Genomic DNA, 144,179 nt, shown 5'->3' on the forward strand with positions numbered 1-144,179 from the left:
AGAGGAGTGGAAGAGGAGGCAATGTTTTAGGAGCGAGCAGACGTGGCAGAAGAGGAAGGGGTCGAGGCAGCACTATTCGCAGCCAGAGGCCAGTGCTCCCGGTGTCATCCAGCGGTCGTGTCTCCACCGACAACCCTGCCGTCATCGATTGGTTGGCTCGGTCGTCTTCCTCTTCCCAGGTCACCTCTGACACCTACAGCCAACGGTCGGTGGGTACGTCAGACACAACCGTTAGTTGGCATGGCCCGGGAGCAAGCCCACTGAAATCACATATCCTCTACCTGCCCCTGTCCTTTGCTGTTCCCTCACCAAGCGAAGTATCGCATGCTGTGGGCTCAGCCCCACTGTACAGTGAGGAAGAGCTAACAGAGGGCGGTCAGGAACGGGGGGAGACATCCGCCTTTTCAGCAGCCAGGCGAAGAAGTACTGGCGAGGAGAGTGGCTCGGTAGCCAGTCTAGAGACAGGTCTGTCTCCTGACCCAAACGCAGCCGAGGGGGCTAGTAGTGAGGCGGAGACCCTACTTGATGATGAAGAGGTTGATCGCACTTGGCTGCCTCATCGTCATCAGGCAATTTCTTCCGCATCATCAGGAGAAGAGGGTGCCAGCTTGGCAGCGAGCGAAACAGTCGGTGGGTTGGCCAGGAGGCAGCAGGGTCGCATCAGTGTCAGTGGAGCCAAACGGCCACGGAGTAGAGCACCAGCTCCACTGCAGCCTACCACCACGGCCAGTAGTGGTGCCGGTGCGCACGGAGGAAGTAGCAGTCAGCCAGTGAGGAGTAGCGGGGGCAAAGTTTCCTACTCGGTGGTGTGGCAATTTTTCGTCAAGCCGCCCGAGGAAGTAAACGTAGCCGTATGTCGACTATGTGGCCAGAAATGCAAGCGTGGCCAGGGGGCCCATGTTGGGACTACAGCGTTGCGTCAGCATATGCAGCGTCACCATTCGGTGGCCTGGGAAAACCGTGATAAAGATACGGCGGTTCTGCCTGCCCCAGCCCCCGCTCCATCACCCGCTCCGTTACTTGCTTCGTCACCCGACGTCGTCAATCGCCCTCTATCAGCCAGTCAAGGCTCCAACACCTCTGCTGAGGGGAGTTGTCGCTCGTTGGCATCTTCCGCTCGTTCAGATGCTCCTTCTCCTGCTACTCCTCTTCTCGGATTCCGTCAACAGTCTTTCTTGGAATCCGTTTCCAAGAGACAACAGTTTGCGAGCACGCACCCGACGGTGCAAAAGCTGAACGTCCTCCTGTCCAAGTTGCTGGTGCTGCAGTCCCTCCCTTTCCAACTGGTGGACTCAGCACCTTTCCGAGAAATGATGGCTTGTGCCGCGCCGCGGTGGAGAGTGCCAAGCCGTCATTTCTTCGCCATAAAGGCAGTGCCAGCCCTGCATTCACATGTAGAAGAGATGGTGGGCCAGTCTTTGAGCATGTCGGTCTCTGCCAAAGTGCACGGCAGCGCCGACGTGTGGAGCTGTAACTACGGTCAGGGACAGTACATGTCATTTACTGCCCACTGGGTGAACGTGGTGCCGGCACAGCCACACCAGCAACTTGGACAGGTCACGCCGCTTTTGCCTCCACGTTTGCACAACCTTGGTCCAGCAAACATGTCCGCCTCTACCACCTCTTTTTCCGCCGTGTCCTCAGCCGCCACCCCCGTGCCAAGTCCCATTACCCGACCGGCATATCACATGTGCAGGGCGCAACGGTGTCACGCTGTGCTGCACCTGGTATGCCTTGGCGAACGTAGTCACACAGGGGAGGAACTTCTGAGTGTAATGAACAGAGAAATCGACAGATGGCTGTCTCCGCGCAAACTGAAAATCGGAACCATGTTGACCGACAACGGAAAGAACATGGTGTCTGCTCTGCGTCAAGGAAGGTTGTGCCATGCGCCATGCATGGCTCACGTGTTCAATCTGGTTGTCAAGCGGTTCCTAAAATCCACCATCTCACTGCAAGACATCCTTAAAATGTCACGTAAACTGTGCATGCATTTCAGCCATTCCTACACCGCAAAGAACACCCTCATTGAGCTGCAGCGGCAGAACGGAATTCCACAGCATCGCCTGATCTGCGACGTTGCAACAAGGTGGAATTCAACCCTACACATGTTAGACCGCCTTTACGAGCAGTGAAAGGCCATCACCGATTTTCTGATGTTACAAGCGGATAAAGGTACTCCCCTGTGTAACTTCGATGTCAGCCATTGGCAGCTCATGCGTGACACCTGCCGCTTGCTCAGGCCCTTTGAGGAGGCCACGCTATTCGTGAGTCGGCAGGACTATGGGATGAACGACGTCATTCCTCTGTTGCACGTCCTGGAACAAATGCTGTTAACAATGGCTGGTCAGGGTGCGGTAGACGTGGCGCACAGATCTCAACGCCACATGACCCCTGTGGGGCCAGGACAGGAAGAAGAGGAGGAGGTAGAGGAGGACATTTGTGCTCAGGAATTATTGAGTGAAATGGGTGGTTTTTCCACTCAGCGGACAGGAGTGGAGGAGCAGGAGCATCTGGTAGAGGAGGAGGAGGAGGAGACAGAGGACCCAGACGCACCGTGGCAGTATGCTGTGGAGATGGAGGCAGGGAGTCCCTCTCATTCCTTGGCGCAAATGGCCCATAGCATGCTCGGTTGCTTGCGTAGCGACAGCCGAATAATAACCATCAGACAGAGGGATGACTTTTGGCTTTCCACCTTGTTGGACCCTCGCTATCGTTCCAAAATGGTGGCCTTTTTCACACCTGCTGAGAGGGAGGCCAAAATTACGTACTATAAAAACCACCTATGTAGTCAGTTGGTCTCTGCCTTTGTGCGCCAACGTCCATCCTCAGACACTGTGGGCCCTGTGCGCTCGCGTTCCGCTGCCATGGCAGCAGGGGAGGGGTGGGGTGGTAGGAGCAGTGGCAGCTCCACCAGCAGCGGCTGCCTCAGTCTGCAGTCGATGATGAGTAGCTTTCTTCACCAGCGCAGTGAGGAAACTACTAACCAGCCGCAGCAGCAGCAGCAGCATCAGGTGGACCTGGAGCAGGAGCTCAAACAACAGGCTTGGGCCTACTTGGACAGCACCCTGCCAACCGAGGTAGACAATCCCCTTGACTACTGGGCAACGAAACTTGACCTTTGGCCCCAACTAGCTGAATTTGCCCTTGAAAGGCTGTCATGCCCAGCCAGTAGCGTGGCATCGGAGCGCGTGTTTAGTGCGGCAGGAGGTATTGTAACTCCGCGGAGGACACGACTGTCCACCCAAAGTGTGGAGAGACTCACGTTTGTGAAAATGAATCAGGCGTGGATTAGTCTGGATTTCAAACCACCAGTTCCTGATACAACTGACTAAATCCGCCATGAATCATGCCCCTGCCATGTGCCACTTTCAGGTCTCCTCACACACTGCTGTTGTGTTGAATTTTTTGACATAGGGTGCTGGCAGATTACGGGCCTCCCATAGCTGCTGCCAGGCCCCTAATCTGCCATGGGCCCCTATATACCGCCTCCTCATGCTGCTGCCAAGTCCAGAGTCTCTCATGGGTCCCTGTACGGCCTCCCATTGCTGCTGTTTCCATCGCCACACTCTGCCATGTGCCACATTCAGGTCTCTTCACACTGCTGGTGTGTTGAATTTTTTGACATAGGGTGCTGGCAGATTAGGGGCCTCCCATAGCTGCTGCCAGGCCCCTAATCTGCCATGGGCCCCTATATACCGCCTCCTCATGCTGCTGCCAAGTCCAGAGTCTCTCATGGGTCCCTGTACGTCCTCCCATTGCTGCTGTCTCCATCGCCACACTCTGCCATGTGCCACTTTCAGGTCTCCTCACACACTGCTGTTGTGTTGAATTTTTTGACATAGGGTGCTGGCAGATTACGGGCCTCCCATAGCTGCTGCCAGGCCCCTAATCTGCCATGGGCCCCTATATACCGCCTCCTCATGCTGCTGCCAAGTCCAGAGTCTCTCATGGGTCCCTGTACGGCCTCCCATTGCTGCTGTCTCCATCGCCACACTCTGCCATGTGCCACTTTCAGGTCTCCTCACACACTGCTGTTGTGTTGAATTTTTTGACATAGGGTGCTGGCAGATTACGGGCCTCCCATAGCTGCTGCCAGGCCCCTAATCTGCCATGGGCCCCTATATACCGCCTCCTCATGCTGCTGCCAAGTCCAGAGTCTCTCATGGGTCCCTGTACGGCCTCCCATTGCTGCTGTTTCCATCGCCACACTCTGCCATGTGCCACATTCAGGTCTCTTCACACTGCTGTGTTGAATTTTTTGACATAGGGTGCTGGCAGATTACGGGCCTTCTATAGCTGCTGCCAGGCCCCTAATCTGCCATGGGCCCCTATATACCGCCTCCTCATGCTGCTGCCAAGTCCAGAGTCTCTCATGGGTCCCTGTACGGCCTCCCATTGCTGCTGTTTCCATCGCCACACTCTGCCATGTGCCACATTCAGGTCTCTTCACACTGCTGGTGTGTTGAATTTTTTGACATAGGGTGCTGGCAGATTACGGGCCTCCCATAGCTGCTGCCAGGCACGTAATCTGCCATGGGCCCCCGTACCGACTCCTCATGCTGTGACGTTGCAACAAGGTGTAATTCAACCCTACATATGTTAGACCGCCTTTACGAACAGCGAAAGGCCATCACAGATTTCCTGATGTTAAAAGCGGATAAAGGTACTCCCTGTGTAACTTAGATGTCAGCCATTGGCAGCTCATGCGTGACACCTGTGCTTGCTCAGGCCCTTTGAGGAGGCCACGCTATTCGTGAGTCGGCAGGACTATAGGATGAACGAGGTCAAATCGGCCATGGGCCCCCGTACCACCTGGTCACGCTGCTGCTGGGCCCGCAGTGTGACCTGGGTCCCTGTACGGCCTCCCATTGCTTCCACTCTGCCATGTGCCACTTTGAGGTCTCCTCACACTCCTGCGGTTTTCCATTTTGACATAGGTTGCTGGCAGATTACAGGCCTCCCATAGGTGCCGCCAGGCCCCAAATCGGCCATGGGCCCCCGTACCGCCTGGTCACGCTGATGCTGGTCCCACAGTGTGACCTGGGTCCCTGTACGGCCTCACATTGCTTCCACTCTGCCATGTGCCACTTTGAGGTCTCCTCACACTCCTGTGGTTTTCCATTTTGACATAGGTTGCTGGCAGATTACTGGCCTTCCATAGGTGCCGCCAGGCCCCAAATCGGCCATGGGCCCCCGTACCGCCTGGTCACACTGCTGCTGAGCCCACAGTGTGACCTGGGTCCCTGTACGGCCTCCCATTGCTTCCACTCTGCCATGTGTCACTTTGAGGTCTCCTCACACTCCTGTGCTTTTCCATTTTGACATAGGTTGCTGGCAGATTACAGGCCTCCCATAGGTGCCGCCAGGCCCCAAATCGGCCATGGGCCCCCGTACCGCCTGGTCATGCTGCTGCTGGTCCCACAGTGTGACCTGGGTCCCTGTACGGCCTCCCATTGCTTCCACTCTGCCATGTGCCACTTTGAGGTCTCCTCACACTCCTGTGCTTTTCCATTTTGACATAGGTTGCTGGCAGATTACTGGCCTCCCATAGGTGCCGCCAGGCCCCAAATCGGCCATGGGCCCCCGTACCGCCTGGTCACGCTGCTGCTGGTCCCACAGTGTGACCTGGGTCCCTGTACGGCCTCCCATTGCTTCCACTCTGCCATGTGCCACTTTGAGGTCTCCTCACACTCCTGTGCTTTTCCATTTTGACATAGGTTGCTGGCAGATTACTGGCCTCCCATAGGTGCCGCCAGGCCCCAAATCGGCCATGGGCCCTCGTACCGCCTGGTCACGCTGCTGCTGAGCCCACAGTGTGACCTGGGTCCCTGTACCGCCTCCCATTGCTTCCACTCTGCCATGTGTCACTTTGAGGTCTCCTCACACTCCTGTGCTTTTCCATTTTGACATAGGTTGCTGGCAGATTACAGGCCTTCCATAGGTGCCGCCAGGCCCCAAATCGGCCATGGGCCCCCGTACCGCCTGGTCACGCTGCTGCTGGGCCCACAGTGTGACCTGGGTCCCTGTACGGCCTCCCATTGCTTCCACTCTGCCATGTGCCACTTTGAGGTCTCCTCACACTCCTGTGCTTTTCCATTTTGACATAGGTTGCTGGCAGATTACTGGCCTCCCATAGGTGCCGCCAGGCCCCAAATCGGCCATGGGCCCCCGTACCGCCTGGTCACACTGCTGCTGAGCCCACAGTGTGACCTGGGTCCCTGTACGGCCTCCCATTGCTTCCACTCTGCCATGTGCCACTTTGAGGTCTCCTCACACTCCTGTGCTTTTCCATTTTGACATAGGTTGCTGGCAGATTACGGGCCTCCCATAGGTGCCGCCAGGCCCCAAATCGGCCATGGGCCCCCGTACCGCCTGGTCACACTGCTGCTGTGCCCACAGTGTGACCTGGGTCCCTGTACCGCCTCCCATTGCTTCCACTCTGCCATGTGCCACTTTGAGGTCTCCTCACACTCCTGTGGTTTTCCATTTTGACATAGGTTGCTGGCAGATTACAGGCCTCCCATAGGTGCTGCCAGGCCCCAAATCGGCCATGGGCACCCGTACCGCCTGGTCACGCTGCTGCTGGACCCACAGTGTGACCTGGGTCCCTGTACGGCCTCCCATTGCTTCCACTCTGCCATGTGTCATTTTCAGGTCTCCTCACACACTGCTGTTGTGTTGAATTTTTTGACATAGGGTGCTGGCAGATTACGGGCCTCCCTTAGCTGCTGCCAGGCCCCTAATCTGCCATGGGCCCCTATATACCGCCTCCTCATGCTGCTGCCAAGTCCAGAGTCTCTCATGGGTCCCTGTACGGCCTCCCATTGCTGCTGCCAGGAGGCAGCAGGGTCGCAGCAGTGTCAGTGGAGGCAAACGGCCACGGAGTAGAGCACCAGCTCCACTGCAGCCTACCACCACGGCCAGTAGTGGTGCCGGTGTGCACGGAGGAAGTAGCAGTCAGCCAGTGAGGAGTAGCGGGGGCAAAGTTTCCTACTCGGCGGTGTGGCAATTTTTCGTCAAGCCGCCCGAGGAAGTAAACGTAGCCGTATGTCGACTATGTGGCCAGAAAGTCAAGCGTGGCCAGGGGGCCCATGTTGGGACTACAGCGTTGCGTCAGCATATGCAGCGTCGCCATTCGGTGGCCTGGGAAAACCGTGATAAAGATACGGCGGTTCTGCCTGCCCCAGCCCAGGGTTCCATTTTGTCATAGGGTGCTGGCAGATTACGGGCCTCCCATAGGTGCCGCCAGGCCCCAAATCGGCCATGGGCCCCCGTACCGCCTGGTCACGCTGCTGCTGGGCCCACAGTGTGACCTGGGTCCCTGTACCGCCTCCCATTGCTTTCACTCTGCCATGTGTCACTTTGAGGTCTCCTCACACTCCTGTGCTTTTCCATTTTGACATAGGTTGCTGGCAGATTACGGGCCTCCCATAGGTGCCGCCAGGCCCCAAATCGGCCATGGGCCCCCGTACCGCCTGGTCACGCTGCTGCTGGCCCACAGTGTGACCTGGGTCCCTGTACGGCCTCCCATTGCTTCCACTCTGCCATGTGCCAACTTGAGGTCTCCTCACACTCCTGTGGTTTTCCATTTTGACATAGGTTGCTGGCAGATTACTGGCCTCCCATAGGTGCCGCCAGGCCCCAAATCGGCCATGGGCCCCCGTACCGCCTGGTCACACTGCTGCTGAGCCCACAGTGTGACCTGGGTCCCTGTACGGCCTCCCATTGCTTCCACTCTGCCATGTGCCACTTTGAGGTCTCCTCACACTCCTGTGCTTTTCCATTTTGACATAGGTTGCTGGCAGATTACGGGCCTCCCATAGGTGCCACCAGGCCCCAAATCGGCCATGGGCCCCCGTACCGCCTGGTCACACTGCTGCTGAGCCCACAGTGTGACCTGGGTCCCTGTACGGCCTCCCATTGCTTCCACTCTGCCATGTGTCACTTTGAGGTCTCCTCACACTCCTGTGCTTTTCCATTTTGACATAGGTTGCTGGCAGATTACAGGCCTCCCATAGGTGCCGCCAGGCCCCATATCGGCCATGGGCCCCCGTACCGCCTGGTCACGCTGCTGCTGGTCCCACAGTGTGACCTGGGTCCCTGTACGGCCTCCCATTGCTTCCACTCTGCCATGTGCCACTTTGAGGTCTCCTCACACTCCTGTGCTTTTCCATTTTGACATAGGTTGCTGGCAGATTACAGGCCTTCCATAGGTGCCGCCAGGCCCCAAATCGGCCATGGGCCCCCGTACCGCCTGGTCACGCTGCTGCTGGTCCCACAGTGTGACCTGGGTCCCTGTACGGCCTCCCATTGCTTCCACTCTGCCATGTGCCACTTTGAGGTCTCCTCACACTCCTGCGGTTTTCCATTTTGACATAGGTTGCTGGCAGATTACAGGCCTCCCATAGGTGCCGCCAGGCCCCAAATCAGCCATGGGCCCCCGTACCGCCTGGTCACGCTGCTGCTGAGCCCACAGTGTGACCTGGGTCCCTGTACCGCCTCCCATTGCTTCCACTCTGCCATGTGCCACTTTGAGGTCTGCTCACACTCCTGCGGTTTTCCATTTTGACATAGGTTGCTGGCAGATTACAGGCCTCCCATAGGTGCCGCCAGGCCCCAAATCGGCCATGGGCCCCCGTACCGCCTGGTCACGCTGCTGCTGAGCCCACAGTGTGACCTGGGTCCCTGTACCGCCTCCCATTGCTCCCACTCTGCCATGTGCCACTTTCAGGTCTCCTCACACTCCTGCTGGTTTCCATTTTGTCATAGGTTGCTGTATGGCCTCCCATTGCTGCTGCCTCCACCGCCACACTGTGGCTCCAAACACTGGTTTTGGCCCCGTGACTGGCCAAATGAGTGAAATGTGCGGTGATTCTAAGATCGACGGCACTCATCTGCATGTCATACTGACTGACAGTATTATTTCTCTTCCCTAGCAGACTCCAAGGGCATTTAAATTAAAGGTACAGTGTTCTGCACTAATATTAAGTCTCTCTGAAGCCTAGAAACACCCTTTTTTAAGTTAAATTCACAGCAAATATATTCGACTCGAATCGAATATTGTCCACGAATTCGCCGAATCAGTCGAATCGAATTTTTCAATTCTTCGCTCATCTCTATTTATTATACAAAAAACAAGACAGAGTCTATGCAAGTCCAACAGCAACAGCGGATGACTTGGTAGGACAGAAGCCAGGAAGGATGGTCGCCAGAGCCGGGGTCAGAAGCCAGGAAGGAGTCTTGCCAAAGCCGATTCGGTATCCAGGAGAGCAAAGAGAAACTAAACAGGAGCTTTCTGCTGTGCAACAGACAGGACACAAATGCAAAGGACAGCTGCAACCAGCAGGCTTAAATGTGATAAGCCACCACCTCCTGGGGGAGGAGCCGCAGAGGGCTGAAAGCATAAAGGATCCCACAATGCTTTGCAGACACCTAAGATGGATGCCAGCACATGGAGCAGCACAAGCCCTGAGGAAAGGTAGGACCTTGACAGCTACGTCACCAACCTCATCCACAGATACCGCCAAAATCGCCCACTCCGCTTCCTCTCTAGCTTCCTCTCTAGCTCCCTCATCACCTCCTCCCATCCTCCAGGACTTCTTCAGAGCCTCTTCCATCCTCTGGAACTCCCTACCACAGTATGTCCGGTCAGCCCCCACCCTGTCTGCCTTTAGACGATCTTTCAAAACGCACTTATTCTGGGAAGCCTACCCCACCTCCACCTAAGAACTGTACTTGAATCACCTCCACCAGATCATCCCCCGCAGCTATCACCTTTTGTATCACCTCCCCCTTCCTATAGATTGTAAGCTCCACGAGCCGGACCCTCCTATTCCTTCTGTACTGAAATGTATTGTAATTGTACTATCTCCCTTGTAAAGCACTGGGCAAACTGTTGGCACTATATTATAATAATAATAATAATTCATGACTAACAGTTTTAACATAATATCTACAAGGTCTGAGATTTGTTCGGTAAGTGAGGTCATACTTACTATGATGGGTCTGTCTGGCTTTCCTGGTTTGTGGATCTTGAGCAGCAAAAATAAACACAGATCTGGAAAAAAAAATGCAAAGTGCCCCTGTCCCCTCCGTGCTCACGTGCAAAGATGAAAGCAAGCGTCCGCACGCAAACAGCAATCATCCCATACATGTGAGGTATCACCGCAAACATCAAATCCAGGGCAATAATTCTACCACCAGTCCTCACCCAAACCAGTGTTCTGCCGGCAGGTTTACTGTGGGCAGCTGGCTGTTGTCCCTTGCTTCAAAGCCTTCTTCCCTCTGTGCATGCGCAAGCCACGCTGCACCTTTTGAGTTGCCCTGAAGCTTTCTGGAACCTGTGACATGTCCCAGATGGTGGAGGGTGGGGAGTAAGAACTTCTGGTGGATCTGCCACAGAAATCCAACTGGAAGTGGGGGTGGGTACCTGTCAAACCAGCTTCCCACTCCCCCCTCCCCCCCAAAAAAATAAAACTGTCAAAAATAGGTGGGGAGGAGGGCTTCATCTTTTAGGGTGAAGGTCTTCTTTAAGCCCATCTAGCCTCTTAGTATTTATTTGGTCCTTTCTCAAGCAAGCCTTTCATCCGGTGAAATGTAGAAGTCCTTATTACCTTGCTTTTGCTTTCAGCTGTTACTCAGGCTCCGTGGAGCAGTGCTGCAATGGTGCAAATACACTACTGCAAAACGTAATAACCTATTAACTGTTGGATGTTTAACCAAATTCAACTGCCTTAGAGAAATTTCATTGAAATTTTTAAATGACTGAGTGGGTAGACTTTCCAGGGATGCTCTGTGTAGTAACAACACGTCACATTCCCAGTGAAACTGACCTTATCCCAACCTTAGAAATGGATGCTCCCAACACAGGGTGGTGACTGTGGGTGTATGACCAAAGTCCTAAAGTGCCTTCTCCTAACATAGACTAACTAGAAATATAACAAAAACCATGAACTTTATAGGCACTGCAATCATTTGTTAAAATGTTTTTTAACACTTTGTTGAACACATAAATGTGTGAACGCACTAACAAAACATATCATATTACATAAAATGGATCAATGCAGATTCAAATATTATCAAAGAACCCCAAACATCATACATGTGCCATGTGTAGGTAATGGTTATATGGGGTAATCTTGATATAATGATGATAGCAGCTCAGGAGCTATCAGAAGGTTTCTAGATAAATGACATAAAATACAGTGAAAAAACATCCATATATCCTACATGACATTCATATAGCATAACCGTACAGTTCGTAGTTCAGCAATAAGTACGGATAAATGCAAATGGTTTAGATACATACATCTACACAAAGATAGCGGTGGGAAACGCCTGGCAAAGCCCGCCAGAGGCCGACCGATGAGGGGATCCCAGCAAAACAGAGGGAGCAGGCAGCGTTCCCTAAGGTGGAGTTTAATATACACATACAGTCAGGTCCATAAATATTGGGACATCGACACAATTCTAACATTTTTGGCTCTATACACCACCACAATGGATTTGAAATGAAACAAACAAGAGGTGCTTTAACTGCAGACTGTCAGCTTTAATTTGAGGGTATTTACATCCAAATCAGGTGAACGGTGTAGGAATTACAACAGTTTGCATATGTGCCTCTCGCTTGTTAAGGGACCAAAAGTAATGGGACAATTGGCTTCTCAGCTGTTCCATGGCCAGGTGTGTGTTATTCCCTCATTATGCCAATTACAATGAGCAGATAAAAGGTCCAGAGTTCATTTCAAGTGTGCTATTTGCATTTGGAATCTGTTGCTGTCAACTCTCAAGATGAGATCCAAAGAGCTGTCACTATCAGTGAAGCAAGCCATCATTAGGCTGAAAAAACAAAACAAACCCATCAGAGAGATAGCAAAAACATTAGGCGTGCCCAAAACAACTGTTTGGAACATTCTTAAAAAGAAGGAACGCACCGGAGAGCTCAGCAACACCAAAAGACCCGGAAGACCACGGAAAACAACTGTGGTGGATGACCGAAGAATTCTTTCCCTGGTGAAGAAAACACCCTTCACAACAGTTGGCCAGATCAAGAACACTCTCCGGGAGGTAGGTGTATGTGTGTCAAAGTCACCAATCAAGAGAAGACTTCACCAGAGTGAATACAGAGGGTTCACCACAAGATGGAAACCATTGGTGAGCCTCAAAAACAGGAAGGCCAGATTAGAGTTTGCCAAACGACATCTAAAAAAGCCTTCACAGTTCTGGAACAACATCCTATGGACAGAGGAGACCAACATCAACTTGTACCAGAGTGATGGGAAGAGAAAAGTATGGAGAAGGAAAGGAACTGCTCATGATCCTAAGCATACCACCTCATAAGTGAAGCATGGTGGTGGTAGTGTCATGGCGTGGGCATGTATGGCTGCCAATGGAACTGCTTCTCTTGTATTTATTGATGATGTGACTGCTGACAAAAGTAGCCGGATGAATTCTGAAGTGTTTCGGGCAATATTATCTGCTCATATTCAGCCAAATGCTTCACAACTCATTGGACGCTTCACAGTGCAGATGGACAATGACCCAAAGCAGACTGCAAAAGCAACCAAAGAGTTTTTTAAGGGAAAGAAGTGGAATGTTCTGCAATGGCCAAGTCAATCACCTGACCTGAATCCGATTGAGCATTTCACTTGCTGAAGACAAAACTGAAGGGAAAATGCCCCAAGAACAAGCAGGAACTGAAGACAGTTGCAGTAGAGGCCTGGCAGAGCATCACCAGGGATGACACCCAGCGTCTGGTGATGTCTATGCGTTCCACACTTCAGGCTGTAATTGACTGCAAAGGATTTGCAACCAAGTATTAAAAAGTGAAGGTTTGATTTATGATTATTATTCTGTCCCATTACTTTTGGTCCCTTACCAAGTGGGAGGCACATATGCAAACTGTTGTAATTCCTACACCGTTCACCTGATTCGGATGTAAATACCCTCAAATTAAAGCTGACAGTCTACAGTTAAAGCACATCTTGTTCCTTTCATTTCAAATCCATTGTGGTGGTGTATAGAGCCAAAAATGTTAGAATTGTGTCGATGTCCCAATATTTATGGACCTGACTGTATATGTTAGTAAAAGGGGGGATGAAACCTGGATATCTGAGGGAAATAGCATAAATCAGGGCAATATATTGCTACATCACTGTATAAGAGTTCATTTAAAACTTTTGGGGGGGCAAATGTCCCCTTAACTGAGTAGGTATACACTACTACATTCCCATAGTAACAGAGTACTCACCTCCCCACTGGGTATATATACACTGTATATACAGTGAAGGAAACATGTATTTGATTCCCTGCAGAGTTTGAATGTTCGCCCCTCACAAATAAATGATCGGTCTAAAAATTGAATGTTCGGTGTATTTTAACACAGACAGAATAGCAACAAAATATTCAAAGGAAATGCATGTCTAACAAATGATGACTGATCTGCATGTTCATGAGGGAAATAAGGATTTGATCCCCTATCATTCAGCAGGATTTCTGGCTCCCAGGTGTCTTTTTATACAGGTAACAAGCTGAGATTAGAAGCAGTCTCTTAAAGGGAGTGATGCTAATCTCATTGTGTTACCTGTATAAAAGACACCTGTCCACAGGAGCAATCAAACAATCAGATTCCAAACTCTCCACCATGGCAAAGACCAAAGAGCTCTCCAAGGATGTCAGGGACAAGATTGTAGACCTACACAAGGCTGGACTGGGCTACCAAACTATAGCCAAGCAGCCATCAAATCTTGGGTGAGAACCTTCTTCCCTCAGCCAGGGCATTGAAAATGGGTGGTGGATGGGTGTTCCAGCTTGACAATGACCCAAAACACAAGGCAACAAAGGAGCGGCTCAAGAAGAAGCACATTAAGGTCCTGGAGTGGCCTAGCCAGTCTTCAGACCTTAATCCGATTGGCAACTTGAACTTTCAGCTCCCTCCACAGATTTTCAAACATCAGCCACCAAACCTTAATGACTTGGAGAGGATCTGCCAAGAGGAGTGGGCCAAAATCCCTTCTGAGGTGTGTGCAAACCTGGGGGCCAACTCCAGGAAACGTCTGAACTCTGTGATTGCCAACAAGGGATTTGCCACCAAGTACTAAGTCATGAAGGGGATCAAATACTTATTTCACTCATGAACCTGCAAATCAGTGCATAATTTGTTAGACATGCATTTCATATGAATTTTTTGTTGCTATTCTGTCTCTCAGTGTTACAATGCACCTACCATTCGATTTTTAGACCGATCATTTCTTTTTGAGTGGGCAAACATTCAAAATCAGCAGGGGATCAAATACTTATTTCCTTGAGGAGCATGGCCTGGAGTGGCATGACTTAGGGTGCACTTTTGCGAGCTCCGTCCGAGACTCATTTGTTTTTGCTGATCCTGACTACTATCCTGCTCACACTAACACCCGTCGTGCTTGCTAAACTCTTCTCCATCTCCTGGTACTATGTCACCAATGAAGAAGGGTGCTGATGCGGGCGGTAAACTTGATAAGTTCCGCCATAAGGAGTGGGACAGCATGGTGGAAGATGGCGCCGAGACATCGGCCTCGGAGGAACCAGCGAAGTCTGACACTAGCAAGGTGCTGGAGGCAATCTCTACCTCCCAGAGTACCTTAACTTGTAAGATTGAGGAGGTGAAGATTGATATTTCGTTAATTCGTCAAGATTTACAGAAACTCCATGAGCGGATCACGGAGGCAGAAGAGCGGCTTAGTCACGTGGAAGACGAATTGCCGTTATTACAAGTCACCACTGAACGCCTACAGCATCAGCTTCATGCAGTGCTGCAAAAGCAAGATGACATTGAAAACAGGCTTCGCCGATTGCAATCTCCGGTTTGTCGGGCTGCCCGAGAGTGTGGAAGGTTTCGACCCAGCATCCTTCTTGGAGTTGCTACTTACTACTACCTACAGTAGGGAGTCAATTTCCTCTATCTTCGTGGTGGAGCGCGCCCATCATTTGGCCTCTTGGCCTCCAGCTAATACAGTGTTTCTCAACTCCAGTCCTCATGGACCCCCAACAGGTCATGTTTTCAGGATTTCCCTCAGATGAAACAGCTGTGGTAATTACTAAGGCAGTGAAACTGATCAAATCACCTGTGCAAAATAATGGAAATCCTGAAAACATGACCTGTTGGGGGTCCATGAGGACTGGAGTTGAGAAACACTGAGCTAAGGGAACCCCACCATGCACATTTATTGCTAAATTTCTTAACTACTGAGACCGTGACACTATTCTTTGTTTTACCAGAGAAAAAAAAACAATATTTTTTACTTTTTGCTATTAAACATTTCCAGTAAAAAAATAAAAAAAAATCAAATTTTGTCATAAATTTACGCCAAAATGTATTCTCTGACATGTCTTTGCTAAAAAAAATCCCAATATGTCACTTTTACTAGTAATGGCGGCGATCAGCGACTTATAGCGGGACTGTGGGACTGGGACGGATATTCTGACACTGGGGGGGAACTGACTTGGCGTCATTGACATCCCCAGCATCACCAATACAGTGATCACTGATGAAAAAAAAGCACTGACAGTGTACTAATGGCATTGAGCAGGAAGTGGTTAACGTGAGGGGTGATCAAAGGGTTAACTGTTTGCAGGGAGTGTTTTATAAGGGGGCGGTGCATGTGTGCTTCACTGTAATCACACTGCTCTGGATAGCTGTGCTGTGCAGTGCACCCGAGCTGACAGGGAAGAGGACTTTTAGTAAACAAAACAGTCCTCCTCCCCATCGGAGATCCTCAGAAATCACTGGGCGCCGATGAGTAATTACAGGCTGGGGCCCGGTGATTGACATCTGCGGCCGCAAATGGCAGTACGGGTAGGGTGCGCATGCGTCTCATGTTCGCCCGCTACCCAGAAATGTGAAATCACGTATATATACATGATTTTGCGCATCCGTGCCACCCTGTAGCAGTGTTTCTGCTATAGGGCAACCGGGAAGCGGCTAATTGGGGGGGGGGGGGGGGCACACTTCAGCACATAGATAAGGAGTTCAAATTGCAAACAAGACCCAACATAAATGAGAAGGCTCCATATCAATTTTTTGTGAACACATTGCATGATGTATTGCTCGGGGTAACAAGTGCAGTATTAAGGAATTATTCAGGGATACTCATAATACAAATAATAATGCAAAAACATATTCACTCTGAAGTAATAATAAATTGTTCAACAGTTACAAAGACTGGAAAATTGCATAGGAAATTAGGCTTACACAAATTTTACATGGAAGGCACTTTGCTAGAGACAGTAAGACAAATCAGATTAAAAAAAATAAAATGTGAAAAATGTCAGTGCTTGGCAGGTCACTGGAGACACAGGATATCATTTCATTTCAGGACAATGCTGGTACTGGTACTATAAAGGGTGATGATGGTCAATGCTCTGATGTGACCTCACAGTGATAAAGTTCAGAAACAACTACACAGAATAATTGTGACTGATGTTCTCAGAACGTTTTACATCCATGAGTTCTGGAAGAGTTAATCTCAGTCATTTCTAAGACTTTCTTTCCATTTGTTAAACATTTGTAAATGACTGATATGGTATCAATAGACTGACGTAGAGCCATCATGTTAGCAATTTTTAAAAGGTGCTTTAAGTATAGAGCTATAGATTTTACTCCCAATGTTGGAGAGATATGTGAGGAGTTGGTAATGGTCATAAACAGTACAATATGTGGTAGAAAATCATTTCATATATGGAGGCTAGCTAGAACTGAATATCACAAATGATAGTATGGATTTATGAAAGACTGATGTTGGATAACTAAAAACCTAAATATAAAAATGTCCCACAAAATCAAGTGGAAAACACTTTTACTTTTTGGTATATGTAAAGCCACTTCTGAGTTTTGTAGGAAAGGGCTCAAACCTGCCATATTTTTTTTTTTGGCCATTTATATCCTGTTAGTGAGAATTTCACCTCCTTCCTCATGATGAAATTCACTGCAAAATGAGATGGCAAAAAGTGTGACCTTGAATGACTTTCTTTCTATTTTGTTACATTGACTACTCAAATTTTGGATTTTTCCTCAATTTCAGGCCCAATGCCGGTTGTCACTAGGACAAATAATCTCCCAGCAGGGAAACATGCATCTAAATATATAAATAATGATGGAGTTGCTAACTCAACAAAAAAAAGCTTTGGCATTAGATCTTAGGTGCGCTTTAGATGGCCATGTGACATGAATTATTCCCCCTTTTGATTGGAGGAAAAGTTTAATTTCAAGCTATACAGCGTACCTTACTGTATGGAACGGTTCCCCCAGGAGATCAGTTTACCGAAATCAGTAGTTTGGAAAAAAAGGGTTATGTGTCATCCTGAAATAAAAAAACGTGCAAAGAAGATCCGTTCCTGATCCCTAAGTAAGCAATCTTTTATACTTTTTTTTTTTGTCCATTTTCTACATCACTTTTTCAGCCTAATTATGGAACTTTTAAATAATCAAAGATAATAGAATATTACATACTAAATTGACCTGCTTGTACAAAAGAAATGACTCTTCAGCAGATCATATGAATTATTTCATCAATCGTGATCATTTGTTATTGCTGGAAATTAGAAAGGGACCCCACACTGGCACTGTGCTATGGCTTTTGGATAGGCAGTGTTTGGTGATGGGGTTCATACTGGCTTCCTGTATGTGAGTAACTATGAACAAAAGTTTGGGGTAGTTGTTATGATAGGTAAAACAACTCCTTGATCCTAATGCTCTCCTCCACAAAGTAGCCTGTGGTCACAAGCAGGGCCAGATCTATCCTATCTGATCTGGGGGGGCAGTAAATACAGCCTGGGGGCAGAATGTCAACACTGTGTGTGAGTCACTGACATTCTGTCACAGTGTCATATCCTGGGAAACACTATTTGGCTATTGTTAGAACAGGAAGATTAAACAGAACCTGTTCCCCCTTATATGCAGGTCCCCATCAGAGTGCCCTTATTACATCAGGAGTCCACATCAGAGTCCCCCTTTATATCAGGTTTCTATCAGTCCCTTACATCAAATGCCCCCGTCAGAGTGCCCTCTTACATCAGACAACCCCATCAGAGCTCCCCGTTACATCAAGGTCCCCATCAGAGTGCCCCTTTACATCAGGTGTCCCCATCACCATGCCTCCTTACATCAGGGTCCCTATCAGAGTCTCCCTTACATATGATCAGTTATGCCCACCAGAGTGTTGTCTTACATCAGATGTCTCTATCAGAGTGTCCCCTTGCATATGGCCAGTTACCCTCATCAGAGCACCCCCTTACATGGATTGTCCCCATCAGAGTGCCCCCTACATCAACTGTCTGCATCAGACTGGCTCATGCACTCTCAGGGACTTGAGGGCACAGTTAAAATTTGAGGGGGGCAGAGCCCACCCCAGCACCCCCCTAGATCCGGCCCTGTTCACAAGGCTCATAGAAGTCAGGTCCCGTCCACACTGGTGCCCTGCGGTAATACGACAGTTACGGCATACATTATCACAATGCACAGAAAGGTATATTATGCATCTCTTAGATTGTCAGCTCTAACGAGCCGGCCCCTGAATCCTCCTATATTATTTGTATTGTGTTTGTCCTGTCTGCCCTCATGTTGTAAAGCACTGCGTAAACTGTTGGCGCTATATAAATCCTGTATAATAATAATAATATAAGTGCAATTCGGAGCTATTAATACTTCAAGTGTTACTAAACCCCCAACAGTACAATCAGTCTGTAGATGCAGTAAAGCATGCTTGTTATACTCACTGTGGAACCTAAGGGGTTAATCCTCTACATTGTGTAAAAAGGCTGTTTGATCCTGACTTCTCTGATCCTCACCTTCTTACAGTGTCCCCTTGATAAGACATATTGTGTGGAGACACTCTGCACATGCTCAATTTTGTGTGTATTGCTAGAGAGTTTTTTTTTTTTCTTGGGAGGTTTCATGTGATCAGCACAGGGCCAATAAGCACTGTCCAGGCAGAGGTCGGGGGTTCTGAATCCTCCTACAGCAGAAAGAAAACTCATCCTACAAGCTTTAACCAGTGCTCTGCTGGACACTGATAGAAGTCACAAGACTGCTATACACTGCTGATGAGAAAAGGGATTTAGCAGTTTATATTTACAAAAATAATTGGATTTCCATGTATTGTGTACTGTGGGAGAGCGGATCTAGTGAATGCAGGGTCCGTGGAGAGCAGATATAGTGAATGCAGGGTCGGGGGAGAGCGGATATAGTGAATGCAGGGTTCATGGAGAGCAGATATAGTGAATGCAGGATCCGGAGAGACCGGATATAGTGAATGCAGAGTCCAGGGAGAGCGGATATAGTGAATGCAGGGTCCGGGGAGAGGGGATATAGTGAATGCGGGGTACGGGGAGAGCGGATATAGTGAATGCGGGGTCCCGGGAGAGTGGATATAGTGAATGCAGGGTCCGGGGAGAGCGGATATAGTGAATGCAGGGTCCGGGGAGAGCGGATATAGTGAATGAAGGGTCCGGGGAGAGCGGATACAGTGAATGCGGGGTCCGGGGAGAATGGATGTAGTGAATGCGGGGTCCGGGGAGAGCGGATATAGTGAATGAAGGGTCCGGGGAGAGCAGATATAGTGAATGTGGGGTCCGGGGAGAGCGGATATAGTGAATGCGGGGTCCGGGGAGAGCGGATATAGTGAATGCAGGGTCCGGGGAGAGCGGATATAGTGAATGCGGGGTCCGGGGAGAGCGGATATAGTGAATGCGGGGTCCGGGGAGAGCGGATATAGTGAATGCAGGGTCCGGGGAGAGCGGATATAGTGAATGCGGGGTCCAGGGAGAGCAGATATAGTGAATGCAGGGTCCGGGGAGAGCGGATATAGTGAATGCGGGGTCCGGGGAGAGCAGATATAGTGAATGCGGGGTCCGGGGAGAGCGGATATAGTGAATGCGGGGTCCGGGGAGAGCAGATATAGTGAATGCAGGGTCCGGGGAGAGCAATTATAGTGAATGCAGGGTCCGGGGAGAGCGGATATAGTGAATGCAGGATCCAGGGAGAGCGGATATAGTGAATGCAGGGTCCGGGGAGAGCGGATATAGTGAATGCAGGGTCCGGGGAGAGCAGATATAGTAAATGCAGGGTCCGGGGAGAGCGGATATAGTGAATGCGGGGTCCGGGGAGAGCGGATATAGTAAATGCGGGGTCCGGGGAGAGCGGATATAGTGAATGCGGGGTCCGGGGAGAGCGGATATAGTGAATGCAGGGTCCGGGGAGAGCGGATATAGTGAATGCGGGGTCCGGGGAGAGCGGATATAGTGAATGCGGGGTCCGGGGAGAGCAGATATAGTGAATGCGGGGTCCGGGGAGAGCGGATATAGTGAATGCGGGGTCCGGGGAGAGCGGATATAGTGAATACGGGGTCCGGGGAGAGCGGATATAGTGAATACGGGGTCCGGGGAGAGCGGATATAGTGAATGCAGGGTCCGGGGAGAGTGGATATAGTGAATGCGGGGTCCGTGGAGAGCGGATATAGTGAATGCGGGGTCCGGGGAGAGCGGATATGGTGAATGCAGGGTCCGGGGAGAGCGGATATGGTGAATGCGGGGTCTGGGGAGAGCGAATATGGTGAATGCGGGGTCCGGGGAGAGCAGATATGGTGAATGCGGGGTCCGGGGAGAGCGGATATGGTGAATGCGGGGTCCGGGGAGACCGCATATGGTGAATGTAGGGTCCGGGGACAGCGGATATAGTGAATGCGGGGTCCGCTGAAAGAGCGGATATAGTGAATGTGGGGTCCAAGGAGAGCTGATATAATGAATGTAGGGTCTGGGGAGACCGGATATAGTGAATGCGGGGTCCGGGGAGAACAGATATCGTTAATGCAGGGTCTGGGGAGAGCGGATATAGTGAATGCAGAGTCCGGGGAGAGTGGATATAGTGAATGCGGGGTCCGGGGAGAGTGGATATAGTGAATGCAGAGTCCGGGGAGAGCGGATATATTGAATCCAGGGTCCAAGGAGAGCGGATATAGTGAATGCAGGGTCCAAGGAGAGCGGATATAGTGAATGCAGGTCCTGGGTTTAGTAACACTTTAATGAAACCAATAAACAGTAATGCACTACCATGTGTTGTGGTGTGCTGCATTACAAAAAAAACTCATGCACATTTTTGGTGCTTAGGCAACTGATTGGACTGCCTCAGCATAGTGCCCGTTACCACATGGCATTAGGCACACCAACACACATGAGTTGATGCATCACAAACCCAGCCTCAATGCACACTTTATATTGGGAAGATAGTGAAGAATGTCCTCAGAGAACTGGCTGACATTTGCTGTATTGTGGAAAGTGATCATTGTCATTTCATTCTGTGAGATCACTATTTCCTTGTCTAGTGACTTGCAGAAACTTTCCAGAAATGTCACAACGCTTTCTTTTTTCACACATTCCTCACTCTTCAGGACTTCTTCAGTTTTTTCAATGATTGGAGATAAAAGCTTTTCTGCTAAGGAGTTTAGAGTTGATGGACTCTGATATTTTCCAATAATGTACTGACAGATCCAGCCTTTCATAAAGGCCTTATAATGATTAATGTACAACAAAAAGTCATTGCAATATCTTTTATTTTTTCTAGTTGTGCCTTATCTACATAGAGCAGATTGCGACTTACAAAAAACAGTGTTGAGTCAATGTAGCTTTTGTCAGGAACAAATGGATTGATCCCATAGTCATCCAAGCTCATCACACTGGTTAGGTATTCATTAATACCGCCTCCCTTTACACCCATTTCATTCTTAAGCTGATGAAGAATCATTTGTCCAATGTTACGTCTTTTCAGTTCCTCTATTTGTAAATCAGAGAGGGTTTTCTTCCACATCTCTTCAAATTCTTGCTTTGCCTCCATGTCACCAAGTTCACAATTTCTTTCTCTGCAGTTTCTTAGGAGATTTGTTATTTCTTTCTCAATCAGTTCCTGAGATGTCTTCTGAATATCTAGAATCTTGAATTTGCCTTTCTGGATTGAAACTGCCTCATTGAGTTTATTAAACAAATTCCTTTCCAGTTCTTTCTTCAGGAATCTCACACTTATGAAGAAATCCTCTTTGTATCGCTCAATGAGATGAACATTCTCGCATTTGCTGTCAAAATATGTTTCCAGTAGCTTCAGCATTGTATTTTCCTCTTCTGACAGAAAACTCTGAAGATCAACTTTAAACTGCATGCACATCTCAGCACTGAGACTGGCTGCAGATTGATTTCTGATGTAAGTTTCTTTGGTGATCATCCAGCTGTGGATCGTTTTGGTGAAGTCCCATTCCCACAGAGAGTATTGCATAGACAGCTTGGTATAAGCTTTTGCCACCAGACTGTTTCTGAAACTGTAGATGAATGTTTCATGCTTCACTGCTCTCCATAAGCTTTTAATCCATGTGATTAAATCAGGGATTTTGCACTAATTGCTGTAAGAATTTGGCAATTTTAAAAACTCCAGCAAATATTTCTTTAACTCATAAACATTTTCACTGTAGCCAAAGTTCACCGGAGCCATTGGTGGAACCCCTTGCCACAGTCCAGGAATGTACCAGTTGTGCTCCTCAGGATCATAATCCATCACATCACTGAAACAGGTAATTCCATGTTTATTCTCAATATTTGCAACTACTTTTGTCATTTCATCAAGTTGTTCTAGAAATTTCTTCCTGTCTCTTATGTTCTTTCCATGAGCAGATACATCATTGACATTCTGATGTACAAACTGACAGTTGGGCTTCTTCCCAATTTCTTTCATCCGAAGAAAAGCATGGACCACAATCTGTAAAATATCCTTCATTTCTGATGTGTTCTCCATGGCCATGTTGATGATGGTGATATCACTCAGCCCCACCACCAGTGTGGCCAGTTCATTGTCATGTTCATGGCTGTCCTCCAAAGTGGCCAACTCTGGAGCTTTCAGCCCCTCAGTGTCAATCACCAAGATGAAGTGACAGCCCAGCACCTCTTGGAAGTCCTCTTTTAGTTTCAGGAGAGTTATGAAGGCTCCTCGTGTACATCGTCCACTGGCCACCGGGAACTGCAGAACAAACATGGTGTTCAGAAGGGTGGACTTCCCTGTACTCTGCACTCCCAGCACTGTAATTACTCCCATTTTGCATCGTCCTCCTGTCTTATTGTCCAGCTCAGTCAGAACATCAGTTATCCACTGTAAAGGAATATTAGAGGCGTCACCAGCAATCAACTCCAATGGAAACCGAAACCCATCTAGTAGGAGATCAGCAGCAATTCCAGGGAGTTTGGTGAATTGTCTTGTGGTTTTATAATTCTGTTTATTAACAATTGTGGAATACTCAGCCTCATAAAACTGTCCCAGCTCACGTAGGAAATGTTCTATTCCTAAAGAACTGTCTGAGATCTTTTTATCCAGCTGCTTAAGTTCTGCAGTATCTGATTTACTGTTAAATTTTGCCTTGTATTCAGACTGCAACAAGGAAATGTTATTTCTTGCAATTGAATCAATTTCAAATTTCATCCATTTCAAGAACTAATGTTTTTCAGCTCTGGAGAGGTCAGTAATTGCTTCAGTAAAATGCACTATGCCTTCAGGAAAGTCATGTTGGTATTGTTTTTCGTGGAGTGATCTGATCTGTTGTTTCAGCTCAGATTGATATTCTTGTGCATCTTTTTCCCCTTGTTTCGCCATTCTGCAAATTTCTTTTTCTACTTTAGACAATTCCTTCCACAGATCTCCCTGTAATTTCAATGTTTCCTTTTTATACCCTTCAACACCTTTTATTCCTGAAGTAACTTTATTTGCATTTAATTTTGCTTTCTGACATTCAGCAGAATTCTCATCAACAAAGATATGAAGTCCTTCAGTTTTATTTGTAGCACTACACAGGTTTTGTCTTTCTTTATGACTGTTTTTAAAAGCACTCTCAATGCCATTCTGAATTTTTGTCACCAGTGCTGCATAATGTTCTGTGCTGTTTTTGAGAATAATATTTGTTGCACTCGTCGTTAAAATTGTCATTAGATTTGTTATGTGCTTTGAGGTCTCTTCACTTATTTTTTCCCCTTTTCTGGAGTAACAATAAAATAAAACTGGGTGTCATTGTCACTGAAGGATGATAATAGTCTGAATTGTTTCTCAGAAATACTTTCAATGAATATAAATACAGCTGATGAGACTCGAGTCAGAAATGTGAATTGGTTCATGTTGGTCTCCAGGTCTCCTCGTAGGTTGGTCACTGCGATGGGTTCTGGGAAAACATCAGACTTACCACAGGGAAAATACCAGGACATTTCCACAAGGCCATCAGATATTTTCCTCTCGATATGTCCTTCCTCCATATCATCGTGTATGAAGAAGTTTTGGTGTTGTTGGGCTGGATTAAAAACTTGATTTAGGATTTTAGATTTGGATAGTTTGGTGTCACCCAGTCTGATGAAGGAGAAAATAGGCATAGAAATATTCACCACATTTTCCTCACTGAACCCTTTCCTATCAGTCAGTGACTGAGGTCTCCACTTCTTCACAATGTCCCTCATTGCCCAAAGCATGAGGGTGAAGTGTGACCCGTCACCAGCAGGGAGAAGGAGTGGGTAAAGAATGGTTAGGCAAGGACTCAGCATCATATGCTGGTTGCATTCCTGAGGGAGGGGAAATGAGGAGATAACATCTGCTCTTCTGTATCCACCTCCCCCCCCTCAGGTGTTTGCATAGGAGTTTAAGAGAAATACCACAATGCAGAAACCTGGAGCAACATGGAGAATGGGCCTCTCCCTGTGGGCATGATTGTGACACTCATTACCACATGGCATTAGGCACACCAACACACATGAGTTGATGCATCACACACCCAGCCTCAATGCACACTTTAGGACCTATTTTAAAAGAATATATTACATCCAGCCGTATTCCCACGTCTGAATGTGAATTTGTTTACTGGCATCAACACTTTCTAAGTTCCGGAGACCTTTGGTGCAGCAAGACAAACGTGAGAGTATGCAAATGAGAATTTTAGAATAATGAAAATCGTTACACTAAAAAATTATATTTAGAAAAATATATCTTTACCATTTAGACCCAAAACATGTATTGTATATGTGAGTGATGACACAAATACAGCCATGTGATTTTTATATGATTTTAAAAGATTCCGGTAAACTTGCAAGAGCCTGATCTTCTGTGATTTTCTTCCAATCCTTTGGAAGTTCTGCTGGATTTCCAGAATAATCATCTGCAAAGTCATCATTAAAGAGTACAAAAATATACTTCCAGTAATCTGAGGATTTGAGGCTGGCGTCGGGTTGAATGACCCAATCTGGATAGTATTTACGATAGTCTTTGTATGGGTGATATTTTCCTTCTGTGTCAGAATTTCTAAATGTAGTGTTAGATACCACAGCAGTGGAGCAGATGTCAATGACTAAAGTCTTATCTTTGTCCCATCTGTATCTTCCCAGTCCCTGAGGTCTATGGAGAGATGCAGCGTGCTCCTGGTGATCACCACCAGCATTCTCACAGGGGACCTTACAGAATGGACACTGCTTACCGCAACCAATCACTTTCTTCAACAATTCCTCCTGAGGCTTCAGTGTGACTCTGGAGAGAAGGCGTTCAATGTTCAACAATTCTGTGTCTGAAAAAATGTCCTGCTTTATGTTGTGAAGATAGAAAAGAATGGCCTCAGAGAACTGGCTGACATTTGCTGTATTGTGGAAAGTGATCATTGTCATTTCATTCTGTGAGATCACTATTTCTTTGTCTAGTGACTTGCAGAAACTTTCCAGAAATTTCACAACGCTTTCTTTTTTCACACATTCCTCACTCTTCAGGACTTCTTCAATTTTTTCAATGATTGGAGATAAAAGCTTTTCTGCTAAGGAGTTTAGAGTTGATGGACTCTGATATTTTTCAATAATGTACTGACGGATCCAGCCTTTCACAAAGGCCTTATAATGATTAATGTACAACAAAAAGCGTTCAAATTCCTCTTTCTTCAGGAGACCGTTAAGCACAGTTAACTGAAAAGCACTTCTGCTGCTAAATATATGACTTTCCGAACTTTGTAAAATGTCATCAATGATTTCCTTGCCAAGATGTTGCAGAATATAATCAGTTAGTGCGGGCTTCAGGCAGAGCTCACAGAATTTTTTGGCCCTGCTCTGACATTCATCTTTCTCATGGAATATGCTCTCAAATGTGGCCAAGTATTGAGGTTTTACTTTTTCAAGACACATTTTGGGGTCGTTTTCTTTAATGAACCTATCATGTAACTCCTGAAATGTTCTAGATGATTTTCCAAAAATAAAAAGTTTTATATCTAGCTCAAACTTGGGAGAAAAATGAAGCTTTGTAGTAGTTTTGTCTTTGAGTTTATCATTGATCATGTGTAGCAATTCCTGAAAGTAAGTATCATCATAATCCCCTGTGGTGCCTGCCTTCTCTTTGATATATGAGTTACACATGTCTATCAAAGTCATTGCAATATCTTTTATTTTTTCTAGTTGTGCCTTATCTACATAGAGCAGATTGTGACTTAGGGAAAATAATGTTGAGTCAATGTAGCTTTTGTCAGGAACAAATGGACTGTTCCCATAGTCATCCAAGCTCATTACTTTGGTTAGGTATTCATTAATACCGCCTCCCTTTACACCCATTTCCTTCTTAAGCTGATGAAGAATCATTTGTCCAATGTTACGTCTTGTCAGTTCTTCTATTTGTAAATCAGAGAGGGTTTTCTTCCACATCTCTTCAAATTCTTGCTTTGCCTCCATGTCACCAAGTTCACAATTTCTTTCTCTGCAGTTTTTTAGGAGATTTGTTATTTCTTTCTCAATCAGTTCCTGAGATGTCTTCTGAATATACGAAATCTTGAATTTGCCTTTCTGGATTGAAACTGCCTTATTGAGTTTATTAAGCGCTTTCCTTTCCAGTTCTTTCTTCAGGAATCTCACACTTATGAAGAAATCCTCTTTGTATCGTTCAATGAGATGAACATTCTCACATTTGCTGTCAAAATATGTTTCCAGTAGCTTCAGCATTGTATTTTCCTCTTTTAACAGTAATCTCTGAAGATCATCTTTAAACTGCATGCACATCTCAGCACTGAGACTGGCTGCGGATTGATTTCTGATGTAAGTTTCTTTGGTGATCATCCAGCTATGGATCTTTTTGGTGAAGTTCCATTCCCACAGAGAGTATTGCATAGACAGCTTGGTATAGGCTTCTGCCACCAGACTGTTTCTGAAACTGAAGATGAATGTTTCATGCTTCACTGCTCTCCATAAGCTTTTAATCCATGTGATTAAATCAGGGATTGTGCACTGAGTGCTGTAAGAATTTGGCAATTTTAAAAATTCCAGCAAATATTTCTTTAATTCATAAACATTTTCACTGTAGCCAAAGTTCACCGGAGCCATTGGTGGAACCCCTTGCCACAGTCCAGGAATGTACCAGTTGTGTTTCTCGGGATCATAATCCATCACATCACTGAAACAGGTAAATCCATGTTTATTCTCCATATTTGCAACTACTTTTGTCATTTCATCAAGTTGTTCTAGAAATTTCTTCCTGTCTCTTATGTTCTTTCCATGAGCAGATACATCACTGACATTCTGATGTACAAACTGACAGCTGGGCTTCTTCCCAATTTCTTTCATCCGAAGAAAAGCATGGACCACAATCTGTAAAATATCCTTCATTTCTGATGTGTTTTCCATGGCCACGTTGATGATGGTGATATCACTCAGCCCCACCACCAGTGTGGCCAGTTCATTGTCATGTTCATGGCCGCCCTCCAAAGAGGCCAACTCTAGAGCTTTCAGCCCCTCAGTGTCAATAACCAAGATGAAGTGACAACCCAGCTCCTCTTGGAAGTCCTCTTTTAGTTTCAGAAGATTCATGAAGGCTCCACGTGTGCATCGTCCACTGGCCACCGGGAACTGCAGACCAAACATGGTGTTCAGAAGGGTGGACTTCCCTGTACTCTGCACTCCCAGCACTGTGATTACTTTCATTTTGCATTGTCCTCCTGTCTTATTGTCTAGCTCAGTCAGAACATCAGTTATCCACTGTAAAGGAATATTAGAGGCGTCACCATCAATCAACTCTAATGGGAACCCATCTAGTAGGAGATCAGCAGCAATTCCTGGGAGTTTGGTGAATTGTCTTGTGGTTTTATTATTCTGTTTATTAACAACTGTGGAATACTCAGCCTCATAAAACTGTCCCAGCTCACGTAGGAAATGTTCTATTCCTAAAGAACTGTCTGAGATCTTTTTATCCAGCTGCTTAAGTTCTGCAGTATATGATTTACTGTTACATTTTGCATTGTATTCAGACTGCAACAAGGAAATGTTATTTCTTGCAATTGAATCCATTTCAAATTTCATCCATTTCAAGAAATAATGTTTTTCAGCTCTGGAGAGGTCAGTAACTGCTTCAGTAAAATGCACTATGCCTTCAGGAATGTCATGTTTGTATTGTTTTTCGTGAAGTGAATTAAGCTGTTGTTTGAGCTCAGATTGATATTCTTGTGCATCTTTTTCCCCTTGTCTCGCCATTCTGCAAATTTCTTTTTCTACTTTAGACAATTCCTTCCACAGATCTCCCTGTAATTTCAATGTTTCCTTTTTATACCCTTCCACATCTTTTATTCCTGAAGTAACTTTATTTGCATTTACTTTTGCTTTCTGACATTCAGCAGAATTCTCATCAACAAAGATATGAAGTCCTTCAGTTTTATTTGTAGCACTACACAGGTTTTGTCTTTCTTTCTGACTGTTTTTAAAAGCATTCTCAATGCCATTCTGAATTTTTTTCACCAGTGCTGCATAATTTCCTGTGCTGTTTTTGGGAATAATATTTGTTGCACTCATCTTTAAAATTGTCATTAGATTTTTTATGTGCTTTAAGGTCTCTTCACTTATTTTTATCCCCTTTTCTGGAGTAACAATAAAATAAATCTGGGTGTCAGTGTTACTGAAGGATGATAACAGTCTGAATTGTTTCTCAGAAATACTTTCAATGAATATAAATACAGCTGATGAGACTCGAGTCAGAAATGTGAATTGGTTCATGTTGGTCTCCAGGTCTCCTCGTAGGTTGGTCACTGCAATGGGTTCTGGGAAAACATCAGACTTACCACAGGGAAAATACCAGGACATTTCCACAAGGCCATCAGATATTTTCCTCTCGATATGTCCTCCATCCATCTCATCATGGATGAAGACGTTTTGGTGTTGTTGGGCTGGATTAAGAACTTGATTTAGGATTTTAGATTTGGATAGTTTGGTTTCACCCAGTCTGATGAAGGAGAAAATAGGCATAGAAATATTCACCACATTTTCCTCATAGAACCCTTTACTGTTTGCTAGTGACTGAGGTCTCCACTTCTTCACAATGTCCCTCATTGCCCAAAGCATGAGGGTGCAGTGTGACCCATCACCAGCAGGGAGAAGGAGTGGGACGGCAAACTGGCACATGGACAATCTAGATACAATCTCTTGTTGTACAAAACTGTCTGAACAATGAAGGAGAGCACAGAGGACATCCAGGGGGTGAATAGATTCCATTGAACTACTTTCCCCTTCAGACATTGACTCCAACATGTTTTCAGTGGAATTGATTATTTGTGTATCTTGTCCATACTGAGTATTAAATGCAGTTCTGTTCAAGGCCATCAGCTTTCTCAAAAAATGCCACGGAACATCTTGAATGGTCTGGGGATGGACATCACTCAGAGTCTCTGCACCGATTTCTAGGATGTGTTTCAATGTCAGTTTGGAATCATTTAAATGCTTCATATTTAATCTGACAAGAAGTTCCTGGAAAATCTTCAATTTACCTGTAAAAAGAACATAATGTTTTTAATATATATCCTTATGTTAATCATTACTGGTATAAATAGTTTAAAACAATAAATGTGCATTTGAATGGTTTTCTACCTTAAGTCTAGGTTCACATCTAAGTGTTTTGCATTTTGCAGAAACGCTCTGCAGTCCATTTAACATGATTTCCTATTGGACACGTTCAAATCTCTGTGTTTTCATCCGGTGTGTTTTTTTGGAAAAGGCCAGAGACTTGTTTAAACGCAAAGCACTGCGTTTTGGTACAATAGACACTGCAGAAATGCATGTAGTATATTTTTTATGTATTTTTGTCACATTTTTTATGCTTTTTGCATTTTAATCTGCCCAACAACAAGTTTGAAAAAAAAAACCCCTAAAACAACCCTTGCAAAATGCACCAAATACGCATGGGCCAAAACGCAAAATGCACAGCAAAAAGCACTGCAGAAACGAATCAAACGTAAACTGCATAGGTGTGATTAAAGCTGAATTCCAACTTTCTTTTCACTAGAAATGAATGGAATGATCAATCCCAGCACAGATCATACCCCTGTACCATGTTGCTCTGTTGTCTGCAGATCACCTGATACCCTGGGATTGGTTGTTGCTTTGTATCATGTGACCCTCTGTATATCCTGCAGATAGACTCTGCCCCTTCCACAGCCACTTCCTCCAGCAGATTATTGTTACCTCTAATGTAGTTCAAAAGGGAAAAAAGCTCCTCAAATTAAAGTATACATTTTCACTTTGCGCTTTTTCATTCTACTCTTTACGTACAAATACCACTTATGTGATATATTTATGATCAGATAATTTTGTTTTTTACATTTTGGGGTAAATGCATTTGAATTTGAAATGGAAGTGCTATCTGTCCTGATTTAAAAAAAAGGTATAAAATGCAGAACTGAGACACCTCCCCATCTATTTTTCCATAAAAAAACACACAAACTGCACATCAGGAGCACATTTGTAATCTGAATCTCCATTCCTAAATTGTATCTATAACTAAAACTTTTTTTGTTTTATAGAATCAGGAATTGATATAAACCCTGTCAGGTTTTTTTTTGTTGCCAGTGTAAAATTGGGTAATATCTCCCAAAGTTGGAAGAATTCCTGGCTTAGCCAGCTTTTCCCAGAACAGGTGTCCTAATTGGAAGAGTTCTTCCTACCTCTTGTTCTGAGGACACCTCCAAAATGTTGGCTTCACCCTAAATGTTTGCATGGCTGCCAATGGTCACCAGGACAAATAGAGGTGCGAATATCAACAGTGGAGACAGCAATAAAAACATGACAGAAGTCCTATCCCCTCCCATCCAAAATTTAAAAAAAGTATTTTCTTTGAGATGCACTTAGGGTTCTCTTGTACTGTCTCTCAGGGTAACGGTGTGTTCTGTGTCTCACCCCCATTCTGTCCTTATCACAGTAGGGATGCCAGTACAGTGTTAGGATATAAGCAATCATAATGTATAAAAAAATACTGATCACCTCCCCAGAGTAGTACAGTGTTACTAAGGTAACGTTATAGTGCTCTGGTCACAATTGTAAAATATGTAATCAAAAAGAAAAACAATGAAAAAAAAATATTACATTTTTTTGTACTGTCACTGGTCAGTGTCCCTAATCACCTCCACACCTGTTATATGATGATGCTGTACTGCACTGGTGATAGTATGTATAAAAAAGAGAAAATATTTATATTAATTTCTTAATTTTCAAAAAAAATTGTAAAAAAAAAAATCACAACTTCAAAAAACTCTCCATACCTCTTACTAAATACCTTGGACTGTCTATTTTCCAAAAAGGGGTAATTTGGGGGCATTTGTACTGTCCTGACATGTGGGGGGATTTATACTATCCTGACATTTTGGGGAGTATTTTTACTGTCCTGACATTTGGGGGGTATTTGTACTATCCTGACATTTGGGGGAATTTGTACTATCCTGACATTTGGGGGGATTTGTACTATCCTGGCATTTGGGGGGATTTGTACCGTCCTGACATTTGGGGCATTTGTACTGTCCTGACATCCGGGGGGTATTTGTACTGTCGGCCATCAGTACATCAGGATTGATAGATTTTTAGATATATATCTGTCACAGGGGGCGCTCTCGACCTTCCGCTGGCCCGCATCTGAGGTGACCCCCTGCTGTCTCTCGTCCTGTCGCGGCTTTTTGAAGCTGAGCCACGCAGGAAGAGAAGTGCGGCCCCTCTCACCTCTGCCACTATCTTATCCCCATCCGGCTAGGCTGGAGGGGACAAGATAGCGAAGTTCACACCTCTCTGTGGAGAGGTGCGAACCCCCTGCAGAGATGTTCTGGATCACGGTGTCAGGCTGACGCAGCACGATCCCGGCATCCGCAGCTCGGGCACGAGGAGTTGGACAAAGGTTGCGTTCACGAGAGTGCAGCCCATGTCCAGGAGGTGTGCCTCGTTGCCGGGCGACGAGGCACGTCACCCCTGGCCTGCCCCCAGTTGCCAGGGCGACCAGAGAGCATCCTGCAACAGCTTAAGAGGCTGATGCTGGGCTCTTCGATCATCCATTCCACTGTGCAGTCACGGAGTGACCTCGTGACCAGACTCTGCCTGAGACCCCCAAGTCTAGGGGGAGATCACCCACACCTGCCTGAGACCCCAGCTAAGGGGATATTACCTGCTACCTGCCTGAGACCCCCACGGCTAGGGGGAGATCGCCTGCCACCTGCCTGAGACCCCAGCTAAGGAGAGATTACCTGCTACCTGCCTGAGACCCCCAAGGCTAGGGGGAGATCATCTGCCACCTGCCTGAGACCCCAGCTAAGGGGAGATTACCTGCCAGCTGCCTAAGACCCCAAGCCTAGGGGGAGATCGCCTGCCAGCTTAAAGGGAGAGGCCACTCACCTATTCCAGACCCCAATAGGTACCTGTGTCCTACTTTCTTATTCCTGGGAGACCAGGCACCCTGTCGGATCCGTGAGTATATGCTTTCCCCTGTTTTACCTGAACTGTTCCTGTGTTGACCCCCTACCCCCCCTGTTGGATTACAATCTGCTACAGAGACTTTTCCTTTGCCCTTGGTACTGGACTACAAGTGTTTTAGCCCCTTCTTGCTTTCCCCCTATTGGCAAGGTCACCCTCCCTGCAATCCCCCCATTGAGTGACTGTCATTTTTTGTCTCAATAAAGCTTCGTGCATTTGCCATCTGCTCTGTTTGTTCTGTCCTGCCTACCCTCCGTCACATACTGGTTGGCAGCGGTGGGATCAGAACTCTAAGAAGATGGCAGACAGCGAAAGCCAGCTGAGGGTGGAACAGGTCCTGCCCAGCGAATACAGAAAGGGGATCAAACAGACTGTGTTGGAGTATTACGCGGTGACCCCAGAAGTGCACTGGGCGCGTTTCCGCGATCTCCCCTGCCATGCTGAGCCATCCTATCGAATGTATGCACACAAGATGTCGCAGTCCTGTCGGCGGTGGCTAGAAGGGCAGCAGGCCCGCACCGCAGAAGTGATCCTTCAGGCTTTCCTGAAGGAGCAATTCTACAACCAATGCCCAGCGGAGGTGTGCGGATGGGTAAGAGAAAGAGCCCCTACCACCCTTGCAAAGGCCGGTGCCCTGGCCGATGAGATCCTGGACATCAAGCCCCACTGGAAATTGCGGGCCCCTGAGCCGCCAAGGGCCCCGCCCCCGTCCGGCCACCTCTCCATCCTGCCACCACATCTGCCAAGACGGCCCCCCCCACTTACCACTGCCAACCCCACAGGGCCTCCACCCAGAGCCCGGTTCACAAGGCCACCCATGGATCGCTGCTGCTACGGGTGCAAACAGCCGGGGCACCTCCAAGTCAACTGCCCCACCTCCCAAAGCCGTCACTTCAACCGTCCGGTCCACTACCTGGAGCTACATCATGCAGAAGAACCCCTGCCCCCGCCTCCCGGCGAGTGGATGAACCCCCCAGAAGCCAACGACCCCTGGGGAGTCTGCAGTGTCCACCCCCCGGGGGCTACCTACCCCACCCAGAAGCAACGTGAACTGTAGGCCGTGCGGGTGAACGGACACCTTGCCACCGGTTTTCGAGATACGGGTGCCTTCTTGACCATCGCCGACCCCCGAGTGATCCGGCCGGAAGCCATCCAACCTGGCCCTGGATTCGCCATCGAACTGGCAGGAGGAACTAGACATCATATCCCCAGGTACACCTCAACTATGGATTCGGGGAGCAACAGTGCCAGATCGGCGTCATGGGCGGCCTCCCGGCGGATGTTCTGCTCAGAAATGACCTAGGGGAGCTGCGATGCCAGTACGTCGGGGCGGTGACCTGGAGCCAAGCAGGTCAAGGTCCTCCTACAGACGAAAGCACCACGGGACCTTCTCCCTGCATGGACTCGGTGAGTGACCCCCGCACCTGACCCAGACATTTCCCTGACCTGGGACCGGGAGACCTTTAAGAGGGAGGTAACCACAGACCCCACCTTGACCAAATTTAGGTCCCAGGCCACAGCAGGCAGAAGGGGGGTGTAAACCGGCTTTGGTGGGAGCAGGGGCTGTTGTACCGCCAGGCAGGCCCAAGCCGCCCGGAACAACCCCCTGCTATTTCCAAACAACTGGTAGTGCCTAGACAGTTCAGGTTCCCGCTACTCCAGATAGCCCATGACCTTCCGGTAGCTGGCCACCTGGGTAAGAGAAGAACAGAGCAGCGGCTGACCCCAGCCTTCAACTGGCCAGGCATCTCCCAGGCCATCGCCCACTTCTGTCAAACCTGTGACACCTGTCAGTGGAAGGGACGCCCAGGAGACCACCCCAAGGCCCCCGCTCCGCCCCTTACCCAGTACCGTGGAGCCCTTTTAGCGGTTAGCTGTAAATATCCTGGGACCCCTGGCCCGCCCCAGTAAGTCTGGGAAGCGGTACATCCTCACGGTGGTGGATTACGCCACCCGCTACCCAGAGGCTGTCCCCCTGTCCAGCATCTCCGCCCCTAAGGTGGCCAAGGCCCTAGTCACAGTTTTTTCCCGGGTGGGTTTCCCCAGCGAGATCTTGACCGACTAGGGTACCCAGTTTATGTCCGATGTGGTCCAATCCCTCTGGCACACATGCGGGGTATGGGCGATCCGGACCACTCCCTATCACCCCCAAACCAATGGCCTCTGCGAGCGCTTCAATGGAACACTGAAGAGAATGCTGAGGTCCTTCGTTGATGGGGAGGCAGACTGTCACAATATTCAATAGTTTAAGGACTTTATAACTTTCCTACAGACTAAATAATATACACTGATTTGGGTTATTTTCACCAAAGAAATGTAGGAGAATACATTTTGGACTAGAAATTTTGAAGAAAGATTATTTATTTGCAAAATTCTATAAAAACTTTTTTTTTTAATTGCTGGTCTTGTTTAGTTTATTTAGCAAAAAATAAAAAAAACCCAGTGGTGATTAAATACCACCAAAAGAAAGCCCTAGTTGTGGGAACAAAATTATAAAAATTCCATATGGGTACAGTGTTGCATGACTACACAATTGTCATTCAAAGTTTGACAGTGTTGAAAGCTGAAAATTGGCCTGGGCAGGAAGGGGGTGAAAGTGCTCAGTCATGAAGTGATTCATTGAACAAGTTGAAGTTAGAAGCTGATTGGCTCCCCAGCTGTACCAGATTTTGCACTCTCCAGTTTTAGTAAATCAACCTCATTGTGTCTCCTAATTGTTGTGGGGCTACAACGTCAATCCAATAAACAGTGTGACTCTGCCTTACCAGACCATGCTGCTGATCTTTTTGAGTCCAGGCTTTGCCTGTCATGGGGGGCATACCCTGAGAGGGGTCTGTACAGAACTCTGACTACATGCATTGCACAAAGTGCCAAGGGGAGCACCCAAGCAGGATCCAGTACCCAAAGCAACATTTCAGGTTGTCCCAATAGCGTGGGGTCTAGGTATGGCTTAAAAGGTTTTAACGAGGTGGTACAAATCCAGATGCATTGCTCCTACTGTTGTGGTAGAAGACAGTGAGAAGTTGAATAAAGAATCTGAAGTACAGTAATAAACTAGTTGACTTCAGAATAATTTCTCAGTAAAGGAGAAGAAGAGGTCCATCACCTACGGACACTAGTGAACAACTGAGGACTCATGGAGTGGGTTAGGGTTATAGGGGGACACCCAGGGGGCATGTCCAGCAAAGCTTCGCCAGTGTCCATTCACCCGAAGGTAGCAGCCTATAGCCAGGGTCTATGATATCCATCCTGTGTCTTGTACCTTACCATTAAGATAACAATGTATCAGTGTGGGAATACAATGCTGTCGGCTCAGGAATGTCATTAATTTGTTTCACAAATATTAGTTTGTCTTCATTCTATTCCCTGTTGTACAATGTTACAAAAATTTAAATAAACCAACAACAAATAATACTAAATGAAGTGCAAAATATTGCAAAATAGAAACCTCTAACTCAGTGAATTGACTGCTTGTGAGATAAATACCTCATGAGTTATTCTAAGGCAAAAATGCATGAAGTGCTTAATTCTTAGTGAATTATTATTATACAGGATTTATATTGTGCCAACAGTTTGTGTAGCACTTTACAACATGAGGGCAGACAGTACAGTTACCGGGGCTTTTTTTCTCAGAAAATAGGTGCAGGAGCGCCCCCCTTCTGAGTCACTTCTTGTCTCCGCCCTCCCCCACCTCTGAGCAATGTCCCTTGGTTCCACCCCCTACCCACCTCCCAGTACCGCTTCTTTTAGAGAATACAGAGCCAAGTATAATTTTGTGGTGCTAAGTACTTTGTATGGAATTTATTAATGATAACAAGAAAAGCAATACAATAGTTCCCCCAAAGCCAGCAGCAATAGAACCCCCCTTAGCAACAATAGATCTACATGCAAAAATAGATCCCCCAGTAGCCAACATCAATAGACCTTCCAGCACACCCCATCACTCCTTGCCATCACATACATTTAGTGCTGGAGGTGTCAGCGTTCTCCTGCAGAAAAAAAGCCCCGACAGTTACAATACAATTTCATGCAGTAGGAATCAGAGGGATGGGAGAGATGTAGGCATCATCCTGGTATAATCATTCAAAGTCCAGTGATGTACCAGTACATCGCTGGTCCTTGTTGGGTATTAATGCTATGTTCTTTTTTTATTTTTGTATGCAGCCTGTGGACTAAATGAAAAAAAGAGAAGAAATCTCTGCCAGAAAAAGTGTGTGGTATGCCCACCATTAGAATATACCGCCCTGCATCCACCCACTTCTACTGGTGGGCACACATAAGGTCACATGGTGCCACATGTGCCAGTTCCAAGATTGTACAAACATCTAAATAGTGGCACGCTTGAATAAAAATTGTCCACATATAAGTGGTGCCCCATATGGAAAAAGGATGACACCAAGTCCCAAACTATCTTGCCACTACTCCCCATGTAGTCTGGGCATCCTGGGGGCTCCACCTTCACTATCTTCTCCCTCGTAAATCCGAAACTTATAAGTATAGCCTGTTGTTCTCTCACAGGTCTTCTACATCTTGACCCCATATCTGGCACGCTTGCAGGGGCGAAATTATTTGAATGCAAGGCGGTCAGAAAAATCAATGAGGGACTCATCAACGCAGATGTTTTGCTGGGGAGTATAGACATCTGCAAATTTTTGGTTAAGGTGATTTACAAGGGGCTGAATTTTGTGGAGCCGGTAAAATTCAGGGTCACCCCTGAAATACATAAAACACATTATACTCTCATATCTATGCCTGGCCATAGCAGCAGAGAACACGGGTATATGATGAACCGGGTCTGTGGACCAATACAACCGGAATTAATTTTTTATAGTAATGCCTATATTGAGGGTTAGGCCCAAAAATAATTTAAATTCATAAACCGCAATGGATTTCTATGCAAATGGTCTGGCAAGGTTTGAATTTGGGTTGGCGATAAATTGTTGTGCATATAAATTGGTTTGATCCACAATCAATGCACACAGATCTTCCATGAAAAATGGCTCTAAAAAATCAAGGGGAGTAGTTAAATTTGCTGTTTCCGCATGAATTCTGGGTTGGGCAGTGAATGGGGGAAGTACGGGTGGTGCAGAATTTGTGGGCTGCCAATCGGGATTTGCAAGCACATCTGGAAGGACACTAGGGGCTCTACAGGCCTGTGTGTGAATTCTTGGTGGTTGCGGGACAATACTTTAGCTTGCCATCGCACCAGCTTGTACTGCACTAATGGGACTCGTCACATCACCAAGTGATACTGCAGTGCTGGTATGTGAAATACCAGGATGTACTAGGCTGCTGGTGCTCACCAGTTCACCAAAAGTTAGCGCGGCACTAGTACTGGCACTCTGCTGCATATGAGAGTCATCAAAATTTACCGGCATGTGCTGGCAGAGATCAGGCCTGATTCTGCAAACACTGCTGTTTTGTGTGCAATGTATCAAATGACAGTGACCTACTGACACTGACCTTGCTGGAGGAAAAAGGGGGGGGGGTAATCGTAGGGGCTAAACTCAGGTGCTGGCAGGTGCCGGTGCTGATCCTGCTAACGCTGCATTTTTGGGGACGCTATACTAATGTGATCACTGGTATAGTGCTGATCTGATTAAAGATATTGATCCGTTCAGACACTATACTAACAAGTTTATTGTTTATGAGCGTGTTCCTGGCAATCAAGGGGTTAAATGTAATGACTGGTATACTGACGGGCAATCTGACGCTATCTGGGAGGGGTGTGAAAACCACGGGAGCACGAATCACGTATATATACATGATTTTGTGTACCCATGCCACCCTGTAGCAGTATTTCTACTATCGGGCGGTCAGGAAGCTGTTTTACTTTAACTGACAATTGCGCGGTCATGCAACACTGCACCCAAATTAAATTTACGTCTTTTTTTCCCACGAATTGAGCTTTCTTTCAGTGGTATTTGATCGCCTGTGTGTTTTTTATTTTTCGTGCTATAAAAAAAAGGACTGACAATTTTGAGAAAAAAAACAATAATTTGGACTTTCTGCTATAAAACATGTCCAGTACAAAATTAAACAATCAAATTCCATCATAAATTTAGGCCAAAATGTATTCTGCTCCATGTCTTTGCTGAAAAAATCCCAATACGTGGAAATTAATTGGTTTCCATGAAAGTTATAGCATTTGTAATACTAATAATAGTGGCGATCAGCGACTTATGGCGGCAATCAGTGACTTATGGCAGTGATCAGCGACTTATGGCAGGACTGCAGTGGACATTCTGACACTGGGGGGAACTGACTTGGGGTCACTGACATACCCAGTGACACCAATACAGTGATCAGTGCAAAAAAAAAAAAAAACACTGACACTGTACTAATGGCACTGGGGAGGAAGGGGTTAACATTAAAAGGCAATCAAAGGGTTAACTGTGTGAGGGGAGTGTTTCACTAGGGGTGGGGGTGTGTACTTCCCAGTAACACACTGATCCGGACAGCTCTGCTCAGCGTTCTGGGTCAGTGTGATCAACTGACGGAGGAGAGCTGCAGTGTAAACACTGCAGCCGTGCTCCCTGTCAGTGTTTGCTGGCAATTACTGGGCTACGGCTGGTAGTCACCTGCCGGGACCCGGTGATTGACACCTGCGGCCGTGATCGACAGCATGGGTAGGGCAGTCGCACGCCTCGAGCACTCCCTACCCGAAATGAAAAATCACGTGTATATATACGTGATTTTGCTCAGCGGTGCTGACCTGCCGCATGTACTATGGCTGGTCTGCAAGTGGTTAATAAGTTATCATACTGCATGCTCTTTGCTCTTAATGAGAATAGAGAGAAAGGTTGAAAGATGCATTCAGTTGGGTTTTTGTTTTTAAAGTAAGACTTTGTTTTATCTTCAAGCACAATGTTTAAGAACTTGGTTACTGAACCTTTGAGCAGGTCTTGTCCTTAAGATGTTGGAGATGTGAATCTGTGTGACTGGAAATGCTCATTTGCAAGTGAAGAACAGGATGCCAAAAGCTGTGTTGTGCTGATATCAACATACATGAATTACAAAGACTTTAAACTAATGAACTTATCAAGACCATCATTTTTTCTCCTTATTTTCATTATCTTTTATCTCTTGATCTTTGTCTTAAAACCAGATAGAGACATTCAAACCTGATAATCATTTTAAAACCTGTATATCCTGTACCATCTGTATACATGTAATTCCTGAGGTGAGATGCTACACAATGGCTTTGCATAACTTATGGCATGTCTGAGTATTTGCACAAGGATGCTCAGACTGGGCAGAATAAGTTGAGAATATATTACTTTGGGAGGCTTTCTTTAAAATTTGTAAGAGGGGTGAGTGAAAGTTATCACTCCAGTAATCACGGGTGTAAGGGAAAATGGAGCAGCCATTTTAGGTATAAATAAATACATTGTTATTATTATTATTATTATTATACAGGATTTATATAGCGCTGACCGTTTGCTCACTGCTTTACAATAAGGTGGGAGACAGTACAGTAACAATACAATTTGATACACGAGGGGTTCGAGGGCCCTGCTCCTTAAAGCTTACAATCTAGGAGGGAGGGGATAGTGGTACAGGAGGAAATAGCTGTGGGGGGATGGAGTGGTAGGAAGAGTGGAGGAGTTCAGTAATTAGCTGAGGACGGGTTAGGCTTCCCTGAAGAGATAGGTTTTCAGAGTGTGCCTAAAGATGAGCAGAGTAGGTGATAGTCTGATGGATTGGGGTAGGGAGTTCCAGAGGATGGGGAGGCCCTGGAGAAGTCCTGGAGACGAGCATGGGAGGAGGAGACCAGGGAGCTTGAGAGTAGGAGGTCTTGTGAGGAGCGGAGAGTACGTTTTGGGTGGTATTTGGAGACAAGATTGGTGATGTAGTTTGGGGCAGTATTATGAACAGCTTTATACGTCAGTGTTAGCGTTTTGAATTTTATCTGTTGGGCAATCAGAAGCCAGTGGAGGGATTGGCAGAGAGGAGTGGCAGATATGGAGTGTTTAGTAAGGTGGATGAGTCTGGCCGCAGCATTCAAGATAGACTGAAGCGGGGATAGCCTGCAGTGAGGTAAGCCGATGAGGAGGGAGTTGCAGTAGTTGAGTCGTGAACTAATAAGCGAGGGAATGAGTTGCTTAGTGGTTTACGGGGTTAGGAACGGACGTATTTTGGAGATGTTGCGGAGGTGGAGTCTACATGAGTTTGTCAGTGATTGGACCTGGGGTTGGAAGGACAGATTGGAGTCTAGGATGACACCTAGTATTCTGGCTTGAGGGGTGGGACTGATGGTAGTGTTGTTGGTCTTGATGGAGAAGTCGGGGGCGGGGGGGCGGGCCGGGGGGAAAACTAGGAGCTCAGTTTTGGAAAGATTTAGTTTGAGGAAGTGGAGTGACAGCCAATCCGATATGTCATTCAGTAGGCTTGTGATATGGGCGGAGACTGAAGGGGTTGGTGAGGGGTAGAGAGATAGATTTGTGTGTCGTCGGCATAGAGATGATAGTTGAAGCCGTGGGAATGTATCAATTGGCCAAGGGAGGAGGTGTAGATGGAGAAGAGAAGGGGCCCGAGGACAGAACCTTGAGGGACCCCAACCGAGAGGGGGAGTGAAGAGGAGGTGGCAGCGTTATAGGTAACACTGAAGGAGCGCTGTGATAGATAGGGAGAGAGCAGAGTCTCTGAGGCCAAGAGAGTGTAGTTTTTTGAGGAGGAGGGGGTGGTCAACCATGTCGAAAGCCGCAGAGAGGTCGAGGAGTAGGAGCACTGAATAGTGGCCATTGGTTAGCAGGTCGTTGGTGAGTTTGAGTAGGGCAGTTTCCATGGAGTGTAGGGGATGGAAGCCAGACTGTAGGGGGTCAAGGAGGTTGTTGTCGGTGAGGTGGGAACTCAGGCGATTATAGACTAAGCGCTCTAGGAGTTTGGATGTAAATGGCAGCAGGGAGATGGGTCTCAGGTCAGTGGGATCCAGGGAGGGTTTTTTAAGTATGCAAGTGATGTGCGCGTGCTTTAGATGGGAGGGGAAAGTGCCAGTAGAGAGGGAAAGATTAAAGATGTGAGTGAGGGACCATAGGATGGAGGAGGAGGGTGACCGTAGGAGTTGTGAGGGGACAGGGTCAAGGGGGCAAGTGGTGAGGCGGGCTTCTGAGAAGACCTTAGTGACCTCTTCGGTAGTACGAGGTCAAAGGAGTGGAGTGATGAGGGGGTTTTAGTGTGAGGAATGCTAGGTGGGGTGGAAGTCTGAGCAGTGGCGATGTCCCTACGAATTGCATCAATCTTGTTTTTGAAGTGATTAGCAATCTTGTGGGCGGTGAGTGAGGTATTGGGTGGAGGTGGGGGCGGAGAGAGTTACAAGTAGAGAAGAAGTTAATATGAAATACATTGGTAATGAAGCATATGGCCTAACATCTGATATTTCCTATTTCTGTGTGGGAAAACCAGTTCCACACCTGTTGCCCTCTCCTTCATTTGCAAGATTGTTGTCACAGCCTTTGAAGACCTGAAGGACACTGGAAGTTACAGTAACATGTGGACAAATAATCCCATCACAATGAGTTTCTCCAAAAACACAGATGGTTCTTCGGGGAAAGATCAGATAGCTGGGTGCCACCCACTGTAGAGCATATAAATTGTATTAGAAGGCCCTAGTTAGGTAGAGCATTACTTTGAATCCAACACCATGTATTGTTCTGCTCTCCCTGCATGGAGGTCTACCTACATGCTTGTATAATAAACATATACTTTTCAATCTGGCTTCAGCAGTCAAAATGTTACGGAAACCCATAAGTTTTGGGTTTCCCAGTCACGGGGATATTTTAGAGGCTGGTGAAGAGAGATGTAACCGGTTTCAATTTCATATTTTATATGAGCCATTATGAAGCATTCAATACCTCAAATCACAATGCAACCCTTCTAGTTGATAATATATGTTCACTATTTATGAATTGGTTTTGAGTAAAAACAGATTCAAGTGGGGGAATATGTAGGGATATTGTAATTATATATATATATTATGTTGTGTATTGTCACGTTATTGACCAAGCCAGAATATGACTGAGCTAGATGTATTTTACACAACAAAAGCAGCCAAGAACTCCTTGCTATGTTAATTTTATGCAAGATAACCTGGGCACTCAGGGGCGTGACTTGTTACATTTCAAAGTAGGTAATTTACACATTTTCAAGGGTGATAAAATGCAGATAGGTCAGTCAGACTTGAAAGGAGTTGGTCAACATCTGCTAAAAGGGGTATTAAGTATGATAAAAAGCATTCTTCAAAGGGTAACTTGTTTATCTAATTAATAGTAAAAGAATGCAGTTTAGGCAATATCTGGACAACTTTGATTAGAATTATCACTGCATCTGTCCAACCCCAAAAGGCATTACCTGTCACCCAGAAGATCAAAGGGGCTCCTAAAAGTGGCCAATCAGAGTGCTTGCCATTGTACTGAATGGGAAAAATGTGTATTAAGGAAGCTTTTTTTTGGTTAAATGTCACAGGAGAAAGGGGTTCTCTGAAGGTTTCTAATAATTGCATGAATATTCTACGTATCCTGTCATCTGCCTTGTCTGTATCTTTTTGTCTTATGAACTGTCGCTGAACTGATTAAATGTATCTCTCTGAAAAAGAACTGTTAGTTGCTGCGGGAAAAGTACATTTATAAATATACATGGGTCATACGTCCTCCATCATTGTTATAAGACAACAGATTTGTCTTATGAACTATTTCTGTGTGGACCTCAAATGATAAGACAACACCTTGGGGGACCCAAACAGAGAAAAGAACAGGAGGTAGAATTGTAAGTGACACTGAAGGTACGGTGGGATAGGTAGGATGAGATCCCTCAGCCTAAAATACTTCTATAGCTCAGATAACTTACTTTCTGGAAAGTGGTGGGACAGGTCACTCAGTGCTGGAAATCTGGGGATCAGATTCTCAAGATGACACAGGAATTTCTGACAGTGTTCTTCTTTCTGAACTATAATGCTGATCATTTTTTCAACTCTCTCACTTGGATCTCCATCATGTTGAAGTTGAATCATCTCATCCAGGGTTATGAGGCCTTGAGATCCAATCTCATCACAGAAACCGTCTGCGTCCTCCTCAAACACTTCTATTAATTTCCATGTAAGACGTTTTATCATCTTTGTGGTATCTGTGGCAGAAGTCATGATTTCTTGGTTTCAGAATCTAAAAAGAAACAAATAACATAGACAATTATTCTGCAACTATTAATTTTTAACTGAAAATATAATGTATTTTTTGATGATCACACAATTTACCCTTTTTTACCTGTAAAGTGTATGTAAATGTAAAACAATTTTGGATGGTGTAAGGAAGGGTTGAACCCTTTGCTGGGTTTTTATTACTAGCTGTGCCCCAACTGTGGAGATTCACCCTTTAAATTGAGGGGGAGTCAAAAGATTTTTAAATTATCACAGGAACAAGAGATGAGAATTAATCTTCCAAGGAGGGTCACCTGTTCAGATGACAACTGTAAAAAATGGGAATAACTGTGACTTTTAGGAATTTTCACTCACTTCCTGTTTTGGCTCAGGAAGGAGCCTGTTTTGGCTGGGACAGGAATTTAAGGGATATCTACCTGAAAGGGCAGAAACACAAAAAAAAAAATCATCCAAGTTTATTTTAATCCTCCCTTTCTCTATCCAAGAGATAAAACAATGTTTGGCCTATGCATGGATTTTAAATCTGTGATGTAATTTTCAGACTTTTACATTTGTTCTAATCAGTGCATAGCCCAGTAAAGACTTCTTAAACAGACAGAAGGCATTATTCCTCATTTCAGGGCAGTGGGCGGAGCCATTCAGATGGTTCTTTTAAGCAACATGGATTCATGAAAGACAGAAGTTGTCAAACAAATCTGATTTCTTTTTATGAAGAGGTGAGCAAGACCTTGGACACAGGGGTGGCTGTGGATGTGGTGTACTTGAACAGAGGGGTGGCGGTGGACGTGGTATACTTGGACAGAGGGGTGGCGGTGGACGTGGTATACTTGGATTTTGCAAAAGCGTTTGACACAGCTCCCCTCACACGGCTAATGTGTAAGGTAAAGTCTACAGGCTGGAAAAATCTGTATGCAAATGGATAGAAAACTGACTAAAAGAAGGTATTCAGAGAGTAGTGGTTAATGATTCATACTCTGAATGGTCTAGGGTCGTCATTGGTGTACCCCAAGGTTCAGTGTTATTAGTGGGGTACCCCAAGGTTCAGTGTTATCAGTGGGGTACCCCAAGGTTCAGTGTTATTAGTGGGGTACCCCAAGGTTCAGTGTTATCAGTGGGGTACCCCAAGGTTCAGTGTTATTAGTGGGGTACCCCAAGGTTCAGTGTTGGGACCCTTACTTTTTAATATATTTATAAACAATATAGGGTCTGGGATTAAAAATCCCATTTCAGTCTTTGCAGATGACACCAAGCTGTGCCGGGGAATAACGTCCTTACAGGATGTCTCCAACTTACAAGTCGACCTCAATGCTCTGTGTAATTGGGGGACTATGGGGCCAATGAGGTTTAATGTTGATAAATGTAAGGTTCTGCACTTGGGGGCTAAGAATATGCATGCATCATACATAATGGGGGGGTACAGTTGGGGTAATAAATGGTGGAGAAGGATCTGGGGGGGTCAATGGTGGAGAAGGATCTGGAGTTCTGGTAAATCACAAGCTTAACAATGGAATGCAATGTCAAGCTGCACTTTCTAAACCGAGCAAAATTCTCTCTTGTATTAGAAGAGGTATAGACTCCAGAGAGAGAGGTATCAGGTATAAGGGGGGGGGGGGGATATGATCTCCATGTATAATACATAAGGGGGATATGATATCTACGTATAATACATAAGGGGGATATGATCTCCATGTATAATACATAAGGGGGGATATGATCTCCATGTATATTACATAAGCGGGATATAATCTCCATGTATAATACATAAGGGGGATATGATCTCCATGTATAATACATAAGGGGGATATGATCTCCATGTATAATACATAAGGGGGGGATATGATCTCCATGTATAATACATAAGGGGGAATATGATCTCCATGTATAATACATAAGGGGGATATGATCTCCATGTATAATACATAAGGGGGGATATGATCATCATGTATAATACATAAGGGGGGATATGATCTCCATGTATAATACATAAGGGGGGGATATGATCTCCATGTATAATACATAAGGGGGATATGATCTCCATGTATAATACATAAGGGTGGGATATGATCTCCATGTATAATACATAAGGGGGATATGATCTCCATGTATAATACATAAGGGGGGATATGATCTCCGTGTATAATACATAAGGGGGATATGATCTCCATGTATAATACATAAGGAGGGGGGATATGATCTCCATGTATAATACATAAGGGGGGGGGATATGATCTCCATGTATAATACATAAGGGGGATATGATCTCCATGTATAATACATAAGGGGGGATATGATCTCCGTGTATAATACATAAGGGGGATATGATCTCCATGTATAATACATAAGGGGGATATGATCTCCGTGTATAATACATAAGGGGGGGATATGATCACCATGTATAATACATAAGGGGGATATGATCTCCATGTATAATACATAAGGGGGGATATGATCTACGTGTATAATACATAAGGGGGATATGATCTCCATGTATAATACATAAGGGGGGATATGATCTCCGTGTATAATACATAAGGGGGATATGATCTCTGTGTATAATACATAAGGGGGATATGATCACCATGTATAATACATAAGGGGGATATGATCTCCATGTATAATACATAAGGGGGGATAGGATCTCCATGTATAATACATAAGGGGGGATATGATCTCCATGTATAATACATAAGGGGGGGGGATATGATCTCCATGTATAATACATAAGGGGGATATGATCACCATGTATAATACATAAGGGGGATATGATCTCCATGTATAATACATAAGGGGGGATAGGATCTCCATGTATAATACATAAGGGGGGATATGATCTCCCTGTATAATACATAAGGGGGGATAGGATCTCCATGTATAATACATAAGGGGGGATATGATCTCCATGTGTAATACATAAGGGGGGATATGATCTCCCTGTATAATACATAAGGGGGGATATGATCTCCATGTATAATACATGAGGGGGGATATGATCTCCATGTATAGTACATAAGGGGGGATATGATCTCCATGTATAATACATAAGGGGGATAGGATCTCCATGTATAATACATAAGGGGGATATGATCTCCATGTATAATACATAAGGGGGGATATGATCTCCATGTATAATACATAAGGAGGGATATGATCTCCATGTATAATACATAAGGGGGGGGGATATGATCTCCATGTATAATACATAAGGGGGATATGATCTCCATGTATAATACATAAGGGGGATATGATCATCATGTATAATACATAAGGGAGGGATATGATCTCCATGTATAATACATAAGGGGGGATATGATCTCCATGTATAATACATAAGGGGGATATGATCTCCATGTATAATACATAAGGGGGGATATGATCTCAGTGTATAATACATAAGGGGGATATGATCTCCATGTATAATACATAAGGAGGGGGGATATGATCTCCATGTATAATACATAAGGGGGGATATGATCTCCATGTATAATACATAAGGGGGGATATGATCACCATGTATAATACATAAGGGGGATATGATCTCCATGTATAATACATAAGGGGGGATATGATCTCCATGTATAATACATAAGGGGGATATGTTCACCATGTATAATACATAAGGGGGGATATGATCTCCGTGTATAATACATAAGGGGGATATGATCTCCATGTATAATACATAAGGGGGATATGATCTCCGTGTATAATACATAAGGGGGGATATGATCACCATGTATAATACATAAGGGGGGATATGATCTCCGTGTATAATACATAAGGGGGATATGATCTCCGTGTATAATACATAAGGGGGATATGATCACCATGTATAATACATAAGGGGGATATGATCTCCATGTATAATACATAAGGGGGGATATGATCTCCATGTATAATACATAAGGGGGGATATGATCTCCATGTATAATACATAAGGGGGGATATGATCTCCGTGTATAATACATAAGGGGGGATATGATCTCCATGTATAATACATAAGGGGGGATATGATCTCCATGTATAATACATAAGGGGGGATAAGATCTCCATGTATAATACATAAGGGGGGATATGATCTCCATGTATAATATATAAGGGGGGATATGATCTCCATGTATAATACATAAGGGGGGATATGTTCTCCGTGTATAATACATAAGGGGGGGTATGATCTCTGTGTATAATACATAAGGGGGGATATGATCTCCATGTATAATACATAAGGGGGGATATGATCTCCATGTATAATACATAAGGGGGGATATGATCTCCATGTATAATACATAAGGGGGGATATGATCTCCATGTATAGTACATAAGGGGGGATATGATCTCCATGTATAATACATAAGGGGGATATGATCTCCATGTATAATACATAAGGGGGATATGATCTCCATGTATAATACATAAGGGGGAATATGATCTCCATGTATAATACATAAGGGGGATATGATCTCCATGTATAATACATAAGGGGGGATATGATCATCATGTATAATACATAAGGGGGGATATGATCTCCATGTATAATACATAAGGGGGGGATATGATCTCCATGTATAATACATAAGGGGGATATGATCTCCATGTATAATACATAAGGGTGGGATATGATCTCCATGTATAATACATAAGGGGGATATGATCTCCATGTATAATACATAAGGGGGGATATGATCTCCGTGTATAATACATAAGGGGGATATGATCTCCATGTATAATACATAAGGAGGGGGGATATGATCTCCATGTATAATACATAAGGGGGGGGGGATATGATCTCCATGTATAATACATAAGGGGGATATGATCTCCATGTATAATACATAAGGGGGGATATGATCTCCGTGTATAATACATAAGGGGGATATGATCTCCATGTATAATACATAAGGGGGATATGATCTCCGTGTATAATACATAAGGGGGGGATATGATCACCATGTATAATACATAAGGGGGATATGATCTCCATGTATAATACATAAGGGGGGATATGATCTCCGTGTATAATACATAAGGGGGATATGATCTCCATGTATAATACATAAGGGGGGATATGATCTCCGTGTATAATACATAAGGGGGATATGATCTCTGTGTATAATACATAAGGGGGATATGATCACCATGTATAATACATAAGGGGGATATGATCTCCATGTATAATACATAAGGGGGGATAGGATCTCCATGTATAATACATAAGGGGGGATATGATCTCCATGTATAATACATAAGGGGGGGATATGATCTCCATGTATAATACATAAGGGGGATATGATCACCATGTATAATACATAAGGGGGATATGATCTCCATGTATAATACATAAGGGGGGATAGGATCTCCATGTATAATACATAAGGGGGGATATGATCTCCCTGTATAATACATAAGGGGGGATATGATCTCCATGTATAATACATAAGGGGGGATATGATCTCCATGTGTAATACATAAGGGGGGATATGATCTCCCTGTATAATACATAAGGGGGGATATGATCTCCATGTATAATACATAAGGGGGGATATGATCTCCATGTATAGTACATAAGGGGGGATATGATCTCCATGTATAATACATAAGGGGGATATGATCTCCATGTATAATACATAAGGGGGATATGATCTCCATGTATAATACATAAGGGGGGATATGATCTCCATGTATAATACATAAGGAGGGATATGATCTCCATGTATAATACATAAGGGGGGGGATATGATCTCCATGTATAATACATAAGGGGGATATGATCTCCATGTATAATACATAAGGGGGATATGATCATCATGTATAATACATAAGGGAGGGATATGATCTCCATGTATAATACATAAGGGGGGATATGATCTCCATGTATAATACATAAGGGGGATATGATCTCCATGTATAATACATAAGGGGGGATATGATCTCAGTGTATAATACATAAGGGGGATATGATCTCCATGTATAATACATAAGGAGGGGGGATATGATCTCCATGTATAATACATAAGGGGGGATATAATCTCCATGTATAATACATAAGAGGGGATATGATCACCATGTATAATACATAAGGGGGATATGATCTCCATGTATAATACATAAGGGGGGATATGATCTCCATGTATAATACATAAGGGGGATATGTTCACCATGTATAATACATAAGGGGGGATATGATCTCCGTGTATAATACATAAGGGGGATATGATCTCCATGTATAATACATAAGGGGGATATGATCTCCGTGTATAATACATAAGGGGGGGATATGATCACCATGTATAATACATAAGGCGGGATATGATCTCCGTGTATAATACATAAGGGGGATATGATCTCCGTGTATAATACATAAGGGGGATATGATCACCATGTATAATACATAAGGGGGATATGATCTCCATGTATAATACATAAGGGGGGATATGATCTCCATGTATAATACATAAGGGGGGATATGATCTCCATGTATAATACATAAGGGGGGATATGATCTCCGTGTATAATACATAAGGGGGGATATGATCTCCATGTATAATACATAAGGGGGGATATGATCTCCATGTATAATACATAAGGGGGGATAAGATCTCCATGTATAATACATAAGGGGGGATATGATCTCCATGTATAATATATAAGGGGGGATATGATCTCCATGTATAATACATAAGGGGGGATATGTTCTCCGTGTATAATACATAAGGGGGGGTATGATCTCCGTGTATAATACATAAGGGGGGATATGATCTCCATGTATAATACATAAGGGGGGATATGATCTCCATGTATATTACATAAGCGGGATATGATCTCCATGTATAATACATAAGGGGGATATGATCTCCATGTATAATACATAAGGGGGATATGATCTCCATGTATAATACATAAGGGGGGGGATATGATCTCCATGTATAATACATAAGGGGGGGGGATATGATCTCCATGTATAATACATAAGGGGGGGTATGATCTCCGTGTATAATACATAAGGGGGGATATGATCTCCATGTATAATACATAAGGGGGGATATGATCTCCATGTATATTACATAAGCGGGATATGATCTCCATGTATAATACATAAGGGGGATATGATCTCCATGTATAATACATAAGGGGGATATGATCTCCATGTATAATACATAAGGGGGGGGGGGATATGATCACCATGTATAATACATAAGGGGGGGGGATATAATCTCCATGTATAATACATAAGGAGGGATATGATCTCCATGTATAATACATAAGGGGGATATGATCATCATGTATAATACATAAGGGAGGGATATGATCTCCATGTATAATACATAAGGGGGGGATATGATCTCCATGTATAATACATAAGGGGGATATGATCTCCATGTATAATACATAAGGGGGGATATGATCTCCGTGTATAATACATAAGGGGGATATGATCTCCATGTATAATACATAAGGAGGGGGGATATGATCTCCATGTATAATACATAAGGGGGGATATGATCTCCATGTATAATACATAAGGGGGGATATGATCTCCATGTATAATACATAAGGGGGATATGATCTCCATGTATAATACATAAGGGGGATATGATCTCCATGTATAATACATAATGGGGGATATGATCTCCATGTATAATACATAAGGGGGATATGTTCACCATGTATAATACATAAGGGGGATATGATCTCCATGTATAATACATAAGGGGGGGATATGATCACCATGTATAATACATAAGGGGGGATATGATCTCCGTGTATAATACATAAGGGGGATATGATCTCTGTGTATAATACATAAGGGGGATATGATCACCATGTATAATACATAAGGGGGATATGATCTCCATGTATAATACATAAGGGGGGATATGATCTCCATGTATAATACATAAGGGGGGATATGATCTCCATGTATAATACATAAGGGGGGATATGATCTCCGTGTATAATACATAAGGGGGGATATGATCTCCATGTATAATACATAAGGGGGGATATGATCTCCGTGTATAATACATAAGGGGGGATATGATCACCATGTATAATACATAAGGGGGATATGATCTCCGTGTATAATACATAAGGGGGATATGATCACCATGTATAATACATAAGGGGGATATGATCTCCATGTATAATACATAAGGGGGGATATGATCTCCATGTATAATACATAAGGGGGGATATGATCTCCGTGTATAATACATAAGGGGGGATATGATCTCCATGTATATTACATAAGGGGGGATATGATCTCCATGTATAATACATAAGGGGGATATGATCTCCATGTATAATACATAAGGGGGATATGATCTCCATGTATAATACATAAGGGGAATATGTTCACCATGTATAATACATAAGGGGGGATATGATCTCCATGTATAATACATAAGGGGGATATGATCTCCATGTATAATACATAAGGGGGGGATATGATCACCATGTATAATACATAAGGGGGGATATGATCTCCGTGTATAATACATAAGGGGGATATGATCTCCGTGTATAATACATAAGGGGGATATGATCACCATGTATAATACATAAGGGGGATATGATCTCCATGTATAATACATAAGGGGGGATATGATCTCCATGTATAATACATAAGGGGGGATATGATCTCCGTGTATAATACATAAGGGGGGATATGATCTCCATGTATAATACATAAGGGGGGATATGATCTCCATGTATAATACATAAGGGGGGGATATCATCCCCATGTAAAATACATAAGGGGGGGATATGATCTCCATGTATAATACATAAGGGGGATTTGATCACCATGTATAATACATAAGGGGGGAATATGATCTCCATGTATAATACATAAGGGGGGGATATGATCTCCATGTATAATACATAAGGGGGGATATGATCTCCATGTATAATACATAAGGGGGATATGATCTTCATGTTTAATACATAAGGGGGGGGGGAATATGATCACCATGTATAATACATGAGGGGGGATATAATCTCCATGTGTAATACATAAGGGGGGATATGATCTGCATGTATAATACATAAGGGGGGATATGATCTCCATGTATAATACATAAGGGGGGGATATCATCCCCATGTATAATACATAAGGGGGGGGATATGATCTCCATGTATAATACATAAGGAGGATATGATCTTCATGTATAATACATAAGGGGGATATGATGTCCATGTATAATACATTAGGGGGGGGGATATGATCACCATGTATAATACATGAGGGGGGATATAATATCCATGTGTAATACATAAGGGGGGATATGATCTCCATGTATAATACATAAGGGCGGATATGATCTCCATGTATAATACATAAGGGGGGATATGATCTCCATGTATAATACATAAGGGGGATATGATCTCCATGTATAATACATAAGGGGGGATATGATCTCCATGTATAATACATAAGGCGGGGGATATGATGACCATGTATAATACATAAGGGGGATATGATCTCCATGTATAATACATAAGGGGGGATATGATCTCCATGTATAATACATAAGGGGGGATATGATCATCATGTATAGTACATAAGGGGGGATATGATCTCCATGTGTAATACATAAGGAGGGATATGATCTCCATGTATAATACATAAGAGGGGATATGATCACCATGATAATAGATAAGGGGGGTATGATCTTCATGTATAATACATAAGGGGGATATGATCTCCATGTATAATACATAAGGGGGATATGATCTCCATGTATAATACATAATGGGGGATATGATCTCCATGTATAATACATAAGGGGGATATGTTCACCATGTATAATACATAAGGGGGATATGATCTCCATGTATAATACATAAGGGGGGGATATGATCACCATGTATAATACATAAGGGGGGATATGATCTCCGTGTATAATACATAAGGGGGATATGATCTCCGTGTATAATACATAAGGGGGATATGATCACCATGTATAATACATAAGGGGGATATGATCTCCATGTATAATACATAAGGGGGGATATGATCTCCATGTATAATACATAAGGGGTGATATGATCTCCATGTATAATACATAAGGGGGGATATGATCTCCGTGTATAATACATAAGGGGGGATATGATCTCCATGTATAATACATAAGGGGGGATATGATCTCCGTGTATAATACATAAGGGGGGATATGATCACCATGTATAATACATAAGGGGGATATGATCTCCGTGTATAATACATAAGGGGGATATGATCACCATGTATAATACATAAGGGGGATATGATCTCCATGTATAATACATAAGGGGGGATATGATCTCCATGTATAATACATAAGGGGGGATATGATCTCCGTGTATAATACATAAGGGGGGATATGATCTCCATGTATAATACATAAGGGGGGATATGATCTCCATGTATAATACATAAGGGGGATATGATCTCCATGTATAATACATAAGGGGGATAAGATCTCCATGTATAATACATAAGGGGGGGATATGATCTCCATGTATAATACATAAGGGGGATTTGATCACCATGTATAATACATAAGGGGGGGATATGATCTCCATGTATAATACATAAGGGGGATTTGATCACCATGTATAATACATAAGGGGGGGATATGATCTCCATGTATAATACATAAGGGGGGGATATGATCTCCATGTATAATACATAAGGGGGGATATGATATCCATGTATAATACATAAGGGGGATATGATCTTCATGTATAATACATAAGGGGGGGGATATGATCACCATGTATAATACATGAGGGGGGATATAATCTCCATGTGTAATACATAAGGGGGGATATGATCTCCATGTATAATACATAAGGGGGGATATGATCTCCATGTATAATACATAAGGGGGGGATATCATCCCCATGTAAAATACATAAGGGGGGGATATGATCTCCATGTATAATACATAAGGGGGATATGATCTTCATGTATAATACATAAGGGGGATATGATCTCCATGTATAATACATAAGGGGGGGGGATATGATCACCATGTATAATACATGAGGGGGGATATAATCTCCATGTGTAATACATAAGGGGGGATATGATCTCCATGTATATTACATAAGGGGGGATATGATCTCCATGTATAATATATAAGGGGGGATATGATCTCCATGTATAATACATAAGGGGGATATGATCTCCATGTATAATACATAAGGGGAATATGTTCACCATGTATAATACATAAGGGGGGATATGATCTCCATGTATAATACATAAGGGGGATATGATCTCCATGTATAATACATAAGGGGGGGATATGATCACCATGTATAATACATAAGGGGGGATATGATCTCCGTGTATAATACATAAGGGGGATATGATCTCCGTGTATAATACATAAGGGGGATATGATCACCATGTATAATACATAAGGGGGATATGATCTCCATGTATAATACATAAGGGGGGATATGATCTCCGTGTATAATACATAAGGGGGGATATGATCTCCATGTATAATACATAAGGGGGGATATGATCTCCATGTATAATACATAAGGGGGATAAGATCTCCATGTATAATACATAAGGGGGGGATATGATCTCCATGTATAATACATAAGGGGGATTTGATCACCATGTATAATACATAAGGGGGGAATATGATCTCCATGTATAATACATAAGGGGGGGATATGATCTCCATGTATAATACATAAGGGGGGATATGATCTCCATGTATAATACATAAGGGGGATATGATCTTCATGTTTAATACATAAGGGGGGGGGATATGATCACCATGTATAATACATGAGGGGGGATATAATCTCCATGTGTAATACATAAGGGGGGATATGATCTGCATGTATAATACATAAGGGGGGATATGATCTCCATGTATAATACATAAGGGGGGATATGATCTCCGTGTATAATACATAAGGGGGGATATGATCACCATGTATAATACATAAGGGGGATATGATCTCCGTGTATAATACATAAGGGGGATATGTTCACCATGTATAATACATAAGGGGGATATGATCTCCATGTATAATACATAAGGGGGGATATGATCTCCATGTATAATACATAAGGGGGGATATGATCTCCGTGTATAATACATAAGGGGGGATATGATCTCCATGTATAATACATAAGGGGGGATATGATCTCCATGTATAATACATAAGGGGGATATGATCTCCATGTATAATACATAAGGGGGATAAGATCTCCATGTATAATACATAAGGGGGGGATATGATCTCCATGTATAATACATAAGGGGGATTTGATCACCATGTATAATACATAAGGGGGGGATATGATCTCCATGTATAATACATAAGGGGGATTTGATCACCATGTATAATACATAAGGGGGGGATATGATCTCCATGTATAATACATAAGGGGGGGATATGATCTCCATGTATAATACATAAGGGGGGATATGATATCCATGTATAATACATAAGGGGGATATGATCTTCATGTATAATACATAAGGGGGGGGATATGATCACCATGTATAATACATGAGGGGGGATATAATCTCCATGTGTAATACATAAGGGGGGATATGATCTCCATGTATAATACATAAGGGGGGATATGATCTCCATGTATAATACATAAGGGGGGATATGATCTCCATGTATAATACATAAGGGGGGGATATCATCCCCATGTAAAATACATAAGGGGGGGATATGATCTCCATGTATAATACATAAGGGGGATATGATCTTCATGTATAATACATAAGGGGGATATGATCTCCATGTATAATACATAAGGGGGGGGATATGATCACCATGTATAATACATGAGGGGGGATATAATCTCCATGTGTAATACATAAGGGGGGATATGATCTCCATGTATATTACATAAGGGGGGATATGATCTCCATGTATAATATATAAGGGGGGATATGATCTCCATGTATAATACATAAGGGGGATATGATCTCCATGTATAATACATAAGGGGAATATGTTCACCATGTATAATACATAAGGGGGGATATGATCTCCATGTATAATACATAAGGGGGATATGATCTCCATGTATAATACATAAGGGGGGGATATGATCACCATGTATAATACATAAGGGGGGATATGATCTCCGTGTATAATACATAAGGGGGATATGATCTCCGTGTATAATACATAAGGGGGATATGATCACCATGTATAATACATAAGGGGGATATGATCTCCATGTATAATACATAAGGGGGGATATGATCTCCATGTATAATACATAAGGGGGGATATGATCTCCGTGTATAATACATAAGGGGGGATATGATCTCCATGTATAATACATAAGGGGGGATATGATCTCCATGTATAATACATAAGGGGGATAAGATCTCCATGTATAATACATAAGGGGGGGATATGATCTCCATGTATAATACATAAGGGGGATTTGATCACCATGTATAATACATAAGGGGGGAATATGATCTCCATGTATAATACATAAGGGGGGGATATGATCTCCATGTATAATACATAAGGGGGGATATGATCTCCATGTATAATACATAAGGGGGATATGATCTTCATGTTTAATACATAAGGGGGGGGGAATATGATCACCATGTATAATACATGAGGGGGGATATAATCTCCATGTGTAATACATAAGGGGGGATATGATCTGCATGTATAATACATAAGGGGGGATATGATCTCCATGTATAATACATAAGGGGGGGATATCATCCCCATGTATAATACATAAGGGGGGGGATATGATCTCCATGTATAATACATAAGGAGGATATGATCTTCATGTATAATACATAAGTGGGATATGATGTCCATGTATAATACATTAGGGGGGGATATGATCACCATGTATAATACATGAGGGGGGATATAATCTCCATGTGTAATACATAAGGGGGGATATGATCTCCATGTATAATACATAAGGGCGGATATGATCTCCATGTATAATACATAAGGGGGGATATGATCTCCATGTATAATACATAAGGGGGATATGATCTCCATGTATAATACATAAGGGGGGATATGATCTCCATGTATAATACATAAGGGGGGGGGGATATGATGCCCATGTATAATACATAAGGGGGATATGATCTCCATGTATAATACATAAGGGGGGATATGATCTCCATGTATAATACATAAGGGGGGATATGATCATCATGTATAGTACATAAGGGGGGATATGATCTCCATGTGTAATACATAAGGAGGGATATGATCTCCATGTATAATACATAAGAGGGGATATGATCACCATGATAATACATAAGGGGGGTATGATCTTCATGTATAATACATAAGGGGGATATGATCTCCATGTATAATACATAAGGGGGATATGATCTCCATGTATAATACATAATGGGGGATATGATCTCCATGTATAATACATAAGGGGGATATGTTCACCATGTATAATACATAAGGGGGATATGATCTCCATGTATAATACATAAGGGGGGGATATGATCACCATGTATAATACATAAGGGGGGATATGATCTCCGTGTATAATACATAAGGGGGATATGATCTCCGTGTATAATACATAAGGGGGATATGATCACCATGTATAATACATAAGGGGGATATGATCTCCATGTATAATACATAAGGGGGGATATGATCTCCATGTATAATACATAAGGGGGGATATGATCTCCATGTATAATACATAAGGGGGGATATGATCTCCGTGTATAATACATAAGGGGGGATATGATCTCCATGTATAATACATAAGGGGGGATATGATCTCCGTGTATAATACATAAGGGGGGATATGATCACCATGTATAATACATAAGGGGGATATGATCTCCGTGTATAATACATAAGGGGGATATGATCACCATGTATAATACATAAGGGGGATATGATCTCCATGTATAATACATAAGGGGGGATATGATCTCCATGTATAATACATAAGGGGGGATATGATCTCCGTGTATAATACATAAGGGGGGATATGATCTCCATGTATAATACATAAGGGGGGATATGATCTCCATGTATAATACTTAAGGGGGATATGATCTCCATGTATAATACATAAGGGGGATAAGATCTCCATGTATAATACATAAGGGGGGGATATGATCTCCATGTATAATACATAAGGGGGATTTGATCACCATGTATAATACATAAGGGGGGGATATGATCTCCATGTATAATACATAAGGGGGATTTGATCACCATGTATAATACATAAGGGGGGGATATGATCTCCATGTATAATACATAAGGGGGGGATATGATCTCCATGTATAATACATAAGGGGGGATATGATATCCATGTATAATACATAAGGGGGATATGATCTTCATGTATAATACATAAGGGGGGGATATGATCACCATGTATAATACATGAGGGGGGATATAATCTCCATGTGTAATACATAAGGGGGGATATGATCTCCATGTATAATACATAAGGGGGGATATGATCTCCATGTATAATACATAAGGGGGGGATATCATCCCCATGTAAAATACATAAGGGGGGGATATGATCTCCATGTATAATACATAAGGGGGATATGATCTTCATGTATAATACATAAGGGGGATATGATCTCCATGTATAATACATAAGGGGGGGGGATATGATCACCATGTATAATACATGAGGGGGGATATAATCTCCATGTGTAATACATAAGGGGGGATATGATCTCCATGTATATTACATAAGGGGGGATATGATCTCCATGTATAATATATAAGGGGGGATATGATCTCCATGTATAATACATAAGGGGGATATGATCTCCATGTATAATACATAAGGGGAATATGTTCACCATGTATAATACATAAGGGGGGATATGATCTCCATGTATAATACATAAGGGGGATATGATCTCCATGTATAATACATAAGGGGGGGATATGATCACCATGTATAATACATAAGGGGGGATATGATCTCCGTGTATAATACATAAGGGGGATATGATCTCCATGTATAATACATAAGGGGGATATGATCACCATGTATAATACATAAGGGGGATATGATCTCCATGTATAATACATAAGGGGGGATATGATCTCCATGTATAATACATAAGGGGGAATATGATCTCCATGTATAATACATAAGGGGGATATGATCTCCATGTATAATACATAAGGGGGGATATGATCATCATGTATAATACATAAGGGGGGATATGATCTCCATGTATAATACATAAGGGGGGGATATGATCTCCATGTATAATACATAAGGGGGATATGATCTCCATGTATAATACATAAGGGTGGGATATGATCTCCATGTATAATACATAAGGGGGATATGATCTCCATGTATAATACATAAGGGGGGATATGATCTCCGTGTATAATACATAAGGGGGATATGATCTCCATGTATAATACATAAGGAGGGGGGATATGATCTCCATGTATAATACATAAGGGGGGGGGATATGATCTCCATGTATAATACATAAGGGGGATATGATCTCCATGTATAATACATAAGGGGGGATATGATCTCCGTGTATAATACATAAGGGGGATATGATCTCCATGTATAATACATAAGGGGGATATGATCTCCGTGTATAATACATAAGGGGGGGATATGATCACCATGTATAATACATAAGGGGGATATGATCTCCATGTATAATACATAAGGGGGGATATGATCTACGTGTATAATACATAAGGGGGATATGATCTCCATGTATAATACATAAGGGGGGATATGATCTCCGTGTATAATACATAAGGGGGATATGATCTCTGTGTATAATACATAAGGGGGATATGATCACCATGTATAATACATAAGGGGGATATGATCTCCATGTATAATACATAAGGGGGGATAGGATCTCCATGTATAATACATAAGGGGGGATATGATCTCCATGTATAATACATAAGGGGGGGGGATATGATCTCCATGTATAATACATAAGGGGGATATGATCACCATGTATAATACATAAGGGGGATATGATCTCCATGTATAATACATAAGGGGGGATAGGATCTCCATGTATAATACATAAGGGGGGATATGATCTCCCTGTATAATACATAAGGGGGGATAGGATCTCCATGTATAATACATAAGGGGGGATATGATCTCCATGTGTAATACATAAGGGGGGATATGATCTCCCTGTATAATACTTAAGGGGGGATATGATCTCCATGTATAATACATGAGGGGGGATATGATCTCCATGTATAGTACATAAGGGGGGATATGATCTCCATGTATAATACATAAGGGGGATATGATCTCCATGTATAATACATAAGGGGGATATGATCTCCATGTATAATACATAAGGGGGGATATGATCTCCATGTATAATACATAAGGAGGGATATGATCTCCATGTATAATACATAAGGGGGGGGGATATGATCTCCATGTATAATACATAAGGGGGATATGATCTCCATGTATAATACATAAGGGGGATATGATCATCATGTATAATACATAAGGGAGGGATATGATCTCCATGTATAATACATAAGGGGGGATATGATCTCCATGTATAATACATAAGGGGGATATGATCTCCATGTATAATACATAAGGGGGGATATGATCTCAGTGTATAATACATAAGGGGGATATGATCTCCATGTATAATACATAAGGAGGGGGGATATGATCTCCATGTATAATACATAAGGGGGGATATGATCTCCATGTATAATACATAAGGGGGGATATGATCACCATGTATAATACATAAGGGGGATATGATCTCCATGTATAATACATAAGGGGGGATATGATCTCCATGTATAATACATAAGGGGGATATGTTCACCATGTATAATACATAAGGGGGGATATGATCTCCGTGTATAATACATAAGGGGGATATGATCTCCATGTATAATACATAAGGGGGATATGATCTCCGTGTATAATACATAAGGGGGGATATGATCACCATGTATAATACATAAGGGGGGATATGATCTCCGTGTATAATACATAAGGGGGATATGATCTCCGTGTATAATACATAAGGGGGATATGATCACCATGTATAATACATAAGGGGGATATGATCTCCATGTATAATACATAAGGGGGGATATGATCTCCATGTATAATACATAAGGGGGGATATGATCTCCATGTATAATACATAAGGGGGGATATGATCTCCGTGTATAATACATAAGGGGGGATATGATCTCCATGTATAATACATAAGGGGGGATATGATCTCCATGTATAATACATAAGGGGGGATAAGATCTCCATGTATAATACATAAGGGGGGATATGATCTCCATGTATAATATATAAGGGGGGATATGATCTCCATGTATAATACATAAGGGGGGATATGTTCTCCGTGTATAATACATAAGGGGGGGTATGATCTCTGTGTATAATACATAAGGGGGGATATGATCTCCATGTATAATACATAAGGGGGGATATGATCTCCATGTATAATACATAAGGGGGGATATGATCTCCATGTATAATACATAAGGGGGGATATGATCTCCATGTATAGTACATAAGGGGGGATATGATCTCCATGTATAATACATAAGGGGGATATGATCTCCATGTATAATACATAAGGGGGATATGATCTCCATGTATAATACATAAGGGGGAATATGATCTCCATGTATAATACATAAGGGGGATATGATCTCCATGTATAATACATAAGGGGGGATATGATCATCATGTATAATACATAAGGGGGGATATGATCTCCATGTATAATACATAAGGGGGGGATATGATCTCCATGTATAATACATAAGGGGGATATGATCTCCATGTATAATACATAAGGGTGGGATATGATCTCCATGTATAATACATAAGGGGGATATGATCTCCATGTATAATACATAAGGGGGGATATGATCTCCGTGTATAATACATAAGGGGGATATGATCTCCATGTATAATACATAAGGAGGGGGGATATGATCTCCATGTATAATACATAAGGGGGGGGGGATATGATCTCCATGTATAATACATAAGGGGGATATGATCTCCATGTATAATACATAAGGGGGGATATGATCTCCGTGTATAATACATAAGGGGGATATGATCTCCATGTATAATACATAAGGGGGATATGATCTCCGTGTATAATACATAAGGGGGGGATATGATCACCATGTATAATACATAAGGGGGATATGATCTCCATGTATAATACATAAGGGGGGATATGATCTCCGTGTATAATACATAAGGGGGATATGATCTCCATGTATAATACATAAGGGGGGATATGATCTCCGTGTATAATACATAAGGGGGATATGATCTCTGTGTATAATACATAAGGGGGATATGATCACCATGTATAATACATAAGGGGGATATGATCTCCATGTATAATAAATAAGGGGGGATAGGATCTCCATGTATAATACATAAGGGGGGATATGATCTCCATGTATAATACATAAGGGGGGGATATGATCTCCATGTATAATACATAAGGGGGATATGATCACCATGTATAATACATAAGGGGGATATGATCTCCATGTATAATACATAAGGGGGGATAGGATCTCCATGTATAATACATAAGGGGGGATATGATCTCCCTGTATAATACATAAGGGGGGATATGATCTCCATGTATAATACATAAGGGGGGATATGATCTCCATGTGTAATACATAAGGGGGGATATGATCTCCCTGTATAATACATAAGGGGGGATATGATCTCCATGTATAATACATAAGGGGGGATATGATCTCCATGTATAGTACATAAGGGGGGATATGATCTCCATGTATAATACATAAGGGGGATATGATCTCCATGTATAATACATAAGGGGGATATGATCTCCATGTATAATACATAAGGGGGGATATGATCTCCATGTATAATACATAAGGAGGGATATGATCTCCATGTATAATACATAAGGGGGGGGATATGATCTCCATGTATAATACATAAGGGGGATATGATCTCCATGTATAATACATAAGGGGGATATGATCATCATGTATAATACATAAGGGAGGGATATGATCTCCATGTATAATACATAAGGGGGGATATGATCTCCATGTATAATACATAAGGGGGATATGATCTCCATGTATAATACATAAGGGGGGATATGATCTCAGTGTATAATACATAAGGGGGATATGATCTCCATGTATAATACATAAGGAGGGGGGATATGATCTCCATGTATAATACATAAGGGGGGATATAATCTCCATGTATAATACATAAGAGGGGATATGATCACCATGTATAATACATAAGGGGGATATGATCTCCATGTATAATACATAAGGGGGGATATGATCTCCATGTATAATACATAAGGGGGATATGTTCACCATGTATAATACATAAGGGGGGATATGATCTCCGTGTATAATACATAAGGGGGATATGATCTCCATGTATAATACATAAGGGGGATATGATCTCCGTGTATAATACATAAGGGGGGGATATGATCACCATGTATAATACATAAGGCGGGATATGATCTCCGTGTATAATACATAAGGGGGATATGATCTCCGTGTATAATACATAAGGGGGATATGATCACCATGTATAATACATAAGGGGGATATGATCTCCATGTATAATACATAAGGGGGGATATGATCTCCATGTATAATACATAAGGGGGGATATGATCTCCATGTATAATACATAAGGGGGGATATGATCTCCGTGTATAATACATAAGGGGGGATATGATCTCCATGTATAATACATAAGGGGGGATATGATCTCCATGTATAATACATAAGGGGGGATAAGATCTCCATGTATAATACATAAGGGGGGATATGATCTCCATGTATAATATATAAGGGGGGATATGATCTCCATGTATAATACATAAGGGGGGATATGTTCTCCGTGTATAATACATAAGGGGGGGTATGATCTCCGTGTATAATACATAAGGGGGGATATGATCTCCATGTATAATACATAAGGGGGGATATGATCTCCATGTATATTACATAAGCGGGATATGATCTCCATGTATAATACATAAGGGGGATATGATCTCCATGTATAATACATAAGGGGGATATGATCTCCATGTATAATACATAAGGGGGGGGATATGATCTCCATGTATAATACATAAGGGGGGGGGATATGATCTCCATGTATAATACATAAGGGGGGGGTATGATCTCCGTGTATAATACATAAGGGGGGATATGATCTCCATGTATAATACATAAGGGGGGATATGATCTCCATGTATATTACATAAGCGGGATATGATCTCCATGTATAATACATAAGGGGGATATGATCTCCATGTATAATACATAAGGGGGATATGATCTCCATGTATAATACATAAGGGGGGGGGGATATGATCACCATGTATAATACATAAGGGGGGGGGATATAATCTCCATGTATAATACATAAGGAGGGATATGATCTCCATGTATAATACATAAGGGGGATATGATCATCATGTATAATACATAAGGGAGGGATATGATCTCCATGTATAATACATAAGGGGGGGATATGATCTCCATGTATAATACATAAGGGGGATATGATCTCCATGTATAATACATAAGGGGGGATATGATCTCCGTGTATAATACATAAGGGGGATATGATCTCCATGTATAATACATAAGGAGGGGGGATATGATCTCCATGTATAATACATAAGGGGGGATATGATCTCCATGTATAATACATAAGGGGGGATATGATCTCCATGTATAATACATAAGGGGGATATGATCTCCATGTATAATACATAAGGGGGATATGATCTCCATGTATAATACATAATGGGGGATATGATCTCCATGTATAATACATAAGGGGGATATGTTCACCATGTATAATACATAAGGGGGATATGATCTCCATGTATAATACATAAGGGGGGGATATGATCACCATGTATAATACATAAGGGGGGATATGATCTCCGTGTATAATACATAAGGGGGATATGATCTCTGTGTATAATACATAAGGGGGATATGATCACCATGTATAATACATAAGGGGGATATGATCTCCATGTATAATACATAAGGGGGGATATGATCTCCATGTATAATACATAAGGGGGGATATGATCTCCATGTATAATACATAAGGGGGGATATGATCTCCGTGTATAATACATAAGGGGGGATATGATCTCCATGTATAATACATAAGGGGGGATATGATCTCCGTGTATAATACATAAGGGGGGATATGATCACCATGTATAATACATAAGGGGGATATGATCTCCGTGTATAATACATAAGGGGGATATGATCACCATGTATAATACATAAGGGGGATATGATCTCCATGTATAATACATAAGGGGGGATATGATCTCCATGTATAATACATAAGGGGGGATATGATCTCCGTGTATAATACATAAGGGGGGATATGATCTCCATGTATATTACATAAGGGGGGATATGATCTCCATGTATAATACATAAGGGGGATATGATCTCCATGTATAATACATAAGGGGGATATGATCTCCATGTATAATACATAAGGGGAATATGTTCACCATGTATAATACATAAGGGGGGATATGATCTCCATGTATAATACATAAGGGGGATATGATCTCCATGTATAATACATAAGGGGGGGATATGATCACCATGTATAATACATAAGGGGGGATATGATCTCCGTGTATAATACATAAGGGGGATATGATCTCCGTGTATAATACATAAGGGGGATATGATCACCATGTATAATACATAAGGGGGATATGATCTCCATGTATAATACATAAGGGGGGATATGATCTCCATGTATAATACATAAGGGGGGATATGATCTCCGTGTATAATACATAAGGGGGGATATGATCTCCATGTATAATACATAAGGGGGGATATGATCTCCATGTATAATACATAAGGGGGGGATATCATCCCCATGTAAAATACATAAGGGGGGGATATGATCTCCATGTATAATACATAAGGGGGATTTGATCACCATGTATAATACATAAGGGGGGAATATGATCTCCATGTATAATACATAAGGGGGGGATATGATCTCCATGTATAATACATAAGGGGGGATATGATCTCCATGTATAATACATAAGGGGGATATGATCTTCATGTTTAATACATAAGGGGGGGGGGAATATGATCACCATGTATAATACATGAGGGGGGATATAATCTCCATGTGTAATACATAAGGGGGGATATGATCTGCATGTATAATACATAAGGGGGGATATGATCTCCATGTATAATACATAAGGGGGGGATATCATCCCCATGTATAATACATAAGGGGGGGGATATGATCTCCATGTATAATACATAAGGAGGATATGATCTTCATGTATAATACATAAGGGGGATATGATGTCCATGTATAATACATTAGGGGGGGGGATATGATCACCATGTATAATACATGAGGGGGGATATAATCTCCATGTGTAATACATAAGGGGGGATATGATCTCCATGTATAATACATAAGGGCGGATATGATCTCCATGTATAATACATAAGGGGGGATATGATCTCCATGTATAATACATAAGGGGGATATGATCTCCATGTATAATACATAAGGGGGGATATGATCTCCATGTATAATACATAAGGCGGGGGATATGATGACCATGTATAATACATAAGGGGGATATGATCTCCATGTATAATACATAAGGGGGGATATGATCTCCATGTATAATACATAAGGGGGGATATGATCATCATGTATAGTACATAAGGGGGGATATGATCTCCATGTGTAATACATAAGGAGGGATATGATCTCCATGTATAATACATAAGAGGGGATATGATCACCATGATAATACATAAGGGGGGTATGATCTTCATGTATAATACATAAGGGGGATATGATCTCCATGTATAATACATAAGGGGGATATGATCTCCATGTATAATACATAATGGGGGATATGATCTCCATGTATAATACATAAGGGGGATATGTTCACCATGTATAATACATAAGGGGGATATGATCTCCATGAATAATACATAAGGGGGGGATATGATCACCATGTATAATACATAAGGGGGGATATGATCTCCGTGTATAATACATAAGGGGGATATGATCTCCGTGTATAATACATAAGGGGGATATGATCACCATGTATAATACATAAGGGGGATATGATTTCCATGTATAATACATAAGGGGGGATATGATCTCCATGTATAATACATAAGGGGGGATATGATCTCCATGTATAATACATAAGGGGGGATATGATCTCCGTGTATAATACATAAGGGGGGATATGATCTCCATGTATAATACATAAGGGGGGATATGATCTCCGTGTATAATACATAAGGGGGGATATGATCACCATGTATAATACATAAGGGGGATATGATCTCCGTGTATAATACATAAGGGGGATATGATCACCATGTATAATTCATAAGGGGGATATGATCTCCATGTATAATACATAAGGGGGGATATGATCTCCATGTATAATACATAAGGGGGGATATGATCTCCGTGTATAATACATAAGGGGGGATATGATCTCCATGTATAATACATAAGGGGGGATATGATCTCCATGTATAATACATAAGGGGGATATGATCTCCATGTATAATACATAAGGGGGATAAGATCTCCATGTATAATACATAAGGGGGGGATATGATCTCCATGTATAATACATAAGGGGGATTTGATCACCATGTATAATACATAAGGGGGGGATATGATCTCCATGTATAATACATAAGGGGGATTTGATCACCATGTATAATACATAAGGGGGGGATATGATCTCCATGTATAATACATAAGGGGGGGATATGATCTCCATGTATAATACATAAGGGGGGATATGATATCCATGTATAATACATAAGGGGGATATGATCTTCATGTATAAAACATAAGGGGGGGGATATGATCACCATGTATAATACATGAGGGGGGATATAATCTCCATGTGTAATACATAAGGGGGGATATGATCTCCATGTATAATACATAAGGGGGGATATGATCTCCATGTATAATACATAAGGGGGGGATATCATCCCCATGTAAAATACATAAGGGGGGGATATGATCTCCATGTATAATACATAAGGGGGATATGATCTTCATGTATAATACATAAGGGGGATATGATCTCCATGTATAATACATAAGGGGGGGGGATATGATCACCATGTATAATACATGAGGGGGGATATAATCTCCATGTGTAATACATAAGGGGGGATATGATCTCCATGTATATTACATAAGGGGGGATATGATCTCCATGTATAATATATAAGGGGGGATATGATCTCCATGTATAATACATAAGGGGGATATGATCTCCATGTATAATACATAAGGGGAATATGTTCACCATGTATAATACATAAGGGGGGATATGATCTCCATGTATAATACATAAGGGGGATATGATCTCCATGTATAATACATAAGGGGGGGATATGATCACCATGTATAATACATAAGGGGGGATATGATCTCCGTGTATAATACATAAGGGGGATATGATCTCCGTGTATAATACATAAGGGGGATATGATCACCATGTATAATACATAAGGGGGATATGATCTCCATGTATAATACATAAGGGGGGATATGATCTCCGTGTATAATACATAAGGGGGGATATGATCTCCATGTATAATACATAAGGGGGGATATGATCTCCATGTATAATACATAAGGGGGATAAGATCTCCATGTATAATACATAAGGGGGGGATATGATCTCCATGTATAATACATAAGGGGGATTTGATCACCATGTATAATACATAAGGGGGGAATATGATCTCCATGTATAATACATAAGGGGGGGATATGATCTCCATGTATAATACATAAGGGGGGATATGATCTCCATGTATAATACATAAGGGGGATATGATCTTCATGTTTAATACATAAGGGGGGGGGGATATGATCACCATGTATAATACATGAGGGGGGATATAATCTCCATGTGTAATACATAAGGGGGGATATGATCTGCATGTATAATACATAAGGGGGGATATGATCTCCATGTATAATACATAAGGGGGGATATGATCTCCGTGTATAATACATAAGGGGGGATATGATCACCATGTATAATACATAAGGGGGATATGATCTCCGTGTATAATACATAAGGGGGATATGTTCACCATGTATAATACATAAGGGGGATATGATCTCCATGTATAATACATAAGGGGGGATATGATCTCCATGTATAATACATAAGGGGGGATATGATCTCCGTGTATAATACATAAGGGGGGATATGATCTCCATGTATAATACATAAGGGGGGATATGATCTCCATGTATAATACATAAGGGGGATATGATCTCCATGTATAATACATAAGGGGGATAAGATCTCCATGTATAATACATAAGGGGGGGATATGATCTCCATGTATAATACATAAGGGGGATTTGATCACCATGTATAATACATAAGGGGGGGATATGATCTCCATGTATAATACATAAGGGGGATTTGATCACCATGTATAATACATAAGGGGGGGATATGATCTCCATGTATAATACATAAGGGGGGGATATGATCTCCATGTATAATACATAAGGGGGGATATGATATCCATGTATAATACATAAGGGGGATATGATCTTCATGTATAATACATAAGGGGGGGGATATGATCACCATGTATAATACATGAGGGGGGATATAATCTCCATGTGTAATACATAAGGGGGGATATGATCTCCATGTATAATACATAAGGGGGGATATGATCTCCATGTATAATACATAAGGGGGGATATGATCTCCATGTATAATACATAAGGGGGGGATATCATCCCCATGTAAAATACATAAGGGGGGGATATGATCTCCATGTATAATACATAAGGGGGATATGATCTTCATGTATAATACATAAGGGGGATATGATCTCCATGTATAATACATAAGGGGGGGGATATGATCACCATGTATAATACATGAGGGGGGATATAATCTCCATGTGTAATACATAAGGGGGGGATATGATCTCCATGTATATTACATAAGGGGGGATATGATCTCCATGTATAATATATAAGGGGGGATATGATCTCCATGTATAATACATAAGGGGGATATGATCTCCATGTATAATACATAAGGGGAATATGTTCACCATGTATAATACATAAGGGGGGATATGATCTCCATGTATAATACATAAGGGGGATATGATCTCCATGTATAATACATAAGGGGGGGATATGATCACCATGTATAATACATAAGGGGGGATATGATCTCCGTGTATAATACATAAGGGGGATATGATCTCCGTGTATAATACATAAGGGGGATATGATCACCATGTATAATACATAAGGGGGATATGATCTCCATGTATAATACATAAGGGGGGATATGATCTCCATGTATAATACATAAGGGGGGATATGATCTCCGTGTATAATACATAAGGGGGGATATGATCTCCATGTATAATACATAAGGGGGGATATGATCTCCATGTATAATACATAAGGGGGATAAGATCTCCATGTATAATACATAAGGGGGGGATATGATCTCCATGTATAATACATAAGGGGGATTTGATCACCATGTATAATACATAAGGGGGGAATATGATCTCCATGTATAATACATAAGGGGGGGATATGATCTCCATGTATAATACATAAGGGGGGATATGATCTCCATGTATAATACATAAGGGGGATATGATCTTCATGTTTAATACATAAGGGGGGGGGAATATGATCACCATGTATAATACATGAGGGGGGATATAATCTCCATGTGTAATACATAAGGGGGGATATGATCTGCATGTATAATACATAAGGGGGGATATGATCTCCATGTATAATACATAAGGGGGGGATATCATCCCCATGTATAATACATAAGGGGGGGGATATGATCTCCATGTATAATACATAAGGAGGATATGATCTTCATGTATAATACATAAGTGGGATATGATGTCCATGTATAATACATTAGGGGGGGGGATATGATCACCATGTATAATACATGAGGGGGGATATAATCTCCATGTGTAATACATAAGGGGGGATATGATCTCCATGTATAATACATAAGGGCGGATATGATCTCCATGTATAATACATAAGGGGGGATATGATCTCCATGTATAATACATAAGGGGGATATGATCTCCATGTATAATACATAAGGGGGGATATGATCTCCATGTATAATACATAAGGGGGGGGGGATATGATGCCCATGTATAATACATAAGGGGGATATGATCTCCATGTATAATACATAAGGGGGGATATGATCTCCATGTATAATACATAAGGGGGGATATGATCATCATGTATAGTACATAAGGGGGGATATGATCTCCATGTGTAATACATAAGGAGGGATATGATCTCCATGTATAATACATAAGAGGGGATATGATCACCATGATAATACATAAGGGGGGTATGATCTTCATGTATAATACATAAGGGGGATATGATCTCCATGTATAATACATAAGGGGGATATGATCTCCATGTATAATACATAATGGGGGATATGATCTCCATGTATAATACATAAGGGGGATATGTTCACCATGTATAATACATAAGGGGGATATGATCTCCATGTATAATACATAAGGGGGGGATATGATCACCATGTATAATACATAAGGGGGGATATGATCTCCGTGTATAATACATAAGGGGGATATGATCTCCGTGTATAATACATAAGGGGGATATGATCACCATGTATAATACATAAGGGGGATATGATCTCCATGTATAATACATAAGGGGGGATATGATCTCCATGTATAATACATAAGGGGGGATATGATCTCCATGTATAATACATAAGGGGGGATATGATCTCCGTGTATAATACATAAGGGGGGATATGATCTCCATGTATAATACATAAGGGGGGATATGATCTCCGTGTATAATACATAAGGGGGGATATGATCACCATGTATAATACATAAGGGGGATATGATCTCCGTGTATAATACATAAGGGGGATATGATCACCATGTATAATACATAAGGGGGATATGATCTCCATGTATAATACATAAGGGGGGATATGATCTCCATGTATAATACATAAGGGGGGATATGATCTCCGTGTATAATACATAAGGGGGGATATGATCTCCATGTATAATACATAAGGGGGGATATGATCTCCATGTATAATACTTAAGGGGGATATGATCTCCATGTATAATACATAAGGGGGATAAGATCTCCATGTATAATACATAAGGGGGGGATATGATCTCCATGTATAATACATAAGGGGGATTTGATCACCATGTATAATACATAAGGGGGGGATATGATCTCCATGTATAATACATAAGGGGGATTTGATCACCATGTATAATACATAAGGGGGGGATATGATCTCCATGTATAATACATAAGGGGGGGATATGATCTCCATGTATAATACATAAGGGGGGATATGATATCCATGTATAATACATAAGGGGGATATGATCTTCATGTATAATACATAAGGGGGGGGATATGATCACCATGTATAATACATGAGGGGGGATATAATCTCCATGTGTAATACATAAGGGGGGATATGATCTCCATGTATAATACATAAGGGGGGATATGATCTCCATGTATAATACATAAGGGGGGGATATCATCCCCATGTAAAATACATAAGGGGGGGATATGATCTCCATGTATAATACATAAGGGGGATATGATCTTCATGTATAATACATAAGGGGGATATGATCTCCATGTATAATACATAAGGGGGGGGGATATGATCACCATGTATAATACATGAGGGGGGATATAATCTCCATGTGTAATACATAAGGGGGGATATGATCTCCATGTATATTACATAAGGGGGGATATGATCTCCATGTATAATATATAAGGGGGGATATGATCTCCATGTATAATACATAAGGGGGATATGATCTCCATGTATAATACATAAGGGGAATATGTTCACCATGTATAATACATAAGGGGGGATATGATCTCCATGTATAATACATAAGGGGGATATGATCTCCATGTATAATACATAAGGGGGGGATATGATCACCATGTATAATACATAAGGGGGGATATGATCTCCGTGTATAATACATAAGGGGGATATGATCTCCATGTATAATACATAAGGGGGATATGATCACCATGTATAATACATAAGGGGGATATGATCTCCATGTATAATACATAAGGGGGGATATGATCTCCATGTATAATACATAAGGGGGGATATGATCTCCGTGTATAATACATAAGGGGGGATATGATCTCCATGTATAATACATAAGGGGGGATATGATCTCCATGTATAATACATAAGGGGGATAAGATCTCCATGTATAATACATAAGGGGGGGATATGATCTCCATGTATAATACATAAGGGGGATTTGATCACCATGTATAATACATAAGGGGGGAATATGATCTCCATGTATAATACATAAGGGGGGGATATGATCTCCATGTATAATACATAAGGGGGGATATGATCTCCATGTATAATACATAAGGGGGATATGATCTTCATGTTTAATACATAAGGGGGGGGGGAATATGATCACCATGTATAATACATGAGGGGGGATATAATCTCCATGTGTAATACATAAGGGGGGATATGATCTGCATGTATAATACATAAGGGGGGATATGATCTCCATGTATAATACATAAGGGGGGGATATCATCCCCATGTATAATACATAAGGGGGGGGATATGATCTCCATGTATAATACATAAGGAGGATATGATCTTCATGTATAATACATAAGGGGGATATGATGTCCATGTATAATACATTAGGGGGGGGGGATATGATCACCATGTATAATACATGAGGGGGGATATAATCTCCATGTGTAATACATAAGGGGGGATATGATCTCCATGTATAATACATAAGGGCGGATATGATCTCCATGTATAATACATAAGGGGGGATATGATCTCCATGTATAATACATAAGGGGGATATGATCTCCATGTATAATACATAAGGGGGGATATGATCTCCATGTATAATACATAAGGGGGGGGGGATATGATGACCATGTATAATACATAAGGGGGATATGATCTCCATGTATAATACATAAGGGGGTATATGATCTCCATGTATAATACATAAGGGGGGATATGATCATCATGTATAGTACATAAGGGGGGATATGATCTCCATGTGTAATACATAAGGAGGGATATGATCTCCATGTATAATACATAAGAGGGGATATGATCACCATGATAATACATAAGGGGGGTATGATCTTCATGTATAATACATAAGGGGGGATATGATCTCCATGTATAATACATAAGGGGGGATATGATCTCCATGTATAATACATAAGGGGGGATATGATCTCCATGTATAAATACATCAGTGGTTCATACAGTGAACTCGGTGTAGATTTATTCACCCTGAGGTCATCACAGAGGAGAAGGAGGAATTCTCTACATCTGGAGTAAAATATATGGAATCTCCAAATACAGAAAGGTCTCTTCACAGTAAGAGCTGTGAAAATGTGCAATTGACTCTCGCAAGAGTTGGTTGTGGCCAGCTCAGTGGATTTCTGTAGGAAAGTCCTGGATTATTTCCTAGATACACAGAATATAACTGGATACTAATATTTTAGGTACAGTTGATCCAGCGAATATCCGATTGCCTCTCGGGAGATCAGGAAGTTTTTTTTTCCCCTGTAGGAACAAATTGGATTGTGCTTTGCTGGGTTTTTTTGCCTTCTTCTATATCAATTGTGGGTATAGAATTATGTTTTTTTTTTTGTTTAACTGGATAGACTTTTGTCTTTTTTCAGCAAGATTAACTATGTAACTCCATAGGCCAGACGTACATCTAGAACCATGGGTGTATAGTACAAATATAACCAAATGTTATAGAATCAATTATCACAAATTGTATATATTGAATGGCTCCTACCACTGTCTAGTATGAAAAATAGTCCTTTTAATTTTGGGATAAGTGATGGATTGAGATATATGAATACTTTCTGTTCTAAGATGTTCTTATGGTATTGTGCATTAACTAGAGTGAGGGCTTTTGATTGCTTTTGCCTCTTCTTACTATAACCTGTATGGATATACTGTCTTGTTGGGTACCAAGCCCTACTCTATAGAATTTAGTTAGTGATGAGCCAGACTGCTCTGGGTTCAGTTAGAACAGGGTTCAGGTTCGGATGCTGAACCTGAACCCTAGTGATATCAATAGGAGCCGAATCTGTCAAATAAAAAAATTCCCATTTTTCAGGGTAAGGCAAGGGTGTGTATAAAAAATAGCACAGGGTGGGCACTGCCCTGGGGAACATGTCCTTATGCATAAAGTGGAAAACTGTATACTCAACTTTCCACAATTTTTATTTCCTGACACATTTTCATAGCTCTTCCCTTTAATCTGATAAGACTAGTTAGCTATAGGTTTGAGGCTTATTTTACCTGTAGAATTCTATGTGACTATCACCAATAGGGCAAGGGTCTGTATACTGCCATGAAGATGCACCAGGAAAAGAAAATTATGGAAAGATAAATATACCATTTCCATTTTTCTAGTGCATCACGGCAGCATACATTGAGAGTTACCTCACCAGTGCAAGGAAGACCATTTTTTTAATGATTAATAGCATAATTATGCGTCTACACAGATTTTACAAATTATACTGTCATGAGCTTATCAGGGTCCCCCTTATAATGCGTAATGAAGGTGTTTCAGGAGGACCATGTTGTCCAGCTGGCGATTGTACGTGTACGGGATGTTGACTGTCCTTTCCTTAAGCCATGTGGCACCAAGAGCAGATTTGCAGCTTGCCTGACTGAAGAGGTGGTTGCCAAGTACGCGTTCAGAGAAGCCAACATCCAAAGAAAGATGGTAAATTGACTACATGGTTAAAGTGGAATAAAAAAGAAAAATTAGGTATAAAGTGTTCTGAAGGTTTTATAACTATTCTGTCTGAGTAGAATGTTAGGTGAGGCTCCTCGGGTACAAAAACCTGCAGCTCTGAAACCCCTTTTAGCAGAGGTTGGGGCAACCAGAAATACAGTCTTCAGGGTTAGATTTCAGAGTGTAGCTATTTCTATAGAATCGAAAGAAGGCTTTGATAGAGCTTCGAGGACCAGAGGTAAGTCCCCATATGGCAGGGGTGTCAAACTGGTAGTCCTCCAGCTTTTGCAAAACTAATAGTCCCATCATGCCTCTGCGTTTGGGAGTCAAATTTGTAACTGTCAGTCTTGCAATGCCTCATGGGACTTGTAGTTTGGCAACAGCTGGAGGGCCACCAGTTTGACACCTGTGCCATATGGAAACAATGCTTTCCTGGGAGGTCTTAACTTCATGCAAGCCTTTATGAATTGCATCACTATTGGGTTAAGGGACAATTTAACTCCTGTAAGTGTGGACAAGGTTGAAACTTGAACTTTTAACATATTTGAACCTAGGCACTTGTTCAGCCCCAGTCTTTAGAATGATAGAACCTTGGCTTCCAGCGATAAAAGATTCCAGGCTTTTTGCTTCATTACATCCACAAAATTGTGTCCAAATTCAGTGGTCTTATTCATGGAGAACTTTTTGGCTTAAAGCAAGGTAGCCACTACCTCCCCTGAGCATCCCTGACTTAGCAGCCTCTGTCTATTAACTTCCTGCCATCAAATATAGTCTTTTGGAGGCTGAATGGCAAAATTGGTCTTGGGGAAGCAGATCCAGCATCACTGGCAGAGCCTCTGGCAGAGACTCTATGCTCTACTTTAGGAGCAATGCAAACCAGGGCCTCCTTGGACAAAAAGGTATAAATCCAATTATTGTTACTAGAATTTTCTGGCTAAGTCTTGATAAGAATCATGATTTCAGAAGCATTGGGGGATAGATGTACCCCACTGGAAGCTCCAATGGCAGTGTAAGAAGCCTAGCCCTTCCGTTGGCGGGTATGATGCTCTCACTAGAAATCTGCCACATTTTGTGTTCCAGGAAGTTGCCACTAGATCCACCTGGGGAGACCACCACTTTAGAGATAACTGATTAAACAACCGAACACTTAGGAACCAATCATTGTTTTATAAGAAGGAGTGGCTCTGAGTAAAAGATTTTGAGTTGCTGGTACATAGACTACCTTCAGGTCTTATAGCTGTATCTGAGCCCTTCAATTAACAGTTGCAATTCTGACTTCAGGGTTCATCTCTGAACAACTGTAGATACAGTTGTGCTCAAAAGTTTGCACCCCCTGACAGAAATCATGACATTTTGGCATTTATATTGAAAACATGACTGATCATGCCAAAAAAAATTATAATTTTATTTAACCTCCCTGGCGGTATTCCCGAGTGTAGCTCGGGGTAAAGTTTCAGTACCACAAGCGGTAACCCCAAGCTACACTTGGGAATACATTGCAGCGTTGCTCCGGGATCCCTTCTTCACTTACCTTGTCCTGCGCTCCTGCAATGTGTCCCCTGCAGCATCCCTGGCCATCTCCTCCGACCGATGCCGGCATCCGGCTTCCGTGTTCCATTCCCTGCGACGTCGGGACGTACGGGGGACATAACCGGCAGGAAATTTAAAAATGTCAAAAAGTGACATTCGCTAAATACACTAAAATCACATAGTATAACATTCCTGTATCAAACCATCTCACATACATTTTGTCCCGAGTGCTTTGTCCGGCGCCCTGCCTGCATTGTTACTGTTCTTTCTGCCTGGAAACTGAGAAATGTCCATGGCGTCCAAAAAGCGTCCCTTTAGGTCAGACGCGGTTTTAGACCGGCTAGAGAACAGCGATAGTAAATCAGAACCACTTGCAGAATTGAGTGATAATGATTCGTGGGGGAAATTCGTCATCAGACACTGAAAACGATTCTGCGACTGAGCTCAGCGATGTGCGAACTTGGCGCTATATTTCAAATTTCAGTGTTTTTGGTTTGATTATATTATTGAATTAAATGTATTATTATTATATGTTTGGGATGTTTTGGACAGATTTCAGTGAGTTATTCCTAAACGACATATTTCCATGCAAAAAAATGTACCGCTTTGAGCACAGAAATACTGACATAATCAGACCACTAGGGAGGCTACGGATAGTGATTATATGAAGCCATTTCTTATCATATAGTTTGCCTCCTTTTAAATCGTAATGATAACTAGAGATGAGCGAATTTCTCAAAAATTCGATTCGGCTGATTCGGCGAATTCCAGTATGAAATTCGATTTGATGCGAATTTCTTCGCTACGAAGTTAACTTATTAAAAGGGTTTCTAGGCTTCAGAGAGCCTTTAAATTAGTGCAGAACACTGTACCTTTAATTTAAATGCCCTTGGAGATGAGGAAGGAGAAGGAGAAGGAGAAGGATGAGAAGAAGGAGAAGGAGAAGGATGAGAAGAAGGAGAAGGATGAGAAGAAGGAGAAGGATGAGAAGAAGGAGAAGGAGAAGGATGAGAAGAAGGAGAAGGATGAGAAGAAGGAGAAGGATGAGAAGAAGGAGAAGGAGAAGGATGAGAAGAAGGAGAAGGAGAAGGAGAAGGATGAGAAGAAGGAGAAGGATGAGAAGAAGGAGAAGGAGAAGGATGAGAATAAGGAGAAGGAGAAGGATGAGAAGAAGGAGAAGGAGAAGGATGAGAAGAAGGAGAAGGATGAGAAGAAGGAGAAGGATGAGAAGAAGGAGAAGGATGAGAAGAAGGAGAAGGAGAAGGATGAGAAGAAGGAGAAGGATGAGAAGATGGAGAAGGAGAAGGATGAGAAGAAGGAGAAGGAGAAGGATGAGAAGAAGGAGAAGGAGAAGGATGAGAAGAAGGAGAAGGATGAGAAGAAGGAGAAGGATGAGAAGAAGGAGAAGGAGAAGGATGAGAAGAAGGAGAAGGATGAGAAGAAGGAGAAGGATGAGAAGAAGGATGAGAAGAAGGAGAAGGATGAGAAGAAGGATGAGAAGAAGGAGAAGGATGAGAAGAAGGAGAAGGATGAGAAGAAGGAGAAGGATGAGAAGAAGGAGAAGGATGAGAAGAAGGAGAAGGAGAAGCAGAAGGAGAAGGATGAGAAGAAGGAGAAGGATGAGAAGATGGAGAAGGAGAAGGATGAGAAGAAGGAGAAGGAGAAGGATGAGAAGAAGGAGAAGGAGAAGGATGAGAAGAAGGAGAAGGAGAAGGATGAGAAGAAGGAGAAGGAGAAGGAGAAGGATGAGAAGAAGGAGAAGGATGAGAAGATGGAGAAGGAGAAGGATGAGAAGAGGGAGAAGGATGAGAAGAAGGAGAAGGAGAAGGATGAGAAGAAGGAGAAGGATGAGAAGAAGGATGAGAAGAAGGATGAGAAGAAGGAGAAGGATGAGAAGAAGGAGAAGGAGAAGGATGAGAAGAAGGAGAAGGATGAGAAGAAGGAGAAGGATGAGAAGAAGGATGAGAAGAAGGAGAAGGATGAGAAGAAGGACAGTTCTGTGACAGTTTCTGTCTATTTCTGACAGTTCTGGGACATTCACTCCATACAGCGGTTTCAACCGCTGTATGGAGGGAATGTCATAGAACTGTCAGAAATAGACTATTTCTAACAGTTCTAGGACACTCACTCCATACAACGGTTGAAATATTGTATCTATTTGTTTCCATAAATGGATCTATTTATGGAAACAAATAGATACAATGTTTCAACCGCTGTATGGAGTGAATGTCCCAGAACTGTCATAAATAGTCTATTTCTGACAGTTCTGGGACATTCACTCCATACAGCGGTTTCAACCGCTGTATGGAGGGAATGTCCCAGAACTGTCAGAAATAGACTATTTATGACAGTTCTGGGACATTCCTTCCATACAGCGGTTGAAACATTGTATCTATTTGTTTCCATAAATGGATCCATTTATGGAAACAAATAGATACAATGTTTCAACCGCTGTATGGAAGGAATGTCCCAGAACTGTCATAAATAGTCTATTTCTGACAGTTCTGGGACATTCCCTCCATACAGCGGTTTCTGGCAAAAAGTGTATGTGCAGAGTTCCTCTATTCTGCAGATACACTTAGAGGAGCTCTGCAGATACACTTAGAGGAGCTCTGCACATACACTTTTTGCCGGCTTGGAATTATTCTTATTTTCATCCTACTTCTTCTTCTTCTTCTTCATCCTCATCCTCATCCTCTTCTTCTTCTTCTGAGGATGAGGATGAGGATGAAGAAGAAGAAGAAGTAGGATGAAAATAAGATTAATTCCAAGCCGGCAAAAAGTGTATGTGCAGAGCTCCTCTAAGTGTATCTGCAGAGCTCCTCTAAGTGTATCTGCAGAATAGAGGAACTCTGCACATACACTTTTTGCCGGCTTGGAATTATTCTTATTTTCATCCTACTTCTTCTTCATCATCCTCATCCTCATCCTCTTCTTCTTCTTCTTCTGAGGATGAGGATGAAGAAGAAGAAGAAGAAGTAGGATGAAAATAAGATTAATTCCAAGCCGGCAAAAAGTGTATGTGCAGAGCTCCTCTAAGTGTATCTGCAGAGCTCCTCTAAGTGTATCTGCAGAATAGAGGAACTCTGCACATACACTTTTTGCCGGCTTGGAATTATTCTTATTTTCATCCTACTTCTTCTTCTTCTTCTTCTTCATCCTCATCCTCTTCTTCTTCTTCTGAGGATGAGGATGAGGATGAAGAAGTAGAAGAAGAAGAAGAAGTAGGATGAAAATAAGAATTCCAAACCGGCAAAAAGTGTATGTGCAGAGTTCCTCTATTTCTGACAGTTTTCTGACAGCTTCTTCACATGTACAGTGGTTGAAACATCTGTATCCTAAATGGAAACTAATAGATACAATGTTTCAACCGCTTTACATGTGTTACTTCTGTCAGAGAACTGTCAGAAATAGAGGAGCTCACTGCAGGGACACTTTTGCCGGCTGATCGGAAAATATTCGATTCGCGCACCCGAAGTAGGCAAAATTTTGGATTCGACGCGAATCGAATATTTCCTGAAATTCGACTCGAATTCCGGTTCGCCTGGTTCGATTCGCTCATCTCTAATGATAACATAATAAATTAAATCACCCAAATGCCCTGGATCAAAAGTTTCCCTCCCCTGGAATGTTTGGCCTCGGTACAGACAGACAAGGTGACACGCACAGGTTACATTGGAAATTAAAGGTTGATTTCCTACATTTGTGGCTTCTTAAATTGCAGTTAGTTCCTGTGTATAAATAGTCAATGAGTTTATTAGTTCTCACATGGATGCACTGAGCAGGCTAGATGCTGAGCAATGGAAAGCAAAAACACAACTGTCAAAAGACCTGCATAACAAGGTAATGGAACTTTATAAAAATGGAAAAGGATATAAAAAGATATAAAAAACCTTCAATATGCCAGGCAGTACTGTTCGATCACTTATTAATAAGTGGTAATTTGGGGATCTCTTGATAGTAAGCCAAGGTCAGGTAAACCAAGAAAGAGTGCATCCACAACTATCAGAAGAATTCTTGGAGATACAAAGAAAAAACCCACAGGTAACCTCAAGAGAAATACAGGCTGCTCTGGAAAAAGACAGCGTGGTTGTTTCAAGGAGCACAATACGATGATACTTGAACAAAATGAGCTGTATGGTCAAGTTTACAGAAAGAAGCATTTACTGCACCAATGCCACAAAAAAGCCCGGTTATAATATGCCTGCAAAAAAAAGTACCTTTTTTTTTCCAAAATGTGAACTTATCCTTTGATTTTATTTATGTGACCAAACACTATTATACTATTTGATTATAACAAAACAGAACATAAGAGCACTAGCCAAATGTGCTTTAAAGCTGGCTCAAAATCCATACTAGTCCAGTTCTAATGTTACATAATTTGTGAAGGATAAAAGGAAAGGAAGTTCCTGCTAGGAAGTCAAAGAGGAAATGTTACAGAGAACACATCACAACTAGACAATCTGCAATTTCTGGGGAAATTGTGTAAAGTGTTCTTGCCGCAACCTTTACCAAATGATTGATGAAATGTAAACAGTGCACATTGCAAGCCTGATAGTGAGAAATGCATTTCAGCTTGTATTTTGAAGCTCACAGTCCAGCCTCGTGAGTCATCTGCATCTTGAGTGACCTTTGGTTGCTGCACCTGGAGAGGGCGGAGTAGGCTCACTGTGCTGAGACAGCTGGGTTGCTATGACAACTCACTCTGAGAGGAATGTCAGCATGCCTGTTCTAAACAGGCTTTTTAAACTTGCCAAGTTCAATTGCGTGCTAAAATTAGTATTAATTAAATATTAAAGAAAAGAAACATAGTGTCTTATCCGGGATATCAATTATTTATTTTTATTTTTATTTTATTTATTTTTTTATTTTAATTTTATTTTAATTTTAATTTTTATTATTTTATTTTAATTTTAATTTTATTTTTATTTTTATTTTATTTTAATTTTATGTTTATTTTTATTTTAATTTTAATTTTATTTTAATTTTATTTTTATTTTAATTTTATGTTAATTTTAATTTTATTTTTATTTTAATTTTATTTTTATTTTTAATTTTATTTTTATTTTAATTTTAATTTTATTTTTATTTTAATTTTATGTTAATTTAATTTTATTTTAATTTTTATTTTAATTTTATTTTTATTTTAATTTTATGTTAATTTTATTTTGATTTTAATTTTTTTTTAAATTTAATTTTATTTTTATTTTAATTTTTATTTTTATTTTATTTTTAATTTTATTTTAATTTTAATTTTTTTTTTTTTATTTTAATTAAATTTTTATTTTATTTTTATTTTTATCCAGACTGAATAATAATACCATCTCATTTATACAGAAGGAACTGTCATTCCCACTGCAAATATTTTTTATTTATTTTAATTTTTATTTAATTTTTATTTTATTTTTAATTTTTATTTTGTTTTAATTTTAATTTTTAATTTTATTTTTATTTTAATTTTATTTTATTTTTATTTTTATCCAGACTGAATAATAACACCATCTCATTTATACAGAAGGAACTGTCATTCCCACTGCAAATATTTTTTATTTTTTATTTATATTTTTCATTCATAGTTTTTGTTTTTTCACATTGATAAATTAATTTATTTTATATATTTACACAAATCATATATTTAAGTATAATTAATTGATGTAATTATTTGATTATCGGTGGTACACTTATGAATTCATTATATCACATAAGGTAGAATATATTGGAGCGCGGTACACTACTGGCATTCGTGAACATTTTTAGTGACAGCAGGGTTAGCTGAACGTTTTGATATAAGATATGTGTAGGTGGGCTTGAAAATGGCAGAGTGATGGCAGTTTACAAATCATGTTCTGATTTTTCTGATTTTTCCTTTGCACACTCTAGCTGTGCTGTGCTGCTCAATGCATTCCTATGGGAAAATTTCGCCGCAAAAACCGCGATATTTCTTGAACGATTCGGCGAAACGTTCTACAAAGTAATAGCAATCCGATCGGGATCAATGCGCACGTTTTGATATATTACTTGTCTTTGTAGTGTAAAAACTGTGGGAGGAGTTAGCGTGGCAAATATGGCTATAATAAGAATAAGAATTAGATTTCAAATATGGCAGAGAAGAGCGGTTAAAAACAAACTGCTTCAAATTGCTCACTTCACTGGCGTCTTCACAATTACTGTGGAAATTGTGTGGTGTTCTGGCCTCCACACAACTGGAGTGGGCAGGTTAGCTTTTGTCTCTCTGCTTCCTGCTCACACAGCTGGGTTCCTATGGCAACTCCCTCCACACCAAGGGCAGAGTCATGGTTATAAACAAACTGCTCCAAGTTGCTGACATCACTGGCGATTGCCATCTTCAAACGGTTGTAGTTTTAAAAGTATAAATGCTACCGTGAAAAGGCTTATATTGTGACAATCACAAGAAACAGACCTAAATTTTGATATATAGTATGTCTCTGCAATATTAAAAATGAAGGCACAGTCGCAGTTTAAAAACGTCCCTTAAAATTTCTTGTGTCTAAAGTGGAGTTTCAATGAAAGTCAATGGGAGGAGTGAGGTGCAAACAAATGGTCATATTCTGAAAACTATCAGGAGTATGTCCTAGCCGTGAACATTTTTAGTGACAGCAGGGTTAGCTGAACGTTTTGATATAAGATATGTGTAGGTGGGCTTGATAATGACATAGTTATGGCAGTTTACAAATCATGTTCTGATTTTTCCTTTCACATTACAGCTTTCTCACTCTAATGTGACTCAGCTGCCCCCTGAGTGACCTTTGCTTGCACCTGTTACCTCAGTCAGTCACAGGTGTGTGAGGAGCTCTGCTCTAAACAGGCTATTTAAACTTGCCAAGTTCACTGGCGATTGCCATTTTCAAACGCTTGTAGTTTTAAAAGTATAAATGCTACCGTGAAAAGGTTTATATTGTGACAATCACAAGAAAAAGACCTACAGTTTGATGTATAGTATGTCTCTGAAAGATAACAAATGAAGGCACAGTCGCAGTTTAAAAACGTCCCTTAAAATGTCTGGTGTCTAGAGTGGAGTTTCAATGAAAGTCAATGGGAGGGGTGATGTGCAAACAAATGGTCATATTCTGAAAACTATCAGGAGTATGTCCTAGCCGTGAACATTTTTAGTGACAGCAGGGTTAGCTGAACGTTTTGATATAAGATATGTGTAGGTGGGCTTGAAAATGGCAGAGTGATGGCAGTTTACAAATCATGTTCTGATTTTTCCTTTGCACACTCTAGCTGTGCTCTGCTGCCACTCTAGATGCACCATTCATTCCTATGGGAAAATTTCGCCACAAAAACCGCAATATTTCTTGAACGATTCGGCGAAACGTTCCACAAAGTAATAGCAATCCGATCGGGATCAATGCGCACGTTTTGATATATTACTTGTCTTTGTAGTGTAAAAACTGTGGGAGGAGTTAGCGTGGCAAATTTGGCTATAATAATAAGAATAAGAACTAGACAATCTACAATTTCTGGGGAAATTGTGTAAAGTGTTCTTGCCGCAACCTTTACCAAATGATTGATGAAATGTAAGCAGTGCACATTGCAAGCCTGATAGTGAGAAATGCATTTCAGCTTGTATTTTGAAGCTCACAGTCCAGCCTCGTGAGTCATCTGCCTCTTGAGTGACCTTTGGTTGCTGCACCTGGAGAGGGCGGAGTAGGCTCACTGTGCTGAGACAGCTGGGTTGCTATGACAACTCACTCTGAGAGGAATGTCAGCATGTGTGTTCTAAACAGGCTTTTTAAACTTGCCAAGTTCAATTGCGTGCTAAAATTAGTATTAATGAAATATTAAAGAAAAGAAACATAGTGTCTTCTCCGGGATATCAATTATTTATTTTTATTTTTATTTTATTTTATTTTATTTTATTTTTAATTTTATTTTAATTTTAATTTTAATTTTTATTTTATTTTATTTTATTTTTAATTTTATTTTTATTTTTATTTTAATTCTATTTTAATTTTATTTTTATTTTATTTTTATTTATTTTTTAATTTTATTTTTATTTTTATTTTATTTTTATTTTTATTTTAATTTTATTTTAATTTTATGTTAATTTTAATTTTATTTTTATTTTAATTTTAATTTTATTTTATTTTTAATTTTATTTTTTTTTTATTTTAATTTAATTTTTATTTTATTTTTATCCAGACTGAATAATAATACCATCTCATTTATACAGAAGGAACTGTCATTCCCACTGCAAATATTTTTTATTTTTTATTTATATTTTTCATTCATAGTTTTTGTTTTTTCACATTGATAAATTAATTTATTTTATATATTTACACAAATCATATATTTAAGTATAATTAATTGATGTAATTATTTGATTATCGGTGGTACACTTATGAATTCATTATATCACATAAGGTAGAATATATTGGAGCGCGGTACACTACTGGCATTCGTGAACATTTTTAGTGACAGCAGGGTTAGCTGAACGTTTTGATATAAGATATGTGTAGGTGGGCTTGAAAATGACAGAGTGATGGCAGTTTACAAATCATGTTCTGATTTTTCCTTTCACACTGCAGCTTTCTCACTCTAATGTGACTCAGCTGCCCCCTGAGTGACCTTTGCTTGCACCTGTTACCTCAGTCAGTCACAGGTGTGTGACAAGTTCTGCTCTAAACAGGCTGTTTAAACTTGCCAAGTTCACTGGCGATTGCCATTTTCAAACGCTTGTAGTTTTAAAAGTATAAATGCTACCGTGAAAAGGTTTATATTGTGACAATCACAAGAAAAAGACCTAAATTTTGATGTATAGTATGTCTCTGAAAGATAAAAAATGAAGACACAGTCGCAGTTTAAAAACGTCCCTTAAAATTTCTTGTGTCTAAAGTGGAGTTTCAATGAAAGTCAATGGGAGGGATGAGGCCCAAACAAATGGTCATATTCTGAAAACTATCAGGAATATGGCTTAGCTGTGAACATTTTTAGTGACAGCAGGGTTAGCTGAACGTTTTGATATAAGATATGTGTAGGTGGGCTTGAAAATGAAAGAGTGATGGCAGTTTACAAATCATGTTCTGATTTTTCCTTTGCACACTCTAGCTGTGCTGTGCTGCTCAATGCATTCCTATGGGAAAATTTCACCGCAAAAACCGCGATATTTCTTGAACGATTCGGCGAAACGTTCTACAAAGTAATAGCAATCCGATCGGGATCAATGCGCACGTTTTGATATATTACTTGTCTTTGTAGTGTAAAAACTGTGGGAGGAGTTAGCGTGGCAAATATGGCTATAATAAGAATAAGAATTAGATTTCAAATATGGCAGAGAAGAGCGGTTAAAAACAAACTGCTTCAAATTGCTCACTTCACTGGCGTCTTCACAATTTCTGTGGAAATTGTGTGGTGTTCTGGCCTCCACACAACTGGAGTGGGCAGGTTAGCTTTTGTCTCTCTGCTTCCTGCTCACACAGCTGGGTTCCTATGGCAACTCCCTCCACACCAAGGGCAGAGTCATGGTTATAAACAAACTGCTCCAAGTTGCTGACATCACTGGCGATTGCCATCTTCAAACGGTTGTAGTTTTAAAAGTATAAATGCTACCGTGAAAAGGCTTATATTGTGACAATCACAAGAAACAGACCTAAATTTTGATATATAGTATGTCTCTGCAATATTAAAAATGAAGGCACAGTCGCAGTTTAAAAACGTCCCTTAAAATGTCTTGTGTCTAAAGTGGAGTTTCAATGAAAGTCAATGGGAGGAGTGAGGTGCAAACAAATGGTCATATTCTGAAAACTATCAGGAGTATGTCCTAGCCGTGAACATTTTTAGTGACAGCAGGGTTAGCTGAACGTTTTGATATAAGATATGTGTAGGTGGGCTTGATAATGACATAGTTATGGCAGTTTACAAATCATGTTCTGATTTTTCCTTTCACATTGCAGCTTTCTCACTCTAATGTGACTCAGCTGCCCCCTGAGTGACCTTTGCTTGCACCTGTTACCTCAGTCAGTCACAGGTGTGTGAGAATGCTCTGCTGAAAACAGGCTGTTTAAACTTGCCAAATTCACTGGCGATTGCCATCTTCAAACGCTTGTAGTTTTAAAAGTATAAATGCTACCGTGAAAAGGTTTATATTGTGACAATCACAAGAAAAAGACCTACAGTTTGATGTATAGTATGTCTCTGAAAGATAACAAATGAAGGCACAGTCGCAGTTTAAAAACGTCCCTTAAAATGTCTGGTGTCTAGAGTGGAGTTTCAATGAAAGTCAATGGGAGGGGTGATGTGCAAACAAATGGTCATATTCTGAAAACTATCAGGAGTATGTCCTAGCCGTGAACATTTTTAGTGACAGCAGGGTTAGCTGAACGTTTTGATATAAGATATGTGTAGGTGGGCTTGAAAATGGCAGAGTGATGGCAGTTTACAAATCATGTTCTGATTTTTCTGATTTTTCCTTTGCACACTCTAGCTGTGCTGTGCTGCTCAATGCATTCCTATGGGAAAATTTCGCCGCAAAAACCGCGATATTTCTTGAACGATTTGGCGAAACGTTCCACAAAGTAATAGCAATCCGATCGGGATCAATGCGCACGTTTTGATATATTACTTGTCTTTGTAGTGTAAAAACTGTGGGAGGAGTTAGCGTGGCAAATATGGCTATAATAAGAATAAGAACTAGACAATCTACAATTTCTGGGGAAATTGTGTAAAGTGTTCTTGCCGCAACCTTTACCAAATGATTGATGAAATGTAAGCAGTGCACATTGCAAGCCTGATAGTGAGAAATGCATTTCAGCTTGTATTTTGAAGCTCACAGTCCAGCCTGGTGAGTCATCTGCCTCTTGAGTGACCTTTGGTTGCTGCACCTGGAGAGGGCGGAGTAGGCTCACTGTGCTGAGACAGCTGGGTTGCTATGACAACTCACTCTGAGAGGAATGTCAGCATGTGTGTTCTAAACAGGCTTTTTAAACTTGCCAAGTTCAATTGCGTGCTAAAATTAGTATTAATTAAATATTAAAGAAAAGAAACATAGTGTCTTCTCCGGGATATCAATTATTTATTTTTATTTTAATTTTAATTTTTATTTTATTTTATTTTATTTTAATTTTAATTTTATTTTAATTTTAATTTTAATTTTAATTTTTATTTTATTTTATATTTTATTTTTAATTTTATTTTAATTTTATTTTAATTTTATTTTTATTTTATTTTTATTTATTTTTTTTTTAAATTTTATTTTTATTTTTATTTTTATTTTATTTTTATTTTTATTTTAATTTTATTTTAATTTTATGTTAATTTTAATTTTATTTTTATTTTAATTTTAATTTTATTTTATTTTTAATTTTATTTTTTTTTTATTTTAATTTAATTTTTATTTTATTTTTATCCAGACTGAATAATAATACCATCTCATTTATACAGAAGGAACTGTCATTCCCACTGCAAATATTTTTTATTTTTTATTTATATTTTTCATTCATAGTTTTTGTTTTTTCACATTGATAAATTAATTTATTTTATATATTTACACAAATCATATATTTAAGTATAATTAATTGATGTAATTATTTGATTATCGGTGGTACACTTATGAATTCATTATATCACATAAGGTAGAATATATTGGAGCGCGGTAAACTACTGGCATTCGTGAACATTTTTAGTGACAGCAGGGTTAGCTGAACGTTTTGATATAAGATATGTGTAGGTGGGCTTGATAATGACATAGTTATGGCAGTTTACAGATCATGTTCTGATTTTTCCTTCCACACTGCAGCTTTCTCACTCTAATGTGACTCAGCTGCCCCCTGAGTGACCTTTGGTTGCACCTGTTACCTCAGTCAGTCACAGGTGTGTGACAAATTCTGCTCTAAACAGGCTGTTTAAACTTGCCAAGTTCACTGGCGATTGCCATTTTCAAACGCTTGTAGTTTTAAAAGTATAAATGCTACCGTGAAAAGGTTTATATTGCGACAATCACAAGAAAAAGACCTAAATTTTGATGTATAGTGTGTCTCTGCAATATTAAAAATGAAGGCACAGTCGCAGTTTAAAAACGTCCCTTAAAATGTCTGGTGTCTAGAGTGGAGTTTCAATGAAAGTCAATGGGAGGGGTGATGTGCAAACAAATGGTCATATTCTGAAAACTATCAGGAGTATGTCCTAGCCGTGAACATTTTTAGTGACAGCAGGGTTAGCTGAACGTTTTGATATAAGATATGTGTAGGTGGGCTTGAAAATGACAGAGTGATGGCAGTTTACAAATCATGTTCTGATTTTTCTGATTTTTCCTTTGCACACTCTAGCTGTGCTGTGCGGCTCAATGCATTCCTATGGGAAAATTTCGCCGCAAAAACCGCGATATTTCTTGAACGATTTGGCGAAACGTTCCACAAAGTAATAGCAATCCGATCGGGATCAATGCGCACGTTTTGATATATTACTTGTCTTTGTAGTGTAAAAACTGTGGGAGGAGTTAGCGTGGCAAATATGGCTATAATAAGAATAAGAATAAGAATATATATGTGAGATAACAATAAGTGTTCCTTGCTATGCAAGAACACTTAACTAGACAATCTACAATTTCTGGGGAAATTGTGTAAAGTGTTCTTGCCGCAACCTTTACCTAATGATTGATGAAATGTAAGCAGGGCACATTGCAAGCCTGATAGTGAGAAATGCATTTCAGCTTGTATTTTGAAGCTCACAGTCCAGCCTCGTGAGTCATCTGCCTCTTGAGTGACCTTTGGTTGCTGCACCTGGAGAGGGCGGAGTAGGCTCACTGTGCTGAGACAGCTGGGTTGCTATGACAACTCACTCTGAGAGGAATGTCAGCATGACTGTTCTAAACAGGCTTTTTAAACTTGCCAAGTTCAATTGCGTGCTAAAATTAGTATTAATTAAATATTAAAGAAAAGAAACATAGTGTCTTATCCGGGATATCAATTATTTATTTTTATTTTTATTTTTTTTTATTTTAATTTTAATTTTTATTTTATTTTATTTTTAATTTTATTTTTATTTTAATTTAATTTTAATTTTATGTTAATTTTAATTTTATTTTTATTTTAATTTTATTTTTATTTTAATTTTATGTTAATTTTAATTTTATGTTAATTTTAATTTTATTTTTATTTTATTTTAATTTTATTTTATTTTTAATTTTATTTTTATTTTATGTTATTTTTATTTTATGTTATTTTAATTTTATGTTAATTTTATTTTTATTTAATTTTTTTTTTAATTTTAATTTTATTTTATTTTTTAATTTTTATTTTATTTTAATTTTATTTTAATTTAATTTTTATTTTATTTTTATTTTTATCCAGACTGAATAATAATACCATCTCATTTATACAGAGGGAACTGTCATTCCCACTGCAAATATTTTTTATTTATTTTAATTTTAATTTTATTTTAATTTTATTTTTATTTTATTTTTCATTTTATTTTTGTTTTAATTTTAATTTTTAATTTTATTTTTATTTTTATTTTAATTTTATTTTATTTTTTTATTTTAATTTTAATTTTATTTTATTTTTATCCAGACTGAATAATAACACCATCTCATTTATACAGAAGGAAATGTCATTCCCACTGCAAATATTTTTTATTTTTATTTATATTTTTCATTCATAGTTTTTGTTTTTTCACATTGATAAATTAATTTATTTTATATATTTACACAAATCATATATTTAAGTATAATTAATTGATGTAATTATTTGATTATCGGTGGTACACTTATGAATTCATTATATCACATAAGGTAGAATATATTGGAGTGCGGTACACTACTGGTATTCGTGAACATTTTTAGTGACAGCAGGGTTAGCGGAACGTTTTGATATAAGATATGTGTAGGTGGGCTTGAAAATGAAAGAGTGATGGCAGTTTACAAATCATGTTCTGATTTTTCTGATTTTTCCTTTGCACACTCTAGCTGTGCTGTGCTGCTCAATGCATTCCTATGGGAAAATTTCGCCGCAAAAACCGCGATATTTCTTGAACGATTCGGCGAAACGTTCTACAAAGTAATAGCAATCCGATCGGGATCAATGCGCACGTTTTGATGTATTACTTGTCTTTGTAGTGTAAAAACTGTGGGAGGAGTTAGCGTGGCAAATATGGCTATAATAAGAATAAGAATTAGATTTCAAATATGGCAGAGAAGAGCGGTTAAAAACCAACTGCTTCAAATTGCTCACTTCACTGGCGTCTTCACAATTTCTGTGGAAATTGTGTGGTGTTCTGGCCTCCACACAACTGGAGTGGGCAGGTTAGCTTTTGTCTCTCTGCTTCCTGCTCACACAGCTGGGTTCCTATGGCAACTCCCTCCACACCAAGGGCAGAGTCATGGTTATAAACAAACTGCTCCAAGTTGCTGACATCACTGGCGATTGCCATCTTCAAACGGTTGTAGTTTTAAAAGTATAAATGCTACCGTAAAAAGGCTTATATTGTGACAATCACAAGAAACAGACCTAAATTTTGATATATAGTATGTCTCTGCAATATTAAAAATGAAGGCACAGTCGCAGTTTAAAAACGTCCCTTAAAATTTCTTGTGTCTAAAGTGGAGTTTCAATGAAAGTCAATGGGAGGAGTGAGGTGCAAACAAATGGTCATATTCTGAAAACTATCAGGAGTATGTCCTAGCCGTGAACATTTTTAGTGACAGCAGGGTTAGCTGAACGTTTTGATATAAGATATGTGTAGGTGGGCTTGATAATGACATAGTGATGGCAGTTTACAAATCATGTTCTGATTTTTCCTTCCACACTGCAGCTTTCTCACTCTAATGTGACTCAGCTGCCCCCTGAGTGACCTTTGCTTGCACCTGTTACCTCAGTCAGTCACAGGTGTGTGAGGAGCTGTGCTCTAAACAGGCTATTTAAACTTGCCAAATTCACTGGCGATTGCCATCTTCAAACGCTTGTAGTTTTAAAAGTATAAATGCTACCGTGAAAAGGTTTATATTGTGACAATCACAAGAAAAAGACCTACAGTTTGATGTATAGTATGTCTCTGAAAGATAACAAATGAAGGCACAGTCGCAGTTTAAAAACGTCCCTTAAAATGTCTGGTGTCTAGAGTGGAGTTTCAATGAAAGTCAATGGGAGGTGTGAGGTCCAAACAAATGGTCATATTGTGAAAACTATCAGGAGTATGTCCTAGCCGTGAACATTTTTAGTGACAGCAGGGTTAGCTGAACGTTTTGATATAAGATATGTGTAGGTGGGCTTGAAAATGAAAGAGTGATGGCAGTTTACAAATCATGTTCTGATTTTTCTGATTTTTCCTTTGCACACTCTAGCTGTGCTGTGCTGCTCAATGCATTCCTATGGGAAAATTTCGCCGCAAAAACCGCGATATTTCTTGAACGATTCGGCGAAACGTTCTACAAAGTAATAGCAATCCGATCGGGATCAATGCGCACATTTTGATATATTACTTGTCTTTGTAGTGTAAAAACTGTGGGAGGAGTTAGCGTGGCAAATATGGCTATAATAAGAATAAGAATAAGAATATATATGTGAGATAACAATAAGTGTTCCTTGCTATGCAAGAACACTTAACTAGACAATCTACAATTTCTGGGGAAATTGTGTAAAGTGTTCTTGCCGCAACCTTTACCAAATGATTGATGAAATGTAAGCAGTGCACATTGCAAGCCTGATAGTGAGAAATGCATTTCAGCTTGTATTTTGAAGCTCACAGTCCAGCCTGGTGAGTCATCTGCCTCTTGAGTGACCTTTGGTTGCTGCACCTGGAGAGGGCGGAGTAGGCTCACTGTGCTGAGACAGCTGGGTTGCTATGACAACTCACTCTGAGAGGAATGTCAGCATGTGTGTTCTAAACAGGCTTTTTAAACTTGCCAAGTTCAATTGCGTGCTAAAATTAGTATTAATTAAATATTAAAGAAAAGAAACATAGTGTCTTATCCGGGATATCAATTATTTATTTTTATTTTTATTTTAATTTTTTTTTTATTTTAATTTTATTTTAATTTTAATTTTTATTATTTTATTTTATTTTTAATTTTATTTTTATTTTATTTTAATTTTATGTTTATTTTTATTTTAATTTTATTTTAATTTTATTTTTATTTTAATTTTATGTTAATTTTAATTTTATTTTTATTTTAATTTTAATTTTATTTTATTTTTAATTTTATTTTTATTTTTAATTTTATTTTTATTTTAATTTTAATTTTATTTTTATTTTAATTTTATGTTAATTTTAATTTTATTTTTATTTTAATTTTAATTTTATTTTATTTTTAATTTTATTTTTATTTTTAATTTTATTTTTATTTTAATTTTAATTTTATTTTTATTTTAATTTTATGTTAATTTAATTTTATTTTAATTTTTATTTTAATTTTATTTTTATTTTAATTTTATGTTAATTTTATTTTGATTTTAATTTTTTTTTAAATTTAATTTTATTTTTATTTTAATTTTTATTTTTATTTTATTTTTAATTTTATTTTAATTTTAATTTTTTTTTTTTTATTTTAATTAAATTTTTATTTTATTTTTATTTTTATCCAGACTGAATAAGAATACCATCTCATTTATACAGAAGGAACTGTCATTCCCACTGCAAATATTTTTTATTTATTTTAATTTTTATTTAATTTTTATTTTATTTTTAATTTTTATTTTGTTTTAATTTTAATTTTTAATTTTATTTTTATTTTAATTTTATTTTATTTTTATTTTTATCCAGACTGAATAATAACACCATCTCATTTATACAGAAGGAACTGTCATTCCCACTGCAAATATTTTTTATTTTTTATTTATATTTTTCATTCATAGTTTTTGTTTTTTCACATTGATAAATTAATTTATTTTATATATTTACACAAATCATATATTTAAGTATAATTAATTGATGTAATTATTTGATTATCGGTGGTACACTTATGAATTCATTATATCACATAAGGTAGAATATATTGGAGCGCGGTACAGTACTGGCATTCGTGAACATTTTTAGTGACAGCAGGGTTAGCTGAACGTTTTGATATAAGATATGTGTAGGTGGGCTTGAAAATGAAAGAGTGATGGCAGTTTACAAATCATGTTCAGATTTTTCTGATTTTTCCTTTGCACACTCTAGCTGTGCTGTGCTGCTCAATGCATTCCTATGGGAAAATTTCGCCGCAAAAACCGCGATATTTCTTGAACGATTCGGCGAAACGTTCTACAAAGTAATAGCAATCCGATCGGGAACAATGCGCACGTTTTGATATATTACTTGTCTTTGTAGTGTAAAAACTGTGGGAGGAGTTAGCGTGGCAAATATGGCTATAATAAGAAAAAGAATTAGATTTCAAATATGGCAGAGAAGAGCGGTTAAAAACAAACTGCTCCAAGTTGCTGACATCACTGGCGATTGCCATCTTCAAACGCTTGTAGTTTTAAAAGTATAAATGCTACCGTGAAAAGGCTTATATTGTGACAATCACAAGAAACAGACCTAAATTTTGATATATAGTATGTCTCTGCAATATTAAAAATGAAGGCACAGTCGCAGTTTAAAAACGTCCCTTAAAATTTCTTGTGTCTAAAGTGGAGTTTCAATGAAAGTCAATGGGAGGAGTGAGGTGCAAACACATGCTCATATTCTGAAAACTATCAGGAGTATGTCCTAGCCGTGAACATTTTTAGTGACAGCAGGGTTAGCTGAACGTTTTGATATAAGATATGTGTAGGTGGGCTTGATAATGACATAGTTATGGCAGTTTACAAATCATGTTCTGATTTTTCCTTTCACATTGCAGCTTTCTCACTCTAATGTGACTCAGCTGCCCCCTGAGTGACCTTTGCTTGCACCTGTTACCTCAGTCAGTCACAGGTGTGTGAGGAGCTGTGCTCTAAACAGGCTATTTAAACTTGCCAAGTTCACTGGCGATTGCCATCTTCAAACGCTTGTAGTTTTAAAAGTATAAATGCTACCGTGAAAAGGTTTATATTGTGACAATCACAAGAAAAAGACCTACAGTTTGATGTATAGTATGTCTCTGAAAGATAACAAATGAAGGCACAGTCGCAGTTTAAAAACGTCCCTTAAAATGTCTGGTGTCTAGAGTGGAGTTTCAATGAAAGTCAATGGGAGGGGTGATGTGCAAACAAATGGTCATATTCTGAAAACTATCAGGAGTATGTCCTAGCCGTGAACATTTTTAGTGACAGCAGGGTTAGCTGAACGTTTTGATATAAGATATGTGTAGGTGGGCTTGAAAATGGCAGAGTGATGGCAGTTTACAAATCATGTTCTGATTTTTCTGATTTTTCCTTTGCACACTCTAGCTGTGCTGTGCTGCTCAATGCATTCCTATGGGAAAATTTCGCCGCAAAAACCGCGATATTTCTTGAACGATTTGGCGAAACGTTCCACAAAGTAATAGCAATCCGATCGGGATCAATGCGCACGTTTTGATATATTACTTGTCTTTGTAGTGTAAAAACTGTGGGAGGAGTTAGCGTGGCAAATATGGCTATAATAAGAATAAGAATAAGAATATATATGTGAGATAACAATAAGTGTTCCTTGCTATGCAAGAACACTTAACTAGAAAAGCTACAATTTCTGGTGAAATTGTGTGAAGTGTTCTTGCCATTCATTTCTATGGGACCAATTTCACCACAAAAACGCCGATATTTCATGAACCATTCTGCAAAACGTTCCACAAAGTAATAGCACACCAATCGGGAACAATCCGCACGTTTCGGTATATTACTGTCTATGTAGTGTAAGAACTGTGGGAGGAGTTAGGGGGGTAAATTTGGCTATAATAATAAGAATATATATGTGAGATAACAGGAAGTGGTCGCCATGCAGGAACACTTAATGGGAATGCAAGAAAACATACTGAACTCAACTGGGTAAAAGCAATCACCTAAAATTGAAATGCTACTAATAGTAAATGATAATAATTAATTTTCTCAAGAACTAAAAACCACAACGCAACTTGCTAAAAGGAAAAACAATTGTAAGGCTGTGATTAAAGAAATATTCAATTTGTTTTACATTATACTTCATATATCAATATACTGCTCAGGTAATTGGCATTTGTCTATTTACAACATACAACTAAAGTTGAACCTCAAATGTTATATGAATTCTGCTAAAAAGTTAATGATTTTATCACTCTGTAAGCAGATGCCGTTTAATGAATTAGAATCAAGCTTTAAAGTGCATCTAAAGTCTCCTGTATGACAGTCTAGCAGGTCTCTAATCCAGATACTAGGAGAGGCACAAAATAAAAACAAAACAAGTGCAGCGCTTATGGTGCTAAATTGAATACAAACATACAATTATAATTCCCTATTGGATTAAGATGTCACATTCATTTCTGCTATTTACACTTTATTTATTGAGAGTTTTTTAGATAGGGATGCACAGGTTTGTTTTTATTGTATTTCTTTGGGTGTGAATCACTTGTAATTGATCGTTGGCTGTCTATATACAGTCATATTTTGGTTGCCATACAGTAGCCTCTTTTATCTTTAATATGTGATGCACAAATCTCATAAACTAAAATAAAAAAACTTCCCTTTCCTCTTCCAATTAAGCCAAATTCTCCTTGATTTGTGTCTCACACACTACCCCTACCAGACACTGCAGCTTACAGTAGGGGGAGTCAATCCAGAAAGCTGTGGACGGGACTAGGTGTGGCTGGGTGTTGATTCACAAGCTATAGGCTTGTGAACATTCACAATGGACTCATTTCCAGCTTCTAGAGGAAACCCACGGTTATGGTATATACAGTGGGGATCGAAAGTTTGGGCACCCAGCTAAAAATTTGTATTAATGTGCATAAAGAAGCCATGGAAAGATGGAAAAATCTCCAAAAGGCATCAAATTACAGATTAGACATTCTTATATTATGTCAACAAAAGTTAGATTTTATTTCCATCATTTACACTTTCAAAATAACAGAAAACAAAAAAATGGCGTCTGCAAAAGTTTGGGCACCCTGCAGAGTTAATATCTTGTACTGCCCCCTTTGGCAAGTATCACAGCTTGTAAACACTTTTTGTAGCCAGCCAAGAGTCTTTCAATTCTTGTTTGAGGTATCTTTGCCCATTCTTCCTTACAAAAGTCTTCCAGTTCTTTGAGATTTCTGGGCTGTCTGTCACGCACGGCTCTTTTAAGGTCTATCCATAGATTTTCAATTATGTTGAGGTCAGGAGATTGTGAAGGCCATGGCAAAACCTTCAGTTTACGCCTCTTGATGTAATCCCCCGTGGATTTCGAGGTGTGTTTAGGATCATTATCCATTTGTAGAAGCCATCCTCTCTTTAACTTCAGCTTTTTCACAGATGGCATCAAGTTACCATCCAAAATTTGCTGAAATTTATTGAATCCATTTTTCCTTCTACTCATGAGATGTTCCCTGTGCCACTGGCTGCAACACAACCCCAAAGCATGATTGATCCAACCCCATGCTTCACAGTTGGACAGAGGTTCTTTTCATTAAATTCTGTGCCCCTTCTTCTTCAAACGTACCTTTGCTCATTCCGGCCAAAAAGTTCAATTTTGACCTCATCGGTCCACAGAACTTGTTTCCAAAATGCATCAGGCTTGTCTATATGTTCATTTGCAAAGTTCAAACAATGATTTTTGTGGTGAGGACGTAGAAGAGGTTTTCTTCTGATGACTCTTCCATGAAGACCATATTTGTACAAGTATCTCTTTATAGTGGAATAGTGTACCACAACTCCAGTGTCTGCCAGATTTTTCTGGAGGGATCGTGCAGTCAAACGTGGGTTTTGAATTGTTTTTCTCACAATCCTGCGAGCTGTTCTGTCTGATATTTTTCTTGGTCTTCCAGATCTTGCTTTAACTTCCACTGTTCCTGATGACTGCCATTTCTTAATTACATTCCGAACAGAGGATATTGACATCTGAAAACGCTTTGCTATCTTCTTATAGCCTTCTCCAGCTTTGTGAGCGTCAACTATTTTCAGTTTCAGTTTTCTAGACAACTGCTTAGAAGAACCCATGGTGCTGATTGTTTGGGCAAGGTCAGATGAGTGTGGGCATTTAAAACCTTTGAAATTGACATCACCTGGTCTTCCCAGACGATGATTGAGAACAATCCATGACACTGGCAGGTCTCAGCTTTGCAAAGGGGTCAGTGCATGCTATAAATTCTGCAGGGTGCCCAAACTTTTGCAGACGCCATTTTTTTGTTTTCTGTTATTTTGAAAGTGTATTGTACTGTAACAATGTAACAATATTCACACCTAGAATTGTTCTGTAGCCCTTTTACTGCACAACCGTATCCACTGGTGGTGACAGGGGGTTCTACACACAATCCCAGTGGTAGCAGCTGCCAGATTGCCTCCACAACCCCCCCCCCCCAAGTGCTGCCGCCCCCCATCCCAACACACACATGCCCTTATGTTTCTGGGGCTCCACATAGCCATCAGAGGACCTGGAACTGGCAGGGTTGGTGCTGTTCATTGGGGGGGGGGGGGAATCAGTGATAATCCATTCACTGATCTCCCCTGCCTGCTAATGATCCAAAGGTGATGTGTAAAAGGTCACATTTGGATCCTGCTGTCACTTTCCCCAGCCAGGGAAAAAAAGCTAATAAAGCATAATCTGCATGTTTTCTTTGCTCTGGTGTCAGCCCTGCTCAGAGTCTTTTGCTAAACTATTCAGCCACTCCCTCTGTCTTTTTATCCACAGCATATGGAATAATGGACGTGTAGTCCAAGATAAAAACAGGGAGGGCTACATAGTCTTTTTGGTTTAACTACTTACGGACCAGTGACGTAGCGGTATGTTGCTGGACTTCAAGTGGTTATACAGGGATGATGCCTGTGGGATCAATCCGGTCCCGTTTTTTAGAGCCGAAAGGTTGGCTCTCTTGTAAATGAATCTTAGCAGCTAACTCGCTGCTGGACTGTGTTTAAAATCAGCGGGAGGGGATGCCCCCCTCCAGCCACCTTCCACAGCTCCATCAGGCTGTCCCATCCCACCAGACACCCAACTGACCAGCCGGCACTTCATAGAGATGGACAAAGACCAGAACTGCTCTGTTTGTCTCTATGATATAGGAAACTGGAAGCAATGACCTTACATCACTTCCAGTTTCCGCCGGTTGTAAATGGCACCATTTTTTAAAATTAAAGGCATTTGATCACACCAATCTTGGTGTAATCAAATGCCTTTAAGGGCAGAGAAGGAATCTGTGTTCTTATAGACCCCAGATCTCTCCATAAAGAGTACCTGTCACATGCCTATTGCTGTCACAGAGGATGTTTACATTTCTCGTGACTGCAACAAAAGTGATAAAAAAAAAGTAAAGCGACAGAGTAAAAATAACACAAAATAAATAATTTAGAACATTTTAAAGTGTCCCATCCCACCATACAAAGGCGAACGCACACATCGTTCCTGCACGAACGTCAGATCATGGACAGTAATTCTAGCACCACACCTCCTCTGTAAATCTAACATGATAATCTGTAAGAACTTTAAAATGTGGCCTATGGATAGTAAACTTTACGTTGTTTGTTACCGTTTCACGGTAGTGCGCAATTTTAAAGTATGACATATTCTGTATTTATTTACTCAGCGTAACATCATCTTTTACATCTTACCCAAAAATTGGGTTATGTGTTATTTTTTTTTGCAATAAACTAATAAAAGTTTTTTTTTTAATTGTGTTTGAAAAACCTCTGCACAAATGCTGTGTAGTATAAAAATTGCAACAGCTGCCATTTTATTCTCTAGGGCCTCTGATTTAAAAAAACTTTTAACGTTTGGGGGTTCTAAGAAATTTTCCACCCAAAAATACTGATTGTTATATGTGAACTAAAAGTGCCAGAAAAGGCCGGGTCGATTTATCTTACAAAAAGGGAGTGAAAATGAGAAGTGCATTGTCAGGGTTTCCATGCCCTTCATATAAAATGTAATACAATACATAAAAGTGAACAAGTTTTCACTCAGTTTCACTTAGATGGCTCAAAACTTACTTTCTGATTTTCTCTGCCCCTACCCCTATTTTTGGCATGTTACAACATCTCTAGCTGCTACGCCTCAATATTATCTATTTACTTGGAAGAGTATACTTTCCTTGTAGGACCATGGACAAGTGGGAACCGGATGTTGGGGAATTCACAGGAGAACAGTGGGATATGGACTTAGAGGCAGTACATGATAGCTCTTTAAATATATCTCAGTAGAGAGCACATGAGCGGGTGGTCAGAGCAGATGAAGCACTAACCGCTCCACACATTCCAGGCATTTGCAGGGGGTTATTTAGCAGCCCCAGCCCACATACTGCATAGCTGCTTACCTGGGCCAGTTGCTGAGAGGGTGGAGGTTCCTCTCATGCCCACTAGACCTTCCAAAAAATCAATGGGAGGATACCGCGCTGCCGCCAGGGGAACAGGAGGGGGAGGCAAGATGAAATCTGGTGCCGGCTCCTGGGCCTCCTCAGCTGCTGAGGGAATGCAGCCAAAGCCACAGAGGACCATGCCCTCTTCCTCCAGTCCTGGGACTCAGAATGAAGGCTCGCACAGCTCCCTGGCTCACGTTAGTGACATTTCTGCTCCTCCTGGCTCCCTCCATAGCCCTGCTAGATTCCCTTCACAAGCCGCTGTCCTGTCCCCAAGCCACGTCTCTCAGGCTTCTTCCCTGCTGGATAGGAAAATGGTGGATATCTTCCTTAGCCAAACCAGTAGTCATGATCCAGCACATGATGGAACAGAGGATTCTCTTATTTCTATACCTGCGTCTCTGAACTATTCAGGGGACTCTATACTTATCCCCTGTTTTGCTGATTTGCTTCAGAGGGAACTAGATAAAGCTACCATTAAGTTGGTCTCTGACCTGAAACAGGAGTTTATGGAGTTTGGAAATCGACTGGAGAATATTGAATCTAAAGTTGATGATACCGTCCACACAAAGACTCAAAATTCTAACATATTGTCGACCTGCAAGATTGCCTAGATGAATCTTACAACACAATAGATGATCTCGAGAATCATGCTAGGCAGTACAACTTTCACATTAGAGGACTTCCTGAAACGGTAAAAGATTTTGCTTCCATTGCCCATTCCCTTATGCATTCTGCGGTATTGGCTATTGATGAAATTCACCTGGAAATGGATCGTATCCACACAGCCTTAGTCCCTTTAAAGCCGGCTGGTCCTCCTTGGGATGTTACTGTAAAGCCCCACATCTTCAGAATAAAGGAGGCAGTGATACGATACACTCAGGAGCATCCAGATGGCTCTGTAACATCTGAAACAGGAACTTCCAGCTTTTTATCAATGGCTCTGTAACATCTGAAACATCTGAAACAGGAACTTACAGCTTTTTATCAATGGCTCTGTAACATCCAACGAACCGTGGCTGAAACCATATGTTTCACACCAACAAAATGGCCGTGGCAACACTTCCGGTTAGCGTGCGTACATCTTGACGTCACCCCACTAACGCGTTTCGTCACTTCCGGACTTCATCTGAAACGCGTTAGAAAGGTGGAGGTTCCTGTTTCAGATGTTTCAAAAGTTACAGAGCCATTGATAAAAAGCTGGAAGTTCCTGTTTCAGATGTTTCAGATGTTACAGAGCCATTGATAAAAAGCTAGAAGTTCCTGTTTCAGATGTAAGTTACTAATAAATTTGTCCCTATAATTTCGAGATCCATCTAAATGAGTTTCTTTATCTTTGTGAGGACCTTGGAAGATGAATCCCTAAAGTGAAGGAATGGGAAGAGGTTGATTGCAGAGCATTGAATATGTATATGAATACTCATGGAGGGTAATAGTATTTAGTACTATTGCTTGCTGGGTCACATTGTGCACACAGTGTTGGAATGATCATGGAGTGTTCACAGTTTGTGGTTTAAAAGGAAATATATATATTTTATTTTTGTTTTTGTTTTTTTTCTCACATTTTGAATGGTTTGTGTTTTGCACTATTTATAGTAAGATTTATATATTTAAAGGTAATGCACTATAGATTGTTTCTTTTTTTGAGGTTTTTCGTTGAAAATTAGGATTACAATTCTGCTTATTAGATGCAAGTTGGGGAATTTGGACTTTTGGACTTTAGTGGACACTTTTTGAGATTATAATTGAATTGGACACTTTATGATTGTATTTTTGGTGAATTTTTGATTTATTGAATTTTTACACAAAAAGGTTTTGTACACAAAAAGGTATGTTATGAGATTGTACTTTCTAGGGAGAAAGTGTGACTTTTTGTTGAGTGTTAATTAAGTGTAGGAGGTTATTTATACTTATTTCATTCCTCGGCTTCGGCATCTTTTGTTTCCTTTTTTCTGCCTCTTTTAGTTTCTTAATAATTTTTACTATCTCTATTTGAGGGTCAACCCGGGACTCCCAAGAAGATCTTGGATACTCAATATCTCGAGCTGGTGGGTGAGTTTGTCTTGCTTTCCATGTCTACCTTAAGACACCATAGTGGCACGGCCCAATTGCTTTCCCATAATGTTCAAGGGTTAGGTTCCCCTTCTAAGCTTTTAAAAAATGTTTCCCACTACAAGTCCCTGGGAGCTGATGTTGTTCTACAGCAAACACAATTTTGCTCCTTCTTTCACACCGAGGTATATCCATGGAGATTTTCTAGTCTGTTATTTTGCTAATGCCTCTGAAAAAAGTGAGGAGTAGTGCTTTGTCTTTCCAGATGGCTATCGTTCGCTGAAACTAAAGTGGTAAGGGACAAGGAAGGGCGATTCTTTTTAGTAAAGGTCTATTTAGGGGGTAATTTAGTCACTTTCCTTATCTGCTATGCCCCTAACACAAATCAGGTGGCCATTTTCCAATCCCTATTTAAATCGTTTAGCTGGAAGGCGATGTTATTTTGGCGGGGGACTCACATCTAGGCTTAGATCATACACTTGATAAATCTCATACAGTCAAACTTAAATCCACTCCCAAACAAAGTCTCGACTTCACACAACTTTTTATCACTACATTTTAATTGGTGCGTGGAGAGAAGCCAATCCCATCTCTAGAGATTATTCCCATTTTTATATAGCTCATAATCATTATTCTTGTATAGACAATATTTTTCTCTCCTCGGAAATGCTATCCAAACTCCATTCAGCCAAAATTGTATTAACGCCTTGTTCAGACCACGACCCTGTGATGCTGGCGCTTTCTAATTTAACAGTTAAACTGGCCAAACCACATTGGCGTCTAAATGAGTCCCTGCTTAGTAATGAGCCCTACTGTTTGGAAGTAGGGGAACACTTGAAGTTTTATTTTGCAATCAATTAAGCAGCAGATACGTCTCCTGCTATTATTATTATTATTATTATACAGGATTTATGGCGCCAACAGTTTGCTCAGCGCTTTACAATATAACTGGAGACAATACAGCAACAATACAGTTCAATACAAGAGGGATAGGAGGGCCCTGCTCCTTGGAGCTTACAATCTAAGAGGGAGGGGCTGGTGGTATAAAAGGTAATAACTGTGGGGGAAGAACTGAAAGGAGGAATAGAAGATTCAGTTATTAGCTGAAGGCAGGATAGGCTTCCCTGAAGAGATAGGTTTTCGGAGTTTGCCTAAAAGTGGGCAGAGTAGGTGATAGTCGGATAGATTGGGGTAGAGAGTTCCAAAGGGTGGGGGATGCTCTGGAGAAGTCCTGAAGATGAACATGGGAAGAGGAGACGAGGGAGCTAAAGAGCAGGAGGTCGTGGGAGGAGCGTAGAGGATGGTTTGGGTGATATTTGGAGATAGGATTGGTGATGTAATTTGGGGCAGAGTTATAAATGGATTTATATGTTATTGTTAATGTTTTGAATTTTATACATTTGACAATGGAAAGCCAGTGGAGAGAGTGGCAGAGAGGGATGACAGATATGGAATGATTAGTAAGGTGGTCTAGCAGCAGCATTCATGATAGACTGAAGAGGGGAAAGCCTGCGATGAGGTCGGCCAATGAGGAGGGAGTTACAACAGTCAAGGAGAGAGTTAACAAAGGAGTGAATAAGTTGCTTAGTGGTTTCAGTGGCCAAAAAGGGGCATATCATGGAGATGTTGCAGAGGTGAAGTTTACAAGATTTGGATAGTGATTGGATTTGGGGCTGAAAGGACAGATGGGAGTCCAAGAATACACCTAGTACTCTGGCATGAGGGGAGGGACTGATGGCTGTAATATTGATCTTGATGGAGAAGTCAGGGGAGGGGGCACGGGCTGGAGGGAATAGTATGAGCTCCGTTTTAGAAAGATTTAGTTTGAGGAAGTGGAGTGACATCCCTGCTGATATGTCACTTAGTAGGTTAGTATTGCGAGAGGAGATGGAAGGGGTGAGGTGAAGGGTAGAAAGATAGATTTGTGTGTCATCAGCACAGAGATGGTACTTAAAGCCGTGGGAGTTTACCAAGTAACCAAGGGAGGAGGTGTAGATGGAGAAAACAGGACCTCAAGGACAGAACCTTGAGGGACCCCTACAGAAAGAGGAAGTGGAGAGGAGGAGACAAAGTTATAGGTAACGCTGAAGGAGCACAGCGATAGGTAGGAGGAGAACCAGTCTTGGAGACCAAGAGAGTGAAGTTTTTTGAGGTGGGGGTGGTCAACAGTATCAAAAGCCATTGAGAGGTCAAGTAGTAAGAGTATGGAGTAGTGGCCATTGGTTTTAGCAGTTAGTAAATCATTAGTGAGTTTTAGTAGGGCAGTTTCAGTGGAGTGTAGTGATTGCTATTAATTGGGCAGCCCACAAAGTCTCTGTTAGAGGTCTCTTTATCCAACTGTCCTCCAGAATTAAAAAATCTCGCAAAGGGTTGATCTCTGCCAAATCTAAAGAATATGAGGCCTTAGTCGCTCAACTTAAAACTGCCCCAAACTCAGACCTATTATTTAAAGTAGAGCAAGCTCATTTAAAATTAACCTCTGTCTCACCAAAAGAGCAGAAAAACAACTACGTTGGATGAATCAAACATTTTTCACGTGGTGGGATAGACCGGGTTCCCTTTTAGCACATAAATTTACCCCCAACTTAGGCTCACGGGAAGTCATATCACACAAGATCCTCAGAAGATCCTTCAGGAATTTTATGACTTTTATGCTATGCTATATGGTCAACCTCAGCCTGTTGAACCTTCCTCAATTCAAACTTTTCTGGAGATTTTGCGTCTTCCATCCCTCACCTAGGCCCATAGGGAAGTTACGGAACAACCTATTACTGACGCAGAGCTTAGTAAAGTAATTAAATTGCTATTGTCACATAAATCTCGGGGACCTGACGGTCTTCCAAATAACTATTATAACACTTTTTCCAAACACCTTCTCCCCCATATGACTCTTTATTTTAATTCTTTATTCTTTATTATTTTAAGAGAGAAGGGTGTGATTCCTTCAGATGAGAACAAAGCATTATCAGTGTCATTCCCAAACCTAATAAAGAATCTACTGATGTTCACAATTATTGCCCCATTTCATTAATTAATTGTGACCTGAAAATTCTAACGAAACTTCTGGCTTTGCACCTTCATTCCTTTTTGACACAGTACATTCATAAGGACCAGTCGGGTGTCATCTTGGGTCATCAAACATTGGATCAGATTCACCAGTCTTTTTTTTTTTTTTTTTTAATTTAAACATTTATTAAATTTTTCATGTTAATACAAAAACCCAGAAAGGGAAATAATTCTCATACAAATAGACATTTATAACATTTCTACCTTTCCCTTACTAAAAACTCATTTCTTTTTCTGACCCACTACCCCCCCTTCCCACCCCTCCTCCCCCCTCCTCCCCCTCTGCAGACTCTAGCCCATTCTAAACTCTTGAGGCTTGTTGATTTTTTTTTTTTTTTTCTAACATCCTAGTTCATATTTTCCTATATTTCTCTTTCAATCCTGCTCTTTCCCACTTTTCCCATCTCCTAAAATATAGTCTCATCCTATCTTCCTGCATATGGTATGATCTTTCCATTCTACCTATCTGGTTTACTCTATTAATCCAGTCTTCCTCCTTCGGTACCTCAGCTTTCCGCCAAAACTTGGGTATCAACCCTTTCGCCGCATTCAAAAAGTACCAAATACCTGAATCTTTATATTTATTTACAGATGTCTCCACATTGTGTAGGAGGCACGTCGTTGGGTCTAACCCTATGTCAATTTCAGTTATTTCTTTAATCAGTTTGACTATTATCTTCCAAAAAAACCTGGATTTTCGGACATTCCCACCATATGTGAAACATCGTGCCCATCTCTCCGCATCCTCTCCAACACATATTTAAGTTTTCCCCATTCATCTTGTGCTCTACACTCGGTGTAATGTGCCATCGTGTGACACACTTATAATTAACCTCAACCTCTCTCATACTAACATTATCGTGTATCAATCTAAACATCTTTCTCTGTCTATCTTCATCAAACCCAACTCCCATATCCCTTTCCCATTTTGTGATAAAAATTAACTTTGTGTTTGTGTCTAATTCTGTGAGTATTCTATACACTTTTGAAATACCGTGCTTCCCATCCCTTCGTGTCTCTAACAACCTTTCAAACATATTCCACTCCTGTCTTATTCTCAGGGGTTTCGGTAGATTTCCAATAGAACATTTCAACTGATGATATTTCCACTCGTCTATTCTAATAAAAATATCTCCCTTCTTCTCTATTAAATCTTTAAGTGGTCTCAATTCCCCCTCCACCAAAACATCTCTCAGTTGGGTGTCCTCCTTTCTAAACCATCTCCCTGATATCTTATTCTTTCCCGGGGGAAAGTACTCAGTATTTGTGAGAGGCATTAATATAGAATTAAATTCCCATTTCATATTTTTGTGTAAATTGTCCCATACCCTAAAAACATTTAAAGTGTAGGTACTTGTGCTTTCTTTAATTCCCCTGAACTGTGGTGGAACCCATATCATCTGACTCAGTCTAATGCCACTAAGATCATTTTCAATTGTTACCCAACTTTTCCCCTTATGATTAAATGTCCAGTCATATATTCTTGCTAAAGCCACTGCTTTATAGTATCTCTTGACATCTGGTAGACCCAATCCCCCTTTCTCTTTAGTCCTACTCAATGTTTCATATGCTATTCTAGGTTTTTTATTCTTCCATATGTATCTTGTTAACATTTTTTTCATTATCTTAAAGAAGGCTTCTGGAATTTTAATTGGTACCATTTGAAATCTATACAGTATTTTAGGCATAATTACCATTTTGACTAGGTTTCTACATCCTATCCAAGATGGATTTCCTCCTTCTAGTCTTTTTAAGTCTTCCCTGATCTCATTTATCAAAGAGATATAGTTTAATCTATACAAATGCTTAGATGAGGCAGTGAGTTTTATTCCTAAGTATTTTATCTCTTTTTCTTTCCATATAAAGGGGAATTCTTTTTGTAGTTTTTCTTTTTCATTCTTTGGTATATTAATATTCAGGATCTCTGTTTTCGTTGGATTAATTTTTAAATTTGATAGTTCACCGTACTCCTTCAGAATCTTTATTATATTTGGGAGAGTTATTCGGGGATTCCCCACATAGAACAATAAGTCGTCTGCAAAGGCCGCTACTCTATGTTCTATGGATTCTATCTGAATTCCCTTTACCGATCCACTATTTCTTATTATTGACAACAGAGGTTCGAGTGATAATACATATAGCAGAGGGGACAGTGGGCAGCCTTGTCTTGTACCATTAGACATTCCAATGGGTTCTGATCTCTCCCCATTTACCGTGATGATTGCAGTAGGCTCTCTATATAATTTACTTATCCACTCTCGCATTCTATCTCCTATCCCCAGCACTTTTAAGTTGTCCATCATAAAGCCCCAGTCCACTCTATCAAATGCCTTCTCTGCATCTATTGACAAGAGCACCACCGGGGCTTTCCCTTTTCTACTTTTCTGAATAAGCATCAGGGTTCTCAAGCCGTTATCTCTACCTTCTCTCCCCGGTACAAAGCCCACCTGGTCTCCATGGATCCATTCAGGCATCAGATCCCTCAACCTGTTTGCTAACACCTTTGCATACAGTTTAGTGTCAGTGTTCAATAATGAGATAGGTCTATAACTGGAGCACTGAGATGGATCCTTTCCCTCCTTGTGAATAAGTACCACATGGGCCTGTAGGGATTCTCTCCTCACTTCCATCTCACCTCCCAGAGCATTCATATATTTCTCCAGCTTGGGTAACAGTACTTCACTAAATTTCTTATAGTACTTAACTGTATAGCCATCCGGGCCTGGGCTTTTTCCTCCCCCTGTGCTTTTTAATGCTATTTTAATTTCTTCCTGGGAAATTTCTGCGTCCAGGGAGTTCAGCTGTGCTTCGCTTAGTTTTGGTAATCCCGCATTTTTTAAGTATGTCATCTTTTTTTCATTAATTCCCTCTTGAGCTTCTTTTAGGGGGCCTTGGGGGCTAATATTATATAACTTTTTGTAATACTCCGTAAACACTTTAATAATCTCTTTATTTGAATGGACCAACTGCCCCTTTGAACTTTTTATCTTTTCTATATAGTTCCTATTTTTCTTTTTATTCAAAGCTCTCATTAGATATCTTCCTGGTCTGTCTCCCCATCTATATCTCTCGTTCAAAACCCTGTTGTATACTCTTCTCTTCTCCTCATCCATCAACCTCTCTAGCTCGTCTTTTTTATCCAATAACTTCTGTCTCGTATCTTTTGTTATTTTCTTCTTATGGATCTGCTCCAAGTCCAATATTTCTTTTAATAGCCCACTGACCCTCTCTCTTCTTTCCTTTTTCTTCCTTGCTCCTGTCGCAATTAGGATTCCTCTTATGAATACCTTATGGCTTTCCCAGACTGTAGCTATCGATACTTCCTCTGTTTCGTTCTCCTTAAAGTATACCTTAATCTCTTTCTCGATTTTCTGAACTACATCCTCATCCAGAAGAAGAGCCTCATTTAATCTCCACCCTAATCCTCCAGTCCACCTTCTTCCCCATCCCATTTTCATTACGACCGGAGCATGATCTGAGAACGTCCTTGTCTCTATGTCAATTTTAACCAGATGATCTATAAGTTGATGGTCTATTAAGATGTAATCTAATCTCGAGTATATCTCATGTACATTAGAGAAAAAGGTATAGTCTCTGTCTTTCATATGCGTTATTCTCCAGGTGTCCACTAGTTGATATTCATGCATCACTTTTTTCAAAGCTCTCAGAGATCTACTCCCCTCTCTTTGCACAGAAGAGGTATTATCCTTTTGTGGGTCCATACAGAAATTTAGGTCTCCAGCTACTATCAGACGCCCTTTTTTAAATTCCATTAATTTTTTCAACAGCCCCTTCATATACATCTCCGGGTTTTTATTAGGGCAGTATATATTGGCTAAAGTACACTCAATCCCCTGAAGTCTACCTTTTAAGAATAAAAACCTCCCCTCCGGGTCGGTTCTTCTATCCTCCAGCTCAAATCTCATATTCTTTGCCAGACCTATTGCAACCCCTTTTGCTCTTTTAATTGGAGAATCTGCATAGTACCATATTGGGAAGTGTTTGGATTTCAATTTCACGTTTGCCTCTATCTCAAAATGCGTCTCCTGTAAAAATACCACTGACGTCGCCCTATGGTGTAACTCATTAAACAGCCTAAATCTCTTCCCTGGACAACTCAGCCCATTCACATTATAAGTTATAAACTGTATTTCTTCCATCATTCCCAATTAACTCCATCTCTCTTCCAGATTGCCTCTTCCTCTTTATCCCTTCTGTCCTGCAGAGTATTGACCCAATACCTCCTCCCCTCCCTCCCTCCCACCCAAGTCCCATCCCCTCCCCCCTCCCTCCCAGGCCACCCCCCCCACCCCTTTTTAGGCCTTCTACCTGCCTATCAATCATTTGTGGTGAAGATACCACCTTTGATTTTTTATTTAAACCTTGGGGTTGAACTCCTCCCATGTACGACTTACCCACCCTCCAACCACCACCGATTCCCTCGCTTGCTTTAAATCTTTTAACCTTAACGATACACTTTGGGGAGAAAGTTAGGGGGAGAGAAAAAAAAAAAAAACTCATTCTATCCCAACTAACTCCTCACTACCTCCCCTCTACCTACTTCCTGCCATACTTCTTTTCCCCCAATGCCTATTTCAGTCTCTGTTTCCCACCCACTAATCCTCATTCTCTGCAATTTCAGTCTGTCACAGAAGTCTCTTAAGTCCTCGGGAAATCTCATGTAAGCTGTAACACCGTTCTTCCATCCGATCAGACACTCTGGGTTACCCCATCTATAATGGACATTTCTTGATCTCATCTGCTCTAATAGGGGCCTCAAAGCTCTTCTTCTCCACAAAGTCTCGTACGATAGATCCGCAAAAATCTGGATATTTATATCTCCATAGTTAATAGAAGTTCTTCCTTTAATCCTTCTCCAAATCTCTTGCTTATCTCCATAATTTTGCAGCTGAACAATCACATCTCTTGATTTTTCCTTCCCGTTACCTTGTTGGGGCTTTCCTGATCTAAAGACTCCATCCAGTTTAATTACCTCTGTTTCAGGTCTATCCATAATATAGTTTAACATTTTACAGACTTTTTCTTGCAGTTCTCCACCTTTCAGGATATCTGGGATTCCTCTTATCCTCAAGTTGCTTCTCCTAGACCTGTTCTCCTGTACTTCTATTTTATACTGCAGTTGTTTCTGCATATTCCTCATCAAAGCGGACCTTTTTTCTAAGTCTGAAATGATAAGGGTATGTTTGTTGATATTTCCCTCTATTTCTTCCGTTCTCTTTAGCAGATGCCCTAGATCCTGACGTATATTTGTCATTTCTTGCTTAATAGTTTTTTCCAAGTCCTTAAACATTACAGTCATCTCTCTTTTGTTCGGCACTTGCAAATCTTTTTCAAGATCTTTCCTCGCTAAGTTTTCTGTCCACTGTTGGCTACTACTATCCAGGCCTATTGACAATCTAGGGCTGTTCTCCAAGGTAGTTTCTATTTCCCCCTTTTCCTTTCCACTATAGGCCCTTTCTGGAGTCGCATTACCCTGGGAAGTAAATTTTTTAATTGAGCCCGTCTGGGACCCTTTAAGCCCACTTCCTTTAGCGCTTTTATTCTTCATATCTTCTGCACTTAGTATAGTTCTTTAAACAGCAGGAAGCTTTAGGCAGTATATTGGGGTATTAATATTAAACAGTCTCTGTCACTTTAACACTTCATTATCACTTTCTTATTTCTTTCTTTTCCCAGGTCTCTTCTGTAGCCACTTAGTAATTTCTCTTTCCCTTTTCAATTCTGTTTTCACTTTTCCAATCCCCTGGGAATCCCCCTTCTCTCTTTGTTGGTGGTTAGCAGTCCTTCCCACAGTTCAACACAGTTACACAATTACATGTGGGATCATACATATGGACTCACCCTCCTTCACTTGTTCCCTCATCTAGTGAGTCGACTCAGATCTCCAGCCGTCTACTCTCCGCATTCAGCCAATGTCTCTGGGGGATTCCTGCAGGGTCTTCTGTAGGTATATGTGCTCTGTCGCCTTCCACTCCTGTGCTGCTGATTTTATAGGTTTACAGCCGGCATCTCTGTTCTCCTGTCAGGGAGCCGGCATGTTACAGGGAACCGGCCGGCGCCTCTGCTTCCCAGTGCTCCTTTGCGGCTAACCAGCGTGGTCACGCCGCTCTGCTCCGTCTCCCCGGCAACCCGACAGCTGATCCCAGGTCTCCGCGATGCAAACACCTCCCGGAGCTCCGCTTCCACACTCGCCGTCTTCTCCCTTCAGCACGCAGGCACCCTCTCCCCCTGGGGACCTCTTCATTCAGGTAGGGCTTCGGGCATTGAAGTGCTCTCGTGGTGGTGGTCTCCTCGTGGGTTATCGGAGAGCACTCACATCGTGCTCTCCGCCGCCGCCATGTTTAGGCTCCTCCCCCAGATTCACCAGTCTATCACTCTGGTCTCAGTTGTCTGCTCTCACTGGGATGCTCCTCTCTAAAGGGAACTTATGCTTCTCTCTATAGACCTTCATAAGGCTTAACTGGGGAGTATTTGTTTACTACCTTAGACAGGCCTTCAGATTTGGTCCTACGTTTCTTGCTTTATTGCAGGGATACTGAATTAAAATTCATGAAGGTCCAGTTGGTAACATTTTTTTTCTGCAGAGGTCCGAATCTCATTTTTCTTCTATGACTCGGGGCTTTCCCATCACAGCCCCCCTTACATCACAACTCTCCCATCAGAGCCCCCCAACATTAAATTCCTGCTTACATCACAATCCTTGCAATCTCAATCCCCACATCACAGCTCCCCTCCTGACATCACAGCCCCCTTTCAATCACAGTCCTCCTCCTCACACCATAGACCCTGCATATTATAGCTCCCCCCTCTCACATCCCAGCCCCCCCATATCACAGGTCCCCCCTCTCTCACATCACAGCTCCCCCTTAAATCACAGCCCCCCATATCATATGTTTCCCCTCTCACATCACAGCCCCCCATATCACATCTCCCCCTTACGTCACAGTCCCCCATACCACAGCTCCCCCTTAGATCACTGTCCCCCATATCACAGTTTTCCCCTCACATCACAGCCCCCCCTCATATCTCCTCCTTATATCACAACCCCCCCCCCATATCACAGCTCTCCCCTCACATCACAGCCCCCCATATCACAGCTTCCTCTTACATCACAGCCCCTCCATATCACATCTCCCTCTTACATCACATCCCCCCATATCAGAGCTATGTTTTGAGAATTTATGGAACCTGTATGCTTCCAAATGTTCAATAAAGGTTCTCTATGATTAAAAAAAAAAGTTTCATTTAGATAAAGCCAGACTGAAAGCATGGACCATATTCTTCTGTGCCCTTTCTTTATTCAACCCAAAATGCTTTGGGAATCTATTGTCATGTATCACCCATTTTCTGCCCAGGTCAGATTTCCATTTAAAATTAGTTTGTTACAAGCCTAAACATTTTCAAACAATCCCCCAAACCATGTGTTATTGGTGATAAAGTAGAACTCTGAGAAAATAAAAAAAAAGACAAATATTATATAGACTGTCAATAGAATTAACACTGCTGTTTGTTTTTCTAAAGTTCGCCTGATGCCTGTAATATCATTGTATTATTTGTTGATCCTGCCAGGATATAAATTACTCTTTCACATTGTATAATAGACCGAATAGTTCAGCTAAAGTGGCAGTTATAGTTACAGGAGGTTCCTGTCTAAGGCTGTCCATATACTGCTGTCATTTTGGCAAATTCTTGCTAAATAAACTAAGATTTGAGCTGTGGGTGGCCCTGTTGGGTAATTCCACCTTGACAAAAATAAAAGGAGTCAGGCAGAAATCTCTTGACATAGCAGTGACTAAATTCAATCAGATGCAGTCACTGTTCAGGTATTTAGATAGCTGTGAAGGTGCAGCTGTCAGAGTACAATTGCCTGCAGGAGATTCCTCCATCTGTGTTGTTTATTATGAAAGGAGGAGATCAAGTGATTTCTCTTGTTCCGCCCTTGATAATGAACAAGAGATATCTAACAGTGTATGGTTATTATTATTATAATACAGGATTTATATGGCACCAACAGTTTGCACAGCTCTTTACAATATAAGGGGGCTGTACAATTACAATACATTTCAGTACAGAAGGAATAGGAGGGTCCTGCTCATGGAGCTTACAGTCTAAACAAGATAATGAACAAGAGATATCTAACAGTGTATGGCTAGCTTTAACTGCTAAATGGCTATAACAGCTTTCAATCAATCAGTAGGGGTCACTGACTGCTGTACAGGATGCCAGGGATGAGTCCTGGAAGGCAGATGTGTGTCTCCATTGTTTAGGTTGTGGTACTTTAAGGGGAATGAAAAGAAGCTTTGTTTGAGTACCCAGGGACTCTCACCCATGCAGAATGAGGGGTTCCTAGGTGATCCAATAGAGGGAGAAAGCAGTTTTGCAGGGTTATTAGGTACTTCGATGGGACCTGAAATTCAGAGGCTCGGAGAGCTTTTGGAATGGAAAGGGCCTTCAACCCCGACTGAGGAAATTTGGATCTGAATGGGTTAACCTGCTCGTAAAATGGGATGAAAGGGACAAGAAGCAATCAGCAGATGCTTGTGAGGTGTTGAGTGGAGCAGAACACAGTTGTGTGAGGATTGTAGATGGTCTTGTTCGTGAGACATTTCTGCTGAGCTCTTGCAACATTCATGGACCCCCTGGGGCAGGCAGGGACTTTAAGTATGTTGTGGGACAAGGTTTTGCTGGTAGTGAGCCAAAGGTTTGATTTATAGCAGAAGCTGATGGACTGTTTTGTTTTGCTGAAGAAATCAATTTTGTTTGGCCTGTTTTGAAAATAAAAGACTGTTTGCGTTTACCAGTATGGCTGGCTGGTGATCTAGACTCCCCCTTATATTGTACTACATAGGACCGAATAATGTGACGCAACTCCATCTTTTACAGTATATTATCAAAAATGTAGGTATAATATTGCGTTTGTTTGCACTAAAATTCATTTTATTGTAGTTTTTCCTGAAAATAAATAACAGTGCAAATACGAGGGACGTTCAAGTCAGGCCGGGACTTAATTTTCCAGGTATGAAAAGGGATGCTGGCGTGGCGGTACTAGATGCAGTAGTAAGTGGCAAGTTTGTCCTATTACTGATAGGGGGCGCACATGTCGCGGGCCAGTCCAGAGACCAGTAATCAAGATGGCAGACGGCGGTGTTAGTGCGTACATGGAACAGTGTGTGATGATGAAGTTTCTTGTGAATGAAGGCATAAAACCCGCCGATATCTACAGAAGACATCAAGAACACTACAGTGATGAGACGCTCAGCTGCAGTAAGACGCTAGAATGGTGTAAATGTTTCAAAGATGGTTGTACGTCTGTCATTGACAATCCCAGCCACGATGGTTCCCAGCCCACAGTAGTCATTCCTGTGAACATACTGCATGTGGAAAGCCTGATCCTGGATAACCGATGCATAACCTGCAGTGAAATTGCTCAAAAGATGCATCTTTCATTTCAGCACTGATGATGAAGTGAAGTCGGCTGTGCCAGGACGGTTCAGGCATCCTGACAAATATTTCTATGCTGAAGCTTTATAGGCATTAGTTAAATGCTGGGATAAGTGTATAAATGTAGCAGGGGAGTATGTTGAAAAATAAATGCAGTCTCCACTTGAAATTTGTTCTTTTATACTATAAACTCAAAATTCCTGCTTTGACTTGGACGCCCCTCGTATCATGGGACATATAAAATTGCAATTACCAGCGGTTTATTCTCTAGGATCTCTGCTTTCACAAAATATTTTTTTTGGGGGGGGGGGGGGGGGGTTACAGTAACTCCTAACAAAAAATTGCAAATTATAATGTGTGCAAAATATTTAAAAAATTTCCCCGATAGGTAAGTGGTTGATAAAGGTCTCAGAGTGAAGAGAAACTGGCAGAGTTGTTAGGTATTTGTTAAACATTTATTCACACAAAGGTAAAAAAAAAACAACAAGCAAAAACGGCAAAATGACAGCTATTTACACAACTTCAATGAGTTTCTTGTAACAATATAGTAATTATCTAGGCTATACAATGACCTTATCAAAAGATTTATATTCGTAGAAACCCAACGAGAACTAAGGATTCGTATTAGGGAGCATTTCTGCGATATATTAAAGGGGAGTGATAGGAGTCCACCGTCTAAACACTATAAGGAATTCCATAACCACAGCCTGAATGGTACCGGTACAATGTTCTGGAGAATAGAGACAGTCGGGCAGGACTGGGGTGAAAATTATATATATGTATAGGCCATTCTGAGTTGCTGCAAGGCAATTTCAGCAAAATGGACTCGCCTGCTGCATCATTTTTTAACTTTGATTTTCGGGGTGTCTTTGAATTCAGTCCTCTGTAGGTCGATCATTTTCATTTCCATCAAACAATGGGGCATCCTTACCCTCCTAACACATTACCCCGTCCATGTCAGTATAGATATCCAGCAAGAGATTTTTCACCATTTAGATCTGATGTGTTTTCAAAGCGTTCCTTACATTCTTTTTTTTTTTTTTTTTGAGCAGTATATATATATATATATATATATACCGTATTTTCCGGCATATAAGACGACCCCCTACGTTTCCTGTTAAAATATAGGGTTTGGGCTATACTCTCCGTATAAGACTACCCCTCTTCCAATGCACACCAAATAAAAATTAAAAAACATCAGATTTAATTTCAATATGGTATGGTATTTCAGTATGGTATTCCAATGGTGGGACACTTTTCCTCGCTCTGACACCAATGATGGGACACTATTCCTCCCACTGACACCAATGATGGGACACTATTCCTCCCACTGACACTAATGATGGGACACTATTCCTCCCACTGACACCAATGATGGTGCCCCATCATTAGTGTCAGTGTGTGAGGAATAGTGTCCCATCATTGGTGTCAGTGGGAAGAATCGTGCCCCATCATTGGTGTCAGTGGGAGGAATAGTGTCCCATCATTGGTGTCAGTGGGAGGAATAGTGCCCCATCATTGGTGTCAGTGGGAGGAATCGTGCCCCATCATTGGTGTCAGTGGGAGGAATAGTGTCCCATCATTGGTGTCAGAGCGAGGAATCGTGCCCCATCATTGGTGTCAGAGCGACAAATCGTGCCCCATCATTGGTGTCAGTGGGAGGAATAGCACCCCATCATTGGTGTCAGTGGGAGGAATAACGCCCCATCATTAGTGTCAGTGGGAGGAATTGTGCTCCATCATTGGTGTCAGTGGGAGGAATAGCACCCCACCATTGGTGTCACTGGGAGGAATAGCGCCCCATCATTTGTATCAGTGGGAGGAAGAGTGGACCATCATTGGTATCAGTGAGAGGAATACTGCCCCATCATTAGTATCAGTGGGGGGAATAGTGCCCCATCTTTGGTGTCAGTGGGAGGAATCGTGCCCCGTCATTGGTGTCAATGGGAGGAATAGTGCTCCGTCACTGGTGTCAGCGGGGGAAGGAATAGTGTTCCATCATTGGTGTCAGTGGGGGGTGGAATAGTGCCCCATCGTTGGTGTCAGTGGGGGGGGAGGAATAGTGCCCCATCATTGGTGTCAGTGGGGGGGGAGGAATAGTGCCCCATCATTGGTGTCAGTGGGGGGGGAGGAATAGTGCCCCATCATTGGTGTCAGTGGGGAGGAGGAATAGTGCCCCATCGTTGGTGTCAGTGGCGGGGAGGAATAGTGCCCCATCATTGGTGTCAGTGGGGGGGAGGAATAGTGCCCCATCGTTGGTGTCAGTGGGAGGAATAATGCCCCATCATTAATATCAGTGACACCAATGATGGGGCACTATTCCTCCCACTGACACCAATTACACCTGTTCTAGTATGGTGCTGCTGCAGTCAGCATACATGGTTGCAGCAGCACCTCTGCACGGCACACTTACCGGCCGCTCCCTCACTCAAATTTTGCGGGGCCACTCGGCTCCGCCTCCTCGCCAGTGATTGGCTGCCTGTGTGCCTTTCCTGAGCTACAGTTCTGGCGGCCAATCACCGGTGAGGGGGCGGTGCCGAATGGCCACTCGAACATCGAGCTGCCGAACTGAATGAAGGAGCAGCCGCGCTTCCTGGACTGGATTGTCGTGGGACTGGGACTGGAGCCAGGTAAGAAACAGCAGCCCCCTGCCCACCCCTGTACTTAGTATCCATTCCGTTGGAAGGGGGGGCGGCGGCGTCACTGCGCCGCCCCCCCTAAAACGTGCCGCCCTGACACCAAGTGTCAGCATGCCGTATACCGACGTATAGGACGACCCCCGGCTTTTGAGAAGATTTTCAAGGGTTAAAAAGTCGTCTTATACGCCAGAAAATACGGTATATATACACATACACATATACATACACACACACCACATATATATACTGCATATATATATATTCCAAAAATTAATCCAAATGGATTTTCCAGCTAAATACAACCCCTACACAGTCATAATGGCAGTTTATTGACTTCTTAGCAGTTGAAGACCTCTCTGCCCCGCCCTTCTCCTGTGCCGCCATCATGAAACAACATTCTCTCCATTTTTCAGCTCCTCTATTGAACTTTGTACCAACAACCTTTATCAAAGAGAGCTGCAGGTGCCGCCCATACAATGTACTCCTCCTCCAGTCATTAACCCTTAAACCACTCTGCATTTTTAAAAACAAACTTGTTTATTCTCATCCATACTGTACGTGTTTGTGTATTTTATATATATATATATTGGATTTTCACCCACTTAAAATGTTTTCTGTTCTGTTTCCTCCCTTTAACACAAAAAATACCTAAAAGCCTTCCCTTTTCCTTCTTTTGCTTCTTATTTATTTCATGGTGTATTTATCAGGAGGATGTATCCTTGTCATTCTATCTTCTAGCTGTATATACTTTTTTATATCTCTTATACATTTCAGATTTTTTTCCCCAAAGTGATTGTTTGTATGATCTGTGCTCCTGACAACACATGGGCAGACGTCAGGCTAATTTCTATAGAAAATGAGAATTCTATACATTGTAACAATATGTTACGCTGAACAATCTCTCTGCTCAGCACATGAAGGCTTACATCACATCCTAACATACTAAATGTAAGCAACATACTACAGGATTACAGCGCTACATAATCATACAAAATATATTGCAGAATTTACTGAATCTGGAACAACTTCTAGATTTCATTTTCAAAGATTAACTGGACAAGCTGAAGATAGAAGCCAATTGGTTGCCATGCACAGCTGCTCCAGTCTTAATTCCTCTCAATGTATCCTTCACAGGGGGCGGAGCTGAGAATTAATTACAATGTATCACTTATAACTAATCAGTCTCTATCTCCAGCCCGCTCAATTAAGTTTTGAAAATAGAAAACTGGAAGCTGATTGGATGCCATGGACAGCTACTCCATATCCTATCTGCTCCAGTCTTAGTAAGTATCATTTTGGGGTACCTACCTCCTACTCCATGAATGTGTTTGCTCTCAGGAGTTCCTTGGTTGTCTCCTCGGTGCTGATAATGTGATCAGGTATTACCAGACGTATAAAGGGAGTTTGGCAGGACAGGTTTTCCTGGATTCAAACAATTTACAGTAAATGAAAAGAATGCTGAATGCTGCATTCACTTTCATTATCTCTCGCTCTACTATACTACACTTTATCATATTAAATATAAAAATGTGCCCTATTAGTGCACTTGCCACAGAGGCAGTTGGGTGCTTTTGGTGATAGTTTTTTTATTTGCTCCAACATACAATTTTCCAGGACAGGTTTTCGGGGGGAAAGTAGCAATGCAGCGCATCATGCACGCTACATCATAGGGTGGCTGTGGCCAAATTGCACAGTGGAGGGTTTTAAAGGGGCATTAGTAAATAAAACCAGGATTGCATAACACAGAATGCAGAGTTTAGAAGTGTACTACTTACAAAGTGCAGGGTTCAGGAGTGCATATCTCATAACAGGCCAGTTTGAAGTCCAAAAATTACTCCCCCCCCCCCAAATTCTCCCCAAATCCCCCTCCCACCAGTAAAGAGCTTTCCCCCCCACTAAAAATTTGTTATTCTGCCTTGCAGACTCAACCAATGAACTCTGCATGTTGTGATGTCTCTTCCCACCAAGTAAAAATCTTCCCCAGTGACTCCCCCCATCCTTAAGCAAACAATACCCATCATTCTCCTCTTCACCCCATTGTCCACAACTCACCTCTTCCCCTGAACAAAGCTCATGTCTGTACCCCTATCTAAAAGTTCACTTCTGCACCCCACCATCCAAAGCTCACCTCTGCACCCCGCCATCCAAAGCTCACCTCTTCACCTCTCTGTCCAAAAGTGATCTCTACATCCCTCTGTCCACAACGGACATCTGCACCCTTGTCCAAAGCCCACCACTAAACTCCAGTCCAAAGCTCACCTCTGCACCACGTCATCCACAGCTCATCTCTTCACTTCCCATCCACAACCTACCTCCACCATCCACAACTGTCTCAGCTCACCTCCGCACCCTCTGTTCCAACTGCACCTTTTCACCCCCTGTCCACAGCTCATCTCTATATTTCCCATCCACAAATTACCTCTGCAATCCCTGTCCACAAATGTCTGCAGATCACCGCTGCACCCCCTGTCCACAGCTCACCTCTGCACCCCCTGTCCACAACTCACCTTTGCACCCCATGTCCACAGCTCACCTTTGTACCCCCTGTCCACAGCTCACCTTTGCACCCCTGGCCCCAACTAAGCTCACCTCTGCATTCCCATGCCCCAACTAAGCTCACCTCTGCATCAACTGGCCCCAAATCCCCTGGTGCAGAGGTGAGCTGCATACAGGGGTGTGCAAAGGTGAGCTACAGATGGGAGGTTCAGAGGTAAGCAGTGGACAGAGGGTGCGTTAGTGAGCTGTGGAATGGGGGTGCAGAGGTGAACTGCATAGCGTTGTGGATGAGGGTGCAGAGGTAAGTTGTGGAGGGAAGTGTAGAGATGAGCAGCACAGTGCTTAAATGGTTAGCACTTTCGCCTGGCAGTGTTAGGGTCGTTCAAATCCCAACTACGGCACTACATGCTTGGAGTTTGCATGTTCTCCCTGTGCCTGCGTGGGTTTCCTCTGGGTACTCTGGTTTCCTTTCACACTCCAAAGACATGCTGATAGGTGAATTGGATCCTGTCTAAACTGGCCCTAGTATGTGTATGAATGTGAGTTAGGGACCTTAGATTGTACACTCCTTGAATGTTAGGAACTAATGTGAATGTACAATATAAATGTAAAGTGCTGCATAAATTGATGGCGATATATAAGCACCTGGAATAAATAAATAAATAAATAAATAAATAGATGAGGTGTGGATGGCAGGGGGTGCAGAGGTGAGCTGTGGACAGGGGGTGCAAAGGTGAGGTGTGGACAGGGGGTGCAGAGGTGAGCTATGGATAGGAGGTTCAGGGGTAATCTATGAAGGGAAGATGAGCTGGGGATGCCAGGGTGCAGAGGTGATCTGTTGACAGGGGGTGCAAAGGTGAGCTGTAGACGGGGTGCAAAGGTGAGGTGTGGACAGGGGGTGCAAAGGTGAGGTGTGGACAGGGGGTGCAGAGGTGAGCTGTGGACAGGGGGTGTAAAGGTGAGCTGCAGGCAGTTGTGCATGAGGGTTACTATAGAGGGGGGGCCGGCTGATGACATTTGTGTTTTGCAAAGCTAGCTATCCATACGAGGGCAGTGTAGGAGGGGGAGGGGGGATGTGCAATGGTAAGCTGCAGTCAAGATTTGCATCTCACCTCTGCACCCTCCACTGCCCTCATATGGTTAGCTAGCTTTGCAACACACAGGTGTCACCAGCCGGCCCCCCTCTATAGTAACTCCAGTTTTGGTTCCTATCCTCCCACACATTGCACCCAGCGCACTCATCCCCTGCTCCGCCTCTTCCCCACTGGCCGGTGATCACCCCTGGGGCATCGGCTTCCATGCATTAGGCTGCAGGACGAGATGCCCCTCACAAGAGGGACTGTTACTTTCAAACACAAAAACCACTTCTGTGTTTATAGGAGACAGTAGATATTGGTGAGCACAGGGCCAGTGCCGGAGGTGGCAGAATGGAGTTCCACCACGTTCCTGCTGAGAAAAAGCCCTGGATTTAGGCTATTATCTTTTGTGTCCAATAGAACGATCATTCTTCAGCCTGAGAATGAGAATATCATATTGAAAATGAAGAGGTTACTCGACTTATGGAAACTCTCCTACGACAGAATACACCTTCAGAAGGGATGTCATATATTATAATGTATTCTGTTACTTCCGGGCATGCGTAGTTTTGCTCCTCCAATTTTTTTGGAACGAATACTGTCCTGATTCAATGAAAATCATATGTGAAAGTTTTTTGTGTTTGTCTCTTTGGATAATTTTGGATACACTGTCGTGATCAGCTCTCGAAATCTGTGTACTAATAATCCGATTATCATACGATTATTTTTTCACCAATTTGTGTGGACTTGGCGTTAGTTCAGAAGTTTTCCTTTCCTGAATAGTTTTAAAATACCATTTAAGAACTAAGACATTAAAAAGTGTAACTTCAGTTTTGTTGAGAAAAAACATTTCCCTCTGGGTGATCTCTGTACATTGCAGGGATTGTAAACTTTGCAGCAGATTCCTACCTTTTGTTATTCTGAAGAAAGACTTGTGTTTGTCTGTGTCCATGTGCTGAGTGAATGGGAATGGAAGTGGTTTCATAATTATCAATCAGCTGTTGCACTGCAGGGCTGTAATGAGGGAAGTGGCAGGGTCTGCATCTTATTAGATGTGATATTTCACTGGGAGTATCTCACCAAAAGCATGACATTTTTTTGTTGCAGGGGATGTCTGAAATCTGACTTGTATCCTAGTGCAGACTTCTGGGAAAATCAGTGAGCCAATCACACGAGCAGGAAATGACATTTCTGGGGGTGTTTACACCATCTGTGTACAGAACACCTCCAGGTCGCCATATTGCATTTTACAGAAAATTACAGAGCTGCAGATTGAAAAGGAAAAGTCATTTTAATAACATTCAGCTAAAATATGACTTGTCACCAGGGATTTTTTTCCTCAGAAAATAGGTACGGGAACCTCCCTCTTCTAAGCCACGTATTGTCTCCGCCCCCACCCCCCCCACCCCCACCCACCTTCAAGCACTGTCTCTTGGCTCCACCCCCTACCTACCTCCCAGTACTGCTGCTTTTAGAGAATACAGAGCCAAGAATTATTTTGTGGAGAGAAGTCATTTGCATAGAATCTGTTAATGATAAACAGAAAGTAGTTTCTTCACAGCCAGCAGCAACAGACTCTCACCCAGAAACAAGAGATATACAAAATATAACCCCAGCAACAATAGACCCCCAGTAGCAACAACAGATCTCTCAGAAGCCATCATCAACAGACTCTCCAGCAACCAGCAACAATAGACTCCTCCCTCAGAAGTAGACCCCTTCCAACAAAAATTGATACCCCCTCAGCAACAAAAGATCCCCCACAAGCAATAATAGACACAACACAACAAAATATTACCCCAGCAACAACAGACCCCCAGCAGCAGGAACAGATTTCTCAGAAGCCAGCCTGAACTCTCCAGCAGCCAGCAACAATAGACCTCCCACCAGCAACAATAGACCCCCAGCAACAATAGACCTCCCACCAGCAACAATAGACCTACCAGCAACAATAGACCTCCCACCAGCAACAATAGACCCCCAGCAACAATAGACCTCCCACCAGCAACAATAGACCTACCAGCAACAATAGACCTCCCAGCAACAATAGACCCCCCCAGCAACAATAGACCTCCCACCAGCAACAATAGACTTCCCAGCAACAACAGACCTCCCAGCAACAATAGACCTCCCAGCAACAATAGACCTCCCACCAGCAACAATAGACCCCCAGCAACAATAGACCTCCCACCAGCAACAATAGACCTACCAGCAACAATAGACCTCCCACCAGCAACAATAGACCCCCAGCAACAATAGACCTCCCACCAGCAACAATAGACCTACCAGCAACAATAGACCTCCCAGCAACAATAGACCCCCCCAGCAACAATAGACCTCCCACCAGCAACAATAGACTTCCCAGCAACAACAGACCTCCCAGCAACAATAGACCTCCCAGCAACAATAGATCTCCCATCAGCAACAATAGACTTCCCAGCAACAACAGACCTCCCAGCAACAATAGACCTCCCACCAGCAACAATAGATCTCCCATCAGCAACAATAGATCCCCCGCCAGCAACAATAGACCTCCCAGCAACAATAGACCTCCCACCAGCAACAATAGACCTCCCACCAGCAACAATAGATCTACCAGAAACAATGCAAAAATGGATTCTCTCCAGTGACAACAGATCCCCCAGCAGCCAGCATCAATAGACCTTCCAGCACACCCCAGAACCCCTTGCCATTAAATACATTTGGAGGTGCCAGAAGGGCTAAAAAAAGCCCTGCTTTTTGCAATTGTATACTCTATATTTTTATTTTGTATTTGCTTTTTTCCCCACAAAAGTGGAGTTACCCTTTAAGGTCTTCCATAATGTGGTCCGGTTGTGAGAAATGATGTCCCACAGGTGTGCAGAACCTATCTTCCTTATGCTCCTTGATGGTGTGTCCCCTGTATGTAAGTTCATCCTTGTTTGTAGCTTCTGTCCTTCACCAACATAAGATCCTTTGCTGAATTTTTTGCACTGGATAAGGTACACAACATTACTGGAGGTGCAGCTGTATGATCCGGTGATATTGAAGGTCTCTTTTGTGTGTGTGTGACACTTTTTATTGAATAGATTTGGTTGCACGGTTTGCATCATTTTTGTTGCAGGGTTGGCTTCCATTATATGAATAAGAATGAAGTTTCCTGCTGATTAGTCTATGTGTTGGGTTGGGGGGTTGTCTGAAAGCCAGTATTGGGGGTTGCTGGAATATTTCTTTCAGTTTCATCCTCTGTTATGGTGGGTTGTATATCTTTCTTATCCCTTTTAGTGTTGGATTGTGTGTGGTTACTAGAGGTATGAGGTCATTTGGTTTTTTCTCTTTGTATTAGAGGAGATGTTCTCTTCAGGTGTTTATGCCGGTGTTGACGGTTCTGTCCTTACAACCCTCCTTATGGAAGGAGTCTGCTAGTGTTCTGAGATGTTTATCTCTGTCTTCTGGGTCGGAGCATATTCAGTGGTATCGGATGGCCTGGCTGTGTATGAGGCCCGTTTAGTATGTTGGGGGTGAAAACTGGAACTATGGAGATAGTTGCATCTGTCGGTGGGTTTCCTGTATATTGAGGTGTGAAGCTTGTCATTCCTGATGTATACCGGGGTGTCTAGGAAGCTGATGGGTGTTTGAATGCTCCATTTGTAGTTTGATAAATGGGGGAAAGGTGTTGCTTGATGAGTAAAATTGTTTTAGATTTTCTTCATATGATCCATATGATGAAAATATCATGTTATAGCGATAGTATCTGTATGGCTTTTGTTGTATGCTGTTCAGGAATTTGTCCTCCAGGTCAGCCATTAATAATTTTGCATGCTGGGGTGCCAGTTTACTTCCCATAGCAGTACCCATACATTGAAGATAAAGGGTGTATATTATATGTGGGGGCGGGATGTTGCAACCAATCAAGCCCCTGGAGGTGTCTTCTCTGTCATAGTAATGTGTATAACAGTTTCATAAAATGGGACTTATATATACCTCCAATGGTACAATACACACAAGAAACATATAAACAAAAAAGGTGCAGCGCTAGTAATGGAAAAAGTGAAACATCAACATACATTCAATTATAAAATTAGAAATAGAACAAGTGAGGACATAGAATCGTATATTCGTCCTACATATAGGTTCGATGTTCAATTAAATGTCCAAAAGCATGTGATAGGGTGCAATGTGCCAATTCTGCCAGGTCCCCTTATCAGGGTGAATGATCCAAAAGTGAGCAAGAAAATAAGTGACATGCGCACTCACCAGAAGTGCGTTTAAAAAACGCATGAAAGAAGTATCCTCTCTCCTGGTGCATCTGGGTTCTCCCCACTCTGATAAAGCTGCGCTCACTAGTTCCCACCGATCATCAATCCCGGTTAGGTTCAATGGTCATCCGACACTCATACACCTCTGGAGTCCCTCCTTAAGACTTGGTGCTGTGAAAGGGTGGCGCTCATGGAGAGCCCATTGAGGAGAAAGGTCTAACTGAATTTTCATGACCTCATCTCTGTAATTCAAAAGATAACATCATCGACTCTGCCAAGGAGGAGGTGTAAAAGCAGGGATTACATCATATCCTCTTCTCTCTTTTTTCCAATCTGTTGCAGTTGGCTGAGTTGGCCCTTTCACAGCACCAAGTCTTAAGGAGGGACTCCAGAGGTGTATGAGTGTCGGATGACCATTGAACCTAACCGGGATTGATGATCGGTGGGAACTAGTGAGCGCAGCTTTATCAGAGTGGGGAGAACCCAGATGCACCAGGAGAGAGGATACTTCTTTCATGCGTTTTTTAAACGCAATTCTGGTGAGTGCGCATGTCACTTATTTTCTTGCTCACTTTTGGATCATTCACCCTGATAAGGGGACCTGGCAGAATTGGCACATTGCACCGTATCACATGCTTTTGGACATTTAATTGAACATCGAACCTATATGTAGGACGAATATACGATTCTATGTCCTCACTTGTTCTATTTCTAATTTTATAATTGAATGTATGTTGATGTTTCACTTTTTCCATTACTAGCGCTGCACCTTTTTTGTTTATATGTTATCGTGGAAGGTTATGTTGGTTACCTTTTTGGTGTTCTAGCGGCTTTTTTTCATATCCTTATTACAGTAAGCGCTCGCTGTACAACTTGCTTTTAATACACACAATAGACCACAAAAAAAATGTTCTATGCAAAATACACTATATTGCTAAAAGTATTGGGACACCTCTTCAAATAATTGGATTCAGGTGTTCCAATCGCCTCCATGGCCACAGGTGGATACAATCAAGCCCCTAGGCATGCAGACGGCTTCTACAAACATTGGTGAAAGAATGGGTCGCTCTCAGGAGCCCAGTGACTCCAAGCGTGGTCCCGTGATAGGTGGCCACCTGTGCAATAAGTCCAGTGACATTTCCTGGCTACTAAATATTCCACGCTCAACTGTTAGTGGGATTATAACAAAGTGGAAGCAACTGGGAACAACAGCAAGTCAGCCACCAAGTGGTAGGCCACGTCACATGACAGGGCGGGGTCAGCGCATGCTGAAGTGCACAGTGCGCAGAAGTCACCAACTGTCTGCAGAGTCAATAGCTAAAGACCTCCAAACTTGGTGTGGCCTTCAGATGAGCCCAACAACAGTGTGTAGAGAGCTTCATGGAATGGGTTTCCATGGCCGAGCAGCTGCATCCAAGACTTATATCACCAAATGAAATGCAAAGCATCGGATGCCGTGGTGTAAACCACGCCGCCACTGGATTCTAGAGCAGTGGGGATGTGTTCTCTGGTGTGACCAATCATGCTTCTCTGTTTGGCAATCCGATGGACGCGTTTGGGTTTGGCGGTTGGCAGGAGAACGGTACTTGCCTGACTGCATTGTGCCAAGTGTAAAGTTTTCTGGAGGGGGGATTATGGTGTTGGGTAGTTTTTCAGGGGTTGGGCTTGGCCCCCTAGTTCCAGAGAAGGGAACTCTTAAGGCATCAGCTACCAAGACATTTTGGACAATTTCATGCCCCCAACTTTGTGGGAAGAGTTTGGGGATGGTCCCTTCCTGTTCCAACATGACTGCACACCAGTGCACAAAGCAAGGTCCATAAAGACATGGATGAGCGAATTTGGGGTGGAGGAGCTTGACTGGCCTGCACAGAGTCCTGACCTCAACCCCATAGAACACCTTTGGGATGAATTAGAGTGGAGACTGCGATCCAGGCCTCCTCCCCCAACATCAGTGCCTGACCTGACAAATGTGCTTCTGGAAGAATGGTCCAACCTTCCCATAGACACCCTCCTAAACCTTGTGGACGGCCTTCCCAGAAGAGTTGAAGCTGTTATAGCTGCAAAGGGCGGGGCCAACTCAATATTGAACCCTACGGACTATATATGTATGTATATATGTATTTTATTACACAAATTTTAAACATTAAAATCATGTATACACACTAGCCATCCACAGATCATATGGCCTTGAGATCAATTCATAAGGGTCAATGCGCTTCGCAGGACACCACCCTTCATCAGGACCTCTACATATACAGGTGAAACTGGAAAATTTTGAATATCGGGCAAAAATTCATTTATTTCAGTAATGCATTTCAAAGGTGAAACTAATATATGAGATAGACTCATTACATGCAAAGCAAGATAGTTCAAGCCGTGATTTGTCATCATTGTGATGATTATGGCTTACAGCTCATGAAAACCCCAAATCCACAATCTCAGAAAATTAGAATATTCCATGCAATCAATAAAACAAGGATTGTACATAGAACAATATCGGACCTCTGAAAAGTAGAAGCTGCATATGTACTCAGTACTTGGTTTGGGCCCCTTTTGCAGCAATTACTGCCTCAATGCGGCGTGGCATGGAAGCTATCAGCCTGTGGCACTGCTGAGGTGTTATGGAAGACCAGGATGCTTCAATAGCGGCCTTCAGCTCTTCTGCATTGTTCGGTCTCATGTCTCTCATCTTTCTCTTGGCAATGCCCTATAGATTCTCTATGGGGTTCAGGCCAGGCGAGTTTGCTGGCCAATCAAGCACAGTAATCCCACGGTCATTGAACCAGGTTTTGGTGCTTTTGGCAGTGTGGGAGGTGCCACGTCCTGCTGGAAAATGAAGTCAGCATCCCCATAAAGCTTGTCTGCGGAAGGAAGCATGAAGTGCTCCAAAATCTCCTGGTAGACGGCTGCGTTGACCCTGGACTTAATGAAGGACAGTGGACCAACACCAGCAGATGACATGGCTCCCCAAATCAACACAGACTGTGGAAACTTCACACTGGACTTCAAGCATCTTGCAGTGTGTGCCTCTCCATTCTTCCTCCATACTCAGGGTCCTTGGACCTCTCCATTCTTCCTCCATACTCGGGGTCCTTGGGCCTCTCCATTCTTCCTCCATACTTGGGGTCCTTGTGCCTCTCCATTCTTCCTCCATACTCGGGGTCCTTGGTCCTCTCCATTCTTATCCATACTCGGGGTCCTTGTGCCTCTCCATTCTTCCTCCATACCCGGGGTACTTGGTTTCCAAATGAGATGCAAAAGTTGCTGTCATCAGAAAAGAGGACTTTGGACCACTGTGCAACAGACCACGTCTGTTTTTCATTAACCCAGGTAAGACGCTTCTGACATTGTTTATTGTTCAGGACCGGCTCAACAAGAGGATTACATTTGAAGCCCATGTCCAGGATCCGTCTGTGTGTGGTGGCTTTTGATGCACTGACTGCAGCCTCAGTGCACTCCTTGTGAAAGTCCCCAACACTTTTGAATGGCCTTTTCCTGACAATCCTCTCCAGCCTGCGGTCATCCCTGCTGCTTGTGCACCTTTTTCTTCCACACTTTTCCCTTCCACATAACTTTCTATTAATGTGCTTTGATACAGCACTTTGGGAACATCCAACTTCTTCTGCAATGACCTTTTGAGGCTTTCCCTCCTTATGGAGGGTGTCAATGATGGTTTTCTGCACAACTGTCAGGTCAGCAGTCTTTCCCATGATTGGGATTCCTACTGAACCAGACTGAGAGACCATTTAAAGGCTCAGGAACCCTTTGCAGGTGTTATGGCTTAATTAGCTGATTAGAGTGGGACACTTTGAGCCGAGAATATTGCACCTTTTCACAATATTCTCATTTTCTGAGATTGTGGATTTGGGGTTTTCATGAGCTGTAAGCCATAATCATCACAATGATGACAAATCACGGCTTGAACTATCTTGCTTTGCATGTAATGAGTCTATCTCATATATTAGTTTCACCTTTTAAGTTGCTGCACTGAAATAAATGAACTTTTGCACTATATTCTAATTTTTTGAGTTTCACCTGTAAATGCTGTAACAATATATACATACATTATCATATCAATTCTCCAAAAAATTATATCATATCATAACATGATCAAATGATACGCAGTACATATATTATCATACCCAGACTGGATAAATAAGGGGATGAAACATAGGGAACAGTCCAAAAAGGAAAAAACATGTATAATCCCTTAACAGTATATCGATGTGAGACCCCTTAAAAATCCAGGTATTTGGTGTATATTCCATTTTATGGAACTGTCAAACACACATACACTGAATATAGATGTTATTACTGAAAGTGAAGTAGTTGTGTGTAAGAATTTAATTCAATGAGCTGTGTAACATCCCCAGCGCTGTATTTCTGGTTTGGTGAGAATGATAAGAATCTGTGACATGCAGCCAATCCATTCTTGTCAGGGATGTTACTGTACAGAGATTCTACATCCATAGTGACTAGAAGTGTTTGGTGGTAATTGCTGTGTATTGTTGATCTTGTTCAGAAAATCGGTCGTATCTTGCAGGAAACTAGCAGAGACTAACAGTTTTAACATAATATCTACAAGGTCTGAGATTTGTTCGGTAAGTGGGGTCATACTTACTATGATGGGTCTGTCTGGCTTTCCTGGTTTGTGGATCTTGGGCAGCAAAAATAAACACACATCTGGAAAAAAAAAAGTAAAGTGCCCCTTTCCCCTCCGTGCTCACGTGCAAAGGTGAAAGTGTACGTCGGCAAGCAAACAGCAATCATCCCACACATGTGAGGTATCACCGCAAACATCAAACCGGGGGCAGTAATTCTACCACCACACCTCACCCAAACCAGTTCTCTGCCGGTAGGTTTATTCCTTGCCTCAAATCCATCTTCCCTCTGTGCATGCACAAGCTACGCATGTTCCTGGAGGGCGGGGGGGTAAGAACATCTGGTGAATCTCCCACAGCCATCCAACTGTAAGTGGTAGTGGGTACTTGTCAAGCCAGATTCCCACTCCCCCCAAAAAAATAATGCCAAAAAAAGAAGGTGGGGAGGAGGGCTTCACCTTTTAGGGTGAAGGTCTTCTTTAAGCCCATCTAGCCTCTTAGTATTTATTTGGTCCTTTCTCAAGCAAGCCTTTCATCCGGTGAAATGTAGAAGTCCTTATTACCTTGCTTTTGCTTTCAGCTGTTACTCAGGCTCCGTGGAGCAGTGATGCAATGGTGCAAATACACTACTGCAAAACGTAATAACCTATTAACTGTTGGGTGTTTAACCAAATTCAACTGCCCTAGAGAAATTTAATTGACTCTTTTAAATGACTGAGTGGGTATACTCTTTCCAGGGATGCTCTGTGTAGTAAGAACACGTCACATTCCCAGTGAAACTGGCCTCAACCTTAGAAATGGATGCTCCCAACACAGGGTGGTGACTGTGGGTGTATGACCAAAGTTCTAAAGTGCCTTCTCCTAACATAGACTAACTAGAAATATAACAAAAACCATGAACTTTATAGGCACTGCAATCATTTGTTAAAAAGTTCCAAAACTTTATTGAATGCAGACATGTGTGAATACACCAATAAAACAAATCAATGTTACATAAAATGGATCAATGCAGATTCAAATATTATCAAAGAACCCCAAACATCATACACGTGCCATGTGTAGGTAATGGTTATATGGGGTAATCTTGATATAATGATGATAGCAGCTCAGGAGCTATCAGAAGGTTTCTAGATAAATGACATAAAATACAGTGAAAAAACATCCATATATCCTACATGACATTCATATAGCATAACCGTACAGTTCGTAGTTCAGCAATAAGTACGGATAAATGCAAATGGTTTAGATACATACATCTACACAAAGATAGCGGTGGGAAACGCCTGGCAAAGCCTACCAGAGGCCGACCGATGAGAGGATCCCAGCAAAACAGAGGGAGCAGGCAGCGTACCCTAAGGTGGAGTTTAATATACACATTTATGTTAGTAAAAGGGGGGATGAAACCTGGATATCTGAGGGAAATAGCATAAATCAGGGCAATATATTGCTACATCACTGTATAAGAGTTCATTTAAAACTTTTTTTTTGGGGGGGGGCAAATGTCACCTTAACTGAGTAGGTAAACACTACTACATTCCCATAGTAACAGAGTACTCACCTCCCCACTGGGTGTGTGTACAGTATATATATATATATATATATATATATATATATATCTACACAGTATATCAGGCCTTTTTAAAAGATGTCCCCCTTATGACCTACACCTTCATACAATCTCAGGAGGCCAGTATCACATGTATGTTATTCTGTAACAAGAGGTTATAATATATATAAATAAGCCCTAATGAAATGTAAACAACACCCCAGTTTTTACTAGCTCAACAAATAAAAGAAGAAGGTGGAGGGGGAGAAACAAGGGGAACCTTACCTTAGAAGGTGATAGTAAAGAGCACAAATGGCTCAAATGACCCCCTGCTGTTGGCCACATTATTCCTTCCAAAATGGGGTATATGTATATGTATATATATCACATAACTAGGCTCTCCTATGTAGTAGGCCGCTAGCCCCCAGCTGTCTAGTTGTCTATAAAAGAATCAATACCTCTTGGGTAAACACTGGTATGTAACATGAATCAGTATCCTATTATACATTTAGGATATCTACTGTACCTGCTTATTATTGAAGGTTTACTGGGTATGAGCCTCTGGGCCCCCTTACGGGTTGTGGACGCTATGGTAACATGGTCCGTGTTCCATCCCTCCCTATGAAGGGATCCCAACCCAGGACATCAGCGCCGTCGGAAATGGCGTGTGACACCACTGGGCCCGGCTGAGTATGATCGTACAAATACCACCACCAAATTCATGGCAGAGAGCTTGCTAACTGGCGACACATGGCGGCCATATTGGGCATACCACAGCAAGGTTCGTGGCACCCAGGGAACATCGCAGCTAAGCCACCATGCAAGGAGCCACCAGCCGCTCATCGGTCAAAGGGCCTGCACGCAGGGATCAAACGCCACCCATCCACAACCATGTGCAATGTACTAATACAGACAAAAAAATCAAAATAGACAAAAATAGACATACATGTTCCAGAATCATTAAGGTTATATCAATCAGATCCAATGGTGACTGCAGACATATTACAGGAGATGGTCAGAGACTGCAGACATACTACAGGAGAGGATCAGAGACTTCAGACATAATACAGGAGATGGTCAGAGACTGCAGACATAGTACAGGAGATGGTCAGAGACTGCTGACATAGTACAGGAGATGGTCAGAGACTGCAGACATAGTACAGGAGATGACCAGAGACTGCGGACACAGTACAGGAGATGACCAGAGACTGCAGACATAGTACAGGAGATGGTCAGAGACTGCAGACATGGTACAGGAGATGATCAGAGACTGCAGACATAGTACAGGAGATGGTCAGAGACTGCGGACATAGTACAGGAGATGGTCAGAGACTGCGGACATAGTACAGGGGATGACCAGAGACTGCGGACACAGTACAGGAGACGACCAGAGACTGCGGACATAGTACAGGGGATGACCAGAGACTGCGGACACAGTACAGGAGATGACCAGAGTCTGCGGACATGGTACAGGAGATGACCGGAGACTGCGGACACAGTACAGGAGATGACCGGAGACTGCGGACACAGTACAGGAGGTGACCGGAGACTGCGGACATAGTACAGGAGATGACCGGAGACTGCAGACATAGTACAGGAGATGACCGGAGACTGCAGACATAGTACAGGAGATGACCAGAGACTGCGGACATAGTACAGGAGATGGTCAGAGACTGCAGACATAGTACAGGAGATGACCAGAGACTGCAGACATATTACAGGAGAGGATCAGAGACTGCAGACATGGTACAGGAGATGGTCAAAGATTGCAAGCATACCACAAGAGAATGTAGATGTCAGAGACTGCTCCTCCCTGTATACTGCTCACTGCACCGCCCCATGTACTGTCTGACCTCCTATCCCTGTACTTTGCTCAACACTCTCAATGGTCCTTCCTGATCAGCACAACAGGTGCTCTGTGTCCCCACACCATACATGTCATTTACTTCCTTCTCTGTGTGGTACCAACAATGACGACAGGTCCCAGACTCTCAGCATAGACTGTACAGAGGAGGGCAGGGTGGAACGGTCCCCCCCTCCCCCGGCCCTACTGGTCACAGGTCTGGTTGTAAGGGGTGGAGTGATTGGCTGTTGTGGAGGTCATGTGACAACGGGTCAGGCAGTGGTTGGTTGAGACTCGGAGGTGATGGAGCACGATCCAGGAAATTCAAGATGAGAGAAAGCCAGGCACACATCCTCCCGGACTTGCCCTGCTCCCGCACAGCCCGATCCGTTCTCAGTGAGCATTCAGTTGACTTAGGGAAATGCACATGAGCAGTTCCAAAGCCAACAGCAGCCGACTTTTTACAGGCAGCGCGGGCTCACGAGGCAGCTGCTTTGGGCCCCTCAGCAATGACAGGGCCCTGAGCAGCTGCCCCTTTTGCCCCTCGTTAAAGATGGCCCTGTGTGTGTGTAAAAAGTAGTGCTTTTACTCACTGTGTGGTGTTCTCTCTTCTCTCCCCGAACCTACAGGGGGGGCAGTGGAGGGGCGCAGGCGCGTTCACACCCTGAAATAGAAATCGACTTAAGGGTACGTCTCTTTGCCCAGAGCCGTCGCTTACCCGCACATTGCAGGCAGGTGGTTGGCAAGTAGGTACTTTTAGTTTATTTTTTTTAACATTTTGTTATTTTTATTTTTATTCCATAAAAGTTTATTTAGAAGTGACAACATGTTACAGGAAAATATAAAGAAATGCACACACAGCATCAATCAGGCCATAGACACAGCTTAAACCAAAATACAAGACGAAACAACATGGTAGAGTGCGACACTGTGAAAAACATAAGCATGTCAAGGTACGGCAGAGATAGGCCTGTAGTACTCAAGTTACACAAATGTACAATATAGAAGGTAATCACAGCTTACTTCCAACAATTGAGTATTGGTGTACTGGCCTATGCATGGAGGAAATGAACCTTCGGAGTCTAAACCAAAAGCAGTACGCTATCATAAGGCTAATTGAGCAGCGCAGTATAAGAGAAGATGTCGTGAGTACCATTGACTACCCTAGAGGAGATAAGCTAACCATATACCAAGTATTCCTGAATGAAACGAAGACTAAGCCTGATCGAAGACTGAGAGCTTGTCGAGAAAGAAAGAAAGAAAAAAAAGAATAGAAAGAAAAGGACAAGAAAAGGAAAAGAATGGGAGTCATAGTAGAGAGAGAGGAGAGAAAGAGGAAGAAAGAGAAAAAGAAAAAAAAAAAAAAAGAGGGGGGGGGGGGGAAGGGGGGAAAGGGGGGGGAGAGGGAGAAGGGGGGATAAGAGGCAAGAAAAACAAAAAAAAAGGGGGGGGGGGGGCGAAGCAAGGGAAGCGAAAGGTCTGGGCTGCGAAGTTTGTGTCAATATAGCTATTGGAAATCATAAATGAGAGTGTCAAGAACTTAAACACTCACCAAAGCTAAGCAGGCAAATATAAATTATCGGAAAGGAGGTCATAACCACGCAGATTATGAACGAACCAAGGGCATAACCAGAGGTATGGCTGAGCTCAATCAGGTATCCCGACCCATGAGAGATCTGAATTCAGGGGTAGTTACAAAGTGGGTCCAGCAGGCCCAAACATGTGAGTATTTAGTTGGCATGTCAAGTGCAGTCGCAATCAGTTCCTCCATTTCCGCCACTCTGCCTACTCAATTGAGCCAATCGCGTATAGTTGGGGGGTGAGTGGAGCCCCACAGCACAGGAAGACAGAGTCTGGCTGCGTTGATCATATGCATAGCTAGGGACTTGAAATATTGACTCCTAGGAATGGGGGTATGATGAAGCAATAGCTGAGCAGGAGAGAAAACTATGGGCAGAGTGGTCACTGAAGTCACCAACCGGTGAACCTCCTGCCAGAATGGATGAATAAGTGGACAGGACCACCAAATATGTAAGAAAGAGCCATCAGGTGTCCCACATCTCCAGCACACGTCAGGGACAGATGAGTTAAACCGATGAAGTCTGGAGGGAGTACGATACCATCTAGTGGCCAATTTGTAGCCATTTTCCTGCGTCGAAACATTACTCGAGCAGGTGTGGGAGTACCTAAATATGCGGTCCCAATCCGACTCAGATAAATCCGTCTTTAGGTCTCTGTTCCACGCACGGCAAGAGGGGAAAGAAGTGCAAGTCCTGCTGTCCCCTAGGAGAGGATAAATCTCAGAGATCAAATGCGTCCGCGGTTCGGATTTAGAGCATAAGGATTCAAATGGAGTAACAGGGCGAGTCCAATTATGGCGGGATTTATGGAAAAGCAGGAAGTGTCTAATCTGAAGAAAGGCCCAGAGAGGGAATTTGCGGATATTCAAGCTAACCTTCAGCTCCTGTAATGATTTCACCTTGCCTGAGTGAATAAAATGTTTTACTTGAATCTGATCGTGTGGCCAATAATTTGATAAAAAATCCTTGTGCAACCCTGGGGGAAAATCTGGATTCAGGCGTATCGACGTCAAGGGACTAGGAGAGTCCGAAATGGACGACGTTTTACAAGCCTTGCGGAAAACTTCTAACGTGGGACCTATCAAAGGATGGGAGAGGAGAACCTGAGGTATGTGTTTCGGCAATAGCCAAGGGATCGATGGAAGGGGAGTGGGCGAAAAGGCCTTCTCCAAAAGGACCCAGTCTTTGGAAGCAGAATGAATGTGCCAGTCGACTATGCGGGAAAGATGACACGCCCAGTAATAGCGGTGTAGGTCAGGGAGCCCAATGCCCCCGCTGGGTTTGGGACGAGTTAGCTGAGAGAACGAGACCCGCGGACGCTTATGATTCCATAAAAATAAGGAACATAGTTTCTTACAAGAAGCAAAGAATGTCATTGGAAGTTGAATTGGCAAAGTTTGGAAGAGATAGAGGAGACGCGGAAGTATATTCATTTTAATAATTGCAGCCCTACCAAACCAAGAGAAGCAGGGGCGATGCCACTTGTTTAGGTCTTCCTCTATGACTTTGAAAACCTGTAGGAAATTTTTGGCATAAAGGTCGTCCAGGTTACGAGTAAGTTGTATTCCAAGATATGGAAGGGCATCCCTCACCCACTGAAATGGAAAATGAGACTCACAGAAGGAGACGAGATCAGTGGGAAGGGTTATGTTGAGGGCGTATGACTTTGAAAAATGAATTTTCAGGTTCGACAAAAAGCGGAAAAAAGCAAAGTCTTTCAGCAAACTCGGTAGGGTGGTGCGAGGGTCAGCCAAAAAAAGGAGGATATCATCCGCATAAGCAGCAAGTTTGTATTCTTTGTCTGCTATCCTGATCCCCTTAATATCTGGGTTAGCGCGAATTTGTCTCAAAAGAGGTTCAAGGGAAATGACGAACAGAAGCGGGGATAGGGGGCAACCCTGACGAGTGCCATTACCCAGGCGGAAAGGGTTTGATAAGTGTCCATTAACCCGAACTTGAGCTGTAGGGCCCGAGTATAGGGTCATAATAAAGTTCAGCATTTTCTCGCCCAGGCCCAAAGCCATCAGTGATCCCTGCAAATAATCCCAAGCAATCCTGTCAAAGGCCTTCTCAGCATCCAATGAGAGGAAGAAGGCCGGAGAGTTAGATTTGGAAAGCCAATGTTGGAGATTAAGGGCCTTGATAGTGTTATCCCTAGCTTCTCTACCAGGGATGAATCCCACCTGATCCAAGTTAATGAGGGAAGGGAGCAAAGGGAGAAGTCGGTTAGCAAGCATCTTTGCAAACAACTTAATATCCACATTTAGCAGGGAGATGGGTCTGTAATTAGATACCTGGGAGGTATCTTTACCACTTTTGGGGATGACGGTAATGTGTGCTTCCAACAGCCTATGGTGTGGTCTATGGGACTGAGAAAGAGTATTGAAAGCAGAAAGAAATGGAGTACTCAGAATGTCCAGAAAGGATTTATAATAAGCCGCAGACAAGCCGTCAGGGCCCAGACTTTTGCCCGCCTTCAACTGCCGTACTGCGCACTGCAATTCGCTTAAAGTCAGATCTTGGTCCAGCGATAAAACCGTCTCCTCAGAGAGAGCGTTTGGACCATGAAGACGAAGAAATTCAGAGATTAGGGACGCTCTAGGCCTGTCAATGTGCATCGGGGGACATTCTGGTGGAAGATTATAAAGGGACTTATAAAAATGTTCGAACTGAGAGGCAATATCAGGATTGGATGTGGCCATCACACCCTCAGGGCTTCTTATTTTATGTATAGTCATATGGGATCGTTTTTCCCGAAGAGCCCGAGCAAGAAACCTTCCACTTTTATTGGCAAACTCATAATAAAGCTTTTGGGAGAGAATGAATCTTTTCTTGACCACTTTGCCCAGCTCAGTGAGAAGTCGCAAGCGAGCATTTGTGAGTTCCGAAAGAGTCGACGCAGCCAGAGTCTGTTTATGTGCCCTCTCCAGAGAGCGTATCCTATCTGTAAGTAGCTTCAAACGTTGCTGTCTATCTTTCTTACGTCTCATTGCTGCCGCTATAAGGCAACCCCGGATAACACATTTATGAGCCTCCCACTGCGTAAGGGGGGAGGTATCCGAAGAGCCATTTAAAGAGAAATATTCACGCAGATGAGAGCGAATGTCTTGTTCAATAGCACAGTCTGCTAGAAGCGAGGCGTCTAAGCGCCATAGCTTCGAGCGAGCAAGTTTCTCCGGGAGCCGCAAGGTTACGGTTATGGGGTGGTGATCGGAGAGAACCATCGGCTCTATAGAGGCAGCATGTAGAAATGGGAGGCCCGACTGTGACAGAAAAAGGTAATCAATCCTAGAATACTTATTGTGCGGCGGAGAAAAGAACGTGTAATCCTTAACAGTGGGGTGGAGTGTGCGCCAGGAGTCATGTAATTGCAAGTGTTGCAACTGCAAATGTATCTGCCTAAGAGCCTTAAAAGGCAAAAACGAACTGCCCGAGGAGGAGTCTAGCAATGGGTTTAATGGGACATTCAAGTCCCCCCCCAGTATCAGCATACCCGAGTGAAACTCAGCCAAAGTAGCAGCAGTCATACGCATAAACGTGACCTGTTTGGTATTGGGAGCATAAATATTGGCAAGTGTGATGGGTCTGTTGGAAAAAGAGCCCTTTACAAACAGATATCTGCCTCCGGGTCGGCAAGGGAATCCTGTAGCACGAATGGGAGATGTCTGGCAAACAGGATAGCCACTCCTTTTGATTTAGCCAGTGGATTGGTGGCATGAAGAACAGTAGGGTATCTGAAGTTAAAAAGTTTGGGTATGGAGTCCCGGCGAAAATGCGTCTCCTGGAGGAGGAGTATATCCGCCTTTTGCTTATGCGCGTAAGAAAGTAACATAGATCTCTTTTCGGGAGTGTTCAGACCCTGAACATTGAGTGAAAGAATTTTTAAGGACAGCAGTCCCGCATTAGAGGCGGGAGAAGGCATGACTGCAGAGCTTGATCGCGGAAGCCTGATGACACAACTGCAAATGTGCAGAGAGAGAAGAGAAAAAAAAAAAAAAAGGGGGGGGGGAGGGGAGGAGTCGGAGAAAAGGGAGAGAAGTAAGGGGGTAGAGAGCGGGAAAAGAGAGAAGGAATAAGAGAACTCCCAAGAGATAAGAAAAAAAAAAGGGGGGAAGAAAAGGGGGGAAAGTACTACACGGCTCGGGGAGAAGACCAGCTAGTCCACGTATGAAAGAGAGAGTACAGAAGGAGGGAGGAAAGTTAGAATAAGAAAGAGAATAGAGCCAAAAAAAAAAAAAAAAGGGGGGGGGAAGGAAGGAAAACGAGAGAAAAGAAAAAGTAGAGGAGAGGAAACTAATAATAGTAGCCTAATGTATGAGGTCAGTGAAAGCTCACAGAGCTCACTGTGTGGGGAACGAAGTAAGCGTTGAGCCAAGAGTGAAGCAACCACCGGCCGGTCGCCTTGTAAAGAGCATAACCAAAAAGACAAAACCAAAGGAGGGTGAGTGTTGAAAAGGGGGGGCTCAAGCGAGGCATGTAATACTATGTACTATAAAGGCCAAGCTAAAAGGGAAAAAACTTTGGACAACCCCAAGAGGTGACAATCCAGGAGGTGTATGCGGGTGCCCGCGGCGGGCACGCTGGCAAAAAGGGGCAACCGTGATGGGATAATAGGCCACAGATATTCCAATATACGTATTGAGAAGATATCTAGGGGCTAACCACTCCCGCTTGAGGACAGGGCAAATTCTATCCGTATAAGAGCAGAACCAACAGGCAGGACCTGTTAAATGGTGGATCTGTGAGAGGCCGTAAGGAGTAATACAGGCTTATCAAGTAAAGAAGCAATAATACAACAGAACATACGAACAAATGCCATACAGGAAAAACAAATTTCAATACAAAAACTGAGGTCAGGAGAAAACCCTATAGAACATTATACCCCAGCTTCAGGCATCCGTACTACTTAGGATCCCCAGACTCAGTGCCAGAACTGTTACCCCGTGGAGACGAGCTCAACTAAGTATTGCAAAATATGGAACGGATTCTACCAAAACCCCTATGACACCCACGAGAAAGAGCAGCACCTCTCTTATAACCAATGCTGAAAGGAGGGGGGACACACCCTTAGGACTGGGGGGATACATAGAGCCCCAAAACAGCCGCAAGCGCTTACATAAGAGCAGGTCACAGGAGGGTACACCAACCGGCTCCATGAGGCCTCAAAGTGCGCAGAGGTGATGGTCATTCACGCGGCGTCGTTTAGGATGTAACAGAGCTTCCACCAATCCCCTGGCAGCAACATTGTGAGGTAGATCCCCCTCCCCCCCGTCCCACCCCCCTCCCCGTAAATAACAACTGCCCCCTATCAAAATCCCGTATCTAGTGCAGAACTCAAAAAGGATATCAGATGTAACCACGGGTATCATATAGAGTACGTGTCCGAAGCAGGAGCGGAGGCAACTCCCTCCGGTCAAATAAACCCCAAAAGGCTGTAAAAATCCCTCAGATGACACCGGGTCACGGTCTGGGTCTGCAGTGCAGAACAAACTTGAAGGAGCCGGCCTTCCCGAGAGCTTTCACCAAACCTGAACGAGAGGAACTTAAAAACAGGAAGTGAACCGGGCATCCGGAAGGATATAGAGACCCCTGCCATAGGAGCAAGACCGCTCTTCTTCAGTAGTCAGGATACTGCTGAGAGATAGTTCCACGAAGCAATAGGCGCAGGGATCCATAGCAAGAGCAGAAGGCTTGTTAGAGCAATGAGAATCCGCAATCTAATGGGGTGTATACCGGGTGTCGATCTTGAACAAGTCTCCTGACCTGTATGCTAATAAATATCACCCCAAAACCTGGGGAGGTGGCATATCAACATGGAGGACTAGAGCCTGCGGGAGCGACTGTAAAGAGGCAACAGTAACCGTTGCGGCAAACCCGTAAAGCCCAACTCAAAGCCCAAGTAGCTGGCCAAACACAAATCAGCAGGAAAACTGAAAAAACGGAGGCTGAGGGCCTGCTGGCGTGGCGGATCATTGGGTCCCGTGCCGAGGCTTCCTGTGCGCCGGGGAGGCCGTGGGACTGGAAGTGTCCATAGAGGCCCCTGCAGGGGGTCTTGGAGGTGTCGAAGGGACCGTCCGGCGCCGTCGTTGAGCAGGGCTAGGCCCGCCCATTGCACCATCTTCAGCTCTTAGATCTTGGGCACGTGGCAACCTCATAGACCCGTTCCAATCGGGTAAGGCAATCGGAGGAATATCCAAAGCAGAGCAAAAAGATAGCAGTTCTTCAGGAACTCGTAGGTTGAAATTATGGCCATTCACTTGAGCAGAAAGGCAGAACGGAAACCGCCATCTATAGGGGATGTTGCGCATGCGGAGAGCATCCAATAGGGGGCGCAGCGCCCGCCTTTGTTGCAGGGTCAGATTGGAGAGGTCCTGATATAGCTGTATCTCTGCCCCCTCATAGGCAAGATGTCTTCTCCCACTGGCGCATTTGAGGATATCCTCTTTAAGCGGGTAACTTTCAAGACAGCAAATTATGTCCCTGGGAGGGTCTGTGTCTCCCCCCCTAGGGCGGGTCGCCCGGTGTACACGTTCAATAGCAATCATGGTTGAAGGTGGGCGACCTAGAAGGTCATTAAAGATAGCTATTACCGCTTTAGGGACATCACAAGGTTCCACTGTATCAGGAAGGCCCCGAACCCTAATATTGCGTCTGCGTCCACGATTGTCTAGGTCCTCAATATGTCTAGAAAAATCTCGAATGGTCGACACGTGCAGCGCTGATAGTTGTTGTAGATCAGAAATTGCGGCCTGATTCTGCCTAATATCCAGCTCCACCCGCTCCACCCTTGTGCCCATAGAACGGATGTCATCCCTTAATTCAGTTAGGGCAGAGGTTAATGTGGTGGTTAAGGTGGTCTTTATATCAGCTGCCACAGCCTGGAGGTCCCTTAATGATAGGGAATGTGTAGCACATGAGGAATCCAGCTGTGGCACTGTGTCCAGCACAGCATATTCGGCTGTGCTTGCAGAGCCTGTGTCAGAGACTGCAGAGGGAGGGGGAGAGGGGGATGACGCTGGAGAGGGAGAGGGCTGCGGCCCTGCTTTCTGCTGGGAGCGGAAGAGCTCCTTTATATGCCTCCCCTGTGTGTTCGGGCCCCGCGGGGACCGCGATCTGGCCCCAGAGGGTGCCCTGTCAGACTTCCCCATAGCAGAGGGGAGATGTCTCACCCGTCCGTGCAGAGCGGCAGCAAGGTAAGATCCGGCCGGCGGGAGCTCTGCACCTATGCGGCCATCTCCACTCGCGGCTCGGCCACGCCCCCTATTTTTATTTTTAAATACTTTTATCATAGTATAATGTTATCATAGTAATATTGTACTACTCTGCGGTGGTGATCAGGGATTTTTTGTGGGTTTTTTTACACTTTGCTTTGCAGGAGCAATAAAGATGATTTTATTTATAGCGGTGACAGGTGGGGAGGGCTGTACACCTGCTTGGGCGTGCGGTGCCCCCCTGTGTTATTACAGCCAGAGCAATGTACCTGTACATCACTTTGCCTGTAGCTGCCGCCTATCCGCAGTACATTGCGGGCGGCAAGCAGTTATAATACATGTGATATATTTGGTGTATGGTATTTATGTTTGGGTTTGTTCACACTTGACTACATTTCTAACTCTTACCAAACACTCCTATAGCTTTAGTATAAGTGTAGACAGACGTTAATGAGCTTTAGTATGGGCGTCAGACTGACTTTTAACAAGTGTTAGAAACACTCCCCAAATGCTCTATGTACAGTTTTGAAGCATTTTAAAAGCGTTAAAA

General features: G+C 42.1%; 1 protein-coding gene across 1 annotated transcript; it reads right to left on the bottom strand.

Moving 5' to 3' along the window:
• Positions 1-21,566: 21,566 nt before the first annotated feature.
• On the bottom strand, positions 21,567-120,399 carry LOC149435876 (up-regulator of cell proliferation-like). Its single transcript, XM_089662340.1, has 3 exons — positions 120,347-120,399; positions 43,615-43,925; positions 21,567-29,810 (listed from the first exon to the last, which is right to left on the bottom strand). Exons 2-3 carry the CDS (start codon positions 43,904-43,906, stop codon positions 25,099-25,101), a joined length of 5,004 nt encoding a protein of 1,667 aa, XP_089518466.1. The 5' UTR covers positions 43,907-43,925; positions 120,347-120,399; the 3' UTR covers positions 21,567-25,098.
• Between the last annotated feature and the right edge of the window lie 23,780 nt (positions 120,400-144,179).

The sequence above is a fragment of the Staurois parvus genome, unplaced genomic scaffold, assembly GCF_062004578.1.
Source record: "Staurois parvus isolate SC_StPar_1 unplaced genomic scaffold, SC_StPar_1.0 ptg001457l, whole genome shotgun sequence".
Lineage (NCBI taxonomy): Eukaryota > Metazoa > Chordata > Amphibia > Anura > Ranidae > Staurois > Staurois parvus.

What these genes read in the sequence shown, in the direction of transcription:
- LOC149435876 (XM_089662340.1), bottom strand. Translation starts at nt 43,906, where the DNA reads ATGACTTCTGCCACAGATACCACAAAGATGATAAAACGTCTTACATGG. An exon ending in GTCCCACCACTTTCCAGAAA is followed by an intron (nt 29,811 to 43,614) that starts GTAAGTTATCTG and finishes TTCTTTTTACAG; the next exon opens with GTAAATTGAAGATTTTCCAG.